This window comes from Schistocerca gregaria, chromosome 7 (assembly GCF_023897955.1).
Source record: "Schistocerca gregaria isolate iqSchGreg1 chromosome 7, iqSchGreg1.2, whole genome shotgun sequence".
NCBI lineage: Eukaryota > Metazoa > Arthropoda > Insecta > Orthoptera > Acrididae > Schistocerca > Schistocerca gregaria.
In genome coordinates this window covers 397415781-397559959 of record NC_064926.1, presented here as the reverse complement: position 1 = coordinate 397559959, position 144179 = coordinate 397415781, and the positions used below count along the sequence as shown (strand labels likewise).

The 144179-nt window shown below is 40.6% G+C and overlaps 1 long non-coding RNA gene across 1 annotated transcript; it reads right to left on the bottom strand.

Moving 5' to 3' along the window:
- Nucleotides 1–69958: 69958 nt before the first annotated feature.
- Nucleotides 69959–140038, bottom strand: LOC126281731 (uncharacterized). Its single transcript, XR_007551300.1, has 3 exons — nt 139976–140038; nt 113928–114198; nt 69959–70228 (listed from the first exon to the last, which is right to left on the bottom strand). It is a non-coding gene; the product is annotated as an uncharacterized LOC126281731 (long non-coding RNA).
- Between the last annotated feature and the right edge of the window lie 4141 nt (nt 140039–144179).

The following is a 144179-nucleotide window of genomic DNA, read 5'->3' as shown; positions in this document are numbered from 1 at the left end:
ATGCCTGGTTTTTGTTTGGTTGTGTTTGTTCCTTTGCTCTTCCACTTCACAGCCACATCAGCAACAATTGTCTTTGGCACCTTTAGAAGCGTTGAAACGTCACTGATGGATTTCTTAGTCACATGGTTCAAATGGCTCTAGGCACTATGGGACTTAACATCTGAGATCATTAGTCCCCTAGACTTAGAACTACTTAAACCTAACTAACCTAAAGACATCGCAAACATCCATGCCCGAGGCAGGATTCGAACCTGCGACCGTAGCAGCAGCGCTGTTCCGCAGTGAAGCGCCTGGAACCACTCTTCCACAGCGGCCGGCTTTCTTAATCAAGCGACGTCCAATGACTAGTATACGTTCGAAGTCACTGAACTCTTCTGACTGACTCGTTCTTCTTTTACTGGTTCTCTGGTGACAACACAATACCCCTCACTTCCCTTTATGCTGGTGGGTCCACAGCTCATGACATCCAGTGATGCATTCCACATTACTTAAGGGTGTCTGGATACACATGATAAGATAGTTTGTGTGTTCTTCTGCTTTCTTGTTGCGCTGGTGAGATGGAGCTCACAAGAGGAAGCCATCATGACATTTTTATTGGAGAACTGCATATTACAGGGAAAGATAACGCGGCGGTTTCCTGTTTGTTTGTTTTTTCACGTCATAGTACAACACCCGGTAAAGTCATCCTAATCATGCCAGCAGGTAGCATCACAGCGTTACAACTGCTGGACCCCGTTCACCACTGTGTGGTTAGACAGGCGACAGGAGCATTCCGCACCAGCCCTGTTAATAACCTACTTGCTGAGGCTGGGGTTCCTCCTCTTCGCGTCCAGCGTCAACAACTCTCAGCTAACTACGCTGCACACGTCCGTTGTTCTCCCCGTCACCCTAACTACCGTCTCCTTTTCGCTAATGCGGCCGCGATCAGGACATACAACTGGGATCCGTGTTTGGTCACTCCTTAGTGACCTCGAGTCTTTGCCTCTTCCATCTGCTTTCCAGGTCCACCCACATATACCATCTTGGTATATTCGTCGGCCGCAACTTCGGCTGGACCTCTCACGATGGCAAAAAGATTCAGTTCCTCCTGCAGTCTTGCACCGCCAATTTCATGCTCTCCTAAACGCATCCTGAGACTCGGAGATTATCTATACCGTTGGCTCGATGGTTGATGGCCGTGTGGAGTACGCTTATGCTCATATGGACTATGTAGACCAGCGCTCCTTGCCGGAAGGCTGCAAGGTTTACACCGCAGAGCTGACAGCCATTTTTCGTGCCCTTGAGCGTATTGGTACCAGCACTAGAGAGTCCTTCGTCGTTTGCAGTGATTCTGTCAGTAATCCGCAGGCTCTTGACCAGTGCTACCCAGGCCATCCCATTGTCGTTGCCATCCAGGAGTCCGTTCACGCTCTTGAACAGCGTGGACGTTCGGTGGTTTTCATAGGGACCCCGGGGCACGTTGGGATAGCGGCAAACGAACTCGCCGACAAGTTAGCCAAAGAGGATACCCGCAAACTGACACTGGAGATCGGCCTACCGGCAACTGATCTCCGATCGGTGTAGCGCCGTCGGGTCTTTGGGATGTGGGGAGACGAATGGCGCACTCTGTCTGCACCTAAAAAGCTGCGGCGAGTAAAGGAGACCGCAACTGTGTGAGGGTCCTCCATGCGGGCCTCTCGCAGGGATTCTGTTGTTCTCTGTAGGCTCCGCATTGGTCACTCTCGGCTGACGCATGGTCATCTGCTGCGTCGAGAGGACCCCCGTCATTGTCGCTGTGATGCAAACATGACGGTGGCCCATATGTTGTTGGAATGTCCTCTTTTAACCTCCCTCAGGCGAACTTTTAATCTCCTAGGTGATTAATCATCTCTATTAGGTGACAATGTCTCTATGGCAGATCGGGTTTTAAGTTTTATTCGCGCAAGCGGCTTTTATACGTCCATCTAATTTTATTGCGTCGCCCTCTTTTGTGGTGTATATTTTACTTAGTTTTGTGTTGTAATTCGACTCCACCCTAATCTTTTTGGCCGGCGGTTTTAACGTGTTGCAGAGTGGCTGGCTCATCCCTTTATTTTCGTGATCAGCCAGCCACAGTTCTCTGCTGTACAGTTTTAATTCTTTCTGACTTTCTTGTAGATGTTGTTTTTGTCGCTGTGCTCCATTTTCCACGATGCCTTACCGTTGATCTTGGGGCTTTTCCTCCCACGGAATTTTGTTTTTGTTTTTAGTGCTCAGCCTGATTGGTGGATGGTTTAAATATGCTCTGTGTGTTTATGAAACAAGGGACCGATGACCTTTGTAGTTTGTTCCCTTTAATCTCTAAACCAACCAACCAACAACTGCTGTGATAGTCTCTTCGATTCCTGTCGGCTGCGATTACTGCAGAACTCCTGCCCTCCTACAAGGACGGTGAGGGGGGGGGGGAAACTTCTGTGTCTACCCACCCCCCACACAGAGAGTTGTTGCTTTCACTCCGTAATCTCTCTTGCTGACAGCCTGGCTCCTTCGTTCCACAGCCCGTTTCAATGCTCGCTGTAAGTTTGGAATGGTGCCCGTGCATAGTACTACAAGTCGAGGTAGTTCTACCAAGATTTTTCAAAGTGGCTTTACTCCTCCATCAATCTCCTTTTACCCTTGCCTGTGGCTGACAAGCCTGGCTAGGTCATATTGGCGGGTTTGTGAGCTGTGGTCCATTACATGAATCGTATCGCCTGGATCCTATGGCGAAGATTTCCTCCTGGGATATAAAAAACGTTCAGCGGCGTCCATTTCATTCAACAGTACTAAAAGTAATTTTGTTGTTGGACTAATATTAGCAATGTTATACATTGATTATAAAAGTTCCACAGAAGACACTGCTACAGAGTAAATCCAATTGCCGAACAGCACATCCTGTCATCCTGTTGTTTCGTCTTAAACTTTACTACAATAGACAAAAGAATTTTATTCCATACGCTCTGCAAGGTTGTTGATTAGGGATTTACCAGAGAAAATGGAACCGTTGTCAACTGACGTGCCTTAAAACAAACACCCCACTATGCCAGCTCTGCGTTCTGACTATTGCTTCAAGCATCAGATACTTTTCGTACTGCAGACTTAATGTCCCTTGGCCTCAAGTGTGATCATCCTGACGACGACCAAGCATCGTTTAAATTAATACAGGAGGGAGAGTATATCTAGGTTTCAATAAGAGTCGATTACAGACACTATAGACTCAATTAAACAGCTGTAATAGTCACAAACGTATACGTATGTGGCATCACGTAACATTCCGCCAGTGCGTGATTCATTACCCGTGTTAAAATGGACCGTTTACCAATTGCGGAAAAGGTCGATATCATGTTGATGTATGGCTGTCAAAATGCCCAACGGGCGTGTGCTATGTATCCTGCTCGGTATCCTAGACGATATCATCCAAGTGTCTGGACCGTTCGCCGGATAGTTAAGTTATTTAAAGAAACAGGAAGTGTTCAGCCACATGTGAAACTTCAACAACGACCTGAAAAAAATGATGATACCCAAGTAGGTATTTTAGCTGCTGTCGTGGCTAATCCGCACATCAGTAGCAGACAAATTGCGCGAGAATCAGGAATCTCCAAAACTTTGGTGTTGAGAATGCTACATCAACATCGATTGCACCCGTACCATATTTCTATGCACCAGAAATTGCATGCCGACGACTTTGAACGTCGTGTACAGTACTGCCACTGGGCACAAGAGAAATTATGGGACGATGACAGATTTTTTGCACGCGTTCTATTTAGCGACGAAGCGTCGTTCACCAACAGCGGTAACGTAAACCGGCATAATTTGCACTATTGCGCAACGGAAAATCCACGACGGCTGCGACAAGTGCAACATCAGCGATCTTGGCGGGTTAATGTATGGTGCGGCATTATGGAAGGAAGGATAGTTGGCCCCCATTTTATTGATGGCAATCTAAATGGTGCAATGTATGCTGATGTCCTACGTAATGTTCTACCGATGTTACTACAAGATGTTTCACTGCATGACAGAATGGCGATGTACTTCCAACATGACAGATGTCCGGCACATAGCTCGCGTGCGGTTGAAGCGGTATTGAATAGCATAGTTCAGGACAGGTGACGGCCCGCACGTTCATCGGATCTGACGTCCCCGGATTTCTTTCTGTGAGGAAAGTTGAAGGATATTTGCTATCGTGATCCACCGACAACGCCTGACTACATGCGTCAACGCATTGTCAATCCATGTGCGAACATCACGGAAGACGAACTATTCGCTGTTGAGAGCAATATCATTACACGTATTTCCAAATGCATTGAGGTTAACGGACATCATTTTTAGGATTTATTGCATTAATGTGGTATTTACAGGTAATCACGCTGTAACAGCATGCGTTCTCAGAAATCATAAGTTCACAAAGGTACATGTATCACATTAGAACAATCGAAATAAAATGTTCAAACGTACCTAAGTTCTGTATTGTAGTTTTAAAAACCTGTTAGCAACTGTTCATCTAAAATTGTGAGCCATATGTTTGTGGCTATTACAGCGCCATCTATTAGAAAGGGAAAACAGTGGTTTAACTAAAACATTTATATTTCTTTACGCACTACACGAATATGTAAATAAAAATGGGGATTTCTATTTTTTTTTAAAAAAAAACGTAGTTGTTATCCGTTTGACCTATGGCAGCGCCATCTTGCGGGCCAACCATAGCGCCATCTGGTTTCCCCCTTCAAGCTAGACGAGTTTCGTTCTTTGTAGTTTTTTCGTTTGAAGCCTATTTCGTAAGATATTTGGCCCAGTCAAGATCAATGGACCACCCTGTATAATTTCTGTCCATGGCACATCGCCGCATGTTCTTAAGGTGATGTTCTCTGGAAACCTTGAAACTTTTTTTCAATGTTCTTATCCGTTACTGTTATTCAGAAGTTCAAAGTTATCGTACTGGTGCAGGAAGCTGCAAAAACCAGTTTTAGCTGTTTTTGTAACTTAGGCCTCATATGTTTAAACAATTAGCGTATCAAATGGCTCATATTTTAACTGTACATTCTTTTTACATTCATCTGTATACGCCATTTTCCTGTTTTCGAAAATCAATATCCGTTATCAAGATACATCGGAAAAACATTCAGCTTTGGTTACCAAAAGTACCGATTATCCGGATGGCTGTTTTTGTAATTTCTTTTCGTGGCAAATCGTGAAACGTTTTCCCATATGTTCTTCGAGGACTCTTCAAACCTTTTTCGATGTCATTATCCGTTACCGAGATCCAGAGGTTCAAAGTTACCGTACTTACGCATGTAAAATATGGACATAACACCCGGTATGAGCGTGAATGTGGTTTAAGTGACGTAGTACAGACATGACAAGAGTTCTCGGGTCATCGCTAGGGTTCTTAGGTCACCAAATATGTTTTTAGTCATCATTTTTTAAATAGTAACACTTAAAGACTCACTTTCTGTATTAGTAATGGGCGCTTTACACGTATTCAAATGTGGCTAAAGTGGTATTGCATGGGCAAAAACCGAGCTAGAAAAGATCTTATAATGCCTGAAAAGAACTTAAAATTACTGCAAAAATTATGTAAAGCTGGAAAGTCTGCAAGTAAAATATTTATAAAAACATTTCTACTATTTTAAGACACAAATCATAAGCAGAGCGTTTTCGATGAATTACGATCTATGAGCAAAGTATCCAGAAAAATATAAAACAAACGATTTTGTGTTAACCTTATATTATGCACATTTATTTGTTATTTATACGTGTCAAAGACCCCCATGAACCATGGAAATTGCCGATGGTGGGGAGGCTCGCGTGCCTTAGCTATACAGATAGCCGTACCGCAGATGGACTCACAATGGAGGGGTATCTGCTGAAAGGCCAGATAAACTAGAGGTTCCTGAAGAGGGGCAGCAGCTTTTTCAGTGGTTGCAGGGGAAACAGTCTGGATGATTGACTCATCTGGCCTAGTAACATCAACCAAAATCGTCTTGCTGTTATGATACTGCGAACGGCTGAAAGCAAGGGGAAACCACAACCGTAATTTTTCTTGACGGCATACAGCTCTATTGCATGCTTAAATAATGATGACATCTTCTTGGGTAAAATACGAGGGTCGGTCAAAAATTAATGCCTCCCATTTTTTTTCTACTTAAAAAAATTAAGTTAAGTGAAAAATTTGAATTTGGCGCCATTCCTCCAACCTTCTTCTGCAATCCACTGCAGTAGTAACTTTCTGTGTCAACAGGTGGCAGCACAGCAGAAGTTTGTAAGATGGCCGACATCGATGTTCGTTTGAGACAGCGTTGTGTGATTGAATTCTTGAATGCAGAAGGTGAAACGCCCATACGCATTCATGAAAGACTGAAGAAGGTGTATGGTGTTGTGACAGTGGATGTCAGCACTGTTAGACGATGGGTTCGTCGTTGTAAGGAAGCTGAAGGGCAAACACCGTTGACTGACGAAAAGCGGAGCGGCAGGCCGGTGAGTGCAGTGACTCCACACAACATTCAGCAAGTTGATGACATCATTCGTGGTGACCGTCGGGTGACTGCAGATGAAGTGTGTCGCATTATTTCTCTTAGTAAAGGCAGTGTGATCACGATTATTAAACAATTGGGGTACTCAAAAGTTTGTGCACGGTGGGTTCCAAGAATGTTAACCGATCAGAATAAAGAGGCAAGGAAAACAATAGCCTCCCAACACTTGCAGCGCTTCCGTTTGGAGGGAGATGAGTTTCTGAAAAAAATTGTGACCGGGGACAAAACATGGGTGCATTTTTTTGAACCCGAATCAAAGAGGCAGTCAATGGAGTGGCGTCACACAAGCTCGCCGAGGAAGAAAAAATTCAAAACTGTGCGATCGGCAGGGAAAGTTATGGCAACAGTTTTCTGGGATACAGAGGGTGTGATTCTGGTTGATTTTTTGGAGCAGGGATGCACAATAAATTCTGTTCAATACGTCACAACCCTCAAAAAACTTAAAGCACGTCTTCAGCGAGTTCGCCCAACATAATCAATGGCAGATGTTCTTCTTTTGCATGACAATGCAAGACCACACACCAGTCGTCACATCTCTGACGAGATTGTCAAAATTGGATGGGAAGTTTTGCCTCATCCCCCATACAGCCCTGACCTGGCACCATCAGACTTCCATCTGTTCGGGCCACTAAAAGAAGCTCATCGTGGGATTCATTTTGAAGATGAGGAGGCCGTCAAAACATCCGTGCGTCAATGGCTTAGGAAGCAGAGCTGTGATTTTTACCGTGCTGGGATACATGCCCTTGTTCAAAGATGGACCAAAACTGTAGAGATGGGCGGAGATTACATTGAAAAATGACAAAATGATCCTCAATGTTGTGGTTTTCAACCTATGTAATTGCATTTAAATTTCCTGACAATTAAATGTAGAAAAAAAAATCGGAGGCATTACTTTTTGACTGACCCTCGTATTATGGAGGTAAAATAGTCTCCCATTCAGATCTCCAGGTGGGGACTATTCAGGAGGACATCACCAAGAGGAGAAACAAAACTGGCCTTCTACAGAAAGGATCGTGGAATGTCAGATCTCTCAATCGGGCAAGTAGGTTAGAAAATTTATAAAGGGAAATAAATTGCTCATAGTTACATATGGTGGGGCTAAGTGGCGGTCGGTGGCAGGAGGATCAGGACTTCTGGTCGGGCGAATACAGGGTTATAAATACAAAACCAAGTAGGGGTAATGCACGCTTAGGTTTAATGATGAATAATAAAATAGGAATACGGGTAAGCTACTATGAACACCATAGTGAACGTGTTATTGTAGCCAAGACTGACACGAAGCCCACGCCCACCTCAGTAGAGCAAGTTTATATGCCAATTAGCTCCGCAGATGAGGAGGAGATTGAGGAAATGTATGATGAGATAAAGGAAATTATTCAGATAGTTAAGGGAGCCGAAAATTTAATTGTCACGGAGGAATCGAATTCGATAGAAGGAAAAGGGAGAGAAGGAAAAGTAGGTGAATATGGACTGAGGGAAAGGAATGAAAGAGGAAGCCGCCTGCTAGAATTTTAATTATAGCTAACACTTGGTTTAAGAAACAGAAGAGAAGGTTGTATACTCCAAAGAGACCTGCAGGCACCGGAATGTTTCAGACAGATTATATAATGGTTAGACAGAGAATTTGGAACCAGGTTTTAAATTTTAAGACATTTCCAGGGGCAGATGCGGACTCTAACCACAATTTATTGGTTATGAAATGCAGATTAGAAATGAAGAAACTTCAAAAAGGCAGGAACTTAATGAGATGGGACTTGGATAAACTGAAAGAACCAGAGATTCTAGAGGGTTTCAGGTGGAGCATTATGGAACGATTGACGCGAACAAGGGAAAAGAATATAGAATAGCTACCTTCCAGAGATGAAATAGTGAAGACAGCAGAGAATCAAGTAGCTACAATGACGAGGGCTAGTAGAAATCCTTGGGTAGCAGGAAATATATTGAATTTAATTCATGGAAGAAGAATATGTAAAAATTCAATTAATTATGAAGGCAAAAAGGAATACAAACGTAAAAAAATAAGGTTGACAGGAAGCACAAAAAGTTAAGCAGGAATGGCTAGAGGACAAATATGACGATGTAGAGGCATATATCACTAGGGGTAAGATAGATGTCACCTAGAGGAAAACTAAAGAGACCTTTGGGGAAAAGAGAACCACCTGAATGAATATCAAGAGCTCAGATGGAAAACCAGTCTTAAGCACAGAAAGGATAGCATAAAGGTGGATGGAGTATATGGAGGGTCTATACAAGGGAGACGCACTTGAGGGCAATATTATGGAAATGGAAGAGGACGTAGAGGAAGATGAGAATGGAAATATGATACTGCGTGAAGAATTTGACAAAGCACTGAAAGAACTAAGTCGAAACAAGGCCCCAGCAGTAGACAGCATTCCGTTAGAGCTCCTGATACCTTTGGGAGAGCCAGCCATGACAAAACTCTTCCAGCTGGCAAGATGTACGAGACTGCGAAATACCCTCAGTCTTCAAGAAAAACATAATAATCCAAGTTCTAAAGAAAGCAGGTTCTTACAGGTGTGATAATTACCTAACATTCATATTAATAAGTCACGACTGCAAAATACTAACACGAATCATTTACAGGTTTCTCAAGGAGTTGTATCGAGTGTAGCCACGAATGGAAGAGAAACATGAACGACAAATTGTTTAAACAAGAACAGAATAAATGCTTTTTAAATGCAGTGGTACTGAAGAATGCTGAAGATTAGATGGGTAGATCACGTAACTAATGAGGAGCTATTGGATAGAATTGGGAAGAAGAGAAATTTGTGGTACAACTGACCAAAAGAAGGTAACGGTTGATAGGACACATTCTGAGACAACAAGGGATCACCAATTTAGTACTGGAGGGCGGGGTGTTGGGTAAAAATCGTAGAGGGAAACCAAGAGATGTATACAGTAAGGAGATTCAGAACAATGTGGGTTGCAGTAGTTACTCAGGGATGAAGAAGCTTGTACAGGACAGAGCAGCATGGATAGCTGCATCAAACCCCATCAGTGTCGTCTGGTGTACCAGGATGACATAATTGTCTTTTTCAAGAGATATGCAGAAGCATAGCCAATGAGTGAGGCAAATATTCAAGACGTTAATGCCAAGAGTGGAGAAGTGTCATTCTGTGCTTGAAGAAGTCAATTATTTAGTTCATATAGTTATAAACTATAATGTAAGGAAGTGAAAGATTTTCTGGGACCAGGAACTAGCAAAGAGTTAGAATAATTTCTGGGTCTCACTAACTTTTATTGCGCAGAACTAGCATGGAGAGCTACATCAAACCAGTCTCTGGACTCTTTGACACATGTTGATATTATTGTGATATTCAGTCCGAAGACTGGATTGATACTTCTCTCCATATATATATGTTGCTGTTGTTGTGGTCCTCAGTCCTGAGAATGATTTGATGCAGCTCTCAATACTACTCTATCATGTACAAGTTTCTTCATCTCCAAGAAACTAATGCAACCTACATCCTTCTGAATCTGCTTAGAGCATTCATCCCTTGGTCTCCCTCTACGATTTTTACCCTCCAAGCTTCCCTCCATTACTAAATTGGTGATCTCCTTATGCATCAGACTGTGTGCTACCGACCGATCCTTTCTTCTAGTCCAGATGTACCACAAATGCCTCTTCTCCACAATTCTGTTCTGTACCTCCTCATTAGTTACGTGATCGATCCATCAAATCTTCAGATTCTTCTGTGGCACCACATTTCGAAAGCTTCTATTCCTTTCCTGTCAAAAATATTTCTCGTGCATGTTTCACTTCCACACACAGCTACACTCCATACAAATACTTCCTGAAAAAACTTCCTGACCCCTAGGTCTATACCAAATGTTAACAAATTTCTCTTCTTCGGAAGCGCTTTACTTTCCATTGCCAGTCTGCATTTGATATCCCCTCTACTTCGACCATCATCACTTATTTTGCTCCCCAAATAGCAAAACTCATTTTCTATTTTAAGTGTCTCATTTCCTAATCTAATTCACTCAGCATGATCAGATTCAATTCGATTACATTCCACTATCCCCGTTTTGCTTTTGTTGATGTTTCTGTTATATCCTCCTTTCAAGACACTGTCCATTCAGTTCAACTGCTCTTCCAGACTCTTTGCTGTCTCTAACAGAATCACAATGTCATCAATAAACCTCAAAGTTTTTATTCTTTCATCATGGATTTTAATTCCTACTCCAAGTTTTTCTTTTGTTTCCTTTACTGCTTGCTCAATACACAGTTTGAATAACTTCGGGCATAGGGTACAACCCTGTCTCACTCCCCTCCCAACCACAGCTTCCCTTTCATGGCCTCGTCCCTTATAACTGCCATCTGGCTTCCGTACAAATTGTAAATAGCCTTTCCCTCCCAGTATTGCCGCCTTATGAAATTGAAGGAGAGTATTCTAGTCAACATTATTAAAAGCTTTTTCTAAGTCCACAAATGGTAGAAACGTAGGTTTGTCTTTCCTTAATCTATCTTCTAAGATAAGTCGTAGGCTCACTATAGCTTCGCATATTCCAACATTTCTACGGAATCCAAACTGATCTTCCCCGAGGTCTGCTTCCACCAGTTTTCCATTCGTTTGCAAAGAATTCGCATAAGAATTTTGCAGCCGCCACTTATAAAACTGATAGCTTTGTAATTTTCACACCTGTCAACACATCATTTGCGATCGGAATTATTATATTCTTCTTGAAGTTGAAGGGTATTTCGCCTATTTCATATATCTTGCTCGCCAGATGGTAGAGTTTTGTCATGGCTGGCTCTCCCAAGGCAATCAGTAGATCTGAAGGAATGTTGTCTACTCCTGGGGCCTTGGTTCGACTTAGGTCTTTCAGTGCCCCGTCAAATTCTTCACGCAGTATCATATCTCCCATTTCATATTCATCTACATCCTGTTCTATTTCCATAATATTGCCCTCAAGTATATCGCCCTTGTATATACTCTCTATATACTCCTTCCACCTTTCTGCTTTCCTTTCATTGCTTAGAGCTGGGTTTCCATCTGAGCTCTTGATATTCATACAGGTGATTTTATTTACTCTAAAGGTTAATTTTCCCGTAGGCGGCATCTATCTTACCTCTAGTGATTTATGCCTCTACATCCTTACATTTGTCCTCTAGCCATTCCTACTTAGCCATTTTGCACTTGCTGTCGATCTCATTTTCGAGACGTTTGTATTCCTTTTCGCCTGTTTCAGTTTCTGCGTCTTTATATTTTATCCTTCCATCGATTACATTCAATGTCTTTTCTGTTAGCCGAGGATTTCTACTAGCCCTCGTCCATTTGCCTACTTGATCCTCTGCTGCCATCACTATTTCATCTCTCAAAGCTATCGCGTGTTCTTCTACTGTATTCTTTGCCCCGTTCTTGTCTATCATTCTGTAATGCTCTTTCTGAAACTCTCTACAAGCTTTGGATCTTTCAGTTTATGCAGGTCCAATGTCCTTAATTTCCACCTTTTTGCAGTTTCTTCAGTTTCAATTTAGTGTTCATAACCAATAAATTGTGGGCAGAGTCCACATCTGCTCTGGAAATGTCTTACAATTTAAAACCTAGTTCCTAAATCTTTGCCTAACCATTATATGTTCTATCTGAAACCATCTACTGTCTCCAGGTCTCTTCCACGTACTCAACATTCTTTAACGATTCTTAAACCAAGTGTTAGTTATGATTAAGTTATGCTCTGTGCATAATTCTACAAGGCGGTTCCCCTTTCATTCCTTACCCTCAGTCCATATTCACGTACTACTTTTCCTTCTCTTCCTTTTACTACTATCGAATTCCAGTCCCCCATGACCATTAACTTTTCGCCTCCCTTCACTAACTGAATAATTTCTTTTATCGCGTCATACGTTTCTTCAATCTCTTCGTCATCTACGGAGCTAATTGGCATATAAACTTGTACTACCGTCGTAGGCGTGGGCTTCGTGTTTATCTTGGTTACAATAATGTGTTCACTAAGCTGTTCGTAGTAGCTTAACCGCGCTCCCATTTTTTATTCGTTATTAAACCTACTCCTGCATTACCCCTATTTGAATTTGTATTTGTAACCCTGTATTTACCTGACCAGAAGCCTTTTTCCTCCTGCCACCGAACTTCACTAATCCTCACTATAACTAATTTAAACCTATCCATTTCCCTTTCTAAATTTTCTAACCTACCTGCCTGATTAACACATTCCACACTCCGATCCGTAGAACGCCAGTTTTCGTTCTCTTGATAACGAAGTCCTCCTGAGCAGTCGCCGGCAGAAGTAGCCGTGCGGTTCTAGGCGCTGCAGTCTGTAACCGCGAGACCGCTACGCTCGCAGGTTCGAATGCTGCCTCGGGTATGGATGTGTGTGATGTCCTTAGGTTAGTTAGGTTTAACTAGTTCTAAGTTCTAGGGGACTAATGACCTCAGAAGTTGAGTCCCATAGTGCTCAGAGCCATTTGAACCATTTGAACCTGAGCAGTCCTCACCTGGAGATCGAATGGGGGATTATGTTACCTCTGGAATATTTTACCCAAGAGGGTGCCACAATCCGATCAGCCAATTATCCAGACCGTTGCCGCTGCAACTACTGGAAAGGCTGCTGCCCCTCTTCAGGAACCTCACGTTTGTCTGGCCTCTCAACATATACCCCTCCGTCGCGGTTACACTACGGTACAGCAATCTGTATCACTGAGGCACACAAGCCACCCCACCAACAGTAAGGTCCATGGTTCATAGGGATATATATATATATATATATATATATATATATATATATATATATATATATATATATCCATGAACCATGGACCTCATATATATATATATACCCTGCTGTAGTTAGAGAAAGAAGGGAGTCAGCGGAAAAACGCTCCCATCACAGTACAAAAATGCGAATGTGTTCCTCTTTAAAAGATTGAAAGAAAAGTGGAACCAACTGCCTCTATTGCGCCTTCCTCATCCCTTCCTCTTCAACAATGTGGGCATGCAAGAGAGTAGCAGAGAGACAGTGATCATGGAAGAGACAGGAACCAGTGCCAATGAAAGAGAAAGAGAGAGCAGACAGTGATCGTGGGCGACAGAAAGTGGCAGGGAAATAGAAAGCAAGATAGATAAAGCTAGCAGTATTGAGAGACAAAGAGGAAGAAGATACTGATGTTCTGTCATAGTAAAAGAGAAGAAGAAATGGGTGGAGAAAGAAGCGGTGGAAGCAAAAGAGAGAGAAGACAGTGGAAATAAAAAACAGAGAGGAGTGGAGACAAGACATGGGCTTCGGGGAGGTGGCGTCTTGACTCCCCGGACTACTGCACTTTAAGATATGTGTAGTGGAGAGCGCATTTTGGACCAGAACTTCAATCACATGGAATGTGGGAAAAAATATGTTGAACTCTCTTCCCAGAATTGCTGAGCTGCCGAGGCATGGTGGAGTCAGTGGCAGTGAGAAAGAAAGATAACAGGAGTCAGTGTAAGTGAGAGAGCAGACAGTGGAAGTGGGGCATATTGTAAATCAATGGGAGAAAAAGGACACAGTGGGAAAAATACAGATATAGGCAGTGGCAGTTTGAGAGAAATGCTGAACATGAAGGCGCAACTAAAGAGAGAGACTGGGTGAAATGATTTAGGGTGTTGTGTATTAAAAGAGCGTGAATATGTTCGCATGCCAGAATTTTTGGTAAGAGAGGCGTAATGAGGATCACCCTTTTTTGTGCTGCGATAGGAGCATTTTTCCAGTGGTAGTTAATACTCATAATCTAATAATATTTGGGAAACTAAACAGAGGCCACAAACTGAACATCTATGAAGAACTTGAAATTTTATTTACAGCATATAACATGGGCATAATAAACTGAATGAGGGAGCTGAGACCGTGGCAGTGAATTCTTCAGAACCTTCTTAAGCATACTACAAAATGTACAGCAACTCTTACCGCTACATAATTATTAGTGATTTAAATAATGGAAACAACTTGCAAGTCACCAAGCCAAAACATTAGAAAAAACATGCTGAAATATAGGTTTACTTACTTTTTTTATTTTTTGCGATAATGATATATAGTTATAAATTCTCATGTTTTTTTCTTTTACCGAACCGGTATCTTTGATTCTCAGTCGAAACTCCTAATGGATGCTCCTTAGGTACACGGTGCCGTATCTCTATAAATGTACAATCTCTGAACTGTTTATGTTGATGTTCCCTATTTTTGTGACATCTAAAGATAAAAATGTATGTTTACGGACAACCTCGCGATTCTTTCTGCTGAAATATCTTGTAAGTAACTTTATTATTGTCTAAAATCAGTAATCTAATGTCATATTAGATTAATAGTTGCCGATTGTACATCATTTGTTGCGAAATAAAAATCAAAATACATAACTGACTACATCAAGCAAACGAAAATGTAATCATCGCTCCATCTTACGATGAGGGAGTTAACCCTCGAAACAATACGTGGGAGAAAATAAAAAGTGACTGACACAGACAGTTGTTTTAAGTTATCTTTTATGTCATAAACCTCGGCAGTTTTCAAACCATATTCCAAAATTGACGACATAAAGTTGTAAGTAGGCTGTTTAGGTTTTTTATACTGGTAACGCCAGGTAGCGCTCTATATGAAAATCACTGGCTGTGCTGTGTGCAGTCAGTCGCTGGTTGACATTGTTGTAATACTCGCCATTGTAGTGTTGGGCAGCTGGATGCTGACAGCGCTTAGCGTTTCGCAGTTGGAGGTGAGCCGCCAGCAGTGGTGGACGTGGCGCGAGAGATGGCGGAGTTTTGAAATTTGTAAGAATTGGTGTCATGAACTGATATATATATTATGACTATTAAGGTAAATACATTGTTTGTTCTGTATTAAAATCTTTCATTTGCTAACTATGCCTATCAGTAGTTAGTGCCTTCCGTAGTTTGAATCTTTTATTTAGCTGGCAGTAGTGGCGCTCGCTGTATTGCAGTAGTTCGAGTTACCAAGATTTTTGTGAGGTAAGTGATATGTGAAACGTATAGGTTAATGTTAGTCAGGGCCATCCTTTTGTAGGGAGTTTTGAAAATCAGATTGCGTTGCGCTAAAAATATTGTGTGTCAGTTTAAGCACAGTCTTGTATAATTTTTCTAAGGGGACGTTTCAAAGTAACGGAGGCCTATATTCTTACTCCAAGTAACGACGGAATTTACACTGCAGTAGCTATCTCCGGCCGTCTTACGTCTCAATTTTAGCTAATTTCTCGGAAACTTTATAGAAAATTACCGTGTTAGCATTAAAAATATTGTATCACTACAATCGTTTTTTCAGGACCTTTCGAATACTTTTTAAAAAGTGTATCATTTCATCCAAAAAAACCACACTTGCTTTAATATCTCGCTTTATATAAGCCTTAAGAGAATTAACCTTGCAACAAAATTACGCGTCCCCTGCATACTATCATTTGTTTCGGTATCTTGAACCGTTCGGTAAAAAAAAATTCTGTGTTACACCTTAAACGAAACCTGTATAAAGGGTTTGCTGCCCAGTACACCTCTAGAACATCAGGAACTCTTAGGGAACATTTAAACTATTCACACACTATTAACTAGAGTAGTCACAAATCACCTGTTTTCCCCTGCTAGCTTGAGCGTATTTTGATTTTCATATTTCACTTCGCGTTTACTGAATTAAATTTTAGCTTCACAAAGTATAAGACTAACCTCCGTATTGTGTGTGTCGGTATTCGCTGATACTGGTGCACGACCGATGGAACACACAATAAACCAAATCTGTCTTTTGGAGTCCAACACAAAATCTAACGTTGCTTATAAGACTGTAGCTTGTTCCTTGTTAACGTGGTATGTTACTACTGATAGCTTTATCATGAGTGTCAAGTTATGATGCTGGGTGATCTTTAGTTGCAGATAACGGCTGCATCGAATCAAGATCGGAATCGAACACACATCTCGAACGCTGCAGAACACATACTATTAACTGAAATTCACAAATAAAGCGATGGGGCACAGAAGTTACGATGTTTGACTTCCCATAAGACCAGCCCGATTTATATTTTCTGAAGTTTACCTGAATCATCAAACTTCACTGTCTCTCCCTACTGAACAATGGCCGTAGTCGGTCCCCATTTGCTGTACAATTTAAGTTAGTTCCGTTTTTTATTTACCTATTTTTCGTGCTCTACGAATTATGGATAGATAGTGCTCTACGTCACCAGTAGGATACATCAGATAAAGTCTCGAAACAACGAATTCAAAGGGGGGCTTCCACTGCGAAAAACAGACACAATTTCAGAGCTCTAAATGCCTCAGCAATGTGAGAGTCAACTTGTTCAATATCTGATAAAAGTTATTCGAACTCCTGCAGGGTGAACGTTAATAGAACTGACAAACTGTAGAGGCAGATTCCTGACTGGAAATTGAGAAAAAAAGGCCTATGAACATGTGTCTGAAAATAAATGGTGTGCGTGCATCGACAACAAATCGTCCCGAAGCACAGTACACAGCTGCATCGCATCCACGCGACAACAGATGTTCAAAATGGCCTCAACGGGATTGCAAGTGATAGGGATAGCAGCGTTTCTCATGCACGGTAGACTTAGTCATACACTGGGTTACACCGGACCAGGCCACTTGCGTGGAGCTTGTACATGGGTTCGTCTCAATATCCTGATGAACCCGCTCCTCCAAATCTTGCATTTATCGCGAATCTCTTTTCCAACGTAAAGTCCCGAGCGACTGGAAAAAAGCGCAGGTGACGCCTGCATATAAGAAGGGTAGAAGGACGGATCCTCAAAATTACAGACCAATATCCTTAACATAGGTTTGTTGCACGATTCTCGAACATATTCTCAGTTCGAATATAATGAATTTCCTTGAGACAGAGAAGTTGCTGTCCATGCATCAGCATGGCTTTAGAAAGCATCGTTCCTGCGAAACGCAACTCGCCCTTTTTTCACATGATACTCGTATCTTGCGAACCATGGATGAAGGGTATCAGACGGATGCCATATTCCTTGACTTCCGGAAAGCGTTTGACTCGGTGTCCCACTGCAGACAACTAAGGTACGAGCATATGGGATTGGTTCCCAAGTATGTGAGTGGCTCGAAGACTTCTTAAGTAATAGGATCCAGTACGTTGTCCTCGATAGTGAGTGTTCATCGGAGGTGGGGCTATCATCACGAGTGCCCCAGGGAAGTGTGATAGGTCCGTTGTTGTTTTCTATCAACATAAATGATCTTTTGGATAGGGTGGATAGCAATGTGCGGCTGTTTGCTGGTGATGCTGTGGTGTACGGGAAAGTGTCGTCGTTGAGTGACTGTAGGAGGATACAAGATGACTTGGACAGGATTTGTAATTGGTGTAAAGAATGGCAGCTAACTCTAAATATAGATAAATGTAAATTAATGCAGATGAAAAGAAAAAAGAATCCCGCAGTGTTTGAATACTCCATTAGTAGTTTAGCGCTGGACACAGTCACGCCGACTAAATATTTGGGCGTAACATTGCAGAGCGATATGAAGTGGGACAAGCATGTAATGGCAATTGTGGGGAAGGCGGACAGTCATCTTCGGTTCATTGGTAGAATTTTGGGAAGATGTGGTTCATCGGTAAAGGAGACCGCTTATAAAACACTAATACGACCTATTCTTGAGTACTGCTCGAGCGTTTGGGATCCCTGTCAGGTCTGATTGAGGGAGGACATAGAAGCAATTCAGAGGCGGGCTGCTAGATTTGTTACTGGTAGGTTTGATCATCAGGCGAGTGTTACGGAAATGTTTCAGGAACTCGGGTTGGAGTCTCTCGAGGAAAGGAGGCGTTCTTTTCGTGAATCGCTACTGAGAAAATTTAGAGAACCGGCATTTGAGGCTGATTGCAGTACAATTTTACTGCCGCCAACTTACATTTCGCGGAAAGACCACAAAGATAAGATAAGAAAGATTAGGGCTCGTACAGAGGCATATAGGCAGTCATTTTTCCCTCCTTCTGTTTGGGAGTGGAACAGGGAGAGAAGATGCTAGTTGCACCAGGTACCGTACGCCACGCACCGTATGATGGATTGCGGAGTATTTATGTAGATGTAGATGTACGTACAGTCTGTCGCCTCCCTGTACATTCATCTGTCTGAACGGACCCATAATAACATTTTAGTTATAAGGTGATGTGATAATTTTGTATAAGATAGTTACGTGAACCTATTAATGAGTCTTTGCATAGGTTTTGATGGATGGCTTCACCACTAACATGTGAGAAAGTACATTGTAAATTGGCATTTCTTCTATATTTCAAAGTGATATGCAAATATGCTTTTGGATTTTGGATTTGTGTAAATAAAACGCCTTTTTAAACGACTGTATTTATCGAAACTCTGTTACTTAATTCGTAACATAGAGGGCGTTACTTGTACTACAGGACGTAAAATAAGGCTGTTGCACTTGTAAACAACTGCCTCAGTGCCCTTCTTCTGCTCACACACCTGCAAAAACATATGGAGACACGAGCTGCCGCGAGTCTGATTATGTAATTCTTCCTTGTATTTTAGCACCGAAGATGGCTATTTATAACGGAGATCTAGATTTAATAAAAGCTAATGGGATTACGACTGACTACTGTGTGCCTGTCCTTCCTTATAAAAAAAAAACATAATCATGTTCCATACTCAGACTCTGGAATACGATATAGAAATTAATGTGCCGGAAATGCTCCATATTCTGTTTACGACAAAAAGGCCGAGACTTCAACACCAGGCATACGGAACATATTAAAGCCTACGCACACAGCAGACACATACGAACAATAGTCACACTCATACACAATACAGGACACCCATTTGGAAAACTAGAGCAAAATGTCAAACAACTCTAAAGACGAAATAAAGAGCACCAAATGGATCTGTTAGGAGAACTGGAGACATATTCACATTACAGAAAACATGAAAATAAAATATTAACCGAAAACTTGAAAGTGAATCAGAGAATTTCTTCAGATACTTCGACAGTATACTGAAGTAAAAATAGTACCACATAGAAATAAGCGCCATTGCGGACAGATTTTTGCAAAGTATGATCCAGATTTTTAAGACAAATATCATCTGTACAAAAATATGCCCTGTGAAAGACCTGTAACAGAATCTCTCAAGGATACATCTAAAAAGAAAAATGTAGCTCATTGTTTATGTGTGTTTGTTAATCTTGAAAACTGCATGTGATGCTTAACTTGCGTGAGACACTGGCCAAATGGACCATAAGGAAATTGTAAGGACAAGTTCTTACAAATTTCTTCACTAACTATTTATGAAAATCAATAATCAACTAAAAATTGCGCGTTTTTATATATTGCGTTAAAGCCAACAGAACAGTGCAGAGCCTCACATGTTGAAAAGTAGACAGAGGAAAACGTACTTGAAAATGGGTTTCGTTTCCCGGAGCGCGTAGTGTAAAATATAAACAAAAGTAAACCATAACTGAAGAAGAAGTTATTTATAAGCAAATGAAACATGTTTCATTTTGAAATTATTTTTCATTGTAATCTTTTCTTCTGCAAATGCAGATGGACTAAGACGCTCCGTTAAGTGCGGGGTGTGCGTTTTGCCGATAGTCCAAAAATCTGAATACCATCTACTCTTTGTGTTTCATTGTCCGAGTAGATCGTCTTCAAACGCTGTAGAGTTTTGAGAGAAGAAATGAAATGTATGTTTCCAGTCTTACGAACATTCAATAAAATCCATGTACAGAGTGGTCCATTGATCGTGACCGGGCCAAATATCTCACGAAATAAGCGTCAAACGGAAAAGCTATAAAGAACGAAACTTGTCTAGCTTGAAGGGGGAAACCAGATGGCGCTATGGTTGGCCCGCTAAATGGCGCTGCCATAGGTAAAACGGATATGAACTGCGTTTTTGTTTTAAATAGGAACCCCCATTTTTATTACATATTCGTGTAGTACGTAAGGAAATATGAATGTTTTAGTTGAACCCCTTTTTTCGCTTTGTAATAGATGGCGCTGTAAATTTTCGAACCGCGGATATTCTTTGAACCAAGCTATTCTTTGCTGATGCCTTGTGGGAGTGTCTATAATGGAGGATTTTGTGTTTTGTGTGCAACAAAGCATTTCAGTTACTGAAAAAATTGAGAACATGTGCTGCAAAAGCACATGGTTGCAGAGGATAAAGGAAAGTTTATATTCCAGACAATGGACGGTAAGTAACTTCCGATAGTAATCCAAGCCGACAACAACCATGTTTGAAGGACTGTGGGCATATATTCCTGGTTTGATGAACAGTCAGGCTCGCTAAATCACCGAGAGGAAATAGATGAGATTATTTGTGCCAGTGGGTGAAACGTAAAAATCTTTGAGACCTAATCATTTATAGCGCTTTCTGAAGAAACTTGAAGACTCTCTTCCTCATTGTATTGAGATTATTACACAGGCTATAGATGATACCCCACGGCATGTCTTCTGGGGGTGAGAAATTTTTTGTTTCGTGTCTTTACCGAGTAACATGTACCACCCCTTTATCCGCAATGATCGTGATGATGCATCGTATCATGGACTCCATGAATCTCCTGAAGGTTTAGGTAGTGTTCATTATACATGATGGCTCAACTGGTAGACTTCACTCAGAGATTTGTTGTGGTAAAATGTTACTGTACTGGTAGTACTGAATAAGTACAGTGAAAACTATACTGGGTGCTGTATCTCCCTTGCGAACACACACAGTTCAGGTATCCTCATAAGAGTGATGTTTACGTGGTATAAAACGAGGTTTGTGAATCATGTACTACGATCTGTCATTGGTGAACGCTATATGATTCTAAAATCCAATTGTGAGCGTCGATTGCTTGCAACAATATCATGTATCTTCGTCAAGTCAACGAAGCAACTTGTCGTTCCTGATTTGTGTCAGAATGATTGAATGAACACTCAATGGCGTTTCAGATTCCCACAGGTGAACAGGATTCTATTGCACGCATCTGGGACGGTTTAGAGTAAGATTTCCTTGTGTTGGATCCAAAACGAGGGGTTAGTTCTAGAGGGTACATCTCCCCACGAGTATTGTCCCAAATTGACTTGGTCAGCCATTCTCGATGCTATCGCCTGTATGTCCACTGTTACAAACTGCTAAGGTCGACAGTCACCCATGTCACAATACTTTGTTGCTGACGCCTTTTAACGGCGGCGAAAGCAACTGCCCTACCACCACCGCCCCTATAGTCGCTATACTCAATTTTCAGCCGTGAAACGATGTCACGAGAAAAGTGCAACACCTTCCGACCTCTAATACAGTGACCAATATGTAGGTCTCGACGGTTTGCTGATTTGCCGAGAGGGTATGTGATGTTAATTCAGTGATTGCAAAATCGCGTTAAACATGCAAAGAACTTGGCAGGATGAAACCACTCTACAGTAGGACGCTCACCCCCTGTGACCTGGATGCACTGAATCACTTTCTAAGGGTGCCACAGAGCCATTGCATCCTCTCCCGAGGCAAAATGGCTCACAGCTGTTGTAACTAGTCGCTGATATTCTGGATATTGGCGCTCTGACGCAGTTGACGTCTCAGCTGGTCCCTCACATGATTTATTGGAACAGACCTCGGGATCTCGATGGCCACTGGAGTACTTCAGCATCGCACAGTTAACAGAGACACTTTGCACGTGTCGAGGAGACTTATCCTATTGAAAATGGCACTACGATACTGATACCGATTGCTGGCCATCCCATCACGCCAGGAGCGACAATGCTGTACGTCGCCTAAATATGGAAAGAATGGGACCTCTCCCTGGATCGCCACCTTACTCATGGACGGTAGTCATCTGAGATGGGACAAAACCGCGATTCATAGCTCAAAACAAAGTGACGGCATTCATCGGCAGTCCATGCTTCCAGGCAGCATTATAAGTGGAGCTGTTTGAGCTGTGGTGTTAAGGGCAGCCCACGTGTGCGGCAGTAACTCGCTAGTCTGGCTGCAAGTGTCCAGCCAATTGTGGAAGATGACGCAGATTGTTTCAGGGAGTCCATTATGTGTTCCTGGATGGCAGGCGCTAATGTGGCCTGTTACAAAAAAATGTTCAAATGTGTATGAAATCTTATGGGATTTAACTGCTAAAGTTATCAGTCCCTACGCTTACACACAACTTAACCTAAATTATCCCAAGGACAAACACACACACACACACTAATTACCGAGGGAGGACTCGAACCTCCGCCGGGACCACCCGCACAGTCCATGACTGCAGCGCCCCAGACCGCTCGGCTAATCCCGCGCGGCTTGGCGGGTTACGATGTGCATGGTGTACAATACGGCGATCCGGTTTTGTGGTGGTCAACTGCGGTCGACAGGAACCTTCATCACGATTATGTCTGCCCCAGCTTCCCCATGCAATCCCACACTGGCCCACTGCCACATCCGAATGCCTCACTAATTTGGATATTGCACTATTCGATCAGTTGGCCAAATGGAGGCCCATAGTGAGACAACTTTCAGTGTCTGTCAGTTGCTGATAATTTTGTCTCACACAAGTAGGTAGCATGTCAGCATGTTTTTCACAGTGATCACTCAACATCTGACATTGTTAAGGTCCTTTATACGGGATGTTCCAGGCGGAATGGTCAATATTCAAAGATGGCAAGAACCATCATTCGAAGCAAAAAATCGAGTAAACGTGGGCTCTAAACGTATACATTAACAGCTATGAACACTTCTTCATCGTCGAAACTGTGAAACATATCTCTTCTATTTTGAGAGGTTGACCAAAACAATAGAAAATTTCCAGCAAACGTGGGCTCTAAAGTGCATACGTAAGAGCTACAAACACTTATTCGATAGAAGAGATGTGTTTCACAGTAGCGAAAATGAATCAAGTGCTTGTAGCTCTTAAGGTTCGTGTTTGTTTGTGTGTGTGTGTGTGTGTGTGTGTGTGTGTGTGTGCTGCTTTACGGAAGTGAAGCCTTCTTCGAAGGCTGGACTTCTTGGTTTGTGTTCTATGATACCCTTAAAAATTGTCATGTCACAGCAGGGCATTGAATTCACATCCTAATGACCTGCTTATGTATTGCTTTTATTTATTTATTACCTCCCTAAACGGGTTCTTCTGTATTGGCTCGAAATAGTCGAACACGATGCCACCGTTCTGGGATGACGGTGCCAGTGTACTCCAAATGTCTGTTAGTAGGCCTAGGTACTTCGACTTTTTGCAACTTCCTTGTATGCGTCTTGGCAACGCCTAACGCATACGTTATCCATTCTGAGTTCTTCATGTAATCATCTTATTCTAGCCCAACTCGCCGCTTTCAGAATTAATCTGAAGCACCTGTTCTGTATAACATGGAGATTTTTAACATTCTACAGGCTTGCTGTCCCCCAAGATGAGCCTCTCTGTAACACTGCTGGAGGTTTTATTGTTTTGTAGAGTCTAAATTTTGTTATGGTATTCACCCGACTGCGTGATAGCAGTGAAAATAACTTGTCAATAAAATGAACCATTTTTTCGGTTTTCATCATAATGTGTGATTTGAAGAAAAGTTTGGTCCTGAGTTCGAGTCTCGTCCCGACACACAGTTTTAATCTGCCAGGAAGTTTCATATCATCACACACGCCGCTGTAGAGTGAAAATTTCATTCTAGAAACATCCCCCAGGCTGTGGCCAAGCCATGTCTCCGCCATATCCTTTCTTCCAGGAGTGCTAGTTCTGCAACGTTCGCAGGAGAGCTTCTGTAAAGTTTGGAAGGTAGGAGACGAGGTACTGGCGGAATTAAAGCTGTGAGGATGGGGCGTGACTCGTGCTTGGGTAGATCAGTCGGCAGAGCACTTGCCCGCGAAAGACAAAAGTCCTGAGCTCGAGATTCGGTCCGGCACACAGTTTTAATGTGCCAGAAAGTTTCATATCAGCGCACACTCCACTGTAGAGTGAAAATTACGTTGTAAGCTTATTATCCTTTTCACAACAAGGTATCTCCACCGGTCCGCCCATGGACTTCAGTGTCATTAACGACAATTCTATCCCTTAAGTCCGGACTTTTTCGTGTAAACGTCACACTTCTTTTTTTCTCTACATTTAACCTTAACATGTTCGCTTATACCCACTGTTCTGTTATTACTATTTGTCACTGGAGTCTAGCACTTGCTGCTTTCATTCTAACTGCTAAGGTACACATTTTAGAGCCCATGCCTACTGGACATTTTTTTCTTGTTTTGGGCGACACTACCACCTCTCCACGAAAGGAAAGTGAAGAGCTTGCAGTAGAAAAGATTTGTTTCACAGTTACTAAAATGAAGAAATGCTCATAGCTCAAAAGGTGTATTCATTTCATTGCTCTTGTTCACTGGACATTTTTGCTTCGAGTGATTATTCGTGTCATATCCGTTAATATTGAACATTCCACCTGAATCATCTTCTGAAGTGTACCAGGTCTGGTAACGATGCTAAACAGGAACAGCAGTAATGGTTTCTGGCGGTCAGTGATGTGTATGAAATTACATTGACATTTATGTCTTCTGGGTGCATCACCTTTTGTTGTCAGGCTCTGGATGTCGCAGGTAATTTATGCGAGTGAACTATGCTATTATGTAAGACGAATAGACGTAACCAACGCCATCTCTGTGTCAGGGTATGGAAATACAGTTCACCCTCATTAGAGGCCCAGAGAATTTGCATAGTATTCTAGTGTGTTGAACTCTATGTTACGTACTTCAGGACTCCATGTGACGTTCGCTGTGTAATTCAGTGGTTTGGTATTTAACTAATTTGTAAATGAAAATGATAATCTTATTTTATTGCATTGAGTAATTACTAAAGAACTGGTCAAGTTGCTAAAGAACTCCAAGTTAACGTTGTGTTAATGTGTTGTCTGTAAGTTGTGTTAAGTGTCACTAAATCACAGTTCATACAACAGATTCTATACAACTATTGATTATGATGGAAGCAGTTATCTTCAGCAAAATGATCATTAAAACCACCGAATATCAGCCGCGCGCAACACTGACGTACGTGCTGGTGGTGGTGGTTAGTGTTTACCGTCCCGTCGACAACGAGGTCATTAGAGACGGAACTGACGTATGTGACCTGAAACAATATTCTTCGCAACTCGTGCTTAATTAATTTCGGCTCCATACATCAGCTAGAAAAGTTTGTTATAAGGGTCGTGCTATGAGCACTGTTTTTAAAGGACCAATCTGATTCGAATTATTTTCATTGAAATGAGCTCGGGACCACTGGTGCACATTTATTTTTATACATTTGTATAATGTTCAGCATTTATGTCTGCAGAGTTGCGTAATTTGAATTTGCCGCTGAGATAATTGTTAAGATGGCGACAGACAATTGATAGAGACTTTCTATTGTTAGAGCAAATAAGATAAGTATTTGAAATGCTTATTAAACAGTACTTTCGTATTATGCACTATTTAGACTTCATCAAGCAAACATCTGATTTTTTTTCTAAGGAAAACACAGACAAAAACGCGATACAAATCGCTATCATCAATGGCTGCGCTCCTTGCAGCGGAAATAAATATTTAACACAGATAATGCTTATTGAGTGAGGAATTAAAGTTACAAATAATTATTCACTCATATTTATAATAATAATGAACTCTATTCTCAAGTAATAATTAACAAATAATTACAATATCTTAACAGACCTCAGTTTGATATGCGTCCGCAACCTACAAAAGCCATCCAACAAAAGGTAAAGAAAAAGGAAGACAAACCCAGATCATAAAAAGGAATTTACAATTCTCATTTTCTTTGTATGATACATATCGATTTGTCCAATTACATCATAATATATTATATAAATAATTAATATTTATCATAGTTTACACTGTTTTTTTCATATGTCGAATAGGTAATGTTTATAACAGTTAGAGGCATAATTTCCTCCCGTCGCACTGTTGCTAAAATTTATCTCGTGGATGCTACATCCAGTTCAACCTTAGGTACTTGGATGTCGTTATTCAAGTCCCTACAACACCAGCCAAACAGTATATGAGTACATGTGATGCGTTACGACATCGAAAGGAACCTGTGACCACTGGAGGCAGTGCCACAAGTTCCTCCAAAAACTCGCAACACAACACACACACAAATGTCATGCTGACTAATGTAAATCCACCCGATGATGGAGGTTTAAACCTTTGAAACGCGTCGTGGAGATAAGTTAAACGGTGACTGGTAACAGTAAACTTGTTGTTTTATTTAATGAAAGCAGTAGCAACGTTCATGTTTTACAAACATTCACCTGAGATTTATTCTTTTCGGCTTACTGCTGGATCACCATTTACCTGTTTCTCCAGTGGAGAATGTGAAAAGCAGAACAATACGAAGAAATCGCGTCTCACATGGTATGAAGGCCGGGAGCAGTGGCAGCGTTGCTAACATTTTTCTTTCTTTGTGTGTGAGGAATCTTTCCTTAAAGTTTGGCCGTACCTTTTTGTAACACCCTGTATAGCCTACGAGGTCTGGTAACCAGACTAAACACTAACAACACTTGCACTCTCGTGGCTGTCACAGAGAGGTACAGCTCTAAATAATTTGTAAAATGTACATACCCACAAATGATGTGTAGGTGTATGAAGGTACATTGACATCCAGCCATATCTTCTGCGTGCTTCACATTTTTGGTCAGGTAAGGTAGTAGAAATGCTTATTTTTGGCTGATCTGTCATTAAAAATATATCTAGTGAATAAGTACCAAACACTTGACTTCAATACGTTTTGTACTGCCACTTCCTCGTGGCACGCCTTCCGCTCTGACAGATAGTGAGGACACCAAGCGTACTCACGGTGCGTCCGTTCAACTGCTTGTGACTCACAGAAGCTTATCTGGACGGCGTGGGCATCTGCACACATTTATCCAAAGGGGCGCAAGATTCTCAAAGTCGCCTTTCTTATGTAACTAATTTGACGTGTTTGAAAACGTGTCGTGATTCAAGAACGCAATTTGATAGGAATCGCACAAAACGTATTGAAGTCAAGTGTTTGGTACTTATTCACTAGATATATTTTTAATGACAGATCAGCCAAAAATAAGCATTTCTACTACCTTACCTGACCAAAAATGTGAAGCACGCAGAAGATATGGCTGGATGTCAATGTACCTTCATACACCTACACATCATTTGTGGGTATGTACATTTTACAAATTATTTAGAGCTGTACCTCTCTGTGACAGCCACGAGAGTGCAAGTGTTGTTAGTGTTTAGTCTGGTTACCAGACCTCGTAGGCTATACAGGGTGTTACAAAAAGGTACGGCCAAACTTTAAGGAAAGATTCCTCACACACAAAGAAAGAAAAATGTTATGTGGACATGTGTCCGGAAACGCTTACTTTCCATGTTAGAGCTCATTTTATTACTTCTCTTCAAATCACATTAATCATGGAATGGGAACACACAACAACAGAACGTACCAGCGTGACTTCAAACACTTTGTTACAGGAAATGTTCAAAATGTCCTCCGTTAGCGAGGATACATACATCCACCCTCCGTCGCATAGAATCCCTGAAGCGCTGATGCAGCCCTGGAGAATGCCGTATTGTATCACAGCCGTCCACAATACGAGCACGAAGAGTCTCTACATTTGGTACCGGGGTTGCGTAGACAAGAGCTTTCAAACGCCCCCATAAATAAACGTCAAGAGGGTTGATGTCAGGAGAGTGTGGAGGCCATCGAATTGATCCGCCTCTACCAATCCATCGGTCACCGATATGTTGTTGAGAAGCGTACGAACACTTCGACTGAAATGTGCAGGAGCTCCATCGTGCATGAACCACATGTTGTGTCGTACTTGTAAAGGCACATGTTCTAGCAGCACAGGTAGAGTATCCCGTATGAAATCATGATAACGTGCTCCATTGAGCGTAGGTGGAACAACATGGGGCCCAATCAAGACATCACCAACAATGCCTGCCCAAACGTTCATAGAAAATCTGTGTTGATGACGTGATTGCACAATTGCGTGCGGATTCTCGTCAGCCCACACATCTTGATTGTGAAAATTTTCAATTTGATCACGTTGGAATGAAGCCTCGTCCGTAAAGAGAACATTTGCACTGAAATGAGGATTGACACATTGTTGGATGAACCATTCGCAGAAGTGTACCCGTGGAGGCCAACCAGCTGCTGATAGTGCCAGCACATGCTGTACATGGTACGGAAACAACTGGTTCTCCCGTAGCACTCTCCATACAGCGACGTGGTCAACGTTACCTTGTACAGCAGCAACTTCTTTGACGCTGACATGAGGGTTATCGTCAACTGCACGAAGAATTGCCTCGTCCATTGCATCTGTCCTCGTCGTTCTAGGTCCTCCCCAGTCGCGAGTCATAGGCTGGAAAGTTTCCGTGCTCCATAAGACGCCGATCAATTGCTTCGAACGTCTTCCTGTCGGGACACCTTCGTTCTGGAAATCTGTCTCGATAAAAAGTTACCACACCACGACTATTGCCCCGTGCTAATCCATACATCAAATGGGCATCTGACAACTCCGCATTTGTAAACATTGCACTGACTGCAAAACCACGTTCGTGATGAACACTAACCTGTTGTTGCTACGTACTGATGTGCTTGATGCTAGTACTGTAGAGCAATGAGTCGCATGTCAACACAAGCACCGAAGTCAACATTACCTTTCTTCAACTGGGCCAACTGGTGGTGAATCGAGGAAGTACAGTACATACTGACGAAACTAAAATGAGCTCTAACATGGAAATTAAGCGTTTCCGGACACATGTCTACATAACATCTTTTCTTTATTTGTGTGTGAGGAATGTTTCCTTTTTGTAACACCCTGTATAACGGGCGTGAACACGTCTGATGTTGCGTGATCACAATGAAGGAGCTAGAGGTGTCACGTACTCGTGTGATACAGCATTTACCTGACACAGATTGAAAAGGCCTCTCTGTAGGTTCCAATTTGCTGGCTTGCCGAGTCGAACAGTATCCACATTTGTGGGGCACTCAGATGTTGCAGTGGCCCGATGATGCACTGCCTGAGAATGTGGCAGCCAGAACACTTGTCGACAAGCTTCTGGTTGACCATGTCTGACCACCACAAGGGATCAATGGACTCGCCGCAACGGTATTGTTGATATTTGGCGGTTTCACACCAAAAAGAGATTTGAAACGCTTCAATGAAGATACCCTTTAATTTGCAACTAGGGCTACCACTCCTTAAAAACATCTGTAATTCTCAACCTGTGCACTGTACTTTCGCGACGTCTGGCCAAGATATTCAACTGTTGCATGTTCGAGAGTGACCATCCGCGTCGTAGGTTCAAAAATGGCTCCTAGCACTATGGGACTTAACTTCTGAGGTCATCAGTCCCCAAGAACTTAGAACTACTTAAACCTAACTAACCTAAGGACATCACACACAGCCATGCCCGAGGCAGGATTCGAACCTGCCACCGTAGCGGTCGCACGGTTCCAGACTGTAGCGCCTATAACCGATCGGCCACTCCGGCCGGCCGCGTCGTTGGTTTTGAAACAACTTATACGGCAGATGTCCATGGTAAATTGTCCTATATCTTCTATATATCTTACGTGGCAAGGCGTACTTTGCGATGTAATTTTGTGGAAGGCAGTGGTGTGAGGGTGATGAAAGGTGAAGATGGTGAAAGTATGCTTCATGTTCGCTCCAGAAGTGCTTGAGTGCTTCGTACATTTTGAAGAGCTCTCGCTCTACTGCTGAGCCGAAGCAAGCTGTTGTGAAACAAATGTAACTGCTACCAAGTTCTACCCCCCATGAACCAGGGATCTTGCCGCTGGTCGGGAGGCTTGCGTGCCTCAATGATACAGATAGCCGTTCCGTGGCTACAACCACAATGCAGGGGTATCTGTTGAGAGGCCAGACAAACGTGTGGTTCCTGAAGAGGGGCAGCAGCATTTCCAGTAGTTGCAGGGGCAACAATCTGAATGACTGACTGATCTGGCCTTGAAACACTAACCAAAATGGCCATGCTGTTCTGGTACTGCGAACGGCTGAAAGCAAGGGGAAACTACAACCGTGATTTTTCTGGAGGGCATGCAGCTTCACTGTATGATTAAATGACGATGGCGTCCTCTTGGGTAAAATATTCCGGAGGTAAAATAGTCCCCCATTCGGATCTCCGGGCGGCGATTACTCAAGAGGATGTCGTTATCAGGAGAAAGAAAACTGGCGTTCTACGGATCGGAGCGTGGAATGTCAGATCTCTTAATCGGTCAGGTAGGTTAGAAGGTTTAAAAAGGGAAATGGATGGGTTAAGTTAGATATAGTGGGAATTAGTGAGGTTCGTTGGCAGGGGGAACAAGACTTTTGGTCAGGTGAATACAGTGTTATAAATACAAAATAAAAGAGGGGTAATGCAGGAGTAGGTTTAATAATGAATAAAAAAAATAGGAGTACGGGTAAGCTACTACAAACAGCATAGTGACCGCATTATTGTAGCCAGGATAGACACGAATCCCATGCCTACTACAGTACTACAAGTTTATATGCCAAGTAGCTCTGCAGATGACGAAGAAATTGATGAAATGTATGATGAGATAAAAGAAATTATTCAGGTAGTGAAGGGAGACGAAAACTTAATAGTCATGGGTGACTGGAATTCGAGAGTAGGAAAAGGGAGAGAAGGAAACGTAGTAGGTGAATATGAATTGGGGCTAAGAAATGAAAGAGGATGTCGCCTGGTAGAATTTTGCGCAGAGCATAACTTAATCATAACTAACACTTGGTTCAAGAATCATGAAAGAAGGTTGTATACGTGTAAGAACCCTGGAGTTACGAAAAGGTATCAGGTAGATTATATAATGGTAAGACAGAGATTTAGGAACCAGGTTTTAAATTGTAAGACATTTCCAGGGGCAGATGTGGACTCCGACCACAATCTATTGGTTATGAACTGTAGATTAAAACAAAAAAACTGCAAAAAGGTGGGAATTTAAGGAAATAGGACCTGGATAAACTGACTAAACCAGAGGTTATAGAGAGTTTCAGGGAGAGCATAAGGGAACAATTGACAGGACTGGTGGAAAGAAATACAGTAGAAGAAGAATGGGTCGCTTTGAGGGATGAAATAGTGAAGGCAGCAGAGGATCAAGTAGGTAAAGAGAAGAGGGCTAGTAGAAACCCTTGGGTAACAGTAGAAATATTGAATTTAATTGATGAAAGGAGAAAATATAAAAATGCAGTAAATGAAGCAGACAAAAAGAAATACAAACGTCTCAAAAATGATATCGACAGGAAGTGCAAAATGGCTAAGCAGGGATGGCTAGATGACAAATGTACGGATGTAGAGGCTTATCTCACTAGGAGGAGGAGGAGGAGGAGGAGATTAGTGTTTAACGTCCCGTCGACAACGAGGTCATTAGAGACGGAGCACAAGCTCGGATTAGGGAAGGATGGGGAAGGAAATCGGCCGTGCCCTTTGAAAGGAACCATCCCGGCATTTGCATGAAATGATCTAGGGAAATCACGGAAACCTAAATCAGGATGGCCGGACGCGGGATTGAACCGTCGTCCTCCCTAATGCGAGTCCAATGTGCTAACCACTGCGCCACGTCGCTCGGTTTTATCTCACTAGGGGTAAGATAGATACTGCATACAGGATAATTAAGGAGCCCTTTGGAGAAAAGAGAACCACTTGCTTGAATATCAAGAGCTCAAATGGAAACCCAGTTCTAAGCAAAGAAGGGAAAGCAGAAAGGTGGAAGGAGTATATAGAGGGTCTATACACGGGCGATGTACTTGAGACAAAATTATGGAAATGGAAGAGGATGCAGATGAAGATGAAATGGGAGATACGATACTGCGTAAAGAGCTTGACAGAGCACTGAAAGACCTGAGTCGAAACAAGGCCCCCGGAGAAGACAACATTCCATTGGAACTACTGACGGCCTTGGGAGAGCCAGTCCTGACAAAACTCTACCATCTGGTGAGCAAGATGTATGAGACAGGCGAAATATCCTCAGACTTCAAGAAGAATATAATAATTCCAATCCCAAAGAAAGTAGGTGTTGACAGATGTGTAAATTACCGAACTATCAGTTTAATAAGTCACAGCTGCAAAATACTAACGCGAATTCCTTACAGACGAATGGAAAAACTGATAGAAGACGATCTCGGGGAAGATCAGTTTGGATTCCGTAGAAATGTTGGAACACGTGAGGCAATACTGACCCTACGACTTATCTTAGAAGAAAGGTTAAGGAAAGGGAAACCTACGTTTCTAGCATTTGTAGACTTAGAGAAAGCTTTTGGCAATTGGAATACTCTCTTTCAAATTCTTAAGGTGACAGGGGTAAAATACAGGAAGCGAAAGGCTATTTACAATTTGTACAGAAAACAGATGGCAGTCATACGGGTCGAGGGGTATGAAAGGGAAGCAGTTGTTGGGAAGGGAGTGAGACAGGGTTGTAGCCTCAATCCGGTGTTATTCAATCTGTATATTGAACAAGCAATAAATGAAACAAAAGAAATGCCCGGAGTAGGTATTAAAATCCATGGAGAAGAAATAAAAACTTTGAGGTTCGCCGATGACATTGTAATTCTATCATAGGCAGCAAAGGACTTGGAAGAGCAGTTGAACGTAATGGACAGTGTCTGGAATGTAGGGTATAAGACGAATATCAACAAAAGCAAAACGAGGATAATGGAATGTAGTCGAATTAAGTCGGATGATGCTGAGGGAATTAGGTTAGGAAATGAGACACTTAAAGTAGTAAAGGAGTTTTGCTATTTGGGGAGCAAAATAACTGATGATGGTCGAAGTAGAGACGATATAAAATGTAGACTGGCAATGGCAAGGAAAGCATTTCTCAAGAAGAAAAATTTGTTTACATCGAGTATAGATTTAAATGTCAGTAAGTCGTTTCTGAAAGTATTTGTATGGAGTGTAGCCATGTATGGAAATGAAACGTGGACAATAAATAGTTTAGACAAGAAGAGAATATAAGGTAGGAGTGAAATATCAGTCGCTGGCAACTCTCGAACTGTGATTAACATGTCTGGGAGAGAATTAACAAAAGAGGAACATTCAGTTCTATCGAAAGGAGGCAACTTTGCTGTCACGCCACTAAAGGTTCCGACGGAGGACATTATAGCAAATGTGGAGGCGGGAATCCGTTTGTTATCATCGCATTCCGCGGATGAAATCAGGACTGAAACAGCCAGAATATTACCCCAAGCGAAACCACCTACCAGCAATTTGTCCCAACCGGAAAGGAGGGCATTGAGGGAGATCAATGCGGACAAGAGCATTATAGTACTTGCAGCTGATAAAGGAAATGCTACGGTTTTGTTGAACACCGAAGATTATCACAAGAAGATTAGTGACCTTTTGGATCCCACTACGTATAAAAAGCTTCAGAAGGATCCTACAAACAAAATTTTGAGAAATACCAGTCAACTGGTAAAACAATCTTCTCTTTCTTCGGATGATAAAAAACAACTCTGCAAAACGGAAGCTTATCCGCCCAGGCTATATGGACTCCCGAAGGTACATAAAGCACAGGTACCGTTAAGACCGATTGTGAGTGCTATAGGATCTCCAACACAAGAGGTGGCCAGATATCTCGCCTGCTTGCTGCAACCATACATTGGCAGAACTGACAGTTATATTAAAAACTCGGCACATTTTATTGAAAAACTGAGGGAGATTAACGTTAGCTCAAGTGATATTCTTGTGAGCTTTGATGTAGTGTCATTGTTCACCATGGTGCCTGTAAACGAAGCTATTTCATATATAGCAGATATTTTCCCGACTGACTTAGTGGCTTTATTTAGACACTGCCTGACGACAACTTATTTCCAGTACAACAACGAGTTTTACGAACAGATCGACGGGGTGGCGATGGGAAGCCCTCTCAGCCCAGCAGTTGCCAATTTATTTATGGAGATCTTCGAACAGCGAGCGCTGCAGAGTGCCAGTAAAAAGCCAGCTAAATGGTACCGCTATGTTGATGACACATTGGTAGTGTGGACTCATGGTGAAGAAGAGCTGGATGTCTTCTTGGTGCACCTGAACAGTATTAACCCGAAGATACAGTTTACGATGGAGAAAGAGAGCAACGGTCAACTCAATTTCCTGGCTGTGTCGGTAATTAAACGGGTGGATGGGACGCTGGGTCACAAGGTATATAGAAAGAACACTCACACGGATCGATACCTCCACAAGGAATCAAACCATCATCCTAGGCAAAAGAGAGGTGTCATGAAAACCTTGGTGGACAGAGCCAACAAAATCTGCGAGCCGGCTTACTTGCAAGACGAATTATATCACTTACGTTCGGCCTTCATGAAAAACGGATATACCAGCAAGGAAATTGATCGAGCCCTCCATCAAAGAAGAAAAGAAGCCAGAATTCCAGAGCAACAACGGTCACCTATTGGAAAAGTTTTCTTACCGTTCATTAATAAAGTCACGGACCGCATCGGCAAAGTTTTGGCTAAACATGGGATCGAAACTATCTTCAGACCCACCAAGAAGATTAAGGAATATTTAAGAACTGCAAAAGACGCTCGACACCCTCTAGCAACACCTGGGGTATACAAAATTCCATGCAGTTGTGGACAAGTATACATTGGAACAACAAAAAGAAGTGTAAACACCCGCTTAGCCGAACATAAGAGAAACTGTCGCTTAGGACACATCGAAAAATCGGCCGTAGCTGAGCATGTTTTTCGAGATGGGAACCACGAAATTAAATTTAATGAGACTAGCGTTCTAGCACGAACATCCCATTATCATGCACGCATGTATAGGGAAGCAATAGAGATCCACAAACACCACAACAATTTTAATAGAAAAGAGGAAGTTTTAAAATTGGACAAAATATGGATGTCGACGTTGCGCAAGAAGAATGACAATCGATTACTCTTAATCGAGAATAATGACGCCTCCAAAGATAGGCATACTGTCGGCATCACGTGACGAATGGTGGTGCCCTCTATGCGCTCTATAAATGCGAGAGTACCTGGAGCCTCAGTGGCAGTAGCCGGACGACCTCGGAAGATGTCTCCCGCAGCTGGAGACGAAACGTCAGGTGGAAATTTTATACATCGACCACGGGCTCTCAGCCCGGAAGTTTTAACTGAAGAGAAGAGAATATAAGCTTTCGAAATGTGGTGCTACAGAAGAATGCTGAAGATTAGATGGGTTGATCACATAACTAATGAGGAGGTATTGAGTAGAATTGGGGAGAAGAGGAGCTTGTGGCACAACTTGAGTAGAAGAAGGGATCGGTTGGTAGGACATGTTCTGAGACATAGAGGGATCACCAAGTTAGTATTGAATGGCAGCGTGGAGGGTAAAAATCGTAGAGGGAGACCAAGAGATTAATACACTAAGCAGATTCAGAAGGATGTAGGCTGCAGTATGTACTGGGAGATGAAGAAGGTTGCACAGGATAGAGCAGCATGGAGAGCTGTGTCAAACCAGTCTCAGGACTGAAGACCACAGCAACAACAAACCAAGTTCTAGATACCCGCTGCTGTAATGCTGCATCTGCTGTAAAGGCTCGTTACGCGGTGTTTCTTATGTGAGTGGGTAAAGTAGCATTTACCAATGTGTCTTTAACTTTGTTAAAGGCTTCTGTCATCATTCCAGGGCATACTGTCAATTGCTTGTACACTGTCAGCGAGGATTTTGGTATCCACTGCTGACATTTCATATCCTAAAAATTAATAGACAGCTTCGCTAATGTGCACTTGTTTAGACCACTCGAAACTCCATCTATAAAGCTCTGCCGTGTCTGAGCTGCATTTCATAAACCGTACAATATGCTCTCAGACTCAGACAGCCCACAGGGAAATATAATGTCCGTCTTTGGAACGTCACAGGAGGTCACTGCAATTTGTGTATTGTCTTTGTCACAACCGATTACACTGAAAGTTGATGCACCTTGTAATTTGGGCGGCGTAACGATCTGAGACAGGAATAACATTCAAGGCCCTAAAACCATCACATGCCGGTAAGGGTCGTCTTTTTTATTCACTAAACGAAGTGGAGACGACCAGGGCCTGTCTGATCTGAGTATAATACCTGCGTCCAAATACTTGTCGAAATGGTAGTTGACTGCCGCACGACGTCCAGAGGTAAGTAGCGGGAGCGGGTGGAGACAGGTGTTCCAGGTGTTGTCCCAATATAATTCACTGCTGAATGCTGTGCTTGCTTTCAGAGTATGACTCATGTCTGGTTAATCTCATAGAAGTTGCTGAGGTGGATCTTTCTACTCACTGGAGATGGCGATTGTATTTGCTTTTATGGTGAAGATCCATTACGATTAGCTGACGATTGTGTACGTCTGCTGAAAGTTTGAAGTAGTTTAAAAATTCCACCACTAAGACAAGGCGATGGACTGTGAGAACTGTGAAAGTGTATTTGTCATGTATGTTTCACTGAAAGGTGAGTTGCACTGAAAGTGGGAATGACTGTATTATTTTGTTGCTTTTAATGTCCTCAGGACAATTTGTTGGTTCAGTGCATTTATGGGGAAAGGTGCTAATATCTGAACTAATGTCAATAAAGTATGCGACGCTGTTCACTGTGTCTTTTACACAAATACTTGTCACTGGAGCTATTGACACTTGTGGATACACATTCCGTGAGGAAATGGAATATCTTGTAACTTACTCACTATTGTTTTGCGCATGCAGGGCACTTGAACTGTTATTTGCGGCTGATAACGTCCCATGTCGGTCGCTATTGGTGTTTGAGTAACGGCACAGTTGTTCCCACTTCTTAGCTCTCGATCTCTAAATTTAATATACCTGGACCACGTGGAAGTGTGACTTTTGTTGACCTGTGGCCTGCAGCTGTTTGTTGATGAGACTGAACATCATTTGCATGGCGCCTGACAGAAATTTCTTCTTCTAAAATACTAAAATGTTTCTATAGGTTTCTTAAGCTGAAGAAAAGTCTATATTTTTCCATAATCCGCTTAAGCACAGGTGGCATCAGTCTGAAATTCCGGTGTGTTGCTTCGCGTAGCTTCGCCATGAAACAGAGCGTCTGATCCTATTTTCGTCGCAGTGTAGTTATTTTACCTAAATGGCATAGGGGAAAAACGGAAAACTGCGTCCGCCTTCTTACCTAAAGCGTATAAAGGACCTTTTCATGTGCCACAAACCACACTTATTGTTGATGGGAGACAGTTGAGTGGTATTGCACGTTATGCGTTTGCTGAAAACAGGTTTTTTTCGCCAAAATACGTGGGTTTCACAACCGCTCTGACAAGCTTCGATTTCCAATGGCTTCTACGTGTAGGATACGTTGCATACATTGTACCTTAAATTTCTTGTCTGACTGCTTAGAGACAGGCTGTGATGCTGTGCCTTGCAGCACTTTAACTAATTCTTGATCCATGTTGACGAAGGTAAAGTATAATACGTCTTTGTCGTTGCACGCGAAACATCGCTGAAATATGAAAGACTTGAAAGAATTATTCTGTTCGGAGAGTAATCCGGAAAGTTATTATCCTTTTACAGTTGTTGTAGTTGTTGGTGATATAGCTGAATTGCCCATTTGCAATAAAGTCGTCAGCGAAACTGACGAATTGCACTTGTATTAAACGCGCAGACAAAGTTGACACTCTGCGCGCTGGCTGATGGGAGCGGCTGTAAATGGGAAATGCCTTTGCAGTCGCTCCCATCAGCCACCGCGCCGAGTGTCAACTTTGTTTGCGCGTACTATACCAGTGATGATCTTGTTTGAAGGTAAGTGACTGTCTGTCTTCCATTGTTGTGGTAGCGTGGTAAGTTACACGGCACGGAAGAAATAGTTTCTATAATTCAGGGTCTCGACACATAATCTGTAACAACACAAAAGGCTTTAATGAAACAGCACAGCGTGAGAAAATGAAAAATGCATGTGATTATTACTGAGCCATGAACCAAATTGGAGTTTTCAGATTAAAACAAACTCTGTATCATTCGCGTCTGCTTCCTACACTATCGATGTGTGATGAACAATATGTCGTCTCACCACCATGATTATTTTACTTGGTAATGTACAAGATTGCAAAACTGCAAAACAAACATGGGATTCAATGAGAGATTCCCATACATATTTTGGTTTGTGGGACGGAAAGCTTGTGTTAAAGGAATACATGAAAGCCGACGAGTCGATGTTAGATTAAGGTGAGATGCAACGCACTGACGTTGAAAGGACGTGCATCCATTGTAGAATTACAATAAGGCGACAAAAGTCATTTTATAGCGATATGCATGTACCGGATCAGTCACCTAAAACACTGACGTTCAAAGTACTTGGTTCCAGCATAGAATTACAACGAGGTGACAAACGTTATTGGATAGCGATATGCATATGCAGGAAGAAATATTGCGGAAATGTAACGTGCTATTGGTTTGCAGTTTTCACAGAATGGGTTGGTAGTCAGGAGCTCGTATTGTTAGCCAATAAACAGATTGTAATAGTATTTAGAAAGTGTACTTTTTGTGCATATACATTTTTTAAATGTACCAATGCCTACTGACAATTACAGACTAAAGGTGTGGTAAATTATAATGTCAGCGGTGTATTTTGTAGGATTATACTGCTAGTCGTTTACAGGATATCGAATTTTGAAAAAGTTTCTGCACTGACGCTTTTTTGTGCCATTCAACCTAACGATGTTGTTATGCTTGCCTAATGTGGACTTGTGTGTTACTTGAGTGCGTTGCTACATGCTATTCAGCTATTGTATGACAGTGACAGACAGGCAGAAAAAGCCGACATGCTAATGGTGTATGCAGAGTGTAGGAAGAATACAGTTCATTCTTGTAATGTGTATGTGGCAAGATATTCTAATAGATGTCAACCATCTCGGCAGTTAACCAGTTTTGCGAGAGTGGTAATGCAACACCTAGACAACATAACAGAAGGAAACAAGTTGCGACGAAATAGGGAGAAATTAATGCTCTTGCTACTGTTGCATTTGATTCTCATGTTAGCTTCAGCGAAATCGCACCAGGAAGTGGCATGGGTGAGGCCAGTGTCCTACACTTCCTCCATCGACATAGGTTCCATCCCTCACATCTCTCTCCATGAAGAGCTGCGTGGAAACGGTTATGAGAATCGTGTTAACCTCTGTACATGGGCATTAAGACAGGATACTAAAGGTGTATCACGTACCTTGTTTAGTGATGAAGCCACATTTACCAATCATGGCCAGGTAAACTGCCGATATATGTACTATTGGTCTGTTGACAATGCCTGAAAGGTGGCTACACTGAGTCACACCGCCAGAGACTGCGCCAAAGAGTATTATTCCGCCGCCTTTCACTGGCGCAGTATTTGTTCAGGGAATGTCGAGGGCATTTGTAGTCCAGTCGTTGTCGTGGGCAGTGCTTGTTGAGAGGATGTTGAGACCAGTACTAACTGAGAGCATGTCGTGTGCAGTTGTTCTGTTGGGCGAGACAGCAGATCCTGTTCGGTTGGTGTAATGTATAGATGGAAGATGTTGCAATGATCACAGTGTATTTTTCGTCAATATATAAGAAGGTAACAAAAAAAATTTATTTCAAATTTCTTGGTCACAGGTTCAGTCAACAAAGCATCTGGCTCGTGTTCATGTATTACACTGTAATTCTGGTTTCTATGTGCAATTATAGTAGTTTTGGCTTTTTTAATTACTTCATTGTAAATGGTGTTTAAAATTTCTTGTCGTATTGAGGAAGAACCGTACCTGATACATGTACGTTGAGTCACACTACCACACACAGAACAGTTACACTTGTGCTTTATAGTTTCGTAGTTTTTATAGTTGCTGGGGACTTAATTAATCATTATTAATTATGCAGACAGATTGCGTACTAATACTAGTCAGGGCCAACCGGTTACGAGACTTCGTAACCGGACACACAGCTACTAAAATTATTTTTATTGATGTTTTTTCATTAAGCCCCCATGCATGCCCATTGGCTTCGTCAGGTGTAGCGTCAGCATCTGTGGCGTAAACATGTGGTATGGGACAGTGAACACGCGACCTGTGATGGTCAATTGTCTCGTTACTAGTGTAGACACTTCTCTTTTTTTGTTTTTTTGTTTTTGTTTTTTATGTCTGCTACCGCAGGTATTGGACAAGTGTTGGTGTGGGAACTTTTCAAAATATGATATCTCGTAAACACTAATACCACTACCATTCTAATTCACCCTACTTCTAGTTTTATGACTATAGACATTGTTCCATATAAAAAAATGTATGTTTGCACAAAAATACATCTTCTAAGTATTATTACACTCTCAGCTCTTCTTCATAGATGGAACACTGAATGCACACAACTACCACAGTCTCCTTACAGACCGCGGATGCTAGAAGACATTTTTCCGCAGATTAGGAAGAACTTGTGGTACGAACGTGGTGCCTGCCTATCCCAATGTTTACCAATCGTTGGATTGGATGCAAGGGCAGGTACCCTGGCCAGCCCATTCCCCGAATTTGACAACTGTAGTCATTTTCTGTGGCAAAAGCTGAAAGACACTGTCTACAAGGTCGTACCAACTACACCCGATGATATGCAATGACCTGTTACTGCAGCTTGCTCGGACATCTCTGCTCAATTGCTTGCACTTGTGCAGCAGTCATCCATTACCAGACTGCAACTGTCTCATCCAATACCAGACTGGAAGTGTCTATTGCTGCTGCCGGTGGTCATTTCGAACGCAACCTGCGAGGATCAATTGTCTCGTTACTAGTATATGCTCTTGTGCTCTGTGACAACTGGAAAACTGTGCTCTGGTCAGATGAGTCCCGATGGTATGGTTTGAGTGTGGTACAGACCTCATGAAGTCATGGACCCAATTTGTAAAGAAGACTCTGTGCAAGTTGGTGGTGTCTCCACAATGATGTGGGTTGTGTTTGCATGAAATGGACTGTATCCTTTGCTCCAACTGAACCGGTCGTTGACTGGAAATGGTTACGGCCGGCCACTTGGAGACCATCTGCAGTCAGTCATGTATTTCATGTTCCTGAAGAACGATGGACTTTAATGGAAGAGACTGCGCCGTGTCACAAGGCCACAGCTGTTCACGATTGGTTTGAATACTATTCTAGACAATTCGACCGAATGATTTACCACCCAAATCGCCCAACGTGAATCCCGTCGAACATTTATGGGACATAATCAGAAGATCAGTTACTGGTGCTTGCCACTTCAGGTTGCTGCACTATGCAGGCAAAAGTAGGTCTGGCACGATATTAGGAGGTATCTCATGACTTCTTTAACATCAGTGTATAAGGCAACCAAGTGCCTGTGGGTACCCTGATGGGTCTTTGGGCTCGATATATTACCCACATAGATGACGGTAAGCAACCTTTACACATATAGAAAATACTTTTATTCACACATGAAAAACATACAAGACCATTCACTATCGAAGTTAGCGAAGCAGCAAAGATAAAATTGAGTACCAGATAGTCAAATGTTCTTATCGACAGTTTCACGACAAACACAAATACATCACTGCCACACAGCGCCCCACCCCACCCCTACCCTTCCTCCATGGTGTGGGGAACTCAGGGTTCTTTGATACCTGAAGGTTATTCGACGAGCGAGTTGTGTGAGCCAGGTGCAAGGCGGCGAAGTTGTCGTCTGTGGCACTGGCATATCTCCATGTATAGAGGTCTCCGTAGGTTGTGACACAGAGACGATCTGTGTCGAGGAAGTATGGTACAATGATGTTGGGTTGGCTGTGACATGAAGTGTCTGCGAGGGTTCTGGAACAGTTGGGGTTAAAATCCACGCCCGTTTGAGCCTTTCAATGGAGACCTTCGACAGGATGCCATGTGATATCCTCTATGCAACACGAGGAAAGGATGGCTGTATGCTGGCTGGAAGGGAGGTATGATTGAGCCTATGTGCAACATGAGAACAATTGTGAAAATCCTTGTGCACTAGCACCTGACGAGGGCTATGTCCAGAAGTGGGTGGGCAGCGGTTATTGGTGCAGTGGGCCCTTAGTTGCTGCCACAACTGTGGGTGTTCTACCGCGGTGGGCAGCGGTGCTGGCACTAAATAGTCCTCGTCGTGTACAGAGGCCCTCCATACACCATTTCGGCTGCAAAAGCGCAAATATCGTATTTGAACGACGTATAGAGGCCTAAGAGAACTAGTGTACCGGCATCAGTTCACATCTCCTGGTGACACATTAGTGATGCTTTGGCTGTCTTTTGCCACCATTCTACCATGTCATTACTAGTGGGGTAGTAGGTAGTTATGAGGTGACCTTAGAAGTACCACATTTTGGCTAGCTCCTGGAACAGGGTGCGTCAAACTGCCGGTCTTGATCAGTTTCAACGTGGAAGGGCAGCCGAAACCTGCAATTCAGATAGAAAGGAATGCGTTAGCAGTAGTTTCAGCTGACATGTGACGCTCTTTTTTCTTCATTTTTATTTAATTTTCTAACTTAACAGGAGGATAACACATAATTTTAAGATGGTCAACCATTGAATTATCAAAACACGGGTTGGTGTCTGACATGCTCATACACTGGCAGCATCGTTGTTCAGAGACGAATGACCGAATCACTGACAATATCTCTTGCATAAACTGAAAACAAGACACATTAAAATACTCAGCATTTAATCTCAGAGCCACTGATTGCTATGAGCAAAGTTAAATTTTGACTGAAGGCAATGTGCGTCCGATCATTACATCTCTTTACAATTATGTTCCCACTTTGCTGGTTCCAGTCTCAAACATATTATACAATAGCAAACCGATTGTATATATCAGCGATAGGCGTAGTAAATTTGAAATAATTACAATAGTGCTAAATAAATTCACATTTAACGACTTTAAGCCAGCAAACAATTAATTTTAAACACAGCTTAGAAACCATGTCTGTTTGTTACGATAGAATACCAAATAAAGTCCAAACAAGCGTGAGCTAAGGCGCTTTCTTACAAGAAACAAGAGAAAATTTTTTATGGTTTTGTCTGATTTAGCGACAGGCTATTTTCAACATCTCTGGCCACCGATAAATTTCCACTGTGGTGTCACAGGATGTTGTTGTTGTTGTTGTTGTCTTCAGTCCTGAGACTGGTTTGATGCAGCTCTCCATGCTGCTATATCCTGTGCAAGCTTCTTCATCTCCCAGTACTTACTGCAACCTATATCCTTTTGAATCTGCTTAGTGTATTCATCTCTTGGTCTCCCTCTACGGTTTTTACCCTCCACGCTGCACTTCAATACTAAATTCGTGATCCCTCTATGTCTCAAAACATGTCCTACCAACCAATCCCTTCTTCTAGTCACGTTGTGCCACAAGATCCTCTTCTCCCCAATTCTATTCAATACCTCCTCATTAGTTATGTGATCTACCCATCTATTCTTCAGCGTTCTTCTGTAGCATCACATTTCGAAATCTTCTATTCTCTTCTTGTGCAAACTATTTATCGTCCACGTTTCACTTCCATACATGCCTACACTCCATACAAATACTTTCAGAAACGGCTTCCTAACATTATACTCGATGTTAACAAATTCCTCTTCTTCAGAAATGCTTTCCTTGCCATTGCCAGTCTACATTTTATATCGTCTCTACTTCGACCATCATCAGTTATTTTGCTCCCCAAATAGCAAAACTCCTTTACTAATTTAAGTGTCCCATTTCCTAATCTAACTCCGCAGCATCACCCGACTTCATTCGACTACATTCCATTATCCTCGTTTTGCTTTTGTTGATGTTCATCTTATATCCTCCCTTCAAGACACTGTCCATTCCGTTCAACTGCTCTTCCAAGTCCTTTGCTGCCTATGACAGAATTACAATGTCATCGGTGAACCTCAAAGTTTTTATTTCTTCTCCATGGATTTTAATACCTACTCCGGGCATTTCTTTTGTTTCCTTTATTGCTTGCTCAATATACAGATTGAATAACACCGGAGAGAGGCTACAACCCTGTCTCACTCCCTTCCCAACAACTGCTTCCCTTTCATACCCCTTGACTCTTATGACTGCCATCTGCTTTCTGTACAAATTGTAAATAGCCTTTCGCTCCCTGTTTTTTACCCCTGCCACCTTCAGAATTTGAAAGAGAGTATTCCAATTGTCAAAAGCTTTCTCTAAGTCTACAAATGCCAGAAACGTAGGTTTCCCTTTCCTTAACATTTCTTCTCATGTGTTCCAACATTTCTACGGAATCCAAACTGATCTTCTCCGAGGTCGGCTTCTATCAGTTTTTCCATTCGTCTGTAAAGAATTCGCGTTAGTGTTTTGCAGCTGTGACTTATTAAACTGATAGTTCGGTAATTTACACATCTGTCAACACCTGCTTTCTTTGGTATTGGAATTATTATATTCTTCTTGAAGTCTAAGGGTATTTCGCCTGTCTCATACATCTTGCTCACCAGATGGTAGAGTTTTGTCAGAACTGGCTCTCCCAAGGCCGTCAGTAGTTCTAATGGAATGTTGTCTACTCTCGGGGCCTTGTTTCGACTCAGGTCTTTCAGTGCTCTGTCAAGCTCTTCACGCAGTATCGTATCTACCATTTCATCTTCATTTACATCCTCTTCCATTTCCATAATATTTCCATAATATTGACCCTCTATATACTCCTTCCACCTTTCTGCTTTCCCTTCTTTGCTTAGAACTGGGTTTCCATCTGACCTCTTGATATTCATACTAGTGGTTCTCTTTTCTCCAAAGGTCTCTTTAATTTTCCTGTAGGCAGTATCTATTTTACCCCTAGTGACATAAGCATCTACATCCTTACATTTGTCCTCTAGCCATCCCTGCATAGCCATTTTTCACTTCCTGTCGATCTCATTTTTGAGACGTTTGTATTCCCTTTTGCCTGCTTCATTTACTGCGTTTTTATATTTTCTCCTTTCATTAATTAAATTCAATATTTCTTCTGTTACCCAAGGATTTCTACTAGCCCTCGCCTTTTAACCTACTTGATCCTTTGCTGCCTTCACTACTTCATCCCTCAGAGCTATCCATTCTTCTTCTACTGTATTTCTTTCCCCCATTCCTGTCAATTTTTCCCTTATGCTCTCCCTGAAGCTCTGTACAACCTCTGGTTCTCTCAGTTTATACAGGTCCCATCTCCTTAAATTCCCACCTTTTTGCAGTTTCTTCAGTTTTAATCTACAGTCCCTGGCCAATAGACTGTGGTCGGAGTCCACATCTGCCCCTGGAAATGTCTTACAATTTAATACCTGGTTCCTAAATCTCTGTCTTACCGTTATATAATCCGTCTGATACCTTCTAGTATCTCCAGGATTCTTCCATGTATACAACCTTCTTTTATGATTCTTGAACCAAGTGTTAGCTATGATTAAGTTATGCTCTGGACAAAATTCTACCATTTCACTCCCCCAATCCATATTCACTCACTATGTTTCCTTGTCTCCCTTTTCCTACTCTCGAATTCCAGTCACCCATGACTATTACATTTTCGTCTCCCTTCACTACCTGAATAATTTCTTTTATCTCAACAAACATTTCATCAATTTCTTCATCATCTGCAGAGGTAGCAGGCATATAAACTTGTACTACTGTAGTAGGCATGGGATTCGTGCCTATCTTAGCCACAATAATGCGTTCACTATGCTGTTGGTTGTAGCTTACTCGCAGTACTATTTTTTTTATCCATTATTAAACCTACTCCTGCATTACCCCTATTTGATTTTGTATTTATAACCCCGTATTCACCTGACCGATAGTCTTGTTCCTCCTGCCTCCGAACTTCACTAATTCCCACTATATCTAACTTCAACCTATCTATTTCCCTTTTTAAATTTTCTATCCTACCTGCCCGATTAATGGATCTGACATTCCACGCTCCGATCCGTAGAATGCCAGTTTTCTTTCTCCTGATAACGACGTCCTCTTGAGTAGTCAACGCCCGGAGATCCGAATGGAGGACTATTTTACTTTCGGAATATTTTCCCCAAGAGGACGCCACCATCATTTAACCATACAGAAAAGTTGCGTGCCCTCGGAAAAAAATTCGGCTGTAGTTTCCCCTTGCTTTCAGCCGTTCGCAATACCAGCACAGCAAGGCCGTTTTGGTTAGTGTTGCAAGGCCGTTTTGGTTAGTGTTGCAAGGCCATATCAGTCAGTCATCCAGACTGTTGCCCCTGCAACTACTGAAAAGGCTGCTGCCCCTCTTCAGGAACCACACGTCTGTCTGGCCTCTCAACAGGTACGCCTCCGTTGTGGTTGCACATACGGTACGGCCATCTGTATCGCTGAGGCATGCAAGCCTCCCCACCAACGGCAAGGTCCATGGTTCATGGGGATAGGATACATTTGTCATTACATTTTATTGAACAACTAGACATTGTATGAGATTTTATCTTGTTCCTTAACAAAGGATGTAAGAGAAAAAACAGATGTGCAAGAGAGCTACTCTTTTTCAGACATTAATGAAATTATGTTGTGCCTGCAAAAATAAACATAACAGGTTCGACGTGACGAGGCTTGAAAAACGAGAACGTTTTATTCATGTATGCCGTCGCGATAGACTCCGAGGATAGATTAGCTGTCAGTGACTGGGGATGCTTCTACCCACCTTGTACTTTGTGCACGGCCATGAACAGCTACCTGTATCCACCTACCAGGTGGATATGCATGTGAGTGAATCCAGCTAGTGTTCCCTGGTATGTAATGATGACATCGTATACATTATGACCCACGTTTCTGTGCTAGCATGGGATGTAGGAACGTCTCATATACATGCGTCCTTCTCCTTGGAAGGCCACACAAAGTGATGCGCAAGCAATCTGATTGTAGAATTGATCCTCGTGTATTGGTGCATTGGTACGTTGGTGATGGCGGTCTTGTGGAATCACAGTGAAATGTACACGCATGATTTGTTCCAAGGACTTCGCACCAGAATCTTAAATTCGAGTTTGGAACGGGAACCTCATAGTTCTGTAGTCCTGGATTGTTCAGCAGCTGCTGTAACTGTGGATCAATGGACCGTTCTGTAGCAAGCTCTCTGTAATCTATAGCCTGTGACACACCAGAGATGCGACAGAAGTAGTCAGCCACTAAATTTTCAGTACCTTTTATGTGGTGAACATCTCACGTGAACTGGCTGACAAATTCGATATTTTAGAACTGTCTGCGTGATCAGATGTCACTAACGTTTTTGAAGGCAGATGAAATTGGCTTGTGGTTTGTGAAAATATGGTTCAGATGGCTCTAAGCACAATGGGACTTAACATCTGAGGTCATCAGTCCCCTAGACTTAGAACTACTTAAAACTAACTAACCTAAGGACATCACACACACCCATGCCTGAGGCAGGATTCGAACCTGCGACCGTAGCAGCAGCGCGGTTCCGGACTGAAGCGCCTAGAACTTCTCGGACGCTGCGGCCGGCTTGTGAAATTAATTACTGGGCGAGATTGAATATGAGGACAAAAGTGCCTGACAGCCTCATAAGTCGCTGACAGTTCGCTGTCTTACACACTCCAATTCCTCTGGGCTTCCTGATAATTTTCAGCGAAAAAATTGAGCGGTTGTTAGTGTAGGTCCACCTGTTGGTGGACTGCTGCGCCAGGTGCTGACTGACAAGCGTTGACAACTACAGCCAGGTGGGCATGAGAAACAGGGTGACCCAGAACACTGTATGACCTGAACTCACCCTAATGTCATGGAATATCTTGCCCGTTTGGGGCCCACTTGACTGTCCGCCATCCTTAGGTGTCACAGGCCATAAGAGTGTTCTTGAGACGTGCCTCTACAGCCATCAATTCCAGGAGGCGACGATAGTAAAAATTTATCGCGCCAAGACATCGCCTTAGATGCTGGTAATCTGCTGGTTTCAGAAGACATCGTAGTGCTGCAATATCCTCTGACAACGGGCGAATGCCGTCGGCCAAAACAGTATGGTATCGGAAAGTCACTGGGTCCTTTACCATTACATATTTATCCTTGATTTGAATTACGCTGTGGGCCAGCAGTCGCTGCTGCATCTCGCACTCATTATATTTAAATATTTTTAAAATATCGTGTGACTACATTGGCTGTGAACTCTCGACAGAAGACTCACACATGCATATATAGTTATTATGTCACGGAGTCGATCTGGCAATGAATAACGTGAAGCAATGCAAGTGTTATGGCATGTCTGTTGCTGTGGCAAGTTTGAATGTTACGGTGGCACTGAGCATTGGTTCAAGTCTGGAGTGACTTTGGTATCACCAACTGGTTCCACAGGGGAGTTTTGCAGCACAATATACCGCCTTTTAACAAAAAATCAAGTAATCTGGCATACTCTTGAGAATCAGGTCTTCTTCCTATGCGCCTTTTAATTCTGCTATGAGCGTTACAACTGTTTGCACTACTCTGATCTTGCTACTGAGGGTGTCAGCATTCTCACGTAGTTCTACTGGTATACGAAGTACTTCACAATCATATTCTGCTAGTTTTATAGCTCAACGTGTCAGTCAGTACTGGGATCTTTTAAAGGCAACTGCCATAAGAAGCAGAATGGTCATTTATCATTGTGAATTTCTTGCTACATAGATAACATTTAAATAAGTTAACACGAATCATTAAGCCCGGCGACTCTTTTTTGTGTAGTACTATAATTGATCTCGGCTTTGCCGACCTGGCGAGAAGCATAACCTATAGTTTCTTCTTCGCCATTGTGCTCTTGACTTGATACAACACCTATGGCAAAGTCTGAGGCATCACATTGAAATATAAATGGTTTTCCAAAGTCAGTGTCTATCAATAGAGGTGAAATCGTCAATACTTCATTATCTTTTTGTTCATCAATTTCTCATTCTGCGATCCATTCAAAAGTTACTCCTATCTTTAATAACCTGGTTAAGGGCATGGTCACAGTGCATAGTCGTGTATGAAATTATAATAACAATTGGCTAGCTCTAAGAAGCTCTGTAATTATTTTACATTTGTTGGAGCAGGGAAATTATTTATGCCTTCCATGGATCACAAGTCTGATTTTACCCCATTCAAGCTAATAATGTGTCCCGGGTACAGAACCTGTGACTCTGCAAAAGAGGATTTTTGCAATTTCAAATTTATATGAGTATACTCTAACCTCGCCAATACATTTATCGACTATTCTACATGTTCTTTCATTGTTCAACTGAACACTATAACGTCGTCTAAATAAAGGAAAGAGACAGTGAGTTTCAGACCTCTCAACAACAGATCAACAATCCTCTGAAACGTGCTGGGTGCATTTCTTAAGCCAAAAGGCATCTGTAAAACTCTACAAGCCACAAGGTTCAATAGAAGCTATATTATGCTTGTCCTGAAGGTTATCAGAATCTGATGATAGCCTGAGCACATATCAAATGTAGTGAAAAACTTACAATTTCCTAATCTGCCCAGCAATTCATCAATATTTGGCAAGGAGTAGTGACTTCGTTTACTGATCTTATGTCTACACGTAGATAGTAGGCCTTCTCACCACTAATCAGTTTCACTAGAACAACTTGCAATTAACTGTCAGACTTGACAGGGGACTGGCTGCTGGTTGAATAAGTCGTTGTTGGACTGTGCATTCCACAACAGACTGTAACTCATATAGGATTTGGCACAATTTCTGTGCATGTCGAGTTGTTTTTCCAGTAGAATTTCATAATGAACTGGATCAACAGCTGACAAGTATTAACTTTCTTCAAATAACCACGGATTCTCCTCTACAACTGGGTCTAATAAACTTTTCTCAAAATCAATTAAATGAGACAATCTGTTCTGCACTTGCTCCTTGAGGAATATCATGGTTTTGTAATCTTCTTGGTGTGGTAATTATTTTCATCTTTCTTACATTTCTTTTTTAAATGGATTTTTCACTCTCTGTTACTTCTCGCATACCTTGCCATATTACTAGACCTAGGATTCCGAAACTGTCTAGACACACAGGAATTCTTATTACTGCTCACACAGTTTCTGTTCTACACAGACATCCTTTCACAAGCACTTATACTCTAATGAGAACGTTATTTTGGGTGAACTGATGGTCACATCCTTACTGCTACGTTCTCGCTCCGTCTGCCGCCACCATCAGCCGTAACGGCGGGGAAAAGCCTGAAGTTGGCCTGAGGTAAGAGATGAAACCCCCTGCTAACAAATAAAAATCTGAAAACACGACAGAGTTCGTTTTTATTTTATTTTAAAATGATGGTCTACCAGGGAACTCTCCCAGTGCCACCGTTTACAGTTTCAGGGTTGTTGCCTCTAGTACTAAGATATGTGGTGTATCTTAATTACTTCCCCAGATTTCCTCATGTCTGTGAGGTGCTGTCGCCAATAAAACAGTGAACTGATTCGCCAAATTTGTTACTGAGTGATCATAAATCAGTTAGGCCCTGGAACTGATGTAGGAAATCATTTCCCAGTTTGGTGTCAAAATTAGGCTTACTTTGTCTTATAGCTTCCATCTCAATCTCATAGGTGAAGTCATTAATTTTCAGATTTATTGAATATGCACCTGGAAGGTACACCACTTAAACCACAATGGGCGGTTCTAGCAGCTGCTTGCTACCAGGAGAGAGAAACAATAAATTATCTAGGTGCCCATATTCACTAAAATTTGGGCGATTTTTCTTCTCTCTCTCTCTTCACAATCACATTTGCCACCTCATTCAAAGCTCTGTAATTTAAGGGCTTGACTGACTTTACTGGGAGTGGTATTGGGTGACTGTGCCTACGCCCTTTCTGAGTTTTGGACTGAAACACTTGTTTGTTGCTATGTTGTGTGCTGCTGTGGTTGTGGGTTTGTCTGTTTTGTGACCACATACAGTACACTCCTAGGTGTCTGAAACCACCAGCAATCAAGACGGTAAAGTGCAAGCATTAATTGTAAGTAGGCTGTTTAGGTTTTCTTGTTGGTAACGCCCCGTAGCGCTCTGTATGAAAAATCACTGGCTGTGCTGTGTGCAGTTTGTGGCTAGTTTGCATTGTTGTCTGCCATTGTAGTGTTGGGTAGATGGATGTGAACAGCGTGTAGCGTTGCGGAGTTGGAGGTGAGCCGCCAGCAGTGGTGGATGTGGGGAGAGAGATGGCGGAGTTCTGAAACTTGTAAGAATGGATGTCATGAACTGATATATATATATATATATATATATATATATATATATATATATATATATATATATATATAATGACTATTGAGGTAAATACATTGTTTGTTCTCTATTAAAATCTTTCATTCGCTAACTATGCCTATCAGTAGTTAGTGCCTTCCGTAGTTTGAATCTTTTATTTAGTTGCAGTAGTGGCGCTCGTTGTATTGCAGTAGTTCGAGTAACGAAGATTTTTGGTGAGGTAAGTGATTTGTGAAAGGTATAGGTTATTGTTAGTCAGGGCCATTCTTTTGTAGGGACTTTTGAAAGTCTGACTGCGTTGCGCTAAAAATATTGTGTGTCAGTTTAAGCACAGTCTTGTATAATTTTTCTAAGGGGACGTTTCATAATCAGCAATATGACAGGCTCGCCTACGTTCTCAACAAGCTGACTCACTGATAAACACGTGATGTGGACCATTATTACGCGCAAATAGTGTCTGGCTTCTTCAGGTAACCAAACGAGCTGCCTCATGTAGTGAGTTGGTAACGGATAATTTAGCATCCAGTATGATTTGCAGGTCAGTACCGCCAGTAAAAAGATCGATCACTCGCATTTCAGCTTCTTCTAGGAGCATATCATTATGGGTTGTATACCGACCGAGGGTATGTGTTTTGAATGAGATAGATCATATGCAATCTGCAAGTTGTTCAAGATATTCCTCGCTATTTGTCTCAAGATGGAAAGTTTATTAAGGTAACAGTTAACACACTCTTGACGTAATACCACTCTCGTAAACTTTTTTCCAGGAATCCACGTCTCTCATAATTTTTCAGAGTATCGACCAGCCGACAAGTGCAGGCATTCCTTGCCAGGTTCAGTTGTACCACACACATTAGGAAATTGTCCGGCCATGAGCAGAACTGACCACATTCATGGACATATTGTACAAACGTATATACATGTTTTGTAGGTTTCCCAAGAACAAAGGAATGAAATTTACTGCTGAACATTTAAGTGGGAAATATTCCCTCGTGATGGAACGTTGGTTTAATTCTATTTTCCTCTCAAAAGCATTCCCTGCATCTCCTCCACTTTCTGTCTGTTCCTCGACGTCAGATTTTTGACCTTCTCTAGCAAAGTTTGGAGCATATCATCATCAGTCGCTTTCAGTATATCGAAGTTTTCCGCTTTATGGCCCTCTAACGACGGTTGAATACCTGCGTACGTTCAATCCTGGCACTGACTGCAGGCTACAGAGCCGCAACTCGTTCCTCTAGCTCTGGTTTCTTGGTCATGGATTTGTTTTGGTAGCGTGTTAAAAGCATGCTTGTAACAGAGGAAGACCTCAGAGTTAACAGTAATGAATCAAGACGCAAGAGGAAATGAAACAAGTCCTACAAGATGAGGAATTCCTGGTCCATCTGGCTGCTAGGTAGGCACGCACATTCACCAGCATATTAGTGGCAGGATGCAAAAGCAGTGGCTGGTGACACGTTAGTAGCTAGGTGTGAAGATGGCGATGGCGTCGCATCGCAATGGCTCATGGCGTCCGTGACCCTCTATTAGGTGGCGGCGAGGGGGTCCGGCGGAGCGATTCCGACCCTGGAGTCGTCGATACTCGGATCCCCATGGCGACAGCTGAAACGGGTTGTTGCAGTGTGCGGTGACGAGTGCTATCTGTCATTGGACAAGAGGATGGGAACAAAAGGTGGCGAACTGGGATAGAACGGCAAGGTGGCAGGGTCGCAAAGGTTGGAGTGAGGTCAGGACAACTCCAGCATCGACGTCTGGACCCTCACAGCGGTGGCAAGAACGGGCAGCAGCGATATTGAATGCAGCACAGTATCGGGGAGCAAATTGGCAGCAGCTGGCAGTGAGATGAACAGAACCCAGGCGGCAGTGGTGTGTTGACCGGCCGGAATTCAGCGTAGCTGGACGCAGCAGCGAATATAGCACAACGCAGAATCGGCCCATATACAGCAAGACAGCACGCCGACGCATGGGTGAGTGCCTGGCATGCAGTACGTGTTGGCGGGTGAGCACGGTGAGGACAAAATCCACACTCTTTGCAGCGCTGGCTAACATGAGCCAGCATCTGCTACAGGCTGCACCAAAAGTTATGTTCTGCACTTGCCAATGGGTAAAACAGGATACTGACAGCAAACAGTCCTTTTGGACCTCAATTCCGATCGGATGGTGAGGACCCATCCCATGCATGTGACACCAGATTTACACATGAAGGCACGAGTAGTCAAGAGCTGGGCATACAGCTGAAGATGGTCGAATAAATAAGGCAGCATCATTTCTCAAAAATGACACGCTTTGGGTTCAGTCCAGATAAAGTGGCACACGTTCGTGGCACCTATAAACGCAGCCACCGCCTAGAGAGGTGGCCAGCAAGACCAACACCTTGGCTTGGGAGAGCATGAGAGGAACGTGTTAGCTGGTGAGGCAGCGGCGAGTAAGAGAGAGATGCATTCTCACTCAGCTCTGCGCGCCCACTTCAGAGACACCACGCGACCCTCTTACGCTACTCGGTTGACCAAGGGGGATGAACAAAGTCCATAGAAGGCGCCCCTTGTTCAGCATTCCTTATTGTGACAACGTTAACAGCTCAGCAACACATGCTGAAGATGCGAAGGACTGTGGACAGTCTGCCCAGCATCTGAGCTTGTAACAAAGAATTATGAATTCTCAATGAAATAATTTTAAAAATCTAGAGCCTGCACACTCTCCAGTGGGTAACCCCTGCACAGATGTGACCTGCAGCTCGCATTTATTGGGAGAGAATACCACAGTTTTCCAAATCTCAATGAAAGGTATCTTACAAGTCACCACTCATGGTAAGAGGAATTAACGCATCCCAGTAAGTTCTTGTGTGTAGAACTAGTAGTTTAGGAGACGAGTGGATGCTTACCAGTTTATGTCACAATATAATATTAGAAAAATACTGCTCGATAATTTGAAGAATACGACATTTTATCGTTATAATGTGGATTGGGAATAACATTACTATTCTCTCACACACGCTCACAGAACTAGAAGGAATGTCACAATTTCATGTTGCTATCACATCTTTCCACCATTAAAACAAGTGTGATGTCATTCGCTCTCCTACATATAGAGGTTACATTAAGGAACTATAGGCTCTCTGTAGGACCTGAATGTGAAAGAAATTCCTGATATGTCTTAAGTTTTATTATCCCTAGTCATTTTATTGCTGTTGAATGTGACTTACGTCGCCTTCAAGACCTGTTCAGACGGTCCTTGTCTGTTTGTTTTTATTTAGGTTCTGAATGCGGTGGTATTCTACACTAGGTGCTAGTCATACGTATTTGGAATGGTAAAATATTTGGATGCTGTATAAAGTGACATGATTCAATAAACTAAACGCAGTAAATATGGACTACATATTGACGCTTCTACAGATGAAATCACAAGTTTGCTGATGGAGTGTAAAAGGGCTCTGGGCAAAGCATTGGTAGCATACACTTTACCTACATGACTCAGATTAACAAGTAATACAATTGCTTGACGTTTATCTGATTTTTAAATAATTTATCACTGTTTTAATCTTTTCTCGGTTGTTCTGTCGGGCAGCATCAGTGGTGGGAAGTTTACAGCTTTCGGCTCATAAACAGTCGACTGTTTTGGAGGAGAATCAACGTGCGTCGGACAGAGATGACTGGAGATGTGGTCAGGGCTAATAGCATTCGTATCATGTCACTGCTGTGTGGCAGGTTGGTTCTGTGACTGCTGATATCTCAGGACCAACCAGTACCGTTATCTGTCAGCCCACACTGTCCTGTGGTTTTAATGTTTAACATTTTACCGTCATGCGTTTATTATACTTCATGTAGATGATACATATATTACGCATAAGCGCCATATTATTATTTTAAAAAGTTTAAGAAACACATATTACGTTCTGTCTATAACCCACATCACAGTTCTTAAGGCAAAATATTATCTGTAGTTTTAATTATTAGCATGGAAATCGATTACACAAACTGACATTGTTGTGGACTCATATTAAATAATGTAATCTGAGCTGTTTACTACTGTTGAACATGTGTAAGTTTAGACTAAGCAAGGATTGAGGGTTAACGTCCATATTATTTTGTCAAAATATAGATCTTTGTTCTAATTAAAATGATATCGATGTCATCCATACATTATGACGACCTCCCTCGCTAGGGTAACTCCCAACGTTAACATTACCTCATTCTTTCAAACAGTTGTCATGGTTGAGCTCTACTGTTCACTTGGGAGTGGCATCTCACATATTATAGACATCAGGGCTGATCCTTTAAGAAATATATGCTACTAAATTTCCTCTCTTAGTGGACATTTACGTGTGTAGAGTAACACTCTGCATACAAAAGACACATGCTTGCTGCTTATCGTTTCTGGATCTACTCCCACTCCTGCGCCTTGCCCCTGGCCGTCGGAAATCCACGTCACAGGACAAATGAAAGACTGTAACTGGGCTACAAGTTTACAATTGGATTTCAAGTAGATTCAGATTTAGATGATACAACTGAAAGATCACATGACCATATGTGCTGTCATCATGGCCTTTGTCCGAAAATTTTTGCTACTGGTACGAATATTCATCAGTAGAAAGAAGCATTTGTTTTTGGCAGACATTCTGTTCGTATTGTTATGCTAAAACACTTTCCAGTGTTTGTCCTACACATACATGATTACTAAGACTGACTGAGATGCGATCAAACCAGCACTTTCTGGAGAACCAAAGTACATACAGTTGACTTATGCAGAAGTACATATATTGCAGGCAATCAGTTCTGATACTGAGTTATAAAACTATGCTCTGTATGCGTATACTTTTAGTTATCAAGCGTGGAAATACACATTCCAGAGGTTGCCCTAGACATGCAAAGAAGAAGCCATTGATTGATGTCTCAAAGATGGTAGATACAAAAATTCTAAAAAAAGACTGATCTCTCGAGAAATAAGGTAAACAGGGTTAACTTTTGTAGAAGTTAACATATTGCAGGTAATGAGGACTGAAAATCAGTTATAAAACTATGTTCTGAATGCCTACACTTTTAGATATTTAGTTTGAAAATACTGCATGTGTTACAGCGGTTGTCCTACGCACAAAAAAGAAGCCATTAATAGGTGTATTAGAGATGATAGGTACAAAAGTTCTAAGACGAACTTCGCATCAGAACAGCGTCTTCTGGAGAATTAAAGCAGACATGGTTGACATTTGTAGATGTATGCACACACCACGCAATCAATACCGATAATAGGTTACACAAACAATCAAACACAGATACTGACAATAGCATTATGAAATATACACTCCTGGAAATGGAAAAAAGAACACATTGACACCGGTGTGTCAGACCCACCATACTTGCTCCGGACACTGCGAGAGGGCTGTACAAGCAATGATCACACGCACGGCACAGCGGACACACCAGGAACCGCGGTGTTGGCCGTCGAATGGCGCTAGCTGCGCAGCATTTGTGCACCGCCGCCGTCAGTGTCAGCCAGTTTGCCGTGGCATACGGAGCTCCATCGCAGTCTTTAACACTGGTAGCATGCCGCGACAGCGTGGACGTGAACCGTATGTGCAGTTGACGGACTTTGAGCGAGGGCGTATAGTGGGCATGCGGGAGGCCGGGTGGACGTACCGCCGAATTGCTCAACACGTGGGGCGTGAGGTCTCCACAGTACATCGATGTTGTCGCCAGTGGTCGGCGGAAGGTGCACGTGCCCGTCGACCTGGGACCGGACCGCAGCGACGCACGGATGCACGCCAAGACCATAGGATCCTACGTAGTGCCGTAGGGGACCGCACCGCCACTTCCCAGCAAATTAGGGACACTGTTGCTTCTGGGGTATCGGCGAGGACCAATCGCAACCGTCTCCATGAAGCTGGGCTACGGTCGCGCACACCGTTAGGCCGTCTTCCGCTCACGCCCCAACATCGTGCAGCCCGCCTCCAGTGGTGTCGCGACAGGCGTGAATGGAGGGACGAATGGAGACGTGTCGTCTTCAGCGATGAGAGTCGCTTCTGCCTTGGTGCCAATGATGGTCGTATGCATGTTTGGCGCCGTGCAGGTGAGCGCCACAATCAAGACTGCATACGACCGAGGCACACAGGGCCAACACCCGGCATCATAGTGTGGGGAGCGATCTCCTACACTGGCCGTACACCTCTGGTGATCGTCGAGGGGACACTGAATAGTGCACGGTACATCCAAACCGTCATCGAACCCATCGTTCTACCATTCCTAGACCGGCAAGGGAACTTGCTGTTCCAACAGGACAATGCACGTCCGCATGTATCCCGTGCCACCCAACGTGCTCTAGAAGGTGTAAGTCAACTACCCTGGCCAGCAAGATCTCCGGATGTGTCCCCCATTGAGCATGTTTGGGATTGGATGAAGCGTCGTCTCACGCGTTCTGCACGTCCAGCACGAACGCTGGTCCAACTGAGGCGCCAGGTGGAAATGGCATGGCAAGCCGTTCCACAGGACTACATCCAGCATCTCTACGATCGTCTCCATGGGAGAATAGCAGCTTGCATTGCTGCGAAAGGTGGATATACACTGTACTAGTGCCGACATTGTGCATGCTCTGTTGCCTGTGTCTATGTGCCTGTGGTTCTGTCAGTGTGATCATGTGATGTATCTGACCCCAGGAATGTGTCAATAAAGTTTCCCCTTCCTGGGACAATGAATTCACGGTGTTCTTATTTCAATTTCCAGGAGTGTATGTCTGTCTGTAACTCTGTGTTGCTCTGCTGGATGATTGTCTGTTCGTCATAAGAAAATTACAATTATAAATCAGTAAGGGATTTATATGCGTTACAGGAATGCGGATTTAACACAACATTTCCTAATAGCAAAAGGAAATTCATGACTTGCTATTCATTTAATCAATTCGTCAGCCACTTGACTGAGTCGTATTCTTAGTACAGAATCAAGACTGGGAAACGCGTTTTGTTATCTACTATTACTATGACATGCAAAAGCGCCACATTTTCAGAGTTTTTTTTCTGATTTGCTGTTTTTCATTAATTCTGTCTCCATATTCTCATGCGTTTACTTCCTAATGACCACTTTATTAACCTTACGTGGGCGAGCAAGTCCAACAGAAACACACACATCAAAAAAGGTTTTGCATTATAATTCTCAGAACTCCTGAAGGTAGACGTTGACTGTGGATGTTGTACCATTGACGCAGTCCCTTTGACTGTTCAGAGATGTCACTAAACACGCCCAAAGACCAACCATGCATGAGCAGCGCCTATTGCACGGAGGGGGTCCGATAGCCGATCAGTTCCAGTTACTCCACCAGAAAGGAGGTACACGGCTAGTGTTGTCTGTAGTTCAACCATGCTCAGACGGTCAATACCGCGGTTCGATCGCTTCCGCATTGTTTCTTTGTGACAGGAAGGGCTCTCAACAAGGGAAGTGTCCAGCCGTCTAGGAGTGAACCAAAGCGATGTTGTTCGGACATGGAGGAAATACAAAGAGACAGGAACTATCGATGACATGCCTCGCTCAGGCCGCCGTGATAGAAGCGCCACCACGTGAATAACGCTTTCCGTGCAGCCACAGGACGTCGAGGTACGACTCAAACTGTGCGCAGTAGGCTGAATGATGCACAACTTCACTCCTGAAGTCCATGGTCCATGGCGAGTTTCATCTTTGCAACCACGACACCATGCAACTCGGTACAGATGTGCCCAACAATTTGCCGAATGGACCGCTCAGGATTAAGATCACGTTCTCTTCACCGATAAGTGTCGCATATGCCTTCAACCAGACAATCGCCGGAGACGTGTTTGGAGGCAACTCGGTCAGGCTGAACGCCTTAGACACACTATCCAGCGAGTGCAGCAAGATGGAGGTTCCCTGATGTTTTGGGGTGGCATTATGTGGGGCCGACATACGCCGCTGGTGGTAATGGAAGGCGCCGTAACGGCTGTACGATACGTGAATGCCATCCGATAGTGCAACCATATCCCCAGCATATTGGCGAGGCATTCGTCTTCATGGACGGCAATTCGCAACCCCATCGTGCACATCTTGTGAATGACTTCCTTTAGGATAACGACATCGCTCGACTAGAATGGCCAGAATGTTTTCCAGGCGCAAACCCTATCGAAAACGCCTGGGATAGATTGGAAATGGCTGTTTATGGACATCGGGACCCACCAACCACTCTGAGGGATCTAGGCCTAATCGGCGTTGAGGAGTGGGACAATCTGGACCGACAGTGCCTTGACGAACTTGTGGATAGTATGACACGACGAATACAGGTATGAATCAATGGAAGAGGACGTGCTATTGGGTGTTAGAGGTACCGGTGTGTAAAGCAATCTGGACCACCACCTCTGAAGGTCTCGCTGTATGGCGGTACAACATGCAATGTGTGGTTTTCATAGGCAATAAAACTAAACTAAGCTCGATCCGAACAGGCCTTGGAAGGCCCAATGGTACCGACGGCCACCTTGTCATCCTCAGCCCACAGGCGTCACTGAAGGCGCAAATTGAGGGGCATGTGGTCTGCACACCGCTCTCCCAGCCGTATGTCGGTTTACGAGACCGGAGCCGCTACTTCTCAGTCAAGTAGCTCCTTGGTTTGCTTCTAAGGGCGGAAATGATGTTCATGTTGGTCTCTATTCCAGTTTTCTGTACAGGTTCCGGAACTCGCGGAACCGAGATGATGCAAAAAATATTTTGAAGTGTGTATTTTGTGTCTTTTTCATGCTCTCGTCGACGATGCTGGCAGCTGGTTCTCGACAGTTAAATTGGTGAGGTGTGCGGCGATGACGCTACGTATATTTACTTTAAAAAGTTAATATACGTATCGTCATCATTATTTAAAAATAAAGGGGATTTTTCTATCGTTTCCTATCTTATACCATTTGGGGGGTATGGATTACTGTGCACTTATTAGCAATCCAGGAAGAATTTTTACTTGGTCAGAGTTGTTGTGTATAATTTAATCAAGGAAATATACGTTTTGGCTACAATCTGAAATCGACTATCGTTAAAATGAGTGGACTGTGTGGAACAATATGCAGTAATAATGCCAATATGCAGTCGTGAAATACCCATGATTACTCATCACGTTCGGTTTAGTTTTTAACTATAATTTATCGCTTACATAACATGTTCCGGATTTTCGTGGTGTGTTACATAAAAAATACTCCTTTGCTCGAAAGCCTTACACAGATAACGAGATGCGATTAATAGATTTGGGTTACAGTTATGTTGTAGAAGTGGGAAGCCAGTCCTGTGTTTACTACATACATTTTGGCAAAAATATCAGACGAGTGCTCACACACACATGTCGGAGATTAAAGCACACACACTCCACAAACCAACATATGGTGCCTGGTAGAGGGCACATAGTGCCTCTGTAAAGATATATTGAGGCCTTTTTTACTGCAGAGCTGGATAGCCGGACAAGGATTCATGTCCATGTGTCCGAACAACAATCGGACTGAACCGACATTCAGGCAGATGCTAGCTAATCCTACACACATGTCTCAGAGTCACCATATTTTTTAACGCCTCTGGTAATATTTTAGTGTACGTAATTTGACCACTTGGTAATGACATCTCTCCCTAACTTTTTAGAACACACGTACTTCATAGATCATGATACGGTACCTGGCGGAGGGCACCTCTGCCACTCACAAAAATACATCAATAGGTAATAACCACCATCTATAAATTCTCATATCTTACGTGAGATGGAGCAGTCAGCAGCGAATATCAGTTTTACAGGTCTTTATCAAAAAAGCGACGTAATCTCTCCTTGGATTAATATTTGAGTCCATGCGTTGTTTGGACCTACCAGTAGCAAATCTCTTATTACATGACTGATAAGCAGAAAACCGTCCACTATATTAACCATTAGTGCCGTCATGGCTTCTTGCTTGAACAGTAGGAGCGAAAGACATCACTTTTTTACACTCTTTTTAATCCGAGAACCTCGTTCTTGGTCCCGTACTCGTAATGTTCCCACTTGATTCTTGCAAGTATTATATATTACCCGTATTTCCCTATAGCTTACCCCTACTTTTCTGAGAATTCCGAACATGTTGCACCATCTTACATTGTCCAATGGTTTCTCCACGCCGACAAATCCTACGACCGTGTCTTGATTTTTCTCGCTTCCATTATCAACAGCAACATGAGAATTGCCTCTTTGATGGTTTTTTCCCCTGAAGCCAAACTGGTTGTCATCTAACAAATTCTCAGTTTTCTTTTTTAGTCACCTGTATATTATTTTTATCAACAATTTGGATGTATGAACTGTTAAGCTGATTGTGTGGTAATTCTCGAACTTGGCTCTTGGTATCTACGAAATAGTTTACACGATGTTTTGCCGTTATCTATAAGATCCTCAATCTGTTTTTCCATTCTTCTGTATTTTATTTTTGTCGGAAAGTTGGATGCATGAGCTGTTAATATGATTGTGCCATAGTTCTTGCAGTTGTCGGCCCTTGTTACCTTCGGAATTGTTTGTATGATGTTTTTCCGAAAGTCCGATGGTATATCGCCAGTCTCATACAGTCTACACACCAAGACCGTTTTGTTGCCCCTTCCCCAATGATTTTAGGATTTCTGATACAATGTAATCGAACCATTCTGTTTCATTCGATCTTAAGTTCTCCAAAGCTCTTTTAAGTTCTGATTCTTATACTCGATCCTCTCTTTCATTCCTATCGGCTCTTGTTTCCCCTTCTACCACATCATCAAACAAGTTCTCTCCCCCATGGAGGGAATCAAAGTACTCTTTCACCTACCCGCTTTCTCCTCTGCATTTAACTGTGGAATTCCCGTTGCACTCTTAATGTTACCACCCTTGCTTTTAATTTCACCGAACGTAGTTTTGATTTTTCTAAGTGGAGGGTCAGTCTTTCTGACAATCATTTCTTTTTCTATTTATTCACACTTTTCACGCAACAATTTCACCTCGCTTTATACACTTTCTATTTATTTCATTTCTAAGCGAATTGCATCTGTGTATGTGCAAATTTCACAGACCATTATTGTGCTTCCTTCTTTTGTCAACCAGCTGAAGTATTTCTTCTGTTACTCAAGGTTTCCTCGCAGCTACCTTCGTTGTACTTATATTTTTCTTTCCGAATTCTGTGTTTGCGCGTTTTAGAGATGTCCAGTTCTCTTCAACTGAACTACCTACTGAGCTGTTTATTAGCTCAGTATCTATAGCTACAGAGAACTTCAAGCGTATCTCGGCATTCCTTAGCATTTCCACAAACCGCTTCTTCGCGCATTGTTTCTTCCTGACTAGTCTCTATAATTTCTGCCTCCTCTTGATCATTAGTTCAAATGACTCTGAGCACTATGGAACTCAACATCTGAGATCATCAGTCGCCTAGAACTTAGAACTAATTAAACCTAACTAACCTAAGGACATCACACACAACCATGCCCTAGGCAGGATTCGAACCTGCAACCATAGTGGTCGCGCAGTTACTTAGGAGTGTTATTGTGATGTCACACACTAATAATGCATGGTTTCTTTCTTTAAAATATTGTGTTGTGGTAGCTTAATTGTCTTCTTACCATTTCTTATTCCACCTGGGACTGCCGGCTGAATAAGTGTGATGCCACCAATAGTGTTTCTCTAGTATTAAAAGCAGAATGTTCGAGAGAGCTTGTTCCTTATTGGTACAGAGAGAAAGGGGAGGCAATGGGAATGTTTGAAGCTTATAAGGAAAGCCATCACATATTTCCGCCAGCATGTCAGATATTGTTTATCGATATTCATGTGCCTCATTTTGTAGCAGTGTCTTAACACCAGCAACCATCCACATACATTGTTAAAACATTGCAAATTGCTGGGGGAGATGGGTTGGTGTGGAGTGTTTTCGGTTGGTCAGGGCCAGACTCTACGCATCGTTGCTCAATGTGTAGCATATCCTACAAGCAACTCATCGGTCATTGTCGCCCTCCGTCTATTCAATGAGTTCTCGTAAACGAGGTATGTCTTTTTAGCAGTGTAGCCTTTGTTACACACACAGTAATTACGTGCGTCTTTGTAATTGGTGAACCAAAGAAATTTTACAATGACGTTATAAATTCAGTTATGTTCACCGAGATTTGATGATGACGACATTATTTTGATCAACTAAGGAACACATACACTATGATGTCATACAGTCTAGTAATGTACAGATGACATAGAATGAGTTTATTTTGTTTCTCTATAGCACTATTCTACTAGTTTCACAGTTAAACTCTTTGCCAGAGCGTATTTGTTGTTAAATATTACGTATTTTTTTATAAATCACGCTGTGATATTTCTTTAACATTTAAAATCTCTGCAACATCATATTTGTTCTTACCTAATGTGATGAAATAAGAACATATGGTCTTGTACATTTACATATGAAGCATAGATAATATAGAAATTGCGACAAAATGTTGAAAATGTGAAAAATATAGAAAAATAGGGACAATGGTAAAAATGTGGCCAAATCTGTAAAAAAGGTAAAATTGTGGAGAATTGGAAAAATATGGGAAATATGTAAAATGTGGAGAGTACTTTTACACATGTGCCAGGGGGTGGTGGGTGGTCTCTGTCGCTGCTGCAGACGACGAAATTCGTGTACCTTTGATACTATTAAATTTAATTTGTTATTAACAAATACCCACACACCACTCCTCTCCCTAGAACTTGAATGACGAAACTTACGCAGTTATAATAATAAAAAGTCATTTATATCAAATACCCACACCCTGATCCTCTCCTTAAACTCAAATGATGAAACTTAAGTAGTTGTAATAACTTCAAATTAGAATTATTTATAACAAATACCAGCATCCTGACCCCAAACAAACCTGATTATCCTCTCCCTATGCTTCAAAGACACCAAATAGAGCACGCTACACAACTGCTTTAGTCATAAAAGGGCTAGAGTGTGGCGAGCTTCTATCCTACAGACCCAGGCAGGGAGGGTAAGTGTGCATAGCCTGGCGTGGGCGGAATGAGGAGGGTAGCTATGTTGAATAAAATTCGCTCAGCTACCTTAGCTGTAACCTAATTCCCCTTCTCTAGGTCAAGTGTTGCCTTACACCGCAAGTCCTTATCAAGTGCATGGGTAGGACGTCGGTTCCCTTGGATTACCTTGAGTATAACTCACCCACTTACATAACATGACTCCGGAAGTGATGTCATCAAACCAGATACAACCGGTTCTGCACTTGTATACCCACTACTTGATTACTCACACTAACATCTTCTTCAGTCATATCATTGTATGATGATAATTCCAAGACAGAACTTGACACTGATGCTAGTGGTTATGGAATCTGTGCACTTCTAGAGCAAATTCAGGAATATGGGGGAAAGGTGATAGCTTATGCATTCACGGTACTCTCAAAGTCCCAGTTGAACTAATGTGCAACCAGGAAAGAGTGCCTTGTAGTTATTTGGGACATCAACAAGAACTGGCCGCATTTACTTACCACACCATTCACCTTTGTGACGGATTGCTATTATCCATTTTAGCTGATTAGCCTCAAGAATCCATCAGATCAACTGGTGAGATAGTTACTGAGGCTTTAGGAAAATGATGACATCAGAGTGTTATACAAAAACTAATGCAAACACAAGGGTGCCAATTGCCTCTCAAGGAATCCTTTGTGGAATATAGAAGTGTGGTTGAAATCTTAGTCATCACTGTATTTATGATATTGCTGCTGAAAGGCGGGAAGATGGAAGAAGTAAAGAAGTTGGACCCGACCAAACAAGAATTCCCATTAATAAAGGGAGCGTTGTATAACTGACCCTGTGATCCAATCGGGCAGAAAATGTTGCTGGTCCTCTTAACTCAACTGTGGTCAGCTATGCTGTAGTATTTCCAAGACACTTCAACATCTAGTCACCTGGGATTGGTGAAGACTTAGCCAGAATCAGATGCAGGTGTTACTGGCTAGGTCTCAACCAATCTGTTATACACTACATGATCCACTGTAAGGAATGCCCATCACATAAGTGTGTGTCGCTATTACGTACACGGCATTTGGTACCGATCACGCCTACAGCAGCATCATCTACCGATTTCGAATCGTCCTCATCAGGAGGTTCCTAACGTCGATAGACGGAAACCAACGGTGGTAAATGGTGGCACCGACTACCTCACCCATATGCTGACACTGCCAAAGCTCCGGAAACACCAAAGTCCCTTGTAGAACACACCATCTTCAAGCATGGAGCAACCCATATGACGATCTAAGTTCAGGAAGTAGTTTCACAGATTAGACTAGTGTTAGAGGTAATTTCACATAGCGATATCAGCCACACAATTACCGTAAGATATTGGCAGACATGCTTTCGATGTACATTGATGACAGACAGAGAGACTGAAGTACATTATTGCCTGTCGTGACATCAGCATAAAAAACCGTGAAACAAAAGACTACAGACTTTACACCATACTTTTTGCTCGACGGACATGAGGCCGAAATGATATGGGAAACACTGTTCCGATTGCAACTGGACGATCCACACGATGAGAACACGGAACACCTTATCACCAGAACCAAAGAAAATAGGCAACTGGCTCGAGTACGGACCCTGGATGCCCAGGAGAAAGGCCGAGACAGCTATAAAACCTAGAACAGTCAGTGAGATAAGCCCAGGAGGCCTGGTATGGATTTCTGTGCCTGTATGGAAACTGGAACTATCGAACGGATTACGAAAACAGTACTTTGGGCCATATGGTTTCCTTGATCACTTGTTGTTCGTCACATACAAAGTCGAAGGTTATGACCCTTCAACGGGATGACAGAAGAGCAGAGATATCACCCAGGTTCTCCATATGAATTCCTATTACAGTCCACAGGTGCAGATCGACGACTGAAGGTTTCAGGAAACGCTGAAGACCCACAAGACGATCTTGAAATTTCGACAGTGCTCACCATAGTGAAGTGATGTAACAACACGACCACAGTTTGAGGAGCCGCCAGCACCGACATACAGAGGGCAATTAACAAGGTCTCGATCCATGGTGCTATAGATGCCACCGATGAGAATCTCCACTACATAGTGCAATGCACTGAATTATGGTGCATGCGATGTGACACAGTGGTTAGTGTTTCTGGCCGGTGTGCTGAGGGTCGCCAAGTGAAGTGCGACAACCAGCAGTCATTTTTTAATTAACAGTTAATTTTCCTGAAAAACTCTCAAAATATCTTATGTTTGTAATGTTTGTATATCTGGAATAGTCAATATTTACATAAATACTAGCATTCTGGAAAATTCGATGTTTGTATAAGTAGCAAAATTCTCTGTTCAAAAGTTCAGACATATTCTAGGTGAAGGCACCAGTTGAGTTTTATTCTGGCTGTAGGCTTGTTATCGTAGTAAACATGCTTTCAGTGCTACAGTAAGTCTGCCTTCAGATTTGTAGTTTAATGTGGCTACAATATCACAGAATTTAACAGTTCTAGTAGTGAAAGGAAGTAAAATTTAAGAAAAAAGTTAAAGCAGAAATATTACAGTGTGTTAATTTTAACTGATGACTGCATTTCGTATGGGAGTGTTGTTATAGCAATGACTAGTGGAATGATTATCTGTGACAGAATTTACCTTTTAGGAAGATTATAGTTTTATCATACATTTTCCAAATGTCAGGTATTAGTAAATTTTCAGTATACTATTGTAGCCTAAACTTATGAAAATGTTACTATGATGATATTGTTCATACAGAACTTATACTGCACTAGGATCTTAAATAACTAATAACATTTTTGGTTAATGTGTCATGAACCAGTCCTTTTACTGATTTAAGTAACACTTTTATTAATTGCATACCATTTTTCTGAGATTTGTGAACTGTCTTATTAACTGATCTTCTATAAAAGACTTATAATAACCAGCCTGAGGACTGAGATTCCATAAAGCTCTCCAATAATTAATTTTCCTATTATTAACACAATCGTTAGCACAGTGAATGAAATTAACTTACATTTCACACTAATTCAACATACTTATTAATTACAGGATGTAAAAAACAAAGGAAATGTTTGACCTAGATTTAATGATATTTTTGTGAATACTTACATTGAGAACTGCCTGTCAGTGGTTACATAACCAATGTTTTTGGAACCTAAGTTTAATTATACTACCTTAATTAACTGTAGTAAGAGAATCTGTTGTACTGTGATTGAATCTTAGTTGATTTAGAAAATAGTTTTGTCTTATATTTTAGCTACATTTCAATAATTATTACATCTTGCAAAATTTTAATTGTTCTGATAAAATTAGAAAAACTGTATATTTCCTTATCCCATATATGTTTTGTAACACTTACTAACGATTATGGGAGTCAGATCCCATAGTTTTATGAAAGTGAATCGGTTTGAAGAAATTGATGTTGAATATATACTATTAATATGTTTGAAAGTATTTTTGTCAGCAGTAAGTAATGATGAAGTGGATATGTCTTTGTTACTGTAATGATTTCTTAGTGAGGTGAGAGATTACTTCACTGATGATGTATTGTACAAGGTTGAAACTATATTGTGAGAGGATAGAATTGTGATAACATATTAGGGCTTTTTGAGGACAATGAGGTTTATGAATGTGATGATGATGCTTTGGGGTTAGCGACTCAAAGTCATGTATAATTAAAGAGTGTCTTGATGGAATCCTGTGAAATTAAGTACTGGTTTGCCATCTGTAATTTGTGAGAATAATTAATGAGATAATTTGTGATAAGGGCCAATGTAATGATTTTAACTAATGAATTGTGGAAATGACAGAGTGAAGTATCTTCTGAATTAAACTGCAAACTGCACATTGAGTAGAGATATTTATGATGATCTCAAATTAATTCAGTGATGAATAATTGATCTATTAATTGAAATCGATATTGTAATTACTACCTACAAAGTGTTAACACCAGAAGCAATCTAGAAACCAATGTTAATACACATAAACTGGAATGCACAATGATTTAATGATAGAAATGAGGGGTCATTGTTATTGATTATATGGGAAATTTTAATTAAAAGTAAAATATGCAGAATATTTTATTAAAAAGGAGTTAACAAAAATAGTAATTAGTTATTATTTGTTACATATTCTGTGCACAAGATGAGCTAGTTATTTTTAATAGCTTGTGAATTAAGCACTACCGCTGAGTCTTTGACACCTCTTTTTTATGTTTTTCCATTTCAGTCTTTAACATGTAGACTTAAGCAGGACCATAAGCATGAGTCTGATGTCTAAATCTCTAGGAAGGGGATGGGTGGGCTGTAATGGTAAGTATTAGTGGAGCATTTTATCTCCCATCATTAATGAAAAATCAAATCCAAAGATCAGAATTATGTAAACTTTTTGTATTTACTGGAAGCAGAGATAATTTTCTAATTTCGATGTGTTATCAGGCTTCAAATGGTTTTATATCAAATAACACACCATCACACGAAAATTATTATTCTCTTATATAAAATTATTTTGTAAAATATTGTAACCAATAATTGCCCATATTAAGCATTAATCCTGTATCAAAGACTTGAGGATAAAGTTATCATAAAAACAATGATGTAATTAAAATGTAAATCATCATTATCTTGTACTAATTGTTTACAAAAAGTAATTAATTATTTTTGAACTAAAATGTACCTCTTCCTATATTCTGCTTATATGAAATTTATAACCATGTATTGCAGTAAGGAATCCTCCATGAAACTCATCCAGTATGTATAACTGTTAACTGTATTTGTTTTTATGCACTTCTTTTAAAAATACATTGAGAAACACTGTTTGTTAGATTATATTTATAGACGGTGGTGGCGCCTACCAAACTGAACACTGTTCTAGTGATAGTGGAGAGTAGTTGCCACGTTAGTTATGAAGGCAAAAAGTTATACTTTTCTCCATTGAAATGGGGTTTTATAAGACAAGAATAAGTGGAGATACTTATAAAAATCCATGCAAATAACTGAGTTATACTTCCAAGAGTTGAATAAATTTTAAAGCCTTTCCTTAGTTATAAGATTGTCATTTGAAGTATTACCTCAGTGTGATGTACAGTACCAGTTGTTCCAGTAAAACATCCTCTAGCTTTTCTAAGTTTATTTTCGGTACTGATTAGGATATTTTGGTTAATTCACAAGTTTTCAAATGCTCATTTACTTCCTTTGGCCTTTCCAAGGTATGCTCTGTTGCGACATTTGTCTTTTTGGTAAATGTTGTTTAGGTATTATTCTTATTAAGATTGATATGAAGCTGCTCTTCCTCTTTCATCTTCTTCTGCTTTTAAAGTCTGTATAAATTTGTAAATCTGTTGACCAAGTACTACATGTAAACAAGTAGCTTAGGTTGCAATAAGAACTTCAGATTATAGAATTGTATAATTTAATCATTGATATAGGTAACTTGTTAAACAATGCACTAAATATCAGTAGTCACTCAACATAACAAAGCTTTATTCTGCTGATATTCTTCTTATTGACATTTTTCCTTCCAATAATGATTACACACAAATACATTATACAACATATTATGCATAATTTGTATACATAAAGTCAACAAGGAGCAAATACATTGGAAAGATTGCCATGATGGTGCATTCTTGATATTGTTCAGAACGACAACGTTAAACCCATTTCAGGAGCCATACCTCCGCATGCGTTTCTTCCAGACTTTGAGATATTGTTGCATGTTGTGAAGAAGCGATGCTGAGTTCAGAAGATATGCAGATTTCCTTTCTGGTGGAGCACAAGAACACATCTCTAGTAAACTGCACTCCCACTGCCATTAAGTTGATTGATTAAAATGAAGCTTATTAGAGTATAAAGGCACAATAAAAAGTCTGGAAAACTGCCATGCAGAAATATATCATGACAAACATTTTACCAACATGTGTTATATTTTTGTAGTCTCTTCATCTCAAAACTATATCATGTGGACAATGTCGTCTTCTAAAATGTTAGACGTATTGAAAGTATCTCATAAAAATCATTGACATAGCCGTTCCTTAACTCTCATAGTCCCCAAATAACATTAAGTTTTCATAATCTGTTTACTCTTTCGCACTGTCAAACACCGCCCTCTACTGAACTTTCCTGTTACAAGAGAGAAACACAGAAATGAATTTGACACATTTCTCTGTAATACTCAGTTGTTGTCCGAACCTACTACCAAAACGTATGTAGGGTCTCCAGATGCGATATAAATTTTTTTGACTGAGGCATTAAAACCAATTTTATTTTTCAAAACTATATTATTATGTCAAAACAATTTTTGGATGATAACTACAGTGATTACTCGTTGAAATACTACTGGTAAATTAAAGCAACATCAAGAAAGATAAGATAAGAGAAGGACGAAAGATATTATACAGTTCGTACTTTTTGATGTAATCAGTTTTTAAAGTTTCAAATATGGCTGCATTCCAGAAATCTATAAGTGAATTAGAGGGAAGATTTCATTTGATTTTGGTTACAAACTATCTAGTAAAGGAAAGGAAACCAATCTGCACGATCTGTAAGATCAATTTCAAGAGAAATAGGTTCTAAAATATTTGAAACGGATTTGGCAATGAAATCTATTAGCGGCCTTTTAAAATCAGAACTGTAATCTAAAATAAGTAATGCATAAAAAGTTTTAACAACGACATAAAATGGCAAATAAAATTACAGTCTTTTTTGGATACTAAACTAAACGATATTAAAAGCAAAGTCAGTCTTGTTGTTAAACAGCATCATCAGAATGTTTAGTTGTTAATGACAATATACGGTAATGACGCTGACAAGAGTAGTGGTAAAATCTGAGGTTTACATTGAAAAAAAGACAATGTTTCAAACAGATGGAGTGCAGGAAATTTCTGATGAGTGACTTTGGTAAAGATGCTCTCGGAAGATGACAAGTTCTATTTCACTATCTTCTTTTTTTGTACAAAAATTATTCTGTAGACATATAAATGACTTATGATGGATAATTAATGTCACAATGTCAGGATAAATTTTGTAAACACAAAATAAGCAGTCTTGCATATGTGGATGACTTATTTGTGATGGCAGATTCGATTGAAAGTTTGCATAGTAATATTTCAGAGCTAGATCAGAAATGTAAGGACTATGGTATGAAGATTAGCATCTCCAAACCGAAAGTAATGTCATTGGGAAAGAAATATAAACAGATTGAGTGCCAAATAGGAGGAACAGAGTTAGGACAGGTGGACTGTTTCAAGTACTTAGGATGCATATTCTCAAAGGATGGCAACATAGTGACAGAACTGGAAGCGAGGTTTAGCAAAGCTAATGCAGTGAGCGCTCAGCTACAATCTACTCTCTTCTACAAGAAGGAAGCCAATACCAAGAATAAGTTATCTGTGTACCGTTCAATCTTTCGACCAACTTTGTTGCATGGGAGTGAAAGCTGGGTGGATTCAGATTACCTTTTCAACAAGGTTGATGTTACGGATATGAAAGTAGCTAGGATGATTGCAGGTACTAGTAGATGGGAACAAAGGCAGGAGGGTGTCTACAATGAGGAAATCAAAGAAAAACTGGGAATGAACTCTATAGATGTAGCAGTCAGGGCGAACAGGCTTAGATGGTGGGGTCATGTTACACGCTTGGGAGAAGCAAGGTTACCCAAGAGACTCATGGGTTCAGCAGTAGAGGGTAGGAGGAGTCGGGGCAGACCAAGGAGAAGGTACCTGGATTCGGTTAAGAATGTTTTTGAAGTAATCGGTTTAACATCAGAAGAGGCACCAATGTTAGCAATGAACAGGGGATCACGGAGGAATTTTATAAGGGGGGCTATGCTCCAGACTGAACGATGAAAGGCATAATCAGTCTTAAATGATGATGATGATGATGATGATGTTATTTGCTGAAGCTGAAAATGTTCTTGGATATGGAAGGTAAAAGTATTGGTTATTATTTAAGTCAATAACTTTTTGAATATGAAATAACACTTGCTACATTTTGAATTTGTACTCTGTTTGAATTTCATGAAATTTATATGAACAAAAGTTGTTTGAACCTACAGTCTATGCTCTTTGCATACACAATCTACATTTCGTTCAGCTAATTCAAACAGAGATGTGGCGTATTGTATTATTGCTGTGTTGAAATAGTTAAATGAATACAAATTAATGCAGTTCTAGGGAATGTTTGGAAAATTTGGAAGAGAAATTTGGTTTTCCCAAGATGGGAACTCTGACTGTAAGTTACAGTCAGCTGTTATTAGTAATATGAAAGAATCAGAAGTATTAGTAAAAATACTATTTAAGTGTGGGAAACTATTCTTATAAGTTTCAGCCATAATTCGTGGATATGTTCTTGTTCTGAGCTAAAGTTTCAAGCCCATTGCGATATGACACTACCCCTTCTCAGTCTAGTTTGCTGAACAAACTACTAGATGTAATAAATTTCCATCATGAATGGGGATCTCACTATATGCTGTAGGTAGTTTTCAGAGAAGGAATGTTAACATTTCACAAGTTACTCCTCGCACCAACCCCTATCATTTGTCCAATTGAATGGTAGATGACTAAATTCCTCTCCAATTATTGTAGTATGATTAGGGAATTAATGTAAAAGAGAACTGAGGTTTTCTCTAAAGGTCTCAGTTACATAAGGAGATGACTCTGTAAATACACCACATTTATTTCCCATTTCCTTATGCTTTCGGTATGGACTTAGATTTTCTCCAGATATCTCGCTACTGTAAACGTCAGGTTTTTAACCAGGTTTCTGTGCTTTCCAAGAGTGCATCAAACAGTGGTATTTCGTTGCGAATGCTTTGGCAATTAACTATTAGGCTTTTAATACTGTCACTGGTATGAAGTTCTTCTTTGGATCTTACAATGATACTTCAGGATTTCCTATAGCTATCGTTATTTGAACTGGATGGAAAGTCGTATAATCTAAGAACCCTACATGTACACCATACATGGTCAACTATTTCATTCAAACCTGTATGTCAAGTGCGCAAATCCCTTATAAAAACAGAGATATGTAGGCTTTTGCCAGCAGTCAGGTCACATGCCATAAGACTGCAAGGCTGTGGCAACTACCAATGGAGATATGACCATACTGTAGCCGAATATCCACTGTTTCCTCTTCCTCAGTTGCAGTGATGATGTGAAGAACTGTGCAACGATGGAAACAGTCCTTTGTTCACGTTATAATAAGAACTACCACAAATCTATTTGGACTAGTAATAAAAGCTCTGTGTCTAAAATATCTCTGAATAATTCTATCGTAATTTGATTGGTAATATGCATACGGTGACTTCATGCTTGACATACCATATGTATGACCTACAGGCAAGAGTAACACACTGTCACATACTGTGCTTCGGATGGTGGTAGTCAATCCAATTTAATCAAAAATTCTTGGATGACGGTCTGAAATAGAGAAACGAATGTCAGTGAGCCACTGGCAGTACATGTCCTCAACACTTCTTATGTCACATCGGGTTCATGGTGCATAGTAGAAGTATATATTACAATGAATAAACCCCTCAAACCGCCTTCAAGAGCACACATTCCTTCTTTCAACATCCAACAGTTCCTCAGTATTTGGAAGTACCGAGAAAGACGAGAGAATTACAATTACCTGACCCTAGACATTACATTACATTAAATCATGAATACGATGTTTCATAATGGTAAGGAACAGACCATATCTGCCTGTCGAATTACACATAGATTCAGACCAGTGTTGGAAAGCAGCTAAGAATGTTGTTCCAGTATATATTTCTCTATAGCATGCTTTAGAACCTTCGCAGTTTTATTACATTTCCAGCAGCAAGGAATGCCCATAAGCTACTCAACAGTGAGTTCCACCACTCTGTCTGAAGTTATCTTCTGGAGTTTCTAGAACATAGAGACTACGGTAATAACCACAATACAATATCTTCCTAAGAGTCAGGGAGATTCTGCCCTGTTGGAAGGATTACATGTATCCTACCCTTTTGAAAGGTCAGTACGAATCGTTCGCTTGCTACTAGTGAAAACCACTTTCTTATGTAACTATACTCGTAACTTAATTAATTGCTTTGTATCGATTGAAAACAATGGTATCCTGAAGACTATATACGAGGCACAGATTTTAGAATACATGGGAATGGGACATGTATCAGCAGTACTTTAAAAGGCCACATCACGTATTAAGGAAGAAATGATCGGGGACTGTTAAATGGCGAATAGAATTCGACATACACTCCTGGAAATTGAAATAAGAACACCGTGAATTCATTGTCCCAGGAAGGGGAAACTTTATTGACACATTCCTGGGGTCAGATACATCACATGATCACACTGACAGAACCACAGGCACATAGACACAGGCAACAGAGCATGCACAATGTCGGCACTAGTACAGTGTATATCCACCTTTCGCAGCAATACAGACTGCTATTCTCCCATGGAGACGATCGTAGAGATGCTGGATGTAGTCCTGTGGAACGGCTTTCCATGCCATTTCCACCTGGCGCCTCAGTTGGACCAGCGCTCGTGCTGGACGTGCAGACCGCGTGAGACGACGCTTCATCCAGTCCCAAACATGCTCAATGGGGGACAGATCCAGAGATCTTTCTGGCCAGGGTAGTTGACTTACACCTTCTAGAGCACGTTGGGTGGCACGGGATACATGCGGATGTGCATTGTCCTGTTGGAACAGCAAGTTCCCTTTCCGGTCTAGGAATGGTAGAACGGTGGGTTCGATGACGGTTTGGATGTACCGTGCATTATTCAGTGTCCCCTCGACGATCACCAGAGGTGTACGGCCAGTGTAGGAGATCGCTCCCCACACTATGATGCCGGGTGTTGGCCCTGTGTGCCTCGGTCGTATGCAGTCCTGATTGTGGCGCTCACCTGCACGGCGTCAAACACGCATACGACCATCATTGGCACCAAGGCAGAAGCGACACTCATCGCTGAAGACGACACGTCTCCATTCGTCCCTCCATTCACGCCTGTCGAGACACCACTGGAGGCGGGCTGCATGATGTTGGGGCGTGAGCGGAAGACGGCCTAACAGTGTGCGGGACCGTAGCCCAGCTTCATGGAGACGGTTGCGAATGGTCCTCGCCGATACCCCAGGAGCAACAGTGTCCCTAATTTGCTGGGAAGTGGCGGTGCGGTCCCCTACGGCACTGCGTAGGATCCTACGGTCTTGGCGTGCATCCGTGCGTCGCTGCGGTCCAGTCCCAGGTCGACGGGCACGTGCACCTTCCGCCGACCACTGGCGACAACATCGATGTACTGTGGAGACCTCACGCCCCACGTGTTGAGCAATTCGGCGCTACGTCCACCCGGCCTCCCGAATGCCCACTATACGCCCTCGCTCAAAGTCCGTCAACTGCACATACGGTTCACGTCCACGCTGTCGCGGCATGCTACCAGTGTTAAAAGACTGCGATGGAGCTCCGTATTCCACGGCAAACTGACTGACACTGACGGCGGCGGTGCACAAATTCTGCGCAGCTAGCGCCATTCGACGGCCAACACCGCGGTTCCTGGTGTGTACGCTGTGCCGTGCGTGTGAGCATTGCTTGTACAGTCCTCTCGCAGTGTCCGGAGCAAGTATGGTGGGTCTGACACACCGGTGTCAATGTGTTCTTTTTTCCATTTCCAGGAGTGTATATTCACTTTAAGAAAATGTCCACTGTACTTCATGTACAGCCATATCCAAACTCAAGCATTGACAGTACTAATGAGCTTACATCTACAATTCTTCTCTGTCATCATGGATTTAATTTCTGATTTTCTGTACATGAACCTAATAGGGATGCTATGCTGACTCTGGCTCACTTAATACTTAAATGCAATACTGAAGAATGTGATACTGCTGATATCACAATCCAAGAGAGAGAATGTGCAAGAGATAGTATAGATTGCTGACGTGTCAGGGCCAATGACATCATCAATGACTTTGAATACATAACAGCATAAAGATGGTGCGAAATTTAAAAGTTAAAAATGGAAGATATCAGGAAATTTAAAAATTAAATGTGGTGAATGATAAGAGAGTTAACAATTAAAATGGTGATGGTGGGGAATTTTTAAACAAACCAGCCAATCACAGTGCTTAAAAATTTGCATTAAAACGAAATAGCCAACGACAGAGAAGTATTTCTTTGCTGAAGCCCACCAAGTTCAAAAGTATCCACATTAAGTTTTTATGGGCAACGTGTTCAAATGTATTCTATTAATTTGTAAATAGCATCCAAAGATTCTGAACTTTATGCACCAAGTTCAAAGGTATTTTACTTAAAAATTATGTAGAAACTGCGACTTGCAATATTTCCATAGGTAAAAGTATTTTACAGGCATTAAAATGAAACAGCCAGTCAGAATGCACTCTTCTTGCTCATGCTCAAAATTATCTGAATGGACTGAATTGTTTGTGCGCCATTTTTGCATTTAGTCATCCAGAAAATTATGTTAAGGTTATAAATAGCAACATTTTAGACTGTGGTTAAAGTTATCCCAAAAATGTATTTTTTTGTTTTACAGCATATTCAAACGTATCTTTCAAAAAAAACAAACTTAAATGGTCTATCTTTCAGATTTTAACTGTTTTGAAAAGTATCCAAATGCTCTGAAATCTTTATTTCACCCGTTTCAAAGGGGTTTTATCGAAAAAATAAAGGATGCAGCTTACAGTGTTTCTGGCTATGCTGTAACATGCACGAAAACGTCTTCCACCATGTTCAAAAGCATTTTTCCAAAAGAAGTTATGTAAAGTGTGCAACGTATTTCCACAACTCCAAGTCTCCATACTATATATGTTTAGTACCCGAGTCACAACGATTACAAACATGTAATAATGTAAGTAATACATCTACATTAACTGAAATGCACTTGATTTTGATCCCTCATGGACAGCAAGAGTGGCCAAGCGGTTCTAGGCACTTCAGTCTGGAACTGTGCGACCGCTACAGTCACAGGTTCTAACCCTGCCTCGGGCATGGATGTGTGTAATGTCCTTAGGTTAGTTAGATTTAAGTAGTTCTAAGTTCTAGGGGACTGGTGACCTCAGATGTTAAGTGCCATAGTGCTGAGAGCCATTTAAACCATTTTTTGATCCCTCATGACAGCTTTGGTGTGGCTCAGTACAACATGCATGACCCCACAAATTCATCTAACCTAGTTGCTATTCTCAGCAAAAATTCTGCCTCATCAGTAAATTTCATCACTCTCGAAACAACTAATCACAGCCCAGTATTTTACCAGCCATTAAAACGAAACAGCCAATCCTTATCTTTGTTTTCTGGACCTCCTACTTGTCAATGAACATAGCTGAATCCTGTTACCACATTTTATCCAAGTCCCAATGGACAATAAAATAAATATTTCAATATCTAAAGCATCTATGTTGTTTATCAAAATACACGACATTGTTGCTGACATAATTTACAGGTTAAGGTGCGTGTGTCAAGGAACAGTGGAACCCAAATTAAATATTTGAACATCCAAACTGTCCAAATTATTATTCTATAACCTTAAAAATTACATATTAGCTAAGAAAAGGATCATACAATGTTGGGTTGGGATGTTTGTGGGAGCAACCAAATTGCGAGGTAATCGGTCTCGTCGGATCAGGGAAGCACAGGGAAGAAAGTCGGCCATGCCCTTTCAGAGGAATCATCCCGCCATTTGCCTGGAGCGATTTAGGGAAATCACGGAAAACCTAAATCAGGATGGCCGGACGTGGGATTGAACAGTCGTCCTCCCGAATGCGAGTCCAGTGTGCTAACCACTGCTCCACCTCGCTCGGTCATACAATGTAATAATGATGTTATCACATCGAAAATGTATTTTAAAAATGTTTAAATAAATTGATAGTATTAATGTAACTTGCATGATTTGCAGGTCTAAATCGACTGCAGGTATTAGCCAAGTTACACAATATTATTCTACGTCTAAAATTTGTGAATCTGTTGACGTTACTGGGGCAACTCACAGTATTTCCACTTCATACTGTTTTCAATAATAAGTAGGCATACACATAATTCTTATGTCAGCGTTATTACTAAGTCTAAAGTTTTGCGTTATTGTTCTATAAAACATATTTTGGCTAAAATAGTCTGTCAGCTATTGGAAAACTGTAATTATTTGCAACTTCCACTAATGCGTAGTCTTAACTGTAATCCTCTGATTATGAATAAAAACTATGTCTTTGCACCAAAATAAAATTGGTCATATTATCTATCAAAGCGCATAAAAATGTCGAGTACAGAATGCAAGTGGCCCTGTTATCATAACTTAATTGTTCTATAACATTTTAAAAATACAAATGGTTCAGATATCATCGCTAATGATGTAATTTACAGGTTAAGCTGCAGTTGTCAATAAACATTGTAGTTAAATCATTGTACAGTAGCACACTTTAAAGAAACCAAATATTGTTTTTATGGGAAGTAAAAAAATAAGTGGAAGTTGTTCTGTAACATTAAGAAACAAACATGCGACTACTGTTGACCTAATGTACGGGTCAAAGTGCACTTGTCAACAAGAACAGTTCGATAACTGGCCAAAAATTTGTCTGTAATATTTGTCAAATCACACATGTCTTCTGTTTTGTTAGTTTTGTTACAATAAGTTAAATTGCATTTGTTGAGGAATTATTTATACTGTTACATGGTGGAAACTTCGTGACATTTTGATGCAATAGCATACTGTGTCGTAATAATACATACATGCACAGGCATGAAATGAGGCTTGCTATGCTTTGAACTACCCTCTTTCAAGTACTTTTTAAGGTCATCCAAACATTATAGTGACTCCATGAGGGCTTACTAACTTTTTTTGCAGTACAAAAGTCTGTCACCTTCTGCCAATAATGCTGACTAGGCTGTCGCACAATGGATACTACTGACACTTTACCCCTACTTCATACATTATCATTATACAGCACAATTGTAACAATTTGCCTTGTACATTGCCATGATATACCTGACTGTTACCAAAAGGGCCGCATACATAGCGTGTTGCAGCAAATGTGTAACAAATTGCCTGATATATTGCCATGTTGCAATAATATTATAACAAATTGTCAAATACATCACTATGCTTCAGCAAAATTGTAACAAAGTGCCCCATACATCGCCATATTACTCCAAAATTGTAACAAATTACCAAATACTGAGACCTCAAATGTATTATGACAATGTATGTCCCATTAACTGACAATGGCACTCACCTACTGGGTTACAAATAGTAAACTAACACCAAAAGCTAATAGTGCGTATGTGTGGTGCTGTGTTGGAATAATATCAATAAAATTTGGTAACCTGCCTCTAGTGATACACCTGTAACTGTTCACAATCTATATACTGGCATGCCTCTAAAATAGTTCAATACAGTAATATTAAATTCACAGATGTATTAGCTCTTCCGTACTTACTGACCACACATTGCTTACAGTCAATGTGCAGTGTTGGCTTTAGTACTAGTATATATACTGTGTATATTACTGTCTGAAATAACTGTGTAGGCGATCAATGATGACATGGGTCAATAGTGAGTAAGTACTTATCCTATGTTACTCCTTGCTAGCAAACAATTTATTTATGTACATGAATCTGACTGGCATATACACAGAGAAAGACCCAGATATCGTTAACAGGTTGCTTGTTCTTCTTCACATTTTTAAAAAATTAAATCTCTGAATTCGTTCAATATAGACTCAAGTACAAAGACAAATACATCCCTTTTTGTTATAGACAGTCACACCTATACTGTATTCCTTTGTTGGAACTGAAATAAATTTATCAAATGGCTTCAGTCTTCCTATGAAACGGTGCTGAGAGATTAAAATATATTGGTGTTTTAGTAACATTTAAATACCTTGTGTAAGATGAGCTAGCAATATCATTATATATTAGCTTGTGAGTTGAGTCTTACCAATGCTTAGTTTCATTACAATATTGTAGGTGTGTAAATCCTTTCCTTATCTAATATTCTGTTTAAAATGCAAAAAGTAACAGTAATTAATATAGAGTTGCTTTAAAGCTCAGTTGGCTCTCTGTTATATTACTGACTAGTATGGATAATATAATTAATTGTGGTTGCTACTTATGAAAGATTCCGTCTTCCATCTAACAACAGTTAAAATACCGAAATATTAGGCAAACCCAGCGATAACAAATATTATTTTACTTACAGTTTACCAAAATATACCTATGAGGTTGATGCTTTCTTTCTTTTGTCGTATCAGTTGCGCTAATTCCTAGCAAAATCAAGTTAACTGTCAAGTTAGACACGGAATATTAATCTCTTTCTGAGTGTTTATCAGTTTGTTTCCTTTACTGCTTTTAATATTGTGAAAATTGCCATCAGCTATCAGCTATACCTATCACTTAAAATAATATGTAGTTCTTCTTTTTAGTTCTGTAAAAAATATACAAATTATCATTATCGATTAGATAGATACAGGACACTGAAATTGTATCTTTGAAATGTTACCCTCTAATTCAGTAACAGAGAATTACTGATCTCTTTGTACTCTGTCTTACATATCTTTCAAACAATTACTTCCGTTTCCCCTCTTTCTTTGGGTCTCAAGATTAATTAGCGGAAAATTCTGTTTACTTTAAATGAGAAAATGGGAACTGACTTTTAATTTTCCAGTAATCGAATATTTATTTGATCTTTATTATCTTAATGGCAGCCTTTCATTGGCTGTAAACAAGCACCAGGAAAGCAGATTCCCAAAACCAACAACGATAATAAGTAATAGGATCTGAATTTCCACAATAACTTCAAAATTCTACCTATTGAGGTACTGGCAGACACATTAAACTAACGTTTCCTTGATGAATAGTCAATTGCCACACTAACGCTATATGTGTAGGATAATTCTGCACAAAGCTCGCTTGAATGGTTGCTTTAGGGTACAATTTTTAACAATTCAGGGAAATATCTTAGAAAATCTTCATTCAGCACATGCTGTATGACCAAATGAAGTACCATTTTAAAGCTCCTTGCTCATGTTAAACGAAATTCCTGCAGTTGAAGCAATTCCTTTCTCAACAGAGTGTAGTAAACCAATACCCAATGCAAATGTATCAGCTATCAATTACCTTTGAGGGTGCTGGACTGGACCACTAGCCAAAAGATATGGAACAAATTAGCCCACACTGGGCCACAAGAAATCCTTACACCAAAATAACAATAATAATTGCTTGGTCTAGCCACAGCTCTACCAACACAGTACTCAATAATCCAGTAATTCAAATATGCCCACTCACAATACCATCGTTTTACGAGATATCCCTACACTAACAATGCTGCCATCTATGTAAAACGAATTCTGAGCAAGTTAATATGAACATGCTATATACCTTTTTACCAGCAGATAATTCAAGTTGCTAGTAGTCACTTTTTATATAGTTGACTTGCCACACATGCAAGGTAGCTTCCAACTGTGTCTGGAATCCCAGACATATGTGGTTAGTGGTTACTCTGTCCTGTGAGTACCTAAAGCTTAACTTACGACCCACATTAGTCCTTTGTGAAACCATTAAAGCAAATAAATATAGAGGGCCACCCTCAGTCTTGACTATTAGTGTATTTTTTTTACAATGGTCACCAGTTCATCATCTAGTAGCCAAATGCCAGAAAGTTTTTGCTCTTCGAGCTGCTATTTGGCTGCAGGAAACTGATCCGTGATTTTGCACAGGTGCTCATTCATTTTGATCTCTAACGCATATTTGAACAACATATAGGTATACATTTACAATAGCACACAATATACTCACTTTTTATGATGATGAACATCCTGATTTGTGATTTCCTCTGCTTCAGCTCTACATAACAAAACAACGTATCATCCAATACCGACTATGGTCATACACTGCCTCCAAAGTATCAATAGATTTGCTACAAAATCAGAAAAGCAAGATTCTAACACAGAACAGTTATTAGAAAAATAATTTTTTTCATACACATTAGTCTTTCTGATTATGCCAACTCCATACCAAAGTTTTACTCTGTAGTGACAGACACGTCAAGCAATACCCTGTGAACCAAATGCATTCTATCAGAAATCTTTGTGTTTCCTACAACAGAGGTTTTTATTATATGCTACATGACATTAAATTGGTATGTGTTCTTAGACAAGATGGCGGAACACTGCATTTAGTGGCACAACGATTGCTGAATGTAGATGATCTGAAGATGGCAATCTAAATTGCCAAAACTAATAGCTATATGTGTAGCTATTGCGATCTTGCCAAATGAAACTGTTCTGTTAAGAAGATTACATTTTTCAAATTCAGAAAACGCTCTCTGGCTGACATTGTCAGCTAAACATTTACAGAATTATTGAGGTGAGTTATGTTTCAAGAGAAAGATAGTTGCAGGCATTTGCCAACATCAGAGGAGGTGGAATTTGGATTTAACTGTATAACTGCAGATCCTAAAGTGCTAGTAACGCCTAGGTTTGTTTTTTTCACTTTTTATTATTAACAGTCATTGTCAGCTTCAGAAATTAGTTTTGTTTACAGGCAATGAGAAATGGTGGTCAATATAATGACAATAAAATATACATTAGACTAGCGAAAAATTAAATGTCATATCCCAACTTCTCATTAGAAATAAATAAAATTTACACCTAATTAATCTTGAGGCTCAAAGAAAGAAAGAAAATGAAATAATATTTTGAAAGCTGTGTAAATGGGGTGTATAATGACATTAGGAAATCTCTGTTAGCTACATTCCAAGGTGACAGTCCGAAGATACAGTTTACTTGCTCTTGGAGTTAGCAAAACTTGTATGACAAAAAAAAGCATCAAGCTCATATGCATATTTTAGTAAGCTGTAAGTAAAAGGACATTTACTATCACCATGTCTGAAAATTATTTAGCATTTAGCTGTAATTACATTGGAGACAGACTTTTTCATAAGTAGTAACGAAAATTTATTATATTATCCATATTAGTCAGTGACATAGTAAAGGTACAACTGCACTTGAAAGAAAAAAAAATTGCATGTTAATCAGAATATTAGATAAGGAAAGGTTCTGCTCTTCTGTGATATTGAAATGGAACTAAGCATTTGTAAGGCTTGTATTACAAGTTAATAAACAATAATGTTGCCAGCTCAACAAGTGATAGGTATTTATGTGTTATTAAAACACTACAACATATTAATTTAGCAGCATTGTTTTCCAAGAAACTGCATCCATTTACTAATTTTATTTAAGTATTAATACTTGGATGCAATATAGGTGTGAAACTTCCTGGCAGGGAAGGGTGTGAAAATATGTGTAAAAAGGGATGTAAAAGTTTTTGTACTTGGGTCTGCAAGGAATGAGAATATAAATTTAATTTTAAAAATGAAACACCTAAATGCAACCTCTTAACAATAAATGGATCTTTGTCTATGTATATGTCAATCAGATGTGAAAATGAGTAACATTGCATATACATATGTAATTAATTGTGTACTGGAAAAGAGTATTAGAGGAATGATAAATACTTATCTTTTATGTATGTCATCAATGACTGCTTAGAAAATATTCCAGGCAATGCTATATGCAGAACACATACTTGTATTAAAGTTAATCCCAGACATAGAATGTTTGCACTGTCATCATGATGTACTAAAGATCTAGTACATCCTGTGAATGTACTAATGGGACAGTACATAATGTTTTGATTACTGCAGTGATTAATTTTAGAGGCATGCCAGTCCATAAATTATGAACACTCTCAGGGGCATCACTGGAGGCAAATTATAACCTAAAATTTAATTACATTATTCCTACAGAGTATATGAAGTGGTGACCCTGCCTGGTTGTGTATGAAAACCAACTAATTCTGGACTTTGAATTTTTAATTTTCGATTAAGGACATTCTGTGAAGTCATGGTCATTTATTAAAATAGTGAACTTCTTTCCAAAAAACTATTTTATGAATTGTCTAAGAATAAAGTGTACAGGAGGTTGTAATAGCCTTCCTCACTTACAAAATAGTTATAAATTATTCAGTCAATTATTTTTGTAAGAATGTAAAAACATCAGTACCTATGTATAAGTAAGTAGGGACAATAGCATATAACTAATCCCATATGGTAGTTTAGGCATTGTGGTAAGGTTTGTTCAGTTTAATGCAAGTCACAAGCTGTGGTGTCTTTTCTGAGGAGGCAGATTCCCATGACCTTGCACATGCCTGAGCCTTTACAGCAGCATTGCAACATGAGCAAGGCATAACCAGAAAGACTGATGAGTATTAAAAAACTTATTTTTTCACTTACTGTGCTATGTTACAATTTTAGCTGTGTGATATTTGTAGTAGATCTAAAAATACTTTAGAGGTGTGTACGACCATAGTCATTATTGTATAGCATTAATTTTGGTGGTTAGTTTTACATGTAGATATGAGACAGGGGAAATCACTAATGTTGAATACATATATATACCAAAATGGATGAAGACCTACAGACTTTTATGGCTCAAATAATAGTTGGACAGGAGGAAATAGAAAAACACAATGAGCACTTACCATAGGGTTGAGGCAGCAAGAAAGGATACACGGAACTGAGTCAAAAAGATAAGAAAATTAACAATATGATAATAGGGTCACTTTGTAAACTGCTGACGATCTCTCATTAAATAGACAAAGGAGCAGAAATAAAACAAGAGGAACATTTAAGTGAAGACAATAATGGAAGTACAGGAATGGATTGAAAAAACTAGGTTACAGAGCTGTATTCAGAGTCGTGTAGCTTGACCAACAAAGAAAAATGTCATTTAAAACAGTTATTAATAAGTAATGATCTAATATTCAGTGAGAAAGTAGGAGTAATGGATGGATACACATGTAAGCTATAGATGAATAAATATGTACCACTTTTCAAGGCACATTATACTATTGCATTAAGTATGCAAGAAACAGTTGGGGGGGGGGGGGGTAAATGAGGGATTGGAGAGCTGTGAGTCTGATAAATAAACATAAATAAACAGAACAGGAACTTTTATTTATGAGTATTAAGCAGTTGAGAAAAGCTGGGATAAGGAAAGCTTTTGACTAGCTATTTGGACACAAAAATGAAGAGAAACTATGATGGTATCAGAGGAACAAGAAACAGAAAAGGAGAGTTAGCAAACGGAAAAGGCTGGAGTAAGATTTGGTTAAAAACGAACAAAAAGACAGGAGGTGAAAGAACTTAAAGGAAGGAGGTCATGGGATTACAAGAAATATTAAGTTTTATAGTGGTTCTGTAGGTGTTGAGTGCATTTATTGAAGCCACGACACACAAGGGACAGCAAGATTTCTATTCCAGTTGAGTAAGTTGTCTTATAATTGTTACAAAGATTAACATAATTTGTGCTTATGAACATAATGGAAGTTCATTAAAGTTATAACATAAAAAGAGTGAGATGATGGTTTTAATGATATGTATATGGCTTTAATTACAGTCATTAGAAAGAGTATCTATTTCATAGTGGAATCTAAAGTATTTTGGCCTGAAAATGAATCTGTATTCTGGAGCTATTTTTCAGGGCCCAGTGTCATGGTGACAACCATCTTTAGTCTGTCTGTATATACAATATATGAATATAAGTGGCTGATGCATGGTAATTCGTGTAGATACAATGCTTTAAGAATCTGAGTAATTATCTGACATAAAGTATTAATTCTGTAAAGAATTAGTCGGTTGACGAAATTAGTCAGAATTAAAAATCTTACTAGAAATTGGAGGTGGCTCAACTTATGTCAGCAAAATGAAAGACGTTGAGCTAATCCTCTCATTTTGTTAGTTAGAATTGTATGTGACTTCCGAACTTGTTAAAAAGGTTTTTCCGTAACTTTGTACAAAGTATGCTTTGAAAAAATGTGGAATAAGGAAAATCAAAGAAGTTTATCTGTTAGAGTATGGTTTGACATAAGATTTCTTTCAGAAAAAAAGAAAATCTGTCATACCTTACACACACACAAATATGTATATATATATATATATATATATATATATATATATATATATATATATATATATATGTTTAGTGTATTCATCTCTTGGTCTCCCTCTATAATTTTTACCCTCCACGCTGCCCTCCAATACTAAATTAGTGATACCTTGATGCCTTAGAATACGCCCTACCAACCGATCCCATCTTCTAGTCTCTCCAATTACATTCAGTACCTCTCATTAGTTTTGTGATTTACCCATCTAATCTTCAGCGTTCTTCTGTAGCACCACATTTCGAAAGATTCTATTCTCTTCTTGTCTAAACTATTTATCGTCTATGTTTCACGTCCATACATGGCTACAGTCCATACAAATACTTTCAGAAACGACTTCCTGATACTTAAATCTATACTCGATGTTAACAAACTTCTCTTCTTCAGAAACGCTTTCCTTGCCATTGCCAGTATACATTTTATATCCTCTCTAATTCGACCGTCATCAGTTAGTCAAACTCCTTTACAATTTTAAGAGTCTCATTTCCTAGACTAATTCCCGCAGCATCACCCGATTTAATTCGACTACATTCCATTATCCTCGTTTTGCTTATGTTGATGTTCATCTTACATCCTCCTTTCAAGACACTGTCCGCTCCGTTGAGCTGCTCTTCCAGGTCCTTTGCTGTCTCTGGAAGAATTACAATGTCATCGGCAAACCTCAAAGTTTTTGTTTCTTCTCCATGGATTTAAATTCCTACTCCGAATTTTTCTTTTGTGTGTCCCTTACTGCTTTCTCAATATACAGATTGAATAACATCGGGGATAGGCTACAACCCTGTCTCACTCCCTTCCCAACCACTGCTTCCTTTTCATGCTCCTCGACTCTTATAACTGCCATTTGGTTTCTGTACAAATTGTAAGTAGCCTTTCGCTCCCTGTATTCTACCCCTGCCACCTTCAGAATTTCAAACAGAATATTCTAGTCAACATTGTCAAAAGCTTTCCCTAAGTATACAAATGCTAGAAACGTAGGTTAGCCTTTCCTTAATCTATATTCTAAGATACATTGTACGGTCAGTATTGCGTCACGTGTTCCAACATTTCTATGGAATCCAAACTGATCTTCCCCGAGGTCGGTCGCTACATGTTTTTCCATTCATATGTAAGGAATTCGAGTTAGCATTTTGCAGCCGTGTCTTATAAAACTGATAGTTCGGTAATTTTCACATCTGTCAACACCTGCTTTCTTTGGGATTGGAATTATTATATTCTTCTTGAAGTCTGAGGGTATTTCGCCTGTCTCATACATCTTGCTCACTAGATGGTAGAGTTTTGTTAGGAATGGCTCTCTCAAGGCTGTCAGTAGTTCTAATGGAATTTTGTCTATTCCTTGTATACTCGCCTTGTTTCCACTTAGGTCATTCAGTGCTCTGTCAAACTCTTCATTATATCCTTACATTTTTCCCCCAGCTATCCCTGCTTAGCCACTTTACACTTCCTTTCGGTCTCATTTTTGAGACATTTCTATTCCTTTTTGCCTGCTTCGTTTACTGCATTTTTATATTTTCTCCTTTCATAAATTAAACTCATTATTTCTCCTGTAACGTAAGGATTTCTATTAGCCCTCGTCTTTTTACCTACTTGATCCCCTGCTACGTTCACTATTTCATCTCTAAAACCTACCCATTTTTCTTCTAGTGTACTTATTTCCCTCATTCTTGTCAATCATTCCCTATGCTCTCCCTGAAGCTCTCTACAACCTCTGTTTCTGCCAGTTTATCCAGGTTCCATCTCCCCAAATTCCCACCTTTTTGCAGTTTCTTCATTTTTAATCTACAGTTCATAACCAATAGATTGTGGTCAGATTCCACATCCGCCCCTGGAAATGTCTTACAATTTAAAACCTGGTTCCTGAATCTTTGTCTTACCACTATGTAATCTGACTGAGTCCTTCCATTATCTCCAGGCTTCTTTCATGTAGACAACCTTATTTTATGATTCTTGAACCAAGCGTTAGCTACGATTAAGTTATGCTCGGTACAAAATTCTACCAGATGGCTTCCTCTTTCATTCCTTATTCCCATTGCATATTCACCTACTACGTTTCCTTCTCTTCGTTTTCCTACTATCGAGTTCCAGTCACTCATGACTATTAAATTTTCGTCTCCCTTCACTATCTGAAGGGAATGTCATCATTCATTTCATCAATCTCTTCATCATCTGCAGAGCTAGTTGGCATATAAACTTGTAATACTGTGGTAGGCGTGGGCTTCATATCTATCTTGGCCACAATAATGTGTTCACTATGCTGTTTGTAGTAGCTTACCCGCATTCCTATTTTCCTTTTCATTATTAAACCTATTCCTGCATTACCCCTATTTGATTTGGTATTTATAACCTTGTTCCTCCTGCCATCGAACTTCACTATTTTCCACTATATCTAACTTTAACCCAGCCATTTCCCTTTTTAAATCTTCTTACCTAACTGCCCAATTAAGGGATATGACATTCCACACTCCAATCCGTAGAACGGCAGTTATCTTTCTGCTGATAACAACGTCCTTCTAAGTAGTCCCTGCCCGGAGATCTGAAACTGAGAGCACTAAGATGCTGTAATTCTATCAAACTCAATGAAAAGTTCCTTAACAAGAAGTCAGAAGTATAAAACATTTTAATGATCATTTTTTGGTGTTGTACTGAAAATAGGATCCAGCTATTCATTAGAAAATGCAAGGCGGTATTTGGAAGAGGTAATACCTATGCAACTTGATAAAATTGAAATTCAACCCGCCTCTCCTACTGAAATTAGGAAAACAATAAATTCACTCAAAACTGAAAACTCACATGGAATTGATGACATTTCCAAGAGAGTATTAAGTGCTTGCTCCCAACAAATAAGTAGGATTCTCAGCCATATATGTAGTACTTTACTGAAACGGGGCATTTTTCCTGCTAGACTGAAATATGCTATTGCTAAACCACTACATAAAAAGGGATAGGTCTGATGCTAACAATTACCACCCACTCTCACTTCTGATAGTTTTATCCTAAATTCTTTAAAAAGTAATGCATTCAAGAGTTGTATCACATGTTTGTAAAAATGACATAATAAAAATGTACCAATTTGGTTTTCAAAGGCTTTTCAACAGAAAAGCTATATATGCTTTCACCGATCAAATATTAAATGCACTGATTAACCGAACATCACCCGTTGGGTTATTCTGTAATCTTTCATTGGCTTTTGATTGTGTGAATCGTCAAATTCTTCTACACTCCTGGAAATGGAAGAAAGAACACAGTGACACCGGTGTGTCAGACCCACCATACTTGCTCCGGACACTGCAAGAGGGCTGTACAAGCAATGATCACACGCACGGCACAGCAGACACACCAGGAACCGCGGTGTTGGCCGTCGAATGGCGCTAGCTGCGCAGCATTTGTGCACCGCCGCCGTCAGTGTCAGCCAGTTTCCCGTGGCATACGGAGCTCCATCGCAGTCTTTAACACTGGTAGCATGCGGCGACAGCGTGGACATGAACCGTATGTGCAGTTGACGGACTTTGAGCGAGGGCTTATAGTGGGCATGCGGGAGGCCGGGTGGACGTACCGCCGAATTGCTCAACACGTGGGGCGTGAGGTCTCCACAGTACATCGATGTTGTCGCCAGTGGTCGGCGGAAGGTGCACGTGCCCGTCGACCTGGGACCGGACCGCAGCAACGCATGGATGCACGCCAAGACCGTAGGATCCTACGCAGTGCCGTAGGGGACCGCACCGCCACTTCCCAGCAAATTAGGGACACTGTTGCTGCTGGGGTATCGGCGAGGACCATTCGCAACCGTCTCCATGAAGCTGGGCTACGGTCCCGCACACCGTTAGGCCGTCTTCCGCTCACGCCCAGACATCGTGCAGCCCGCCTCCAGTGGTGTCGCGACAGGCGTGAATGGAGGAACGAATGGAGACGTGTCGTCTTCAGCGATGAGAGTCGCTTTTGCCTTGGTGCCAATGATGGTCGTAGGCGTGTTTGGCGCCGTGCGGGTCAGCGCCACAATCAGGACTGCATACGACCGAGGCACACAGGGCCAACACCCGGCATCATGGTGTGGGGAGCGATCTCCTACACTGGCCGTACACCTCTGGTGATCGTCGAGGGGACACTGAATAGTGCATGGTACATCCACACCGTCATCGAACCCATCGTTCTACCATTCCTAGACCAGCAAGGGAACATGCTGTTCCAACAGGACAATGCACGTCCACATGTATCCCGTGCCACCCAACGTGCTCTAGAGGGTGTAAGTCAACTATCCTGGCCAGCAAGATCTCCGGATGTGTCCCCCATTGAGCATGTTTGGGACTGGATGAAGCGTCGTCTCACGCGGTCTGCACGTCCAGCACGAACGCTGGTCCAACTGAGGCGCCAGGTGGAAATGGCATGGCAAGCCGTTCCACAGGACTACATCCAGCATCTCTACGATCGTCTCCATGGGAGAATAGCAGCCTGCATTGCTGCGAAAGGTGGATATACACTGTACTAGTGCCGACATTGTGCATGCTCTGTTGCCTGTGTCTATGTGCCTGTGGTTCTGTCAGTGTGATCGTGTGATGTATCTGACCCCAGGAATGTGTGAATAAAGTTTCCCCTTCTTGGGACAATGAATTCACGGTGTTCTTATTTCAATTTCCAGGAGTGTATATTAGCTTAATTAATGTGGTATGAGTGGGACAGTGCACAAATGGTTTAATTAATTTTTAACTGGGAGATTGCAAATTGTTGAAATTAACAGTATAGTTAGTCTACAAAAGTCAGCAAAGTCCTCTAACTGGGGAGGTATCAAGAATGATGTCTCACAGATTTCAGTCTTGGGTCTATTATGACTTGCCACTCTATGTTGATGAAGAGGCAAACCTAGTTATTTTTGCTGATGATACAATTATGGTAATCACACCAAACAAACAAGAATCAGCTGGCGAAATTGTAAATAATGTCTTTCAGAAAATCATTAATTGCTTGTCTGCAAATGGTTTCTCACTAAATTCTGAGAAAACATAGTTTATACAATTCTTTACAGTAAATGACATAACATCATTGATAAATATGGACTATGAACGGAAGTCTATTGCTAAGGCACAATATTCAAAATTTCTGGATGTGTGCATTGATGACAAATTGAATTGGAAGAAACGCATAGATGATCTGCTGATAAGGTTAGGTTCAGCCACTTATGGTATTACGATTATTGCCAATTTTGGAGATAAACACACCAGTAAATTAGCCTACTATGACTATTGTCATTCACTGCTGTCATATACCATCGTATTTTGGGGTAATTCGTTTTTAAGAGAAAAAGTATTCAGTGTACAGAAGTGTGTAATCAGAATAATAGCTGGATCACATCCAACATCACCCTGCAGACATTTATTTAAGAAACATGAGTTATTCATAGTTCCTTTGGAATACATATATTCACTTATGAAATTTGTTCTTAATAACCCATCCCAATTCAAAAATAACAATGAAGTACATAGCTACAATACTAGAAGAAAAGATTATCATTATTTTGGATTAAATCTCCATATTGCACAGAAAAAGGCGATTTATGTTGCCCCAAAAGTCCTTGGTCATTTGCCAAATAGCCTGACAGATAGTCAACCAAAACTTAAAAGGAAATTAAAAGAATTTCTGAATGACAACTAGTTCTATTCAATAGATGAATTTTTATATATGAAGTTGTAACTGTAAAAAAATATTAATTAATTATTTTGTATAAGGAAAATTTAACTTAAAGTCACATGTTCCACATCATTACAAAATGTATTCATGGCCTATGGAACAAGTATTAATGTATGTATTTACGTATACTTGAAAGTAGGTAGTTGAAAGCATAGCAACACAAGTCTCATACCTGTATGAATATGTATTATTACCAAGCTGTATGCTATTGCATCAAAATGGCATGTAATTATCGCTGTGAGACAGTAGAAGTCAGTCCTCAACAAGCACAATTTAACCTATTAGATCAGTAGTAACAAGACAAAAAACATGTATGATTTGACAACTGTTATATTCAATTTAGGTGTCTTTAAAGTGTGCTACAATGATTAAACTATTCTCTTTGACAAACGCACTTTAACCTGTAAATTAGATCACCAGTAGTTCCATGTTTGCTTCATAATGTTATTGAACAAATAATCCTGTATTTTTATAAACAATACAGACAATATTTGTTTTCAAGTGTGCCACAGTGACTGAACTATGCTCATTGACAAGTGCAACTTAATCTATATGCTGTCTGGTCCCCCTCCCCAAAATCAACCACTCCGCCTTAACCTAAAATTTATATCAGTAGAGACAATATGTGGCCCATATGAATTTTTTAAAATGTTATAGAACAAATGAGTTATTACAGTAGTGCCCCTTGTAATCTGTACTTGGAACTTTTATATATTTTGATAAATATTATACACAATTTTATTTTGGTACAAAGACACAATTTTCGTTTTTCATCAGAGGATTGTAGTTATACTTGCATATTATGATAAGTGACCTACATGTATTTGTACTATAAATATTTATATATTTTGATAAATTATTATATTTTGTAGTACAGACTGAGTTACCAAAAGTTTGAACACATCTCTTTGCATGGAGCCTTGCCCATAACTGTCTTTGACCATACGATGTTTACTTTTTTTATTTGGTTCTTTCCATAGTTATGCTTGTGTCTCACCATTTAACTTATACATAATATTAAAAGTATCACCAGAATGCTCCATTATTTGCATCATTTATTGTGATAAAGTGTCTGAAAAGTAATATTGGTGGAAAGACACGCTACCGCAGATGATCCCCAGACTAAAAGTAAAAAAAAAGTATTATCTAGTTAACAATGTGATGTATACATTTTTCTTTATCATTATCTTCTCCCTCTCCACGCACACACACACACACACACACACACACACACACAGACACACACACACACACACACTCTAACACACTAAAATGGTGATTTGATAGCTCGTTTCTATAAAATAACCTTATTTATGCCTGAGATGTTGTATCAGCTGCCTGTTAAACATATTATTTTAGCTACATGTGTTTTACACTGTTATAGGACAATTTAGACGTGGAAACAGCATTGTGGCACTTAATTAGATTGTCCACAGTAATGGTTTTAGGCGCTAAGTGTAAGTTACTTAATAACTGCACTCTCACAGTACCTCTCGCATTATTTTAGTTAACATGTGTGTTCTAGAAAAATAATAAAGACAATATGGCGTTTTGGCATTTAATTTGAGAAACACAGTCATGCTTTTAAGTGCCAGAATTAAAACACAATAATTACATTTTTACTGTAGCCAACACATGATTTTAGCTAAAATGGTTTCATGGAACAATAATACAGACATTTTAGACCTGGTAATAAGACTGACATAACCATTATGTGTGTGTTTACGTATTTTTGATAAGTAACACAGATGTGGAAATACTGTAATTTGGACCAGCAGCGTTGATGCTAGATGTGGAATAATATTGTGTGTATCTGCAGACATTTTAGAACTGGAAGTATTGTAGGTTGCACCAGTTCTGTCATTTTCTTTAAATCCTTTTAACAGGCAATTTCGATGTGGCAATAATATTGTAACGTTTCACAAATATATTATTTTAGCTAATATGTAATTTTTACACTCAAACAAAACTAATTCAAACAGTTTCGATGTGGCAATATTTAATTTGGTGTTACATGTGATACAAAGATCAAACTATGCTCCTTGATAGTGCACATTAATCTGTAAATTTTATCAGCAGTAATGTCATGCGCATTTGGACAAATAATATAGATATTTCAGATGTGAAAATGTTTAATTTTAGCTTCCATGTGGTAAATAGATTCAACTAATCTCACTGACAAGTGGAAAGACCAGAGAAGAAAGACAAGGACTGGCTGTTTCGTTTTAATGGCTGGGATGTGATTGTTTGTTTCAAGTGTGATGAAATTACTGATGAGGCAAAATTTTTACTGAGAATACTGTGTATTACGTTACTGCTGACACAGTATCTCGCCCCTGCAGCTAGGCTACACGCACCTGATGTGTCGTGTATACTGTACTGACCCACACCTGTGCTGCAATCAGAGATCAATCTCAATTATGCTACAGCCCCATCGTCGCACTACTTATATTATTATTTTTAACTGTCTGTGACTTGAGTGTTAAACATGTATTGTATTGGACTTGGAGGTGTGGAAATACAGAAAGTTACATACTTGTTTAGGACAATTACATTTGAATGTGGTGTAAGAAAAGAATTCACAGCTTTTGGATACTTCAAAGCGTGGCCAAGAGTGGTGCACGCCGCACAATTTACATATTTTTTTTATAAAATCCTCCTAACCTGGTGAAAAAAGATTTCATAGCATTTGGATACTTATCTACATAGTCAAAGTACTGAAAGATATACCGTTTATGTTACTTTTCGGATAAATACTTTTGAACATAATTCTAAACAAAAATTTATAGTTTTTGTAGACATTCATGCATAACCTAAATTACTACAACAACATTCCTTCAGGTAATTTTTTGGATAAATATGTGGAAAAATGGCTCCAGAAAGATTCAGACCGTTCAAATTCTTTTGACCATGGGCAGGAGGAGTGCACTGTAATTGGCTGTTTCATTTTAATGCACTGTAAAGTACTTTGAGCTATGTATATACTGCAAGTAAGAATTTCTGGAACCACTTTTTAAATATCTGTTAACATGGTGTAAAAAACACAATGTTTCTATATTAATCGAGTACGTTTGATCATGTTTCCCACAGGAACATGGTGGATGTTCCATTTTAATGAAAATTTTGAAGCGGTGTGATTGGCTGTTTGCTCTAAAATTTTGCGTTAGTAGTATGCGGACAGTTTGTCACTGACCTTCCATGTCGTAGGATACATCTATTTCGTGAAACAGTGCCGAATTTCCTTGACTCATGGGAAGATCGTGATTATTCCTGTAGTTTCTATCTCCCAGAAACTGCAGAAGTTATCTTCAGACAGAGTGATGAAATTCACTGTTTAATAGCTTATGGGTAATCCTGAGTGGTTGCTGCTGGAAATCTAACAAATCTTCGAAGCTTCTGAAGTAGAATATGGAGAAATACTTATTGGCACAACATTCTTAGCTATTTTGCAATATCGCCCAGAGTTTGTGAGTAATTCGACTGGCAGATTCGACTGGTGTCTAGAGCCGGCTAAAAGTAGTTTTCATGTCTTTCTCAGTATCTCCAAACATTGAGGAACTGTTGGATGTTGCGAGAATGAATGTGTGCTCCTGCAGGCCATATGAGAGGTTTAGTCACTCTTATATACCCTACTTACGTCTGCGTGAACCTGATGCGGCGTAAGAAGTTTTGGAGACGTGGACTGTAAGTGGTTCACTGAGAATCGTTTCTAATTTCAAAGTGTCGCCCAAATAATTGATGATTGACAGCCACCATCCAAAGCGTATCAAACGACGACAAAAAAAAAAATTGTTCAAATGGCTCTGAGCACTATGGGACTTAACATCTGAGGTAACCAGTCCCGTAGAACTTAGAACTACTTAAACCTTACTAGCCTAAGGACATCATACATATCCATGTCCGAGGCAGGATTGGAATCTGTGACCGTAGTAGTAGCGCGGTTCTGGGCTGAAGCGCCTAGAACCGCTCGACCACAACAGCCGGCCTCGAATGACATCACTCTAGCCCGTACGTAATTTATTACATATACATATGGTATATCAAGCTCGAAGACACTGCGACACATTGCCGATCAAAGTATCGTAGAATCATTTTGAATTTTAGAGACAGAGCTTTCATTGCTGGTGCAAGTACATTTGTGATGCTTCTCCTTATAATACCAACAAAAGACGGTTTCTAACTGTATACAGTTGTTAATATCATCACCATGACTGAGGAAGAGGAAACAGTGGGTAGTTGATTTCAGTATTGTAAAAATGTCAGTCGATATTTGCCACAGTCTTACAGTCTTATGCCAGGTGACCCTGGTAGCCGCCTCTTTCTGCTGAAGGATTTGCGCTCTTGGCATACTGATTTTGAATGAAATAGTTATGCATGGGCTGCACACAAGGGTTTTTATATTACGCGACTCTCCATGCAATCCATATAACGATAGCTGTAGGAAACCCTGAAGTGTCATTGTAAGATACAAAGAAGTGCCACTCGCCAGTGAGAGCATTAAAATCCTAATAGTTAATTACTGAAGAAGTGGTAACAAAGTACCAGTGTTTAAAGCGCTCCTAAAAAACTCTGATCCTCACATAACATTAAGCACAAAAAGGTAATTAAAACTTGAAGCTGACAGTCGTGAGAGCCATGGGAAAATTTAAGGGTATACAAAAAGGAAAAAAATGGCAAATAAAAATGGTACATTTGTCTCAGCATACAAGAAACTCAAATCCACCGAGATAGATAATGAAGCTGCATGGGAGACTCTTTGGGCAGGTCTCAGTTTCAAGGGTGAGAATAAAGTTACAATAGGGTCCTTCTATCGACTACCAAACTCATCTGTTAAACGTTACTAAACGCCTTCTCTCGAAACTACCTATTACAGATAGTCTGAACCCCACTCACGATGGAAATATTTTAGATCTAATGGTATCAACCAGACCCGACTGCTTCGTCCACATCGAATCTGATCTCAGTGTGCATGAGGCAGTGATAACCACAACGAATACCAAAGTTCAAAGGGCAACTAAAACAAGCAGAAATATTTATGCGTTCAGCAAACTAGGCAGAGAAGCGGTACCGTCGTATCTCAATGAAGAAATTTAAACTTTTAGCTCAGGACAAGAACTTGTAGACGAACTAAGGCTGAAGCTTGAAAGAATAGGTGACTATGTGCGGATAGATATGTACTCTACAGAACAGTTCATGATGGGAGCGATACTCCGTGGCACACAGTCACCGTAAAGAAACTTCTAAAGGAACAGAGATAACTGCGTAATACGCATAAATGAAATCTTAGGGATACAGAGTGATGGATGTCGAATGAAACATTTTGGCAATTAAGAGAGTAATTACCGTATTGTCGAAAGGTCTTTCACCAAATCCAAACAAACTCTCATCATACGTATGTAAAGGCTGTTAGTGGCACCAAAGTTAGTGTCCAATCACACATGGATAAAGCAGGATGTGAAATTGAGAGTAGCAAAGCAAAAGGAGACATGCTTAATTCTGTTTTCAAATGTTCTTTTACAAAGAGAAACCTAGGAATATTGTCCCAATTTAATTTTTGTAGATGAATGAAGTGTCAGTGGCGTTAAGGAACAGCTGAAATCGTTAAAACTGAACAAAGCCCCAGAGCCAGATGGAATCCCTATCACATTCTATAACCAATCTGCGGCTGAGTTAGTCCGCCCTGTTATTTATGATCTGTCGTAGATCCCTCGTAAAAAAGGTTGTCCCCAGTAGCTGGAAGAAAGCACAGGCCCACGTGTCTACAAGAAGGGTAACAGAAGTAATCCACAAAACTGCCGTCCAATATCCTTGACATCAATTTGTTGCAGAATCTTAGAAAATAATCCGGGCTCAAACGTAATGAGGTATCACCAACAGAACGACCTCCTCCGTGCCAACCAGCATGGAGTTCGGAAACATAGCTCATCTGAAACCTAACTCACACTTTTCTCACATGATATCCTGAAAGCCATGGATTAAGGATTAAGACCGTGAGGTAATGTAGAATTTCTCTATTTCGGAAAATCGTTTGACTCAGTACCACACCTATGCTTATTATCAATTATGTGAGATATCAGACGAAATTTGGGACAGCATGAGAATTTTTTTAGTAAGGAGGACGCACCGTCTTATCTTGGGCAAACAGTCATCGCCAGGTGTAGAAGTAACTTGTATTAATGATCTTGCAGACAATGTTAATTTAATAGTAACATCAGACTTCAGCAGATGATACACTTATACGTAATAAATTACATTCTGAACAAAGCTGCACAAATAATCAATCAGACCTTGATAAGATTTCAAAGTGGTGCAAAGATTGGAGACTTGCTATAAATCTCCAGAAATGTGAAACTGACCACTTCACAAAACGAAAAAGCATAGTAGCCTATGAATACAATATTAGTTGGTCATAGTTGGAATTCGTAAACTCATATACATACCAAGGTGTAACACTTAGTAAGGACATGAAACAGAACGATCACATGGGCTCAATCATGGATAAAGCACGTAGCACACTTCATTTTATTGATGGAATACTAGGGATAGTCTACAAAGGGCATTGCTTACAAATCACTCGTACGACTCTTCCTAGAATATTGCTCAGCCTATACCAAATAGGGCTACAGAGAGACATTGGACATAAACAGAGAAGTGCAGTACGTACTGTTAGTGGTTTGTTTGAGTCGTGGGAGAATGTCACACAGACGTTAAAAGAACTGAGCTGGCAGACGTAGTCTATCCCGAGAAAGTCTACCAAAAAACATTCAAGAACCAGCTTTAAATTATGAATCTAGGAATATACTACAACGCCCTAATATCGATCCCATAAGGATCGCAAGGAGAAGGCTATATTACTTACAGCACTCACACACATTTAATCTATCATTCTTCCCGCACTCCATGCGTAAATGGAACGGGGAAAAGGCCTAATAAATGGTACAGTGGGACGTACCCTCCGCCATGCACTTCCAGTGGTTGGCGCAGTATAGATGTAGGTGTAGAATTAAAATGAAATGCAGCTGCTTGGGGGTCAGATCCGTGGAATTAAATTACCCTCTTATCTTCTGCGCAGTAAGTATCGCATGATCTTCATGAGCTAAAAACATCATAAACTTCAAAATTTTATCTTGTGACAGTTGCTCCCAAATTGCGTGAATTATTTGGCGTTTGTTTAATATGTCGCCAGGTAATGCGCACGGTATATCTGGCGCTAGTACACTACCATGTGTATTAAGCCCTTGACTTATGGCCTGAATACATCGCCTATGAAAGTGATGTTCAAGATTTCTGGCGGGACGAGCCGAATGGGTTTCACTTCATTGAGATATGACGACCCCATATCGATCGTTGAGGATTCTTTTCATGTCCTCATAAGATGATGCCACCACACAGATACCATCAATGAGAAATTTCGCTTCTCCTTCACCACACACTCAGAGAAATTGGTGTTTTTTAACGGTTGGCTGATAGGCGTTATCTTCGTTGGAGGATCAGAACTTGTCGCAGGAACATAGCCGGCTTTCGATATCACCTCAAAAGGACGCCGGTTCACTTGCTGGCAAAGTCACAGATTAAGTACATGGGGCCGTAGGTGCGAGTTTTGTACGTCTGACTGTAGATCGAGGACGCAGAAAGCTTACCTTCAGCCCTTTTCACAGTCTTCTCAAAAGCAAGCTTCACTTTTCTTCCATACTCTTCGCCATGCGACAAGTCAGTGTAATAATCATCACCTGACAAGAGATTATGCATTGCGTGTCTTCTTGAAATTTCTTCCAAGCGGCTCTTGCAGTCCTCTCTTCATTCAAACGGCATAACAACATTAACCTCATTAATCATTTGTTAGAATAGATGCACCAAAATAGCTACTTATAATAAATAACAAATCTTTATGTATGACAGACTTTTTCGGCTTTTATCGCCATCGTAAAGAACCTACGAATACTATTTTGGTGACAACGTGTATAAACGTGAATGTCATTTATAACAAAATCACTATATTATGCTCAATTCTAGGTGAATGTGACATCGTACTACTTCATTAGTGAAATTTCTTATACGAGGGTGAGTCAAATGAAAAACTTAAATTTGTAATAATACATCGAAATTGCGCGCCATTGTCCTGTAAGTTTGGAAGTATGCTACAAACAGCGTGCAGAATGGCCTGTAGGTGGCAGCATAGTGCAGATGCAGACATACCATCGCAGTATCAGTATAACTTCCCTATGAACCTGGCCTTGCAACATTAACCGAAACGGCATTGCTGTGCTGGTACTGCGAACGGCTGAAAGCAAGGGGAAACTACGGCCGTAATTTTTCCCGAGGGCATGCAGCTTTACTGTATGATTAAATGATGATGGCGTCCTCTTGGGTAAAATATTCCGGAGGTAAAATAGTCCACCATTCAGATCTCCGGGCGGGGACTACTCAGGAGGACGTCGTTATCAGGAAAAAGAAAACTGGCATTCTACCGATCGTAGCGTGGAATGTCTAATCCCTTAACCGGTCAGGTAGATTAGAAAATTTAAAAAGGGAAATGGATAGGTTAAAGTTAGATATAGTGGGAATTAGTGAAGTTCGATGGCAGCAGGAACAAGACTTTTGGTCAGGTGAATACAGGGTCGTAAACACACAATCAAATAGGGGCAATGCAGGAGTAGGTTTAATAATGATTAAAAAAAATAGGAGTGCGGGTAAGCTACTACAAACAGCATAGTGAACGCATTATTGTGGCCAAGATAGACACGAAGCCCACGCCTACTACAGTAGTACAACTTTATATGCCAACTAGCTCTGCAGATGATGAAGAAATTGAAGAAATCTATGAGCTAAAAGAAATTATTCAGGTAGTGAACGAAGACGAAAATGTAATAGTCATGGGTGACTGGAATTCGAGAGTAGGAAAAGGGAGAGAAGGAAACATAGTGAGTGAATATGGATTGGGGGAGAGAAATGAAAGAGGAAGCCGCCTGGTAGAGTTTTGCACAGAGCATAACTTAATCATAGCTAACACTTGGTTCAAGAATCATGAAAGAAGGTTGTATACATGGAAGAATCCTGGAGATACTAGAAGGTATCAGATAGATTCTATAATGGTAAGACAAAGATTTACGAACCAGGTTTTAAATTGTAAGACATTTCCAGGGGCAGATGTGGACTCGGACCACAATCTGTTGTTTGTGAACTGTAGATTAAAACTGAAGAAACTGCAAAAAGGTGGGAAATTAAGGAGATGGGACCTGGATAAACAGACTAAACCAGAGGTTGTACAGAGTTTCAGGGAGAGCATAAGGGAACAATCGACAGGAATGGTGGAAAGGAGTACAGTAGAAGAAGAATGGGTAGCTCTGAGGGATGAAGTAGTGAAGGCAGCAGAGGACCAAGTAGTAATCCTTGGGTAACAGAAGAAATATTGAACTTAATTGACAAAAGGAGAAAATACAAAAAGGCAGTAAATGAAGCAGGCAAAACTCAATACAGACGTCTCAAAAATGAGATCAACAGGAAGTGCAGAATGGCTAAGCAGGCATGGCTAGAGGACAAATGTAAGGATGTAGAGGCTTATCTCACTGGGGGTAAGATAGATAATGCCTGCAGGAAAATTAAAGAGACCTTTGGAGAAAAGAGAACAACTTGCATGAATATCAAGAGCTCAGATGGAAACGCAGTTCTAAGCAAAGAAGGGAAAGCAGAAAGGTGGAAGGAGTATATAGAGCGTCTATACAAGGGCGATGTACTTGAGGACAATATTATGGAAATGGAAGAGGATGAAGATGAAGATGAAATGGGAGATACGATACTGCGTGAAGAGTTTGACAGAGCACTGAAAGACCTCAGTCGAAACAAGGCCCCGGGAGTAGACATCATTCCATTAGTACTACTGATGGCCTTGGGAGAGCCAGTCCTGACAAAACTCTACCATCTGGTGAGCAAGATGTATGAGACAGGTGAAATACCCTCAGACTTCAAGAAGAATATAATAATTCCAATACCAAAGAAAGCAGGTGTTGAAAGAAGTGAAAATTACCGAATTATCAGTTTAATATGTCTCAGCTGCAAAATACTAACGCGAATTCTTTACAGACGAATGGAAAAACTGGTAGAAGCCGACCTCGGCGAAGATCAGTTTGGGTTCCGTAGAAATATTGGAACACGTGAGGCAATACTGGCCTTACGACTCATTTTAGAAGAAAGATTAAGGAAAGGCAAACCTACGTTTCTAGCATTTGTAGACTTAGAGAAAGCTTTTGACAATGTTGACTGGAATACTCTCTTTCAAATTCTAAACGTGGCAGGGGTAAAATACAGGGAGCGAAAGGGTATTTACAACTTGTGCAGAAACCAGATAGCAGTTATAAGAGAAATGAAAGGGAAGCAGTGGTTGGGAAGGGAGTGAGACCGGGTTGTAGCCTGTCCCCGATGTTATTCAGTCTGTCAATTGAGCAGTAAAGGAAACATAAGAAAAATTCCGAGTAGGTATTAAAGTCTATGGAGAAGAATTAAAAACGTTGAGGTTCGCCGATGACATTGTAATTCTGTCAGAGACAGTAAAGGACTTGGAAGAGCAGTTGAACGGAAGGACAGTGTCTTGAAAGGAGGATATAAGATGAACGTCAACAAAAGAAAACGAGGATAATGGAATGTACTCGAATTAAGTCGCGTGATGCTGAGGGAATTAGATTAGAAAATGAAACACTTTAAGTAGTAAAGGAGTTTTGCTATTTGGGGAGCAAAATTACTGATGATGGTCGAAGTAGAGGGGATATAAAATGTAGACTGGGAATGGCAAGGAAAGCGTTTCTGAAGAAGAGAAACTTTTTAACACTGAGTATAGATTTAAGTATCAGGAAGTCGTTTCTGAAAGTATTTGTATGGAGTGTAAGTGAAACGTGGACGATAAATACTTTGGACAAGAAGAGAACAGAAGCTTTCGAAATGTGGTGCTACAGAAGAATACCGAAGAGTAGATGGGTAGATCACATAACTAATGATGAAGTATTGAATAGAATTGGGGAGAAGAGGAGTATGTGGCACAACTTGACAAAAAGAAGGGACCGGTTAGTAGGACATGTTCTGAGGCATCAAGGGATTACAAATTTAGCATTGAAGGGCAGCGTGGAGGGTAAAAATCGTAGAGGGAGACCAAGAGATGAATACACTAAGCAGATTTAGAAGCATGTGTGTTGCAGTAAGTACTGGCAGATGAAGAAGCTTGCACAGGATAGGGTAGCATGGAGAGCTGCATCAAACCAGTCTCAGGACTGAAGACCACAACAACAACAATCAGTATAAAGATGGCCCCACCACTTGTGACTTGCACCTGGGAAGAACAACGTTCTGTTATTCGGTTTTTGCATAGTGAAGGTGTGAAATATATTGAAATTCATCGACGAATGAAGGTTCAGTACGGTGATGCATGTTTGTCACAGCAGCAAGTCTACGAATGGAGTAGGAAGTTCGCAAATGGTTTGACTTCAGTGGAAGATGCTCCTCGTCCAGATCAGGCACAACGAGTTGTGACTCCACAGAACACTGCAGCAGTTGAGGCTATAGTGAAGCAAAACCGCCGAGTGACACTAAATGACATTGCAGCATGTTTACAGATTAGTCATGGGTCAGCACACCACATTGTGCATGATATGCTCCAGTTTCACAAAGTTTCTGCAAGATGGCTGCCACGGCAGCTGACTCCTGAAATGAGAGAATGACATGTTGATGCTTGTGAAGAACTCTTCGGCGCTTTGAACGAGAAGGTGATGGCTTCCTTGCAATAATCGTTACTGAGGACGAAATCTGGGTTCACTTCCACCAACTGGAGACGAAGAGCTCGAGCAAGGAATGGCACCATTCCTCATCACCAAACCCAAAGAAGTTTCGAACAGAACCATCAGCAGGGAAGGTTATGCTGACTCTCTTTTGGGACGAAAAAGGCGTCAGTTTGGAGCATTACATGCCTAGAGGGACCACTGTCACCAGTGCATCATACACGGATCTCCTAAAAAATCATCTGCGGCCTGCAATCAAATCAAAGCGACGTGGATTGCTGTCAGCAGGTGTCCTTTTACAACATGACAATGCAAGGCCCCACACTGTACGTACAGCAGTTGCAACAATCACAGACCTGCATTTTGAGTGTCTTCCTCTTCCACCATACTCACCAAACCTTGTTGCCCCAAGTGATTTCCATTTGTTTGGACCACTCAGAGACGCAATGGAAGGAAAGAAGTTTCGTTCTGATGAAGAGGTACGCCACGCGATGCATGAGTGCTTGCGCAGAATACCAAAAGAATTTTTTTTCTAAAGGAATTTATGCACTTTGTAAGCACTGGAGGACTTGCATTGAGCGTGAGGGAGATTACGTTGAAAAGTTATACAGCTTTGTACCACTTCCCCACAATAAATAATATTTTTAAAAAAATTAAGATTTTCATTTAACTCTCCCCCGTACCTGTCACTGTTTTAATAAAATGGTAAATCACGTAATATGTTGAAAATAACACGTTAATTACGGTGCGACAGTAGTCTGACGGTTTCACTCTTACATGTTTACAAAGATTATGCAGATGAAAAACATTATTTTACTAACAGAAGTTTGCGTAGAGGTGGAAAAAACAAAGGGAGGTGTCATTAAGCCACAAACTTAAAGCCCAACACATTACGTTCACCGCATTCATATCTCTATAGTTCGCCGCGGTGATACTTCCACGTGCCGTCACTCTGACGTACCCATGCCCAGTTACGTCAGTGTTGGGTGGTTTGATTTGTTGTTTCATCAAAAATTCCAGCTTGCGATGCTTATGGGTGTACTAATCGATGCGATCGTAACCTGAAGTTTATAGGAGTCACATTTCATTTGTAAGTAGAGCAATTCAAGCAATATTTTCTTTTGTATACATGAATTATTGGTGCACTGTTAATGCTTTTTGTAGTGGTTTTATTTCTTTAATTTGACTTTAGATTTGCCTTACTTTACTCAATGTTCGTTATTTTTCTTCTTTCCCGTGTTTTTAATTGCCTTCCAAGTAGCAAAGGCTCTGACATCCATGCCACGCTGTATCAACGGTCTTGTCCCCACATAACTCACGGTTACGTAACCGCGCTGATTGTTGGGGCAGGATTTCATGCCCTAAATTCTTCACGCCGTTAATTATTATTCATTGTTCCCACTTCCTCCTCCTTTAAAAAACTGTCTAGAACAGCCGGAGACAGCGGTCTTACGTGCGTGAGTTTTATGTGTGTGATTAAATGAATGCGTATCTATGCTGAGCTTCCTTTCTGAGGAAGGCTTTGGCAGAAAATTTATGTCAACACACTTTTCGTTGTGCCTGCCTTGTGCTCGGCATGTGAGTACAAATCCATCCGTTTCACAGTATAGTTATTCCCTCATGACGTTTGTTGTAAGTAATCCACTGCACTTCAACAGGAACGACGATGTACTTAATTACTGTACCAGAAGAAAAAATGGCGTTCACTACGCCATATTGAGGTTGTCTGTAGCACAAACAGGTGTTCACAATGCTGTAACCAAAAGTTTTGATCACTTACCTATTGATGTAAAATCCCGGACACACAGCAAAGCAATATTTGAAACTAAACTGAACACGATTCTCTTTGAGAACTCCTCGAATACTGCGGAAGATTATCTATTACTGTGTGGGAGAAAAACATCTACAATGAGCAGTGAAACGCAGCATTATTCTGTGGCGACGAGCACATGAACGATCTGCTTTACTCTTTGATTTTTATTATTATGCTTTGTATTGACGTAGATTTTTCAGTTGACTGGTGTTCGAGCTTAAGGAAAGTTATTGCCTCACTACTTCATTGTATCTCTTTAGCAGACGGAGATAAGCTGTAGTTGGCTAAAACTGTAATGTGGGAACGATGATGGGTAGGATTTACTAACATCTGTCTGTCTTTAATTAAAAAACGTAAAAACTAATAAATGATCAGCACCGAGGCATATTTACAAAAAGAATGATGTCAATATATCATATCAATATATACTCCTGGAAATGGAAAAAAGAACACATTGACACCGGTGTGTCAGACCCACCATACTTGCTCCGGACACTGCGAGAGGGCTGTACAAGCAATGATCACACGCACGGCACAGCGGACACGAACAGGAACCGCGGTGTTGGCCGTCGAATGGCGCTAGCTGCGCAGCATTTGTGCACCGCCGCCGTCAGTGTCAGCCAGTTTGCCGTGGCATACGGAGCTCCATCGCAGTCTTTAACACTGGTAGCATGCCGCGACAGCGTGGACGTGAACCGTATGTGCAGTTGACGGACTTTGAGCGAGGGCGTATAGTGGGCATTCGGGAGGCCGGGTGGACGTACCGCCGAATTGCTCAACACGTGGGGCGTGAGGTCTCCACAGTACATCGATGTTGTCGCCAGTGGTCGGCGGAAGGTGCACGTGCCCGTCGATCTGGGACCGGACCGCAGCGACGCACGGATGCACGCCAAGACCGTAGGATCCCACGCAGTGCCGTAGGGGACCGCACCGCCACTTCCAAGCAAATTAGGGACACTGTTGCTCCTGGGGTATCGGCGAGGACCATTCGCAACCGTCTCCATGAAGCTGGGCTACGGTCCCGCACACCGTTAGGCCGTCTTCCGCTCACGCCCCAACATCGTGCAGCCCGCCTCCAGTGGTGTCGCGACAGGCGTGAATGGCGGGACGAATGGAGACGTGTCGTCTTCAGCGATGAGAGTCGCTTCTGCCTTGGTGCCAATGATGGTCGTATGCGTGTTTGGCGCCGTTCAGGTGAGCGCCACAATCAGGACTGCATACGACCGAGGCACACAGGGCCAACACCCGGCATCATGGTGTGGGGAGCGATCTCCTACACTGGCCGTACACCTCTGGTGATTGTCGAGGGGACACTGAATAGTGCACGGTACATCCAAACCGTCATCGAAGCCATCGTTCTACCATTCCTAGACCGGCAAGGGAACTTGCTGTTCCAACAGGACAATGCACGTCCGCATGTATCCCGTGCCACCCAACGTGCTCTAGAAGGTGTAAGTCAACTACCCTGGCCAACAAGATCTCTGGATCTGTCTCCCATTGAGCATGTTTGGGATTGGATGAAGCGTCGTCTCACGCGGTCTGCACGTCCAGCACGAACGCTGGTCCAACTGAGGCGCCAGGTGGAAATGGCATGGCAAGCCGTTCCACAGGACTACATCCAGCATCTCTACAATCGTCTCCATGGGAGAATAGCAGCCTGCATTGCTGCGAAAGGTGGATATACACTGTACTAGTGCCGACATTGTGCATGCTCTGTTGCCTGTGTCTATGTGCCTGTGGTTCTGTCTGTGTGATCATGTGATGTATCTGACCCCAGGAATGTGTCAATAAAGTTTCCCCTTCCTGGGGCAATGAATTCACGGTGTTCTTATTTCAATTTCCAGGAGTGTATCATAATATTTTTACATATCAATATGATTTATCGTGCAAATGATACATGGAGCATGAAACTAAGTAAGTATTACTGGTATATCACAAAGCATGGTATAGACTCATATACATTGAATACCTTAAAATTAAATTCATAGGTAAAATCAAGCAGATGGTGCAAGTAGACGTACAGTCTAATTGTGCTAGATTCGGTTATTTCTGGCAAACTGACTGAATTACTGGCGAGAAATATTCTGGGAAAGAAAGCAAACAGGCTACAGTTGGAAAGGTAGGCCTACATCTTACACATGTTAGGCTATCATTACGAAACAGTTACTCACATACATCTTAAAGCAAAATATCCATTTAAGGGGTCTTCAGCGTTTTATAGCATTCCATAATGCTGGTAGATGTTTCAAAAATTATATCTTTTTTGCTGAGAAAGTTGGCCGCACATTGAACGATGCGTCGCAGCTAAGATTTTAAAAAGAGAAGACGGGTGTGACGGCAGTGAGACTAATGCACTGACAGTTTAATAAAACAAGAACTCTATTCTGCGTGGAAGTATACCTCTATGCAGTTCTGTTTCTTTGACATTTCAATAATTATTCAGTTTGTTGCTATGCACAAGACACGGTAACATGCCTTGCTTCTTACCTCATTGCACACGTTTATGGGCTAGAAAGAACACGTAGGTAAGGTTTTTGCTAACATGAACACTAAAAATGTTGTGCATACGAGTTGAAGCTGTAAAAGTAACGAACAAGCAATGCAGAACCAATAATCAAACAAGCATGGGCTTCGGAGTTCGAGTTTCACTTGCTATCGATACAAACATAGTAAAAGTGGAATAAATTGAATTACGAAAGCATTCTTTTCATATCACTTCCTTCAGTTTCTGGTTACCCGAAATATTGCAGCAAAAGGCAAGTTAAGGAGGTCAAATATGTCGTGTTACTAGAGCAAAGACGTACTCAAGAACAGAAAAACGTTCGAAATTGCCTTCCTTACACTATATTGTTCATGTAAGAAGTGTAACTTCGTTATATACAACAGCTGTTGCGCGCACAGGGTGGGAATAGCGACCAAGAAGTAAATCGTAAACGGTAGTCTGCTAATGTTTTGGGCTACTTAAAATGGCGGCACGCCCCAACCACTCTGGCTTCAAACAAGGTACAGCGTAAATCTGTAGTGCCACCTTCATTCTATTTTTTACCTCCATGGCAATTGGTACTATTATCTGTGGTCGCCAGCCGGAGATGCCGAGCGGTTCTAGGCGCAACAGTCTGGAACCGCGCGATCGCTACGGTCGCAGGTTCGAATACTGCCTCGGGCATGGATGTGTGTGATGTCCCTATGTTAGTTTGGTTTAAGTAGTTCTAAGTTCTAGGGGACTGATTACCTCAGATGTTAAGTCCCATAGTGCTCAGAGCCATTTGAGCCATTTTTATCTGTGGTTATTGCGTATGTTGCTTCCGATTGATCCATTTTCGCGTTAAAAGTGCAATAAAGTTTTTGAAGTAGTACTGGCGTCTGAATTCTGCATGCTCGTTTAATATTTCTTATGGATATTTCCTCGTGTGCATATGAGTTTCCAATTCTTCAAAAATCTTCATTGTAAAACTTTTGGTATTTGTGTAGAATCCGGAGTGTATTTTCGGTCGTATCAGCAGCGTGGTTTTGATTTTTGAAGTGTAGAAAGAAGCTAGTCTGATTATTTTTGCTCTTTCTAACGTGTTCCTTACATCTCACATTAAAATGTCTTCCTGTTCGGCGAATGTACAAGCTATTACTACTGCCGCATGCAATTATATATATGCCTGGGTTATCACATCGCAACAGATTCTAGTTAATGAAATAATATCGCTGTTCATCTGCATGATCTTTCTAAACATAGAGAATGGAACTGTCGATCTTCTGTCACACCGTAATTAAAGTTTTATTTTCAATATATTACGTCATTACCATCTTATTCAAACAATGGCCGTTATAAGACAGTTCACGAACGACGTAGTATGGGCGTCACATCAGTCCAGACTTGAGTACAATGTATTCACTTTAATGTAAGTGTCATCCACATTTATAAACTTTCTCACCAAAATTGTATTCGTAGGTACTCGACGATGGCGATAAAAGCCGAAACAGCCTGTCGTAAATAAAGATTTGTTGTTATAAGTAGCTTTTTGGAAGCATCTGTTCTAATAATCATATCATTATCAGACATATATTGTGCTGGTGGTCCTGAAGAAGAAAAATTGCTTACTCATTAATCATATTTGTTAACCACGTAATATTTGCTGTCTCCTGAGCTGTCTTTCTGTTAATATTGTGCAGCGTTTTGACGCCTTCTGGTGCTGGCAGCTGTTACCAAAAACAGTTGAAATGAGTGCTACAATTCATCAAAGAACTAAACCACTGCAAATATATTTTAGCAGCCACTAATGCCACGTAACGATTCTGACGCCGTGTTATCCTTTGTCAGTGGCGTCATTCTGTGTCGGTATCGAGAGGCATGGATCCGCACACCACTCTCCCAGCCGTTGTCAGCTACCCAGCCCTGGAGCCGTGACATCTCACCCATATAGCTCCGCAGTTGGCATCATGGGGATGAGTACAGCCCCATCCAATCATCCCACCATGGAAAAATCCCGGGCAGTACTGAGAACTGAACGTGGATCTTGTGCATAGCAGTAAGGTACTCTTACCTCCTAGTTACGTTTTTTTTTTTTTTTTGGTTACTAAATGTTTTATTGAACTGAAATACAAGAAATCACAAATGTTAATGCGTAGGTTAAGCACTTCGAATTATTTACTTTAAAGAAGGAATTAATGTTATGTAGGCGTACAAGAACTTTTCATTTAATGCAAATTTGCATGGCGAAAGGGTTATACATTGACAGTAGTGGTACGTATCTATAAAGCTGTCAGAAAGGACATTTGTACAGCAAATCTAGACTTACGTATAGTCAGTACGAAAAGCTTTCTTTTTCTTGTGTAATGGCGCATTTGGGCTGGTGTGCGTATTATGTGAACAGTATTCTGAGGCAATCGGTCGCGACCGTAAACAAACGAGAACTTAGACTAACCAAGGGGAGAGGAGTGGCGCGGGACAATTAACCCCGCCTCCCTCTCGTAGGGCCGCCATCCTACGTCCGTCTTCTGTGCTTCCACGAAAGCAGAACTTTCATAACGCTCATAGGGATCGCTGATTCGTTTTGTTGTGATGAGACTCGCTTTGGAATCCCTTTATGCACCATAATTAGTCTCTTCACTTGTGTCAAAGTAAGATGAAAGAAACAAGAAATCCACATCACAATGCGAACTAGAGTACACACAGTACTTGGTAGTGGCTATAGCGTAATTGTTTGTGGCGGTTGGCAGTGTTTCTGTACCAGTATCCTAATCAACCATAGTTCAAAACACTACCCACCTAAAACTGCCACGATATAGTGTCTGCATAATACCGTAACCGTTGTGTTTCTGTTGCTGTTTCTCTCTCCAGCATAGCTATGGGAAGAAGCTGTGACAGCGTGTATAGTGCGACCTTCTACGTCTTTCCACCACTGTAGTCGACATAAAAATGTTGGAAATAATGCAGACTAATACGCAACAACTTTATTGATAAAGAGTAAACATAGCGGATTGTATTACAAAAAGAAACCAAATATGAATTACAACTAACGTTAATGTAAGGTGCCTACCATAAGAAACCAAGATGGAACACACCTTTGACAAAGTGCCCCAGCAAAAGAGAGGTGCATCTTCACCTTGTAAAGTAGTGACTGATATCTTCATCTCATTCGATGGGTTCATGATGACTCACTAGCAGATGCATTGATTTAAATGTGTTTAAGATGAACATCAACAAAAGCAAAACGAGGATAATGGAATGTAGTCGAATTAAGTCGGGTGATGCTGAGGGAATTAGATTAGGAAATGAGACACCTAAAGTAGTAAAGGAGTTCTGCTATTTGGGGAGCAAAATAACTGATGATGGTCGAAGTAGAGAGGATATAAAATGTAGACTGGCAATGGCAAGGAAAGCGTTTTTGAAGAAGAGAGATTTGTTAACACCGAGTACAGATTTAAGTGTCAGGAAGTCGTTTCTGAAAGTATTTGTATGGAGTGTAGCCATGTATGGAAGTGAAACATGGACGATAAATAGTGTGGACAAGAAGATAATAGAAGCTTTCGAAATGTGGTGCTACAGAAGAATGCTGAAGATTAGATGGGTAGATCACGTAACTAATGATGAAGTATTGAAGAGAAGTGAGGAGAAGAGGAGTTTGTGGCACAACTTGACAAGAAGAAGGGACCGGTTGGTAGAACATGTTCTGAGGCATCAAGGGATCACAAATTTAGCACTGGAGGGCAGCGTTGAGGGTAAAAATCGTAGAGGGAATCCAAGAGATGAATACACTAAGCAGATTCAGAAGGATGTAGGTTGCAGTAGTTACTGGCAGATGAAGAAGCTTGCACAGGATAGAGTAGATGGAGAGCTGCATCAAACCAGTCTCAGGACTGAAGACCACAACAACAACACATCATTTTTGCGCTGGATTGTTCACTTCAATGGTTAGTACAATGTTGGACAGCACTCCAGTTACGCATCAAGGCTTCCAGTACATCCCTTTGTCCAGATGCACACTACATGACTACTTTGAAAGCCCTATAAATGTAACGACGTTGTAGATGTAATGATTGCATCTGACTTCAGCTATCAAGGAGAATGCTTGAAGAAGAAGGATATTTCAAGTCTCTGTTAGGCCATAAACTTTCCAGCTTGTCCTCATCAGAGGCTCGAAAAATCTGCATACTTATCAAGCCAGTTAAACACAATGTTATGCAGTCTTCCACTGCAATTCCCACCTTCCTTCCTTTGACATCACTTTCCCCACCCCACTAAGAACAACTAAACCTCCAGAAGCAAAGAAATACAGGTTATGTCAAAAAGTACTTTATAGCTTTGGAATGATATAGAAATTTACTGAGATAACTTACAGAATCGGTAGATGTATCATTTTGCAGCAAACAGCTTCAAGCTGTTCGTGTAGTTCATCAGCACCCCATCTTGCCACCAAGAGCGCCAGCGTAGTGCACACTTAAAATGGATGTTTTCGCTAGTAGGTCCGTGCTTGTTACGTGTTTTGGTTTCATGATACTAACTCTGCAACAACTGTTCGGCGTAACATTTGCACCGAATTCGCTAAAGAGCCTCCAAGCAGGCCTGCAATTTACTCTTGGCATAAGAACACTGTGCAGACGGGTTGTTCACTGCGACATGGTAAACATTAGGTCACCAGCATGTTGATGAATATGTTGAGCAGGTTAGGGAGAGCTTTACCCACAGCCCACAAAAATCAACGCCACATTTCATTAAAGACTATGTGTTTGTTCTTCCCGTAGCAAACAATGTGGCTGACCTGAGAAATCAAATCTACACTGCTGTTGGACGTTACATCTGATTCGCTGCAACGAGTGTGGGAAGAAATTGATTGCTGGTGGGATGTTTGCCACATCACAAGTGGTAGTGGCATCGAACCAAAATTACACTTGATGCTTTTATTGAAGCTTCGGGTTGTTTCTTACAAAATGACACATCTATCTATTCTGTAAGTAGTTCTAATACATTTCTATATCATTCCAAAGTTGTAAAGTCCTTTTTGACTCAAGCTGTATTTGGAGTTGCGTATACATCAGCACTAACTAAGTCCTCCACTATTGTTGATAAATAAAAGGGCACCAACTTAGAACTAAATCATCAAAAAAATGGCTCTGAGCACTATGGGACTCAACATCTGTGGTCATAAGTCCCCTAGAACCTAGAACTACTTAAACCTAACTAACCTAAGGACATCACAGACATCCATGCCCGAGGCAGGATTCGAACCTGCGACCGTAGCAGTCGCGCGATTCCGGATTGAGCGCCTAGAACCGCTAGACCACCGCGGCCGGCCTAAATCATCATATGTAATATCAGTTTTAGACGTGGTGTCCTTCACAGTAAAATTTGGTGTACAAACAAATGAGTTAGAATTAAAAATTCTGTTGATTTAAGAAAGTGTTGAAGTATTGTCACTTAAATAAATTGGGAACTTAACAAGAGGAGTCTACTAACACCTACCATATTAAACCTGCACGACACCACGTTCCATCCCCATAGTTACGATGTGCAAGCCGAGACCAATGATCACGAGGATCATCCCGAATGGCCCTGAGTCCCTGTTCAGCTGCAAGGTGCCCTTCGCCGCCCTGTAGGCCACCATGACGCTCACCATCACTGTGAACTCCCACGCAGGCCGGCCACCATTTACAACATGTACTCCGAGCGCGAGAAGCAGAAGTAATGCTACGAAGAGCATGGAGCATACGCGAAACAGCACACGTGTTGTGTACCTGGCCAGCCGGAAGATCCCTGTGGACATCAGGTAGACTCCCACGAGTATCACCATCAAGCCACCTGTTTCAACACCCACGCCAAGGCAGAGGAGCATTAGCAGCACCCCAAAGAGTGTGCGGTTCACATGGCCGGCCATCAGTGAACTGGGTCGCCGCTGCCGGAGGTAGGTGCGAACCATGGTCGGGACCAGGCTTAAGATGCCTGTGGCTGTCACGTAGGCCGCTAGGATTCTCAGTCCCACAGTGAAAACACGCAGCGGCATGTCACCTGTTGACAAACAACATGCCTGTTATGTTTGAGTAATGGGCATGTTGGTGAGAGCAGAACGAAAGTAATTCAAAATTTGTGGAACACTCACAGCAAGGTATACCACATGAATTGATGGAACACAGTAGACTATACAGGACAGCGAATGTTCGGTGGAAAGTAAAATAGCATCGGCCACACTCCCTAATGTTCGCTGCCGATGCTCTTGTCTACAGGAACGTATCGACACCGAAATATCTTGAACAAAAGCTACATTTAAACCTGTATGACTGTCAAATATTTGGCACCGTCACGAGTTGCTGGGTAGAAATGTGGGAGGTAAACACTGGAATTTCATTTCTTTAAAAACGTTGCACCAGTTCAAACACAGATCTCATGTTGCCACCACTTAATTCTGTAAATACTTGTTTTGTAAATAAAACTGCCTTTTCCTGCTGCTACTTAATTTATTTATCCCATACGCGTTTCCCCTTAACTTGTTCTAAGGCATCATCAGTGGGATCTCTAACGATACAGTTTTATTAGTTTTAGATTATTAAATAGCTCACGTCACGATATTTTTTGCAAAAAAGTAATTAGTTCCGCTTCACTGATCTGCGTTTCCTCACATTTGGTCTGGAGGTCGCACTACCACTCTCTTACTGACATATAAGCACAACTTTGCATTCTGACCTTCTTCACACTGTTCACCATGTTTCTCCTCCTTTTTGTGGTGTACCATTGTTCCTTTGCCACTCGATATAACTATTTCGCCGGACACTGCTTTTCACAACGTAAATATTGCAACTCCATTACGTGTTTCCTCCTCTTTGGCCTGTCTGCCTACTTGTAGTCAACCTAACGAAGTATATGTTCAAGACTAACTTCTATTAATGATTGGCTCTGAGCACTATGGGACTCAACTGCTGTGGTCATCAGTCCCCTAGCACTTAGAAGTACTGAAACCTAACTAACCTAAAGACATCACACACACCCATGCCCGAGGCAGGATTCGAACCTGCGACCGTAGCAGCAGCGCGGCTCCGGACTGGAGCGCCTAGAACCGCACGGCCACCGCGGCCGGCTCTATTCATGATTTTTATACCGTGTGTGTATGTACGAAAAGGAGAGAGAGAGAGGCGACGAGCACTTTTTTTGGGAGGTTGGTGGTTTAAATTGTATGGTATTGTACTAGCAGCTGTTAGCGAATGGTTGAAAGCTTTGGTGACAGCTGATTTGACTTTTTGTTTCAATATTCTGTGGAGGACTTCATGGATAAGTGCGTGTAAAGATGTTGGGTGGTATTATTATTGTAGTGGATAGTATTATTATATTAATCCTCTTTGGGTGCATTATTCTATTATTTTATCTATTAGTGCAAATAATGAATTGCTTGGCATGTGTACTTGGTCATTCAACAGGGTTTTCCTTTCTGCTTTGTTTTTCTGTATGTGGTAATTTTCTTGCAAGATTAGGAGGTGTTTGTTATTGTTGATTCTAGTTATTTTCATCTCATCTTCTCTAGTGGTTGGTTTGTGGTCATGTTCTCTTAGCTGTTCTGCAAATGTGGAGTGATTTGACCTATATTTCCAGGTTCTGATGTGTTCTTTGTATGACATAAAATGTTCCACCTGTTCGTTCTTTGTATGACATAAAATTTTCCACCTGTTTGTCCTATGTATCTGCCTTAACAAGTGTTACACTGTAGTTGATATATACCTGCTTTCTGGTATATTTATCTGTTTTTGTCAGTTTTGGGGTGTATAGAATCGTCTGTTGTGTGTGCTATGTTTATTCCCTGTCTTTTGAAAATGTTGGTGATTTTATGGGTGAGTTTGTGTTTATATGTCACTGTGTAACATCTTGTGTTTCCTTTCATTTTTTTCTGATTATTCTGTGTAGTTGTTATGGGACGGCATGTTTGTGTTAGGTCCTGTTGTGTTGTTGTCTGTGGTTTGGAGCTTTCTGCTTTTATTTCATTTTTAATTTTGTTGTTTAGCTTTGTGACTATGTTATTATCGTAACCATTACTTTGCACACTATCTGCATTATTATGTCCAGTTTTTTTGATAGCTTTCTTTGGTGAGTGGTACTGTCTTCAGTCTATGGAGCATGTGTCGAAGTGCTGCTTGCTTTCAAGAGTGCGAGTGGTTCAAGGACTGAGGAATGATAATGTCCATTGCTGTGGGTGTATGGTAAATTTCAAACATATGCTTAATGTTTTGGTTTTTGATTGTTATATTCAGAATGTTAATTTGGTTGTTCTGTTTTCTTTCAATTGTGAATTTTATACTTTTATGGATCTTGTTGATGGCAGTATGTAGTTTTTCAATGTTTGTTTGTGGTTCATCTATTAAGTAAAAGATGTCATCCTTATACGTGAACCAATATATATGATGTATTCTTTTGCTACTATTTTTGTGAAAATGATCTGTTCAATGTGGTTTACAAAAATATTTGCTAAGGCTCCTGAAACTGGGGACCCCATTGGTAATCCATCTTGTTGTAAATAAATTTCATTATTGTTTTGGAAGTAATTTTGTTCTGTTATGAGCTTTATTAATGTGTGTGTTTCTTTAATCTGCTCATCGTGGAGTTGAATATAAGTTTTCAGGTTCTTATCTATGATTTCTATTGTTTCTGGTACTGGTATGTTGGAATATATGCTTTCTATATCAAATGAGTAGAGTGTTGCTGTGTCTGCGATTTTTATAGCCTTTATTTGTTGTATTATCTGTGTAGTGTTTTTAATGGTTCTGTCTTCTTGTACTTTGAAATATTTCAGACAGTAGTTTTAGCATGTATCCCGCAAACTTGTAAGTATAGGCCTCACAGAGAGATTCAGTTTATGGATTTTTGGTTGGCTCTGAAGGACAGATGCAGTGTGACTGATCTGTGTCAACTTTCTTTTCTCTGTGTTATCCAGTACGATTTCAATGTTTTTCAGAGTAATTTTTACTTTTGTCTGAATCTGTTTGATGGTCTTATTTTAATTTTGTATTGTTATTTTGTGAGATGAATTCTTGTGTTTTCTCAATGTATTGTTCTTTGTCTTTCATAAAAAAAAGAAACACAAGATGGTACACAATGACAAACAAACACAAACTCACCCATAAAATCACCAACGTTTTCAAAAGACAGGGAATAAACATAGCATACACAGTAGACAATTCTGTACACCCCAAAACTGACAAAAACAGATTAATATACCAGAAGTAGGTATATATAAACTATAGTGAAACACTTGTTAAGGCAGATACATAGTACAAACAGGTGGAACATTTGATTTCAGATACAAAGAACACATGAGAGTGTGGAAACATAGGACAAACCACTCCACATTTGCAGAACACCTAAGAGAAGATGACCACAACAAACCACTAGAGAAAATCGTGACATGAACTGTTTAATAATCTAAAACGAACATGACTGTATCGTTACAGATCCCACTGACGATGCCTTAGAACAAGGAAAGGGGGAACGCATATGGAACAAATAATTTAAGTAGCAGTAGGAAAAAGCAGTTTTATTTACAAAACAAGTATGTATATGCTTGCTGCAGAGGATGGCCACACAAACAAACTTGTAATTCTGTAAAGTTTGCTCACAATCCTTCATTGATAGATGCCAACTTAATGCCTCACACTGCATTGCCCAACCATAGTCTGCTGTGTCACACTGACCTGCAAGCCACATATGATATGGTAGCAACTCCCCCTATCACCAGGCATGACATGATGTCAGATAGTGTGCCCTGCTGGCTTCCTGCATCCAGCAGGATGTGTCATCTAACTTTCACCATTACATGTTGCTGTTCACAAGGTGTTCGTGTCACTATGCCCTGAAACACAGTTTGGAATGCAGGTTGACAATTGTTTGGGCTAGACACCCACCAAAACCAGCTATATGAATTCAGAGTTAGCCCTGCTTTGCATTTAGAACTGGATGCATTCTGGTCTCCCAGTCATCCGGAATGTGATACCTATAGCATTCCAATATAGGAAATCTATTGTTACTGCTTGACACATTCATGTAGGAAGGTTTCTCTGTTTAGAGTTCCACACACAATAACGACAGACTTTAAGGGAATGAAATAAGTAGTAACTGCATAGGGACTGAAAGGACCACACACTTCTTGGTATATGACAGTATTATTATTTAACTTGCATCAAGTGAAGATCTGCAAAATAGCGCATTGCTATACCTCCTACATACATTGTAGTGTGGATTCTGCATGACACAAGCACTTGATGTATTTGTGAAGGTTTGTGGCAGTAGGGGCATACCAATTCTACCTGAATGTGACGTATTGTTCTCCTTAAATAAACATACTGGCCAGTTTCCCTAGCCTAATTTAGTGACCTTTATATAAACAAACATTTCACTTCAGCTCTTGTTTTGCTTATTTAGGATGTAGTTAATCAGCAATAACTGCATTATCGTTGAATTTAATGGTCCATAACTGTCATTATAATTACCATAATTTGCAGCCAAGATGGTGCCCTTGAAGCACACTTACGTTCGCGTTTACCCAGGTGTCATCACCCAAAAGTGACGTCTCTTCTCTCCCACTGGTGTAGTGTACACTGTCCCCCACCATCACTGTTGCAGTGTCTTCTATTGTTCCCCCATTTCCCACTGCCCCTGCCCTTCTTAGAGCCTCAAGCATCCTGAAACTGTCGTTCTTAACCTGTACCTCACTTGAGCATGGCACCGCCACTATGGAGTGTCAGAGGTAATCCACTGAGTGCGAGGAGAATAAAATGAAGAAAACTCTTTCATTCGAATATAAGTATCAGTTCCTCCATGTCTTGCATTACTATTATTATTTGCCATTTAGTAATATTTTCTTTGTCCTGCAATACCACACACTCCCTACGATAACGTAGTTAACCAGACTAATTTATGGGAACCGTTCAATTTTCCGCGATTCGTCAGACTTTAGGTTCACACCACCTGTTTCATCTTTTAGCCTCCAACACACGAGCAGCAGCAGCAGTGGCCAACCAGTGACACATCACAGAATGATATAAAATAACTGTACTCCTATGATCGTGAGTTATCACTATTACCTGCATTTGCACCACCATACATGTGATGACAGTGGGATACTCATAATTTAAAGTGTTTGTATTCATGGTTATGTACAGTCTAAACATGAGAGGTAGCATACGTATAGTTGGGTGGATGTCGTCTGGTCATGAGTTCAGTACTCTAATGGTGTTTGAAAATCCTCAGTATGCAGTAAGATCGTTATTCTTTCATCATACGAGTGATGGGAGATATGTGATGATTTCTCGAATGTAGATTCTCTGTTAAATGATAAAAGTGCACACCCTGAGTTACTGAGGTGCCACTCAGTGTGTGACAGTGACTGAAAACAACTAAAATTATCAGTGATGAGGACAGATTAGAGCACACCTCTTCACAGGAAGCGACATTCAGAAACTTGATGTACATAAGTTAAGCAATACAGTGGGCAGTGAATGGCCATATTGGCTCATGGGATTATGTTCACGAAATTTTTGGTAACGTTTGGTACACTCTTTCAAAGCTGCCTAATGAGTAGGTTTCTGAAGATGTATTCACAAGAAACTTTAATGTGTCGTGGTGCTGTATTAAGCATGTATGGTACAGCACTGGTACTTGGTGCAGACAAAGAAATGTGGGAAACTTACATATGTTTATCTTCCCCACAATATTATCAGAAATTAAGAGAGAAATTAAACGACCTGTAAGAATGAAATTTTGGTATTTTATTTCATTTAAAGATTCAGTGCTGGGTGTACCTGTCAGTAGTGTACATGCACTGAAAGAAAAAAATAGTCTGCCTCCATTACCAACAGACTCTAATTTATATAATGCTTGCGTATTTTTACATGCAGCTGAACTGTCCAAAAATATGAAATAGATAGTTTTTCTCTATAAAGGCCAAGAGAGTAGTTGATAATTTTCTGGTTTATTCATTAGATAGACAATAATTCGTTTGAACATAGACACATAGCGTTGATTAGTTACTACACAGAAACTTTTCCTTTGGTGGATGATTTAATGACTAGAAAAACAATAACAGAGATACATTTCATATCACTAGAAACATTTTTTACACAACTACACATCCCATGGCTGTCTCAAATAAACGTCATTTCTTTGTGATACAATATTAAAGAGAATCTTCTTTGATACAGTATGAGGGATTCTTTGATAATAGACTTAGCATTTTAGACAAAATGGGAGATGAATAAAAAATATACACCCTAATAATTCTGGAATGGGTAGCAGCAGATGAAGAGAAAACTATACACAAAATACAAAACACACGCACACACACACACACACACACATGGTCATACTACATACAGTTTATATATTAGATTGGTGTGCAAGTTTTTTGCGTTTTTGTTTTACATGCTAGTATTCTGGCTGCTATGGATTTCTTCAGTGACTGTTTTATTTGTAGTTCACTGATGCTATTTGAGCGTAAATATTGTCCTTTTTTCATCTGCAGATACTAAGTGGAGCTGCGAACGCTAGAAAATGGACTACCATGTGGAGAGATCGGAACATTTCCGACATATTTTTCTGTTTGAGTTGCATGGAAGGATGACAGTATCGGAGAAAACCAGAAACATTTGTGCTGTGTATGGGGAATATTGCCATTGGACGGAGCATAGTAATAAAATGGTTTTCTCTTTCTAAGCAGGAGCGATTTAATATTAGTAACTCTCCACATTCAGGAAGACCTTCAGTGTTTCGTTTAAACACATTAATCCAAAATGATCCGCGTCAGTTTAATCGAGAACTGGCAAATGTAATGACTTGTAATTACGTCACCATTGTCTGACGTTTGCTTGCAATGGGGAAGGTTCAAAACTCGTGCGGTCTGGTACCACATGTTCTAAGTCTAAATCATAAAAATCATTGGGTGCATATCTGTTTGCTCGTCGTCAGTACCCCGTGAATAACACCGACCACCCCTATCATGTATTGTTAATGGTGACGAGAAGTTATGTTTTTATGCTAACGTAAGGATAAGAAAGTAATGGTTGAGCCATACAAAGCAGCAACTCCCTTTACACAGGTCTGCACTTACCTGCATAAGACAATGTTATGCATCAGGTGGAGCAGTGACGGCGTGATGTAGTACGAATTTTTCTGCAATGTGTAACTATCACTGCTAACATATATTGTCAACAAATGAGACGTCTTGCAGACGCAATCCAAGAACAACGAATAGGAAGACTGCATGAAGTGACAAAAAAAACTATACAGGATTTGGGTTGGGAAGTCATTCTGCACCCACCTTACTCACCTCATCTTGTACCCTCATATTTTCACTTTTTCCTATATCAAACTAGCAGTCTTCAACGAACTTCTTTTATGGATCAAATTGCGCTTTGAACATGGCTCAAAACCACGTGATTTCTACAGTCACAGACTCTAACAGTTATGCAGGGTTGGCAGATTGCCGTAAATAGTGACGCAGAATGTATTTTTGATGATTAAAGTCTTTGTTATGTATATGTGCTGTGTTTATTAAACTTAATGGAAAAACGTTATGAAGTTATGCACCAACCGAATAGAATTTACATGCAGTAAATGTAGCCAACCACTAAAACACACCTACTTACATAACTTTGACAAACCATTGACAGAGCTATAACACGTACACTCACACACATATACCCACTATTTTCAGATAAAAACCTATTCCCACGCTCAATCACGCAAATGAATGTGTGAGTATGGAAGAGTCGCGATCCCATCCTCACAGATGACTCATGTGTCATCATGAAGTGACAGACCAATTTTAAATTGCGAAACAATATACAACCCATGCTCTCGTGACTGAGTGTTCGTTTGGTGTATCACATGCTGAGAAGAAGAATCCTCACCAAGAAGCAGACACTCCAACTAATCATCACTCATGAGAGCCTTGGAGACTCGCCCTTATCCTGCCTTTGGGTGGCACCTATTTCATTAAGGTACACACACGTTTTGAATCTAACACTCACAAACGCCACTGTCTGAAACACATATCAAGCTGATAATAATCTTGTTTTGAGGCCTATTCCCATAAAGATTATTGGCCACAAATCCGAACGCATCGAATTCTTCTGGATTGTGCCTCACCACTTTATATGGATCACAGCCTTTAACCCAGGAGATGAAAGAGTCTGTATGCATATAAAGTATCTTTCGATCAGAGAATTTCGTCTTTGCAAACTTATAGTGAAATTGGTACACGGGTGGTCTGGTAAGGTCCAATATGCACATCCCAACATAAACAGGTTTTTGTAACTCTATCGAAATGCCAACCATTTTAAGAGCAACTAATCCTTTATTAAAGACTGTGACCCATTTACAATTTGGCCTAGTTGTCCAATCTTGTGCGCCATAATGCTCACAGTGGTAATCTACAGGAGTTTCACAGTTGTTTCTGAAATACCCCAATTGCTTTCCGGAAAATAACACTATTCATTAATTTCAAAAAAATCTATCTCAAACATCACACGTCATGTTAACTCTCTGTTCAGTGTTAACATCAATATAATTCTTCTACCAGAGTGTCTGCTTGAAGGAGTTGCCACTGCAGAAGCGTTGCACAGGACTAGGTGTTCTGGACATAGCAGCATACCACTGTGTGCATCATGCAAACTAACAGGATATCCCTAATCTGCCTCCAAAACATGTTCTTCACCACAATCAGCAACCACAATGATGAAGTCACTTAATCTGAGGATGTCCTCATCCAACAGCCATCGAAACTCCCCAGCAGGCAGATGCTCTTGCATGGCATATCCGTAAGTTGTTAACCCATCACTATGCACCTTTGCATATCTGCAAAGCGGAATTAAGTTAAATTTTCTCAGGTTGTAAGTAGGCTGTCTAGGTTTTTTTATTGGTAACGCCGCCGCCACGTAGCGCTCTGTATAAAAATCACTGGCTGTGCCGTGTGCAGTCTGTGGCTGGTTTGCATTGTTATCTGCCATTGTAGTGTTGAGCAGCGGCAGCTGGATGCTAACAGCGCGTAGCGTTGCGCAGTTGGAGGTGAGCCGCCAGCAGTGGTGGACGTGGGGAGAGAGATGGCGGAGTTTTGTAATTTGTAAGACTGGATGTCATGAACTATCATATATATTTTGCCTATTAAGGTAAATACACTGTTCTCTATTAAAATCTTTCATTTGCTAACTATACGTATCAATAGTTAGTGCCTTCCGTAGTTTGAATCTTTTATTTAGCTGGCAGTAGTGGTGCTCGCTGTATTGCAGTAGTTCGAGTAACGAAGATTTTTTGTGAGGTAAGTGATTTGTGAAAGGTATAGGTTAATGTTAGTCAGGGCCATTCTTTTGTAGCGATTATTGAAAGTCAGATTGCGTTGCGCTAAAAATATTGTGTGTCAGTTTAAGCACAGTTGTGTATAATTGTTCTAAGGGGACGTTTCATATGTCGACCCTTAGTCGAGGATACCTCACTGGAATCTTCCGATTTTTTCTTGTAGTTTGTGTAATTAGTGTAGATTTTGTTTATTGCTAGCATGGAATTGTAGAGAGAATCTCCTTTGTAGTTGTAGTTTTTCATTGTTGTACAGTAAAACAGTTGTGGCATGCATGTAGATTTGCACCGAGTATTTCGCAGCTTCGCTTGCAATTAACTAGATACTATTTTCAGTGCTATGTTAATGTGTTCTCTTATTTTTGCTCTTCAAATTGTGCTTTTATGTGTTATCGTGTGCAATATTGTGACAATAATGGCGTGTGAAAAACGTAACACTAGGCTCCAAAGTAAACTGAGAAATAATAGTGACGACGAGCGTCGCTTATCAGCACCACTGTGTAGTGAATTAACAGACATTCGAAGTAGTAATTTGGTAATTGTGCATAGGGAAATGGAGCGGGCGGCAAATAATGGTGTAGACAATGAAACAAGTAGTGAACAGGGAACAATTATCGCTCGATCAGTCGGCAACAGCTCGCCTCAGGTATCCGAAATGACAGAACACAATATTTCAAATACTGTAGACTTAGGTTATGGGTCCTCACCGTTTTCTCAAATGAGTCAAGACACATTTTCTGCCTGTCAAAATGTAAATGTTGCCGGTGAAAATGCACTGCCAAAAAGCATAGAAAAACAGATTCCAGACACTAATACATTATTATTGCAATTAATGCAACAAATGGAACAAAATCAGAAACAAATGGGACAAATGCTTCAAAAGTTAGACACAATGGAACGAAATTTTCAAAAGTTAGACACAATGGAACAAAATCTGAGGCAAACACAGCAAAAGTTAGACGCAATGGAGCAAAAGCTTCAAAAGTTAGACTCAGTGGAACATACGCTTAAACAAACACATGAAGATTTAACTACTGAATTACATAAAATCGAATCGAAATGACAAAAAGTCTGTAATGACGTAAAAACACAAATTTATGAGCATTTCGAACCTATTTTTTCGCGGCATGAAAATGCATTACAGAATCACGAAGCAGCCATAAAAGAACTGCAAACAATTGTTCATGAAAATCATGAGACCTTGCAAGCTAAAATTGACTCAGTTGCATCTACCGATTCGGTTACGCAACTTGCAAAAACTCAAGAAAACTTAAAGGACACAGTAGATACTCTGAAAATTGGTTCAGAAAGACACAAGGAGGACATTAGTTCATTATCAGAGATAGTAGTTGAACTTTCGGATCAGCTAAATAATTTATCTACGAAGGTAGATGATAATCTGAATGACACAAAACCGGTAGTCTTTAATGACACAGAAGAGTTCGAACAATTTAGGAAATTCAAACAAAATCAGAATCAAATTAATACGCAACACCAAAGAGAAATCCGGGAAGTACAAGATCAGTTGACACAGGTAATACAAGAATTACGTATTTCAGAGGACTCTCCCACTCCAATACGGGAAGAGGGACATAAAAATACGGAACTGCCACAAAATAATAACACAGGGCACTTTGGAGATTATGAAAGAAATTGTCAAAGTACACCGAATTTTGAGATGGAACCGCCGAAACGACGTAACAATGACCGACATGCGACCCGCCGACACGATGATTTTGACTATAAGCTGTTCATTACTACACGTAAATTCAAAACATTTAAGAATTCTGGCAACGACATTAATCCACAAGCGTGGCTTCATCAATTCTCTCATTGTTTTCCCCCCAACTGGTCATTAGAGCACAGATTAGAATTTATGTGTGGCTATTTAGAGAATGAACCAGCTGTAAGAATACGATCGGTCATTCACGATTGCCACAGTGAAGGAGAATTTTACCATGTCTTCCTCTCAGCATATTAGTCTCAAGCCACACAAGACCGAGTAAAACATGGCATCATAACGATGAGACATTTCGAACAATCTGAATTTTCCAGTCCTATGAAATATTTTGAAGACATGTTGCATAAGAATCAGTATCTTTCTAATCCATACAGCCCCTCAGAACTCATCCGCATGTGCTTAATCAAATTGCCTGAACATTTACGACACATTATTTTGGTAGGACGTTGCAAAGACGACACTGAAGCTTTTCAGCGACTCTTACAAGAACTGGAAATTGACACTGACAATCGCGGAACGCAAAAACAGAAGCACAACAATTACAGGTCATATCCGTCGCAATTCCGCGATGAAAGAAATAACAACTGGACACGACAAGGCTATTCTCACAACACAAATCGTGACCAAAACAGACACCACCCGTATGACAACCACTGGCAGAGTAATAGTTACAGAGAAAGATCGTATTTCCGTAGTAATGAACATGAGACAGACAATCATAGAAACAGACAATATGGCAACCAGAACTATTATTATCACGGGAGACAGAATAACTTCAGACGCAAGGGTCCACCGCGCAGTGATAATTCAGAGAGAGATTCTCCACCACGTGACCGACAAGAAATTAATTACAGAAATTACCGACATGACGACAGACGATATGATCGTAACGACAGACCTGAATTGCAGCAGAACTGGCGGGATTCAAACAGAGCTGGACCCTCTCGGCAAGGTGAATTTGTAGAAGTTAGGTCTCCTAATCCCAATAACGGCGCGCGCCAACAAAGAGATAGCAGACAATGACTCGCACCGCACGCAGCCGCGTACGCCGGTTGGCTTAGAGAAAAATAACATTAGCTAACCTTGAGAAAAATTCCAGTATTCCTTACCGACGTATACAACATGATAATCGCGTTCAAGTTAACTCTGAGCACTAGTAAGAGTAAAGGATTGTACTACATTTCACATGTAAAACCGTTTATTGAAATATAATCTGCTTTTTAACCTTGTCTTTGCCACAAAACTTTTCACTTCACATTTCTAGTATGCTTTGTCACACTGAGAAACTGTTAACATGCAACAATGTTTTGAAGTTAACTATACAGTCTACAACCTAGGGAACATTTTTAAACAGAAATTACGAATGCATTGTTATAGTGAACAGACGACACAGTGTTGTTATTTGTACATTCTTGCTTGTTAGTTGCACGATTACGTAACGACTATAAGGCTTACATACTTAGAACATATACTGTTAATGAGGTTTTAATGCAACATTTTGGTTCAGTTGAAAAGACATTCTTTATTTGAAGTACTTTCTGTGAGATTAAAGGTGACTTAGCGTTTGGTTTCTTTGATAGCTACACGATTATATCACGACTCTACTAATGTGTGACACAATTTACAATGTGCTTTTGCGGTGTATCTGTTTTATATCTGCACAGTTTTTCTGAATTATTCTGGAAAGTAAAACATGTTTTAGTGGTAACTTTTGTGGTATAGCTACAATTAGACAGCCTTTTCCATAGCACAGCAATACGTTACAGCACAGTACTTTCTTCATCACGGCAATAAGCGTAATAACTAAGATATTTATACGCAAAGCAATTCACTTCGTTTATTACGAGGTAAGTACATTGACTTCAGCAGAACTTTGCTTACAGAGGACGATAACTACGACACTTCCACATAATTATCTTACAACAAGACGCACAGTTTATCGCTACAGTACACGTATTTGAGTGATTAGTTTTGTACTTAAAACATTTATTTTTAAAGATATTTGAAGTACAATGATACAAAGGTTTTCCGTGATACATTTCATTCCACTGCTGTAATCTGTAACACCTGAGGATATAATTACATTAATCCTCAGGGGGGTACACGCTTACTTTGTGTAACATGTGTATGGCAAGCACAAGGAGCCCCAGCTAATATGGTATTTGCTTATACAACTTTACACATCGGTACCATATTTCTCTAACACATAAATTACACAGCTATCTGATCATTTAACTGAGAGAAACAAACATTTATTATACTACATCAGTGACAGATGTTTACGTAATTACACGGTTGGATAACTTCACACTTATGAAATTGTATTTTGTCTGTACTTTGTGAAATGTTCATATTTTTTCGGAACCATTGTGATACTATGAGAGCTTTGAATGACATATTTGGTATGGGATCATGATTTTTAAAGTACGTTTGAGGTAGATGACACTATTGAAATGAGAAGAGAATATTTTTTTATGGTTTTGAAATTATTGCAGAAAGCTATGACGTTTTTGAGATTTGATTGAGGTGTTATGATGTTATTATTACGACGACGATGTGAATTATGCTGCTGAGATATGTTTAAGCTGATGCTGTATGAGCTATTTGATTATGCTACGTATCTGTCATGATGAAATATTGAAGAACTGTGGAAGAATAAGGTAAGGAATAATGAGTAGTGGTTAGGGACTCTGGTTTGTGAAAAAGGATGTTGGAAACCGAGAATCGTACTTTAGGAGTTATGAAGTGTGTGTAAATGCGTGAATGTATTACAATGCTGTCGAAACATTTTTGGACACTCTTATATTTATAGGATTTTATTTTCTACACGTTTGTAACGCAAATTCTCAACCTGTGAAAATATTTTTACATGAGACTGTCACTGTAGCGGACACTGCTGTCGTAAATATTTCGGTAAGAAAGGTAGGTGACCGTGACGTAATGCGTTGCGAGCGGCCAGGTGTGCCAGCCGCTTTTAGAAAAAGTCATTAGTGTGTCTCTTTCAGAGGCACAGGTGGAGAAAAAAGGAGGCCATTAACCTCGCTATTGACATTCCTTTGTAGAAAGCATCGCAAATACGACATGCCCAAACTTGAAAACATATGATTACACTGTGAAGCTCTTAATTTATGATATTTACTGAAATGAAATGATGAGAAACATTTTATATCTATTGTCTTTCTAGCTGGGAGATTGCTCATTTTGTTTAATATCCAGTTTCTATCTGCACTGCAGCATTGGTTAAAATAAAATTCAATAGATGTACTAATATCACTATTTTCTGTCTACAGACCCAGTAAAGAATCATTTTATGATGTACTTTCTTGGAAAAGAGAGCACAAATAGACATTTCCCTTCACAGGAATTGCAAAAATAATTTTTTTTTACGTTTTGGTAACTTATCCGCTAGCGTATGTTCTCGTGATGCATCACTCTAGTGTTAAGATGTGACATAGGTATTAAACATTTTTACTGTAATATTTTTTTCTGCTTCAGCTTTGTCATGTTTAGATATAAATTATTACATTTATTGCTGCTCACTATGCTTACTTACCTTTTTTGTCATTGCTGTTTGTATTAATTGTTTTGTGCCGCTGCATTGCCTCGTCCCTTAGTTAAGCATCTGAGCTCAGTAGATTTAAGTTAGCTTAAGAGGGGGTAGCCTATATAAGAGAATGAGTTGCTATGAATTTGAAGAAATGCACTGAGAGGTTATATGAGAAAAGTACAGAAAGCAGGTATAGATAGGACTTTTTGGAAATAATGAAGAACGAAGGGAGATCTCCGAGAAGTAAGGAAAGTGTTGTTTGCAAAATACTGCAGTAAAACAAACGCTGCCCTTTCCTTTCCTATGTGTTTGTGTACCCTTGTGTATTTATGTTCTTCCTTTCTTTATATGTTTATCTGATAAGACTTATGTTGCATAATATTTCTAGTACTAAGCTACATTCACTATGATGAGGAATACTGTTATCCTCAAATATAATTTGCATTAATAACATGTTATTTACTTTGTAAAAATGTTTACACATTATTTATTCTGTTTTGTTCTAATGCTCATGTGTGAAGTTGATGTTTCAAAAGTTATTCTGATCTTTTATGTATGTACTTATAATTTTTGTAACACCGATGTATTTGCTATTTTGATTCTTTTGTAAAGCCTGTACTACTGCAAATGTTATCTGTATTGTTATGTTCTTTAAAGATGTATTTTGTACCTTTGTTATTGTATTCTTATGTTATACCAGTTCATCAAATTAAGTAACTTGTAAATTACATTTGACTGCACATGGTTCTGTTGGTCATAGTATATGGACAATATGTGAGAAGTAGGGACTGATAGTGTTTGCACGTGTGTTAATAATTCAGCAAGGGACTGGATAACAGCATTGCTGATTCTAAGGACATTTCAAAAACAATTTTTGTGAGTGCACAAGTGGTGGTTATAGACTTGCTATATTATCCGCAAGACTCTTCAGTGGTGATTGTGCGCCTACACAGTCAAACAGATGGCTGCTGGCTATCTCTACAAGGACTACAGTGGGTCTACACCTTTGACGACCCACCAATACCATTATTTCTACAAGGACTGCAGTGGGTCTGCACTTCTGGTGGCCCACCAATACCGTAATCTCTACCAGGACTACAATGGGTCTACTCTGTGACGACCTACCTAACAGTATTCTTTAAAACTTCGACTGACTCTGCTGTGGGTTTGCTCTGTTGTGGCCCATTACCTGTCTGCATGTCAAGAGTCATCACTTTCTTTCGTTGAAAGGACAACACTACTTCTTCAAGACTGCATCGAAATCCACTACTTCCATGTGCATTTTCTTTTACTACTCAGACTTTGAGAAAAACACTGCAATTTTACTTTGATGAATGATCAGGACTGTCTTTATGGACTGTGAGAAAATTTTAGCTTTTGACCAACATTGTATCGATAAGTGTGTGCATTTCATTTCTTTGTCATTGTAATTGTGAAAAAAATTTTCAAATCTGTATTGGCCAGTGCCCAAAACAATTTGTAAATTTTTTTGTGGGGTGCATGGGGGCTATGTAAGTAGGCTGTTTAGGTTTTTTTATTGGTAACGCCGCCGCCACGTAGCGCTCTGTATAAAAATCACTGGCTGTGCCGTGTGCAGTCTGTGGCTGGTTTGCATTGTTCTCTGCCATTGTAGTGTTGAGCAGCGGCAGCTGGATGCTAACAGCGTGTAGCGATGCGCAGTTGGAGGTGAGCCGCCAGCAGTGGTGGACGTGGGGAGAGAGATGGCGGAGTTTTGTAATTTGTAAGACTGGATGTCATGAACTGTCATATATATTTTGACTATTAAGGTAAATACACTGTTTGTTCTCTATTAAAATCTTTCATTTGCTAACTATACCTATCAGTAGTTAGTGCCTTCCGTAGTTTGAATCTTTTATTTAACTGGCAGTAGTGGTGCTCGCTGTATTGCAGTAGTTCGAGTAACGAAGATTTTTTGTGAGGTAAGTGATTTGTGAAAGGTATAGGTTAATGTTAGTCAGCGCCATTCTTTTGTAGGGATTATTGAAAGTCAGATTGCGTTGCGCTAAAAGTATTGTGTGTCAGTTTAAGCACAGTTATGTATAATTGTTCTAAGGGGACGTTTCAAGGTGTCTTTTCTAGTTTAACGTTGAAGTCCCGTTTAGACAATTGCACTAATGCGTATCTAAAACTGTGAGCAAGAATGTGCCACTAGTTCGCGCCACTGTCGACTTATATGACTTACATTTGTCACATACACAGAAACTTCAGTTTGGCATGAAGCGCCGACTTGTAAGAGTCTGTACATGTGGTGAAAACGAAAATATATTCGTGATTCAGTAACAGCGGTGAATGCACCTTCTTGTTTATGCATACTTCTGCTAATTAACAAGTAATAAGCAATAAACACAACAAAAAAGTTTTGCACCACCCCAGTTCCCAGAACTCCTGCAGATAGACGTTGACTGTGGATATTGTGTCATAGACACAGTCCCTTTGACTGCTCATAGATGTCACTAAACCCGCCCAAAGATGTAAACAAATGGTTCAAATGGCTCTAAGCACTATAGGACTTAACATCTGAGCTCATCAGTCCCCTAGACTTAGAACTACTTAAACCTAACTAACCTAAGGACATCACATACATCCATGCCCAAGGCAGGATTCGAACCTGCGACCATAGCAGAAGCGCGGTTCTGGACTGAAGTACCTAGAACCGCTCGGCCACCGAAGATGTAAAGAACTATGCATCAGCAGCGCCTATTAGCTGATCAGTTCCAGTCATTCTACCAATAAGGAGGTACACGGCTCGTGTTGTCTGTAGTTCAACCATGCATAGACGGTCAATACCGCGGTTCGATCGCGTCCACATTGTTACTTTGTGCCAGGAAGGGCTCTCAACAGGGGAAGTGTCCGGGCGTCTAGGAGTGAACCAAAGTGATGTTGTCCGAACATCGAGGAGATACAGAGAGACAGGAACTGGCGATGAAATGCCTCGCTCAGGCCGCCCAAGGGTTACTACTGCAGTAGATGACCGCTACCTACGGATTATGGCTCAGAGGAACCCTGACAGCAGCGCCACCATGTTGAATAATGCTTTACGTGCAGCCACAGAACCTGGGCGCAATAGGCTGCATGATGCGCAACTTCACTCCCGACGTCCATGGCGATGTTCATCTTTGCAGCCATGACACAATGCAATGCGGTACAGATGGGCCCAACAACATGCCTGATGGACCGCTCAGGATTGGGACCACGTTCTCTTCACCGGTGACTGTCGCATATGCCTTCAACCAGACAATCGCCACAGACGTGTTTGAAGGCAACTCGCTCAGGCTGAACGCCTTATACACACTGTCCAGCGAGTGCAGCAAGGTGGAGGTTCCCTGATGTTTTGAGGTGGCATTACGTGGGGCCGACATACGCCGCTGGTGGTAATGGAAGGCGTCGTAATGGCTGTACGGTACGTGAATGCCATCCTCCGACGGACAATGCAACTATATCGGTAGCATATTGGCGAGGCATTCATCTTCATGGACGACAATTCGCGGCCCCATCGCGCACATCTTATGAATGACCTCCTTCGGGATAACAACATCGCTCGACTAGAGTGGTGGCCAGCATGTTCTCTAGACATGAACCATATCGAACAAGCCTGGGATAGATTGAAAAGGGTTGTTTATGGACGAAGTGACCCAGCAACCACTCTGAGGGATCTGCTCGGAATCGGCGTTGAGCAGTGGGACAATCTGGACCAACAGTGACTTCATGAACTCATGGATAGTATGCCATGACGAATACAGGTATATATCAATGCAAGAGGACGTGCTACTGGTTATTAGAGGTACCAGTGTGTAAAGCAATCTGGACCACCACCTCTGAAGGTCTCGCTGTGTGGTGGTACACCATGCAATGTGTGTTTTTCATGAGCAATTAAAAGGGTGAAAATGGTGTTTACACTGATGTCTATTCAAATTTTCTGTACAGGTTCCGGAACTCTCGGAACCGAGGTAACGCAATTTTTTTTTTATATGTGTATTATTCAGTATGCACATCTGAAAAAGTGGGTGATATGGTTGTACAGTTGTTTTCAACTCTTACATTATTCGGATCCAACTATATGTTTTTTGTTTCAGTTTCGTGTACACTTGTTGACTAAAAATTACTGCAATGGATTCCATTATATATTGGGATAGTGGTAAACGTAAGATTTTGATATCAGATGATTTAATGGCGATGGTCTGCCCTTGAGAGAGTGAAGATGGGCTGGAATTCGACGATTCTGACGAAGATCCAACAATAAATGTCCAAGACCTTGATTCTCCATATAGCGATAGTGATCTTGGAACTGATATCCAAACAAAACTTATTTCAAATATATCCAATAGAGCTAAGTGAAATAATCAAGGAAATTCTTTATCTCTTCCGCACATTCGAACTAAACTTCCTATTGCCAATAAAATAAATATAAAAACTTGAAGTTTTATGGAAAAAGCAAAATTAAAATTTTCTTTCCTATCTTGACAAGTTTCCATTCACAGGAAAGGACAAATTACAGCAAACAGTTCTAGAGCTATCTACATCATACAAATCTTTTAAATATTTCCTCTCTGATCAAATTACATCAAGAATTGTGGATGGAACAAATTTATATGCTATTCAATAAAATCCAAACAAGCCATTTGATTGTACGAATTATGACATTTATAATTTTTTTGGCATATGCATCATCAGTGCTATGGCCCCACCAGCTGCCATCTGTGATCTATGGAATGATGTATTTGGAGTTAAGTTCGTAAAACAGAATATGTCACAGAAGTACTTCGAGAGACTGTATAGTGCTTCGCCTTTCAATGACTATCTGCAGTGAACTGACTCCCAAGGACCTGAAAGTGACTAACTACACAAAATAAGGCGAATACTAGACTACTTGTCTTTCAGTACCCTGGTGAACGTCTTACAATTGATGAACAGATGTGTGCCACCAATGCAAAACCCCACATGAAAATGTATATGAAAGATAAACCACCCAAGTGGGGTTACAAACTCTTTATGGCTTACGGTTTGCTCACAAATTTCAAATTTATAGCAGACGGAAAATGATCCTAAATTTCGGGCTGATGACTAACCAGATATCAGAGCTAGTGGAATTCCTGTTATTCGGCTGTCAAGAAAAGTGCCAAGACTCCAGAATTACAAATTATATTTTGACAGATATTATACTTCTCTGGATTTAGCGGTATATCTGTTCAAGAAAGGAATTCAGTGCGTTGGTACAATTAAATGCAATAGAATTCCTAACTGCAAGCTCAGCGGCCAAAAAAATCTCAAAAAGGAATCATTTGGTTATTCAGAGGAATTCACAACAAAACTTGAGTCAGGAGACATTTCTACTCTTTTGTACAAGGGGAACAATGATGTGATTTTCTTCTCCACTGTTGACAGTGAACTTCCAAAATCAGAAGCGAGAAGATTTGGTAGGAAGAAAAAGGAGCAAGTAATTGTGCCTTATCTAGCTGTTGTCTTTTTATACAGTTCTCACATGGGGAACGGTGATTTGCTCGATAGCAATGTACAAAGACAAGACATCAAGCTAAAATCAAAGAGATGGTATCTTCATCTATTTTTTATGTAATTTTTATATCAGTCCTTACGATGCCATGCCGAGTTCCTGCACTAGCTGACACTTCGACTGAAATAATGTTTTTAAAAGCATATATACATGCTCGAAGTGGACCCCATAAGTATGTGTTAGCAGTGATAGAATAACACTTGTCTTCCCACATCCAGAAGCCCCAATAATTAAAGCACATATGTTATTGGGTTGGAGTGACCCTCTTATTCTTCTTCTTCTGTGTATCATGATCATTTCAGGACCAGTTGGTTACTGCGAAGTCTTCAGAAAGAGCATATTTCGTCCACTCAGCCATGTTGATGACTACAGGTTTACATTAGCATGTAGAGGATTTCATAGAGTAAGAAAAACACATATTCCTCTTACACCTTTATACCTTTAGAAATTTTTACCTATGCAGGGATATCCTTAAATACTCTCGCAGTTTGATGACAACATCAGACATGGTTGGTTCACATATATTTCCACATATCGATACACAGCATGCCTCATGCAGTTGAGCAATGATTTCTTCAAACAGATTAAGAGTTTGGTCCACTATTTTTTTTAATTAGCCACATTTTCTTGTAGAATTTGTACACATCTGGTTAAAAACTTAGCCCCCTATCTAGAGCATGCTGAATTGCACAACTGAGATATATTAAGTTTTTAAATGTCTGCTTCTGTAGATGAGTGCCCTCCTTTTCCTTATGAACTTTAATCGTTTCTGGAAAGTTTCCTGAGACACCTATATGGTCGCCTAGTAACACTGGGGGAACTTAACCAGAGTCATTGCACGTGGCTGTAACTTGCATCGAAGTTTCGCAAACTTGAGTCCACTCTTTTAGTGATATTATGATTTTGGTATTACTGTATCGAGGATATTCGAAAACTGGCAGTGAGTATAGCTCGTGATCCGAGATCATTCAAACACTAACACATTTGCTGTCACTGACGTTTCAACTGCAGATAGTGTTATGTACTGAACAGCCAGAACTTTATGACCACCTACCTAATAGCCAGTATGTCTCCTTTGGCACGGATGTCAGCGGCGACACGTCATCGCATGGAAGCAATGAGGCCTTGGTAGGTCGCTGGAGGGAACTAGGAACACATCTGAACACTCAAGTCGCCTAATTACCGTAAATTCTGGCGAGGTGGTGATGAGCTCGAATACCATGTTCGATCACATCCCAGATGTGTTCTACTGGGTTCAGACCTGGTGAGTTGGGCAGGCAGAACATCAATTGGAACTCGCCACTGTGTTCCCTGAACCACTCCATCACACTCCCGCTCTTGTGACATAGCGCATTATCTTGTTGAAAAATGTCACTGCCGTCTGGAAACGTGATCGCCATGAAGGGGTGTACGTGAACTGCAACCAGCGTACGACACTCCTTGGGCGTCATGGTACCTTGCACAAGCTCCACTGGAACCATGGACGTCCATGTGAATGCCCCCAGAGCCGTAGTGGAGCCGCTGCCACCACAGTACAGGTGTCAAGAAACTGTTCCCCTGGGAGACGACGGTTCGCGCCCTCCCATGGGCATGATGACCGAGGTATCGGGATTCATCAAATCATGTAAGGCTTCGCCATTGCACCAATGGCCACTGCCGATCCCACGTGCCCATTTCAGTCGTAGTTGCCTTAGGTACCATTGGCACTTGCATGAGTCGTCGGCTGCAGAGGCCTATCGTTAGGAGTGTTCTTTAGACTGTGTGTTCAGACACACTAATACTCTGCCCAGGATTAAAGTCTGCCGTTAGTTCCGCCACATTTCGCTGAATCTCCTGTTTTACAAGGCTGCCCTGCCAATGACGTCCAACATCTACAGTGAGGGGTGGTTGCCCAAACTTGCGATGTTTGGACATTGTTTCATCTTGGTTTCGCCATATGTTGAAAATACTCACCACAACACTCCTCAAACATCCGACAAATCTTGCAGTTTCTGAAATGTAAATTTTTTGATAGAGTACTAAATAAAACTTACATAAGCTTTTTACTCCCCAAGAACGTGCCTTGGTAGCAAGAGGTTTTAAATACAATTTTATGCCTAGTCTTAATGACCCTAAAGTGGTGGATAATTTTATTGTTGATCTTAAAGTTGGCCTTGAGTCTGTAAAAACTGAAAAATCCCAAAAAACTAGGATTGCCCATGAATGTAGAGCAATTTTAGAAAGAAAGGTCAATTCTGTAAAAACTAATTTCTTACAACAGAGGTAGGGGAGCATTGTCACTAGCATTAACTGTAAATTAAAAAATAATGAGGCTCTTATCACGAAATCCGATAAAGGAAATTCGCGCGTTGTAGCCAATAAAATATATATTGCTAAAACTTTGGCTTTTTTCGAGGAAAATGAGATCTCTGAAATCGAGCAGGATCCTACCCCTACATTTCAAAACGACATTAGGGATATTTTAGGCAAAACTAAACATCTTATGAAAGAATTTCAAAAGGAAACTTTAACTAATATAAACCCTACAGCACCTACGCTTTGAAGTCAATTTAAGGTACACAAAAGTTAACACGCAATTTGTCCGATCGTTAATGGAATAAAGAGTCCACATCATAAATTAGCGAGATTCTTACACAGAAGCCTTCGTTTTTGAAAATAATTATTACTTTAAAAATAGTGTTGAGTTAATAAACAAGCTAAACGCGGTAGATTTCAAAATTATTGAAAATAACATTTGACAACATAAAACTTTAAGTGAGTCGCAACTTTCAGAACTTATATCACTATTGAAGGTTGTACTCGATTATAATTACTTTCAGTTTACTGGCAAAATGTATGAGCAACCATTCGGCTTAGCCATGGATTGCCCGTTAGCTGGTATCTTAGCTGACATCTTTGTGAATGCTTTAGAAGAGAACTTTTTCAAAAAAAATCCTGTTTGGCTAATATGATTTCTTTCTATGCTCATTACGTTGATGACATACTCAGGAGTGACCAAGATCTGCAACTAATGTTTAATGTTTTTTAACAGTTTTCACGAAAGAAATGCAAAACGATGAGAGAGAACTCCGTTTTCTTGATTTAAGCTTAAGTTATTTGACAACACCCTTGGCTTCGACAGTTTCATAAAAATACTTTTTCTGGTAATATTATCCCAGCAGATTCTTGTCATGCACAAATTCACCAAATTGCCTTCTATCACTCTGCAAGTCATCGTGCTGTGAACACACCTTTAGAACAGGATTGTTGAGTAAAAGAAATATCTTTAGTAAAATCCATAGCTGTTAACAATGGTTACGCCCCTACGTTAATTGACCAAATTGTTAGAAAATAACAGCTGTAAAATGTTCAACCTTAGGAGATAACAGGGCGATAAAGAGTAAGGGTAACAACTTTATTTCTATTCCATTTTTGGGGAACGTATCATACGAGATAAGGAGACTTCTACAGAAGAAATACGGTTACACAGTTGCCTTTTCCGTAAACAATACCTTAAAACAAAGAGTGATTCATACTATTGGGGCACGGGAAGAACTTGGCATTAAATCCGGAGTTTACTAAATTACTTGTAATGACTGCCCCAACTATTACAATGGACAGACAGGTAGACTCGTTAAAGTAAGATGTAAAGAACACAAGCTAGGTAAAAATGGGAAAAACGTATACAATTCCACGTTTGTTGAACATCTGTTGCTCTTGCCCCATGTAAACTGAATGACGTAGAATTGCTACACGAAGTGAGTAAGGGTTACAAACTGAACCTGTTCGAGGAATTAGAAATTTTCAAACATCTACCTCAAAAAGATGGATTTATTCTTAACGAACAAGTGCAGCTTGGAAACAAAAAATTTTTGGATAGTTTCAAAGCCCTTCTTGCTCTAACGTAATTTAGTCTGGGCTGACTAGAGGTTAGTTTTCTTGTCTGTTGATGCTGGTGAGATGCTCCTTTCCTGTCTTGTTGGAATTTTACGTATTTTTGAAGATTGTTGTTCGCGGTTTTTGATGTGTATATGTGGTTTAAACGATTCTGTTATTTTTTTATTCATGACGACAGATGGTTTAGATTTACACCATTTTGTTCGTTTTCGGTAGTATGTATCCCAGCTTTTAATTTGAGCGAGATTATGGCGCGTAACACTAGCGTCCTCTCTCGTGGGATAGGGTCCTTAGCGCAAGCTTCACACTAGAACACAGGCTAATTGGTGTTCATATTTTCTGTGTGTGCGAGTGTTTTAAATTGTTCTGATATATTCTATTTACTACGACAGAGGGTTTAAATTAGCACAACCTTTAAAATTTTGATGTGCACGAGTATGTATCCCGGAGTTTTAATGTGCGCGAGTGTCTCGCGCATACCACAAGTGCCCTCTCTCGGTGAAACTGTCTGCCCTAGTGCTTCCACACTCTCTTCACGCTAGTTCACAGGCTAAGTACTGATAATATGCCGTGTTAGCATCGACTATCGCTTTATAATTATGCTTTACAGATGGAGGTGATACTTTAATTTTAACTACTGACTACGCCTTTGGCACGATTGTTGTATGCATCTCCACTGCAGGACGTGATTTTAGTAAGTGTCTAAAAGTTTCTGTGCTTGTAATACTTTGGTAATTTACATGGTTACTTAAGCTATATTTGTTTTTTTTTTTTTATTAATGTTGCTATTTTTTGCTAACGAAAGTGTCTTCCTGTGTATTTTTGCTTCTGATGAAGGCACATTTAGATATACCGAAACCGTGATCAAGGATTTCAGTAAATATTTATTCTGCAACTGGTTGGCTGTTATCATTTTCGGTGAAGTAACTGATATCACTGTTACAAACTGAAATGCTGACACAATTCGTATGCTAACATCATCAAAGGCACTTAGTCATCACTTGAAGGAGCTCCTTTGGAGATGGTCGCGTGTGACGTCATTAACATGTTAACTGAGTCAAAGGTAATATGATGACAGGTAGTTTAGATCAGATTATGTTACATTTTATTTTAAATTAAGCTGAAGGCCAACTCTCTTTGTCGTTCAGCACATCCTAATAGAAAGAGGAATGCCACACAGAATTCCGGTTCCATTTATAAGTAAATTACGTTTACAATACGTTGATTGTACCGGGATCTTTTTCCTGCACGTAAGGACGGAGCCTCGCGGAGTTTTTCACCAGAGTAACTGGTTGCAGCCGCCTCTCCTCTCATTTTTAACATGTTTCTAGGAGACTTAGGAGAACATTTCAACGCCAGTATTAGCAAGCGCTATGTCACTGCGTGCGTTTTTATGAGTTTTCGGATGCTTCTAAAAAGCCCATAGATCCGTTTGGAAAAATCATAGTTGATCCAATATCTCAGTTCATTCAAGATTTAAGAGAACTAATTATGCAACAAAATTACTCTCCACTCGGAGTACTATCATTTGCCGGAAGCCATGTTTCGATGGTCAGTAAATAAAAGACATGTTACCATTTATCCGACTCTCTCTCCATTGTAATTTACTGTTCTGTACAGTTGGACAACATCAGGAATTCTTACGGAACATCTAAACCGTAAATATATCATTAACTGAACTGGCACATATAATCAGTTTTTAGCAGCAAGCTGTGGTATATTTTCCATGTAATGTTTCATTTTAGCTCATAAAAGGAATAAGACTAACCTCGGTTATGTGTGTGTTGATATTCGCGCACACTGATGCACCACCGACAGAAGATACGATAGAAAATCTTAAATGTCATGTAAAACTGTAGCTTAATCTTATTCTCGTTGTCCCTGTTTACGTGAAGCGCTTCTTCTGATAGTTTTATCAGGATGCCAAGTACTGATTACAGGGGACTCCCGGTTTTAGATAAAGGCTACATCGAATGAAGGTTGAAATGGAGCACATAACTTGAACACAGTAGAAACCGCATTATTAACTGACGTTAACAAATAAAGCGATTTTGAGCATCAGTTATGGTGCTTCACTCCCCATCAGAGCATCCTGATTTAGATTTTCCTGAATCACTTAAGTCAGATATCTCCCTCTACATGGCCATTGCTTTCTCCTCTCCCCATCCTGTTCAACCTGAGATTGTTCCTTTTCTCATTTACCTGTTTTTCATGGTCAAGGAATTTTGGATAGGTACTACTGTACGTGGTTCATTGTGTGGGTTCCTGTAGACATGTCCTAGTTCATGAACCACGGGCAACGTATGAGTGGTCAAGTAAGTGGTCCCGACAGTCGGGATAACAGTTACTTTGGCTGGGTATCTCGGACATATTCTGAGTCGTGGTCACCTTTGTGCTCATTCGGCAAAGACTACCAAATCCACCGGTTAGTCCCTCAACCGTTAGGGGTAAAACCCAATGGGACTCGGAGCAAGTAAGGCTAGCAACCTGCTTCCTTGATACTTTAAATATGATGCTGGCAACAAACAGAGCAAAATGCCTCGGACCTTTGGAGGAGACGGAGTCCCACCTCTAACTGACAAATCAGGGACTCCTAAGATACGACTTGGCAAACAAATGGTAATGAGATGGAGAGCTATTAATATCAATGGGGGCTACTCTGGGAAGAAGGTACAGCTGGCATAGGCTGCAAGTAAGATGGGGCTGAACGTTTTAGCTGTTAGTGACATTCGGAAGTGGGAGAATACAGGGTCTACCTGTCAGGAGTCAAAGCAGGAATAGCGCAATGGGGTGTAGGGCTTTACATCAGAAAAGAAATGGAACCCAGCGTAGATTCAATAAGGTATGTAAACGAACGACTGATGTGGATTGATTTGACAGTGCCTAGCAAGAAAATTAGGATTGTGTCAGTATATTCGCATTGTGAAGGAACAGAACAAGATAAGATGGATAGTTTCTATGAGGCACTCAGTGATGTAGTTGTTAGAGTAAAGGATAAGGACAGTGTTCTGCTCATGGGTGATTTTAATGCCAGGATTGGAAATCGAACAGAAGAGTATGAAAAGGTTATGGGTAAATTTGGAGGGGATATGAAGGCCAACAGGAACAGGAAACGACTCTTGGATTTCTCTGCCAGTATGGGCTTAGTAATCACAAACTCCTTTTTTAAACATAAGGACATTGACCGGTATATTTGGGAAGGCAGGGGAACCAGATCTGTCATTGACTTTATAATAACACATCAGGAATTGAGGAAGGCTGTGAGGGACACACGTGTATTCAGGGGATTCTTTGATGACACTGATCATTATTTAATCTGCAGTGAAATTGGGATTGTGAGGCCGAAAGTGAAGGAGGTCAGGTTCAGGTCCATATGTAGGAGGACAAGAGTGGAGAAACTTCAGGATAAGGAAATCAGGCACAAGTACATAACAGCGATCTCAGAAAGGTACCAGTTAGTTGAATGTAGTCAATTTCAGTCATTGGAAAAGGAATGGACAAGTTACAGGGACACAGTACTAGAAGTGGCTAAAGAAGGTTTTGGAACAGTAGTGTGTAAAAGTAGGATGAAGCAAACAGCTTGGTGGAATGACACAGTCAAGGCAGCCTGTAAAAGGAAAAAGAAGGCGTATCAAAAATGGCTACATACTAGAACTCAGGTAGACAGAGAAAGTTCTGTTGAAGAAAGAAACAAAGCCAAACAGATAATTACAGCATCATCCAAGACGAAATCTTGGGAAGACTTTGGAAACAGATTGGAGACCTTGGGTCAAGCTGCTGGAAAACCATTCTGGAGTGTAATTAGCAGTCTTCGAAAGGGAGGTAAGAAGGAAATGACAAGTCTTTTGGACAGGTCAGGAAAACTGCTGGTGAATCCTGTGGATGCCTTGGGCAGATGGAGGGAATATTTTGAAGAGTTGCTCAATGTAGGTGAAAATGTGATTAGTAATGTTTCAGATTTCGAGGTAGAATGGGATAGGAATGATGATGGGAATAGGATCTCATTTGAGGAAGTGGAGAAAATGGTCAATAGATTGCAGTGCAATAAAGCAGCTGGGGTGGATGAAATTAAGTCGGAACTCATCAAATACAGTGGAATGTCAGGTCTTAAATGGCTACAAAGGATAATTGAAATGGCCTGGGAGTCGGGACCGGTTCCATCAGACTGGACAAAAGCAGTAATCACACCGATCTTTAAACATGGAAACAGAAAAGATTGTAACAACTACAGAGGTATCTCTTTAATCAGCGTTGTGGGTAAAATCTTCTCAGGTATTGTTGAAAGGAAAGTGCGAGTATTACTTGAGGACCAATTGGAAGAAAATCAGTGTGGGTTTAGGCCTCTTAGAGGTTGTCAGGACCAGATCTTTAGCTTACAGCAAATAATGGAGAAGTGTTATGAGTGGAACAGGGAATTGTATCTATGCTTTATAGATCTAGAAAAGGCATATGACCGGGTTCCTAGGAAGAAGTTATTGTCTGTTCTGCGAGCTTATGGAATAGGAGGCAAACTTCTGCAAGCAATTAAAGGTCTTTACATGGATAGTCAGGCAGCAGTTAGAGTTGACGGTAAATTGAGTTCATGGTTCAGAGTAGTTTCAGGGGTAAGACAAGGCTGCAACCTGTCTCCACTGTTGTTCATATTATTTATGGATCATATGTTGAAAACAATAGACTGGCTGGGTGAGATTAAGATATGTGAACACAAAATAAGCAGTCTTGCATATGCGGATGACTTAGTTGTGATGGCAGATTCGATTGAAAGTTTGCAAAGTAATATTTCAGAGCTAGATAAGAAATGTAAGGACTATGGTATGAAGATTAGCATCTCCAAAACGAAAGTAATGTCAGTGGGAAAGAAATATAAACGGACTGAGTGCCAAATAGGAGAAACAAAGTTAGAACAGGTGGACAGTTTCAAGTACTTAGGATGCATATTCTAAAAGGATGGCAACATAGTGAAAGAACTGGAAGTCAGGTGTAGCAAAGCTAATGCAGTGAGCGCTCAGGTACGATTTACTGTCTTCTGCAAGAAGGAAGTCAGTACCAAGACTAAGTTATCTGTGCACCTTTCAATCTTTCTACCAACTTTGTTGTATGGGAGCGAAAGCTGGGTGGATTCAGGTTACCTTATCAACAAGGTTGAGGTTACAGATATGAAAGTAGCTAGGATGATTGAAGGTACTAGTAGATGGGAACAATGGCAGGAGGGTGTCCACAATGAGGAAATCAAAGAAAAACTGGGAATGAACTCTATAGATGTAGCAGCCAGGGCGAACAGGCTTAGATGGTGGGGTCATGTTACACGCATGGAAGAAGCAAGGTTACCCAAGAGACTCATGGGTTCAGCAGTAGAGGGTAGGAAGAGTCGGGGCAGGCCAAGGAGAAGGTACCTGGATTCGGTTAAGAATGATTTTGAAGTAATAGGTTTAACATCAGAAGAGGCACCAATGTTAGCACTGAATAGGGGATCATGGAGGAATTTCATAAGGGGGAGCTATGCTCCAGACTGACCGCTGAAAGGCATAATCAGTCTTAAATGATGATGATGATGATGATGATGACTACTGTACGTCACCAGTAGGATACAGCTGATAAAAGCTCGAAAAGAGTGATTTCCTCTGGGAAAGACAGCCCAAATCTAAGCATTAAATGTCTCAGCAAAGTGAGAGTCAACAGGTACATGTCCTCCTATCTTAATATTGTTCTGCTGTGAGGGTGCTCACAAGAAGACGCCAACATGACATTTTTATCAAATAACTGCATACTATAGGGAAAGATAACGTGGCGGTTTTCCAGGATTTTCCACATCGAAGTACAGCAACAATTAAAGCCCGACAACGCCTGCATGTAGCATCACGGTTGCTGTACCAATCTCAACGATAGAGATCTATTGTCTTCACCGAGGAAGAAGCTTCTCCGCGTACCAACCCCAAGGGAGAAGATTGCTATTTCTACCATGTTAGCCATAT